The sequence below is a fragment of the Mytilus galloprovincialis genome, chromosome 2, assembly GCF_965363235.1.
Source record: "Mytilus galloprovincialis chromosome 2, xbMytGall1.hap1.1, whole genome shotgun sequence".
Classification (NCBI taxonomy): domain Eukaryota; kingdom Metazoa; phylum Mollusca; class Bivalvia; order Mytilida; family Mytilidae; genus Mytilus; species Mytilus galloprovincialis.
Genome location: NC_134839.1, coordinates 31717203 through 31861381, shown reverse-complemented (window position 1 = coordinate 31861381; position 144179 = coordinate 31717203). Strand labels below are relative to the sequence as shown.

The 144179-nt window shown below is 32.1% G+C and overlaps 1 protein-coding gene and 2 long non-coding RNA genes across 4 annotated transcripts in view; 1 reads left to right on the top strand and 2 right to left on the bottom strand.

Moving 5' to 3' along the window:
• The window catches only part of LOC143063370 (uncharacterized), a 12348-nt gene extending 3171 nt beyond the window's left edge, over nt 1-9177 (bottom strand). The window contains exons 1-3 of the long non-coding RNA XR_012974994.1: nt 8840-9177; nt 3843-3986; nt 1-2573 (exon numbers count right to left, since the gene is read on the bottom strand). The exon at nt 1-2573 is cut by the window's left edge and continues 3171 nt beyond it. This is a non-coding gene — a long non-coding RNA (uncharacterized LOC143063370). The remainder of the gene's footprint in view (nt 2574-3842; nt 3987-8839) is intronic.
• Nucleotides 9178-24518: 15341 nt separating this feature from the next.
• On the top strand, nt 24519-29912 carry LOC143063369 (uncharacterized). Its single transcript, XR_012974993.1, has 3 exons — nt 24519-24881; nt 26204-26347; nt 29643-29912. It is a non-coding gene; the product is annotated as an uncharacterized LOC143063369 (long non-coding RNA).
• A 33539-nt stretch (nt 29913-63451) lies between these two features.
• Nucleotides 63452-136245, bottom strand: LOC143063368 (synaptotagmin-6-like). 2 transcript variants are annotated; one of them, XM_076235486.1, is made up of 6 exons: nt 136102-136245; nt 124351-124899; nt 84290-84462; nt 74721-75164; nt 73819-73936; nt 63452-68359 (listed from the first exon to the last, which is right to left on the bottom strand). In XM_076235486.1, exons 2-6 carry the CDS (start codon nt 124778-124780, stop codon nt 68058-68060), a joined length of 1467 nt encoding a protein of 488 aa, XP_076091601.1. In that variant the 5' UTR covers nt 124781-124899; nt 136102-136245; the 3' UTR covers nt 63452-68057. The 2 variants fall into 2 exon arrangements, with proteins under 2 accessions (XP_076091601.1, XP_076091600.1); XM_076235485.1 differs by having other exon boundaries at nt 84290-84465; nt 136102-136244.
• Between the last annotated feature and the right edge of the window lie 7934 nt (nt 136246-144179).

Here is a 144179-nt window from a genome sequence, read left to right as displayed (position 1 = left end):
CGGACGAAAGGAGCCTCAGACCAGAAAACATAATGCCCCTCTACTATCGTAGGATGGGCATGAAAATATTCCTCTCTATACTATCTTTTGTTTGTAAGAAGCTTCTGTCAAGTTTGGTAAAAATCCAGGATAGTTTATGAATCTAAAAAATGTTTTAAAAACTTACAGCAAACTGCATGTAATGTTAACTGGAAGAAAAACTAAGTCCATTTATAGGTAAAATACGGAAAAACAAGAACAAAATTTCCTTCTGGATACTAACTTTTGATCATAAACAAGATTCTGTCCAAGTTTGGTAGAAATCCAGGATAGTTTAACAAAGTTATTAAATTTTAAAAACTTTAACCACAGACTGCACGTAATGTTTCCTGGCAGAAAAACTAAGTCCATTTATAAGTAAAATACGGAAAAAAAGGTTGTTTTTTTTACAAAATTAACCTTTGGGTACTATCTTATGAACATAAACAAGCTGCTGTCCAAATTTAGTAGAAATCCAGGATAATTTTTTTTAAGTTATTAAAATTTCAAAAACTTTAACCACAGAATGAATGTAATGTTTCCTGGCAGAAAAACTAAGTCCATTTATAGGTAAAATACAAATTTTTTAATATTTTTTTTTTAAATCTACTTTTGGATACTACCATAAGGGTTCTTAAACAAGTTTCTGTCCAAGTTATGGTAGAAATCCTGGACAGTTTAAGAAAGTTATTAAAATTTCAAAAACTCTAATCACAGAGTGAATATTTGTGGATGCCTCCGACAGAATGTAGGATCGCTATGTCTCACTATGTTTCGCTTTTTCGACAAAAGTCGAAAGCTCAACAACAATACAAAAGTATAATAGGTGTACACCTTAAACACCGATATATACATGTCAGTTATATTACACAACCTAGAGTTATACAGTAGGTGAACACCTTTAACATTGGTGTACATAATAGCACAAATATATATATCTTTATTTCCTCCAATAATGAAGAGCATTAGGAAGCTGAGGTAATATATTCCTACCGTAGACAATCATTATTGTTTGCCAACAGAATAGGAATGGCTCTTATTTGATTTAGCATACTTAAATTTTCAACTTACTGGTAATTTTTTGTGTTCTTACTACATATACTTAAACTGCTGAAAGTTAAGTTGGAAGCAGACATATTTAATTATTCTTTAAAAAAAAACATGAGTATTATTCATTTAACACATTATCATTATGATTTACTTTGAACACTGTAAAACCAATTTCAAAGAGTTGCATATTAACGAAGTGGAATCAGGCGAAAATAAATGAAAAAAACAAGTCTTGTTTGAAGAAGAGGTTATATTGTCTCAACATGAAACAAAGTAATGAGACTCTTCATCTTGTTTTTGATTATGTGATTACTTGCCCATTTCTATAGTGATTATTTGATTACCAGACCAAATATTTCATGATTATTTGATAATCTAGAACTGTATTTTTGATTATTGGATTATCTTGTTTAAAAAAATAATAAATGGTCATGTGATTCTATTGGCAAAACTTTATAATTATGTGATAACTTGGACACCCCCACAATTATAACAATCGGCAATGGCTCAATGCGGCTAGATTACATTGAAATACATTATGAAGATCAATAAACCTAGAAGGATTGTTTACAAGATAAGTGTAGGCAGTAAAATTTAAAATAACAAGAATGGGCACATTTTTCTAGGCATACCAACACTCATAATTCGAAAGTATCGAAATTACCTAAAGTGTGTGTCTGACATACCCTAAAATTATCTCACAAGCACCAACTCATAACATTTGAGCTGCTGACTATATATGAAGTCATTACCAGTATATTTAGATTTACCTGAGAAAAGTATGTAATAAAGATTAAGTCCATCCAACTTATAAAAAATTACCAATTAACAGAAAATGGGAAGTAAAGGTCTTACAGATCCTGAAAATAGTAACACTTAAAAACTCGTTATTGTCAAGGTACTGTGGAATCATTATTATTCGTTGGATACCAATTTTCGTTGCTTTCGTGGGTTCAGGTGAACCACGAAATTTAATGTTCAATTAATAACAAATTTTCTGTAGGCTTGTACGAATACTTAGGTAAAACCGTGAAATGGAATATCCACGAACATGCAAGTTTTCCTTAATCCAAGAAAATTGGTACCCACGAAAAATAAATGAATCTACAGTATAAAGTGTTTCTGCTAATCATGGTCATTTATAGAACAGGAGAAAAAAAATCTGATCAAATTTAAAAGTTTCATTAAACATAATTAAAATATCTGGAAATATCAACAAACAGAAAGTAAGTGTTCAACAGATCTTATCGAGATTTCACAAACAATTCTTTAAACATCTTCATTGGTTACTGCTTTTCTGTGCCTTCCTCCACGATCGTAGCCTCCAGTACATAAGATAAATGTGAGAACAGTTCCAATAACTGTGTACAATATGGCTGCAATACATGTCATCCCAAAAGAAAAACTCAGATGATGAATAATATCGAAACGGTGTAAGGAGAAAATGTCATCATTATTGTAGATTCCAGAACCAAACACAGCCACAGATATCACAAGAAATCCTCCTGAAAATATTATCAAATTGTTATTATACTATCATAACAAATGCCTACTTGCTGTCTCACCTGATTTGTGTTGCAAGATAATATTTGAGGCAAATTTTATAACTATTACTGGTAAAAATGATTGTGTTAAATAAAAATTATAATTCAACAGTGGGTCTTAACAAATACAAAATATGTCTTCTTTTGATTCTGAATTAACTAAATTTAGAAATAGTGTATTTTAAATTCAGATTTTTTTTATAGTGGTAAATCAGTGTTCTCCCAATGATTTTTGGATAGCACCAGGGTAACGTGTGTCGAAATGATTTGTACAATATGTTGAGTCGTGTTGCATCGCTTATTTTTTTGTTTTCTTCTTATTAGTTTTTGTGCCATTACCTTTTTGTCTTTTGTTTTGTTTACTGTGTAGATTTTGGGTAAAAAAAATACTGGTAAAAAGTAAATCAAACAGTTAGTATACTTTAATAAATTACAGAAATGAGCTTTTACTGATTGTTAAAAAGGTTTTGATCTTATAAAGTACAATTATGGTCTATAATATAGGGTTATTGCATGAATATTGGGGAATATTGTCCCGAGTAGAATTTTATATTGCATCAGCTTGCAAGTGCAATATATGTTCTAAGAGGGACAATATCCCCCAATATTCATGCAATAACCCTTTTATTGTATAGCAATATAATATTTAAAAGTAAAAATGGTTTAAGCTAAGATTTTGTCGTTAATGAAGTCATGAATTTTGAAGATTTATTGCACGCTAACTTTTGGTTACTTTCTGTGGGAAATATTTTATTGCTATACAATAATATTATATATTTCCTTATAAAAAGATCTTTTATGTATTGCAAGAATTAGTTTATAATTTTGAATACAGAGTTCTCTTCAGGCTTTTACTACTTTTGTTCTGAAAAGACTAAATTTAAAATACTTGATGTGTCTGTAGTATGAAAATAAGACTAATCCAAATGGTAAAAAATTGTCAATTAAATTTACAAGCAAAACATATATACATTATTGTACATATATAGCAAATAGTTTTTGCAAGAAATACTTATCCTTGGTACTGCATTTGTTCATACTATTACATCTTAATTATATAAGAATAAGACCTTTGAATTTCTTTCTGATATCGTTGTATATGTGAAAAAAAAACCCAACTCTGCAACAGGTTTAACATTCAAGATCACCAACTAAGTACCCTGGATGTTGCTTCCACAGCAGTGTCATTATTACATCTTGGGACATCTTGTTTATATAAAAATTACATACCAGTTACAAAGCATCCAATTACAGTTAGACCGTGACATAGACTGGTCCCCTTTCCTCTACATATAAACAAGAGCAGCAAAATAGTCACAAAAACAGCACTAACAAATCCTAATGATGCAAGTACTCTTGTTGCTATCCAGTAATCTACAAATATATATGTAATTTCTTATTTGATCATGTTCCAGACTTTTGACACCAAGGCATGTGTCACCTGTAACTCATTTTGAATGAAAAAATGTTAATGTTGGCTGTAAATAGAGAGTCTATTTATCAATATAAAAAATCTAAGTGCTTGTAAGCACAGAAGGGTAAAGATTGCGTTATTTTATCAGTGGGAAGTAAAATCAAATATTGCATTGAATAAAGCATTGGTTGAAGTTGATTCAACTAAAATTCTGGATTCCAATTTTTAAAGACCACCTTGCTTAACAATGACATCTTTTATATTTTTAGAACAGATATTAGGTTCCTGCACCTTACAAAAGTAATGCAACTTTCTTGACAGGTGTAACATCATATGGGTCATTTTCAAAAAATGTCGAATTTTGAAATTGAAAAATTTATTAAAAGTTACTTATTCAAACAACCCTCTACATAAGCAAATCAAAACAAACAGTACTTTAAGAACAACATATTAAAAGATGCAATCTACATGATGTCATACAAGAATATCTTGAAACATTTTTTGATCGGTGGTACAATATTTTGTCTATCCTGTTACCATTTTCAAAAGAAATTTTGGGTTATTAAGAAAAGGTTTAGATAAAATGTTAAGCTTGTTTTACGTTACCAATTAGGCCAATTAAAATTAATTGCTAGATTTTCATCCCCGCCCGCCCCTCTGAAATCGTCCCGCCCCGATTTTTTTTATTTAACAAAAATACGATTTCCGGATTTTGTTCATGTCCGTTACCGGGAACCATCGATAATTTCGTTTCATTCAAAACTTCCGGTTTCAAGTTTGTTTATGTATTTCTTCCAGTAATCTAACGAAAATGATTAAGTCGACATATTCTGCTGCTCTATGATGACAACATCATCTACCGAGAATAGAGATTGAAAACGAGAAGGGCATGACATATTCGAGTTACGAGTAAAACGCCTTGTCCTTGAACGCAAATATTTTTGCGGTAATCACAAGTGAATCGAAAACCGTGTTTTTTTCTTTATTTTAAATATACAATGACTTTTTGTCAGAAAATTTGGACTGTGAATGATATCCAAAGCGCAAGAATCGTAGAAAAAATTGGTACAAAAAACATGACTGGATTAAAGAATATGACACAAACACGAACTAGTTTGATTTATGACCGTATATTGAGAAAAAAAAGTCGACAAACAATTATAATAACAAGCCCTTATATTTACCCATGGCTGTTGTTTTTGTTGACAAACAGCAAATTGAAGCAAACACCCTCTGTAACTGTCCCAATACCCTCAATTTAGCCATTAAACAACAATTACTTTTTGGTTAAGTTCATGTTTTACATCATAATTTCTTTCAACACTGAGTTTACATTTTATTGTGTACTCATAATGCTTGTGTTGTATACAGTTGTACCAATACATTTTATTGATTTTATGGGGATTACAAACCATTGTTTAGAAAGCAAAATAAATTTGGTGTAGGTATAGTCCAACTGAAGAGAGCATTTCTCTTCTTTTGATGTATACTATAAATAGGTTTCTAGAGCGGCAATTACATGTATAACAGTGGTTGAGAATCAAGGATTTTTATTTAAGTGTTTAAAAAATAGTGTAGGATTCCTTATACAGCATGTATATACATTATACAAGCTTGTTTTCCACTAGCATATACCCCGCGGTATAAAGAACTCGTGACGAGGGTTTTATATGAAATAAAATTTAAAAAATAAAATCCTCCCACCCGCCCCATTTTTTTCAAAAATTTGGATGAAAATCTACTAATTAATTTTAGTTGGCCTTAGATGGTTTTCAAGAGAATAAACTTCTACATATATTCATTCTGTAAAATAATAGATTATTTGCCAATTTTCTAGGTTGTACTGAAAAATGGCTCTAAAAATTGGTTTTCAAAGGTTGTAAAAATTACCACCAGTAATGCAAGTCTAAGATAGCAATTTATATTGTTCGGCCTTTTTTCACCCTTTCAAATACACCCAACATCAAGTAAATCCCTCATAAGTTAATTTACTTTTCTCTTTATTTCGTTGGTAACAGGAACGTACGTTTCTGATATATCACTATATAAAAGTCTATCCTGTTACCTTTTTGTCTATCCTGTTACCGATATCAGTATTGCACCTGCAAATGCTTAATTGGGAAGATTAAGACGTTATAACCTTAAGATGAGTTCAAACAATGAAATATTTCATTCGTTTTCCACCTACATGTTAAGATAAAAAATTGAACGACGTTTTTGTCTATAATTGTCTATCCTGTTACTGTAACCATAGCAACCATAGTAACAGGATAGACATAACAGGATAGACTAATTTCTTCGTTTTTGATTGCTGTTGTGAAATAACTACTCCCTTTGGTGAAGTGATTATGGTTTTCTATTGTGAATTTGGTTTCCAACACGTTATTGCACTTTTTACAACCATACTGTTAGTGTAATTAATCAAAATGGTTGGTAACAGCATAGACATGAAAAAAAGTACGCTCTATATTTTTCACTAAATGTCTTGAAATTTCTTTTCTCTACACTGTGGTTCAAGAAACGAGGCGTTTTAAATGTAAAGATCACTTTGCATTTTTGAAATCAACACTGACTGATTCAATATTCATAGGGAGAATAATTTAACGACTGATTTAAGTAGCGGTAACAGGATAGACATGAACCTCCTGTACGCTGATTGAATTTAGCTTGTAGATAATCTGTTACATACAATGATAAAGAACCTACGATTTTTCGTTAGAATTATAATTAACGTTCTTAAAAAGTCCCTTTTGCAGATATCAAGGCGATCATAAAATCGGAAAAAAATCATTTGAAATGTGTTTTTCTGACAATGTACGCACACAAATACCCCCAAAATCGGACTTAAATGCAGTTTAATCTTATCAAAATAGATGTAAGCCAAAGGTGTGTTTATTATTAATGTTCTGAATCACAAATCCGACAAGCTTTCATTTAAACCATTACAACTGAAATTTCCATTAGAAATAAAAATTTTAGCATGGGTGTACAGAATCGACATTTTTTGAAAATGACCCATATTGTGACTTGAATATCTGAGCATATATTTAATTGATAAATTTCTGGAAATGAACATGGACAGGATGTACAAAATGTATAGATGCACTATATTTAGTGTATCAAAAAGGTAGCAAGGGCAGATCCAGGAATTTTTCGGTTCAGGGGGGGGGGGAGGCGCAAAGTTTTATTATCGCTGAGCGGGCAAGGGTAAAATTTTTTTGAGGTAAAATTATTGAAATATTTTTCTATCTTGTAGATATCTCAAACTATTGTATGGTAACATTAGCGAGAAATTAAAGTTTCAAGCTGAAACTGCATTAATCCACACCTGACAACAATCTACAATCACCGTAACGTAATTAACCCTTTTCTCCATGGAAATCTTTTTTTTTGCATACTTGATTCGCATAGGATTTTTTTAATAAAATGCTGAACATATGCTTTAAAGTATTAAGGCATTGCGAAAAACAAATATTTCATCAAATAAATTTAAGTTGGATATTCCAATGATATTCCTTTTCATATTGGATACAAATTTTATTAAGTCAACTGCAGACACTTTGTAGTCAAAGTGTTTCAACTGAGATACTACACAGGCGTCAAAAGGCGTCATTATGGAGTACATGTAAGGGGGGTGGCGTCAAAAAGCGTCATTATGGAGGAAAGGGTTAACAAGAAATATGTGAGCTTCTATTCATTGAGACTACCCCATATATTTCTCAGAACAATAAGGATAGAAACAGACCTCAATCCAGAATACACAAGCTGACCCTCCATATTAAAAAAATCTAGCAAATGTTATGTTACACTGTATGTTGCTTGGAAAACTGGTGTTGCATTCATATTAGTCAATCAAATATCTTCAGTGGGAAAATGCAATAATGATGTACTAGTAATAGATTTGTATGCTTCCTAGTGAATCCTCATCACCAAATATCAAGTGAATGACTGACGGATGGATGGACAAAGGTAAAATATTATGTCCCTGTTCTGCAGAGAACCACCAAGTTATGATGGCAAGGTCTCCTATAAAGCTACAACAATCTCCTAACTTACGCACTAAGGGATTCATATTGCATATATATGAGTGAGTTTATAAAGCTGCAGCCCCACAAACAGAAGCTGTTCAAAGCTCCTGCGAACATTTTATTTTTATTCTGTGTTCCTATCCACATCAATCTACAATCAAGACACCAGCACTTGGTGTAAAATTATGTATATAGCAATATCAGGTAATATCTTAACTAAACCTTGAAAGACATGGTGCTGGTAGTTGTGACACAAAGAAATACAGGAACACCACAAATAAATAATTGTTTTGCACATCGTCAATGTCATTTGAATGTGTCTAAGCCAATTGTACATAGTTTCAATAATGTGAAATTTAACTGCCTTACTTAAGAATTACTTAAACACTATATAACACCAGCCCTGCCAAACTTGGTTAAGACGATGGAAATGTGAAGAGTTGACCAATAGACAGGTGGACCGACGGACCCAAAGTGAGACGAGACAGATCACAATTGCTCACTTGACCAATACTGGTATTATATTTTGCAAACAAAAATTTCTACTTTTACCAGCTATTTTTAATTGTCCTTTCATAATATCTTTTGTTTACTTTTTTGATTTTCACAAACAACTAAAATCAGAATGAGATGCATTTATGAAGTTATGCTTATTTTCTTGGCATCCCAAGCATATAATACAGTACACAATTCGGCTAAATTTTTAGGTTGCAAGTGAGAAATAAATATAATATACATAGAGATACAAATAAAAAACTGCAAATACAATTTTCTGTTAACCTTACCAATAATCTTCTTAACTTTTTCGTACCAATCGTTCTCCCATTGGTACTGGTATTTTTTCACTGATCCAAACTTAGCAATTAATCCTAAGTCAATACAACCATTACCACCGAAGCACCATTGCCAGAGCCCTAGGTAATGATTTGTTTCAATCAAATCAATTAACAATTCGCTTGGATTATTGTAATTCTTAGTAGCAAAATCATCAGGTACACTGACAGTCAGCCAGAAAGGTGTGCAAAATCCAAGGACAAGCGATAATGTTGCAACAAATGTTGAAACGAATAAACATTTGTTTAAAAATGTCAGGTTTTTCCAACTTTCAAAACGCGCCATTTTATTTTAACAATCGGAACAACTCGGCCTTTCTGGTTGCACGAAGAAATAGCTATTGTACTGCGTAGCGAGAATGGCCGAGTAGTTACGATTGTTTATTTTAATTAATAAAGGGACATTTACATGTGGGGAAAGAAACAGTTTATTCCTGGCTCACTTCTTTCAACACTACAGCAATCCCAATATCTGCTCCTTAACTTTTCACGAAAGGCCGTTTTTGAACTATTTAGAACTAATTTTGAAATATCTTTCTCCATATTGAAATCTAAATAGAAATACAAAGGATATGGGTATATCGGGTATCCAACTCAGACTTAAATTCAGCTCACACACTAAAAAGCAAAGGAACAATCCCTTTGTTTGCTGTTCTTCATTCAAAGGAAGTTTATATTTGACTTAATATCCAGTTAAACGTATTAAAAACGTGTGATTATTTTTCACACAAAAATAGTGCTTTATAAAATGAGTTACAGATTCAAGTTGAGCCTACTCATGTCACGTTTGTTTTTGTTTTTGTTTTTGTTTTTTTTTATATATGTGAGTGATTACCGAGGGGGGGGCAAGGGGGTCCCAATAACAGCAAAACAGCAAATTGATTTGGCTTACAACAGATAACAAGGAATTAAAATGGACAAAAACAGATAACAGTAAATGAAATATTAAAATAAGCCGGGTCCTTGACAAATCCAGTATTTCTTATTACGGGTATAATCCTTTGTAATGAATTCCATTTTCTATGAACATGGTTTTCAGAATTATGTATCTAGATATGTATTTGGTATATTCTTGTCCGTTTGTCGTCAACATGTCGGACATTAACTCAAACATTCTTTAACCATGCATTCTTTTACATAAAATTTTTGGAAATTGTTTATATCTATTGACGTGAGCTCCCTATTGTTTTTTTTTTGTAAATTTTAGATTTTAAGTTTCTGAGTAATGGGGTTTGATTCAATAAAAATGGTGTTTTTTTCCAGTTTTCTGATAATATCTCAAAAATCCTTTCACAAATTTGCAAGGAATTTTGGTGAATTGTTGATATCTATTGACATGAGCTCCCTTTCAATTTTTATAAATTTTAGATTTTACGTTTCCGTGTTAAGGATTTTTATTAATTAAAAGGGGGGATTTTCTAGTTTTTGGACATTAACACAAAAACATTTTCAGTAGTTCTCATGAAACTTTGCTGAATAGTTTATGTCTGTTGTTGTTTAAGCGCCCTTTCGATTTTTTTTATTTCCGATTTAATGTTATTCAGTGAAGGGGTTTATTCATTGAAAAAGATTGTATTTTCCAGTTTTCGGACAATAACTCAAAAATGTTCTCTGCAGTTCTCATGAAACTTTGATGTATTGTTTATATACATGATATATATTGACTGATTTTTATAAATATCTGATATGACATTGAGAAGTTATCGAATATTTCAAAAAGGTGACGGGCGTATCATGCACTCATGGCGTAGCTTTTTTTTGTTATGGAATACTTTTTTCAGCATTTATTTTTGTACAAATATCGAAACTCACACATGTTTGTAATTTAAATAATGTGTAATAAAATTGAGAATGGAAATGAGGAATATGTCAAAGAGACAAAAATTATATCTAGTAAAAATTCAAGGGCAGTTATGGTATCAAAGTAGGTCCAATTGACATAGTACTTGTGTTTGTTGCTATTAAAAAATGACCTAAAAGAGTTTGAATATATATATATTCGCATTCTGACTTTTTTAAATGCCCATTTAATGAGGTGTGTGAATTTTTCTGAATAAAACTATGAGGTAAAGTTGTATATAGGGTAGACAAATCAAAAGCACCAATCATAAGCATGCAATTTATCAAGTAGGACCAATTTTGACACTCCAAAAGTAATTTATTCCACTAATTTCAAAGGCCTTATTTGAACAAATTTTTAGCAGGTTTTTGATTGTACCAAGTCTACTAGTAAGTAGAATACATAGTTTAATAGGGGAACTATGGCTTGAAGTTGAAATACATCTTTAATTGTAATGAGTTATGTGCAGCTTCGGAACCTAGTACATGGTGGGAACTTTCATTGTACAATGTAGTTGGTTCTGCTTTGAAAAGAGCTGAGTCTATGTACCATTGTTACGGCCAGAAATCGCCTTTAAATTGTAGCCAACAAAAGACACAAATCATTAATAAAATTTAACAATATTTATTATACAAAAGTTTACAAGAAGTATTACACAAATATTACTGTCAACTTAACTGTCAAAATATGAGTCCAATCTTTTATCTTTATCTGTATCCGGATATCTTTTGGAATCCAATCTGAATATTACATTCACTACTACGGTCACAATCCAGTATGATGTTGTTTGTAGAATTAAAGTGTCAATCCAAATGCGGTGAATACTAATGTCTATCGATGTCTAAGTCCAAGAGTAAGAGTAAGAGTGAGAGTTTAACTTTAGTGTCTGTATATATATATAGTTGTCATGGAAGATTCTAGAACAGTCTATAATGGAACATCCTGGAAAGTTACAACGGAAGTTTCTAGTAAAATGTAGAAGTTTATATAACTCATCTTTTATTAGGATTATTCTGGAAAGTTCCAATCATTCTGTAATTGTTCCAGTGATTTCTAAACTGCACAGTTCTAAGATTATTCTGTAAACAACTATCAGGCCACACAACACAAATCAGGCCAACATAAATAAATACAATAATTACAATATCATAACACCTCCCCCCTTAAAAGAAGTTTTAGTGTAACAAAAACGTATCATGAATGATATGAACAAAAATACATAGTATATACAAAGTGTTTTAATAAGCTCTAGATAAAGCATCTGCTATTACATTATCTTTACCCTTAATGTGTTTTACAATTACATCATATTCCTGTAACAATAAACTCCACCTAGTCAACCTCTAATTCTTGTTTCTCATTTGATGTATGAAGGTGAGAGGATTATGATCAGTACAAACAAGAATAGGATATACAGTGGGATTCAAATATACATCAAAATGTTGAAGTGCTGACAACATTGCAAAACACTCTTTTTCAATAGTTGAATAATTTTCCTGATGTTTATCTAATTTCTTAGAAAAATATGATATAGGTTTCTCAACATTATCATCTGTCTCTTGATATAAAACAGCTCCAATTCCTACATCGCTTGCATCAACGGCAAGTTTAAATTGTTTTTCAAAATCTGGAGTAATCAGAACTGGACTATTAATTAAAAGTGATTTGCTTTTTTCAAAAGCGTTTTGACAATTTTCACTCCAGATAAATTTGGAATCTTTTCGTAAAAGATGAGTCAATGGTTGAACCACAGTAGCAAAATTTGAACAAAATTTTCTGTAAAATCCAATCATCCCTAAATATCCCATAAGTTGTTTTCTATTTGTAGGGGAGGAAATTTGGAAATGGCTTCTACTTTAGCCATAATAGGTTTCACTTGACCTTGGCCAACTGTATGCCCTAAATAATCAACAGTGGCCTGACAAAATTCACTTTTACCAAGATTAACAGTCAAATTTGATTGTGACAATCTATCAAAAGTATCATACAAATGTGTTAAATGCTGTTCCCAGCTATCACTACATACAATTAGATCATCAATATAAGCATAACAACAGTTTAAATCTTTTATAACATTATTGATCATTCTTTGAAATGTAGCTGGTGCACTTTTCATGCCAAACGGCATTACAGTATATTGAAATAAGCCATCTGGTGTAACAAAAGCTGATATTTCACGAGCTCTCTGTGTCAATGGAACTTGCCAATAACCTTTCAACAAATCAAATTTGCTCACAAATTTTGCTTGACCAATGTTATCAATACAATCGTCTATCCTTGGAATTGGATAGGAATCAGATTTTGAGACTGAATTTACTTTTCTGAAATCAGTCACGAAACGAAAGGTTTTATCTGGTTTTGGCACAAGGAGACAAGGAGAGCTCCATTCACTGTTACTCGGCTCAATAATATCATTGTCAAGCATATATTTAATTTCTTTTCTCATAGCTTCAAGTTTGAGTGGATTGAGCCGGTAAGGATGTTGCTTAATTGGAGAAGCATCTCCTACATCAACATCATGACAAACAGCAGTAGTTTTGTTTGGCACATCTGGAAAAAGATTTTTAAAAGAAAATACCAAAGTTTTTATTTCTTCTCTACGATCAAAAGACCGATGTGCAAGTTTTGAGTCTAAATTTGACAAAATTTCTGAATTTTTCAATCTAACTGTCTCTTCGATAGTTTTAGAACTAAAAGGTGGTTCAATTACATCTGGTTTATCATGATTGTTCTCAAATTTAACCATGCCTAAAGTGGCAACTGGTTTACTATCACATTCATTAGTACGCTCAAAATATGGTTTTAACATATTAATATGACACACTCTGTTTTGTTTACGCCGACCTGGAGTTTTTACAATATAATTCAAATCATTGATTTTACTCTCTATTGTATAAGGACCACAATATTTAGCCTGTAAAGGATGTCCAGGGACTGGCAAAAATACAAGTACCTTATCACCAGGCTCAAATACTCTATCCCTGGCATCTTTATCATACCAAATTTTCATCTTGCTCTGTACATTTTTTAAGTTTTTCTGAGCAATTTGACAAGCAGTATACAATTTTTCTTTAAATCTAGATACATAGTCTAAAAGATTCAAGTCAGTATGTTCAGTAAGCCACTTTTCCTTAATCAATTTTAACGGTCCCCTTACAGTATGGCCAAATACCAACTCAAAGGGACTAAATCCAAGGGATTCTTGAACAGCCTCTCGGACTGCAAAAAGTAGAAAGTGAACTCCATCATCCCAGTCTCTATCAAATTGAAGACAAAAAGTTCTAATCATGTTCTTCAATGTTTGGTGAAAACGTTCTAAGGCACCTTGAGATTCTGGATGGTACGCACTTGATCTATACTGAGCAATCTCTAACTGGTACACGACTTGCTGAAATAAACCTGACATGAAATTTGATCCCTGGTCGGACTGTATAGACTTAGGAAGTCCTACTAATGTGAAAAATTTTATAAGTGCTTTGACAATAGTAGGTGTCTTGATATTTCTTAGCGGAATAGCCTCAGGAAAGCGAGTGGATGTACACATGATTGTCAATAAACACGCATTTCCAGTTTTGGTCTTTGGTAAAGGTCCAACGCAGTCAATTAAAACTCTGCTGAAAGGTTCGTCAAAGGCTGGAATAGGCAGAAGTGGTGCTGGTGGTATTTTCTGGTTAGGCTTACCAACAACCTGGCATATATGGCATGATTTGCAGTATTCTGCGACATCATTTCGAAGTCTGGGCCAGTAGAAATGCTGCAAGATCTTAAGGCAAGTCTTCCTTATACCTAAGTGTCCAGCCAAGGGGGTGTCATGGGCAAGACCAATAATTTCTTGCCTATAAACTTTAGGCACCACCACTTGGTATACCACTCTCCATTCCTCCTCTGGGGTAGCACCAGGAGGCCTCCACTTCCTCATTAAAATGCCGTCCTGATGGTAATAGCATTCGGCCACTTTGTCTGCTTCCTCCTGTGGTTGAGCCCGCTGGTTGAGCTGAAGAACCTCAGGGTCTTTATGTTGTTCTTTGAATAAATTCTTTCGGTCTAATGAATGGCTGTTTACGTTTGGCCATGGCATAATAACATTCTTGTTAACACTAGGTGGTCTTATTATGGCCTTTTCTGAGCTACCAGGACCTTCAATGTCAGCTAGGAAAGTGTCAGAAAGGTCCATGTAATCAAACTGGTCTTCTTGCAAATTCTCATCTTGTTGTTTTCTAGCCATCGCCCTAGTAACAACACAAGCTGGATAGAATTCAGCATCATCTTCAGGTGATTTAACATCCACCACTGGTTCACTGGTAACAATTGGTTCAGCAACCACTTTGTTCCTAGCTAGATCATTTCCTAGCAATAATGTAACACCCTCTACAGGGAGATTAGGACGAACACCTACAATAACTGGTCCAGTTATCAAATCTGACTTCAGATAAATACGATGGAGAGGAACATCTATACAACCTAACTCTACACCTTGTAACAAAACGGAGGCACCAACAGAAGTCTTCTCGGACAAAGGCAACACACCTTCTAACAATAAAGACTGAGAAGCTCCAGTGTCCCGTAAAATCTTAATAGGCTGAAGAGTGGTATCACCAACAATAGAAATAAACCCATCAGACATAAAGGGTTTATATTCCTCCATGTAATCACAAAAACTGGACTTAAAAGCCTGACTCGCAGGACATTCCAACGTACTGGTAATATAAGGTGTCGTACACGCACTGGACTTCGGCTTATTATCTCGTTCATTCTTCTTCTGGAGTCTAAAACAATCAGCCATCAGGTGACCATTCTTCTTACAATAAGCACAAATCAGTGACTTCTTCTCAAAAGTATCAAATTTTGGACTAGACATATTAAAACTGGACTGACTCTTATTCTGTGCAACAGGCTTACTATCAGTACGCTCAGTGCTTTGATTTTTGTAATTTCCACTTGAATTATTAACATTTTGACCCTTGAAACTTCTTTTATGTGAAAGGGTATAATTACCTGAAATTACAGCTGCATCATGTATTGTCCCAACAGTTTTGTCGTCTAAATGTGTTTTTAAGTCTAAATGAACACATTGTTTGAACTCTTCTAATAACATCAATTGTCTTAGGTTATCAAAATTGTTATCTGTTTTCTTTGAAGTAAGCCATTTATCAAATAGATCTTCTTGTTCCCGAGCAAATTCCACATAGGTTTGCGAATCAAACTTTTTATAAGATCTAAATTTCTGTCTATATGCTTCTGGTACTAGCTCATAAGCTTTCAAAACTTCCTGTTTCACCGTGTCATAATCGGAACTTTTTTCTGATGGAAGTGCGGAGTATATTTCAGCGGCCTTACCCTCAAAAACACTTTGTAGCATTGTAGTCCAATATGGCTTTGGCCAATTCAAGTTATGAGCAATTTTCTCAAACTGTGGAAAATATTTATCGACTGTTTTTTCACAAAATCTGGGAACCAAACGTATATTTTTTGCTGCATCAAAATATTCTGATTTCGGCTGGACTTTAGTGTTGCTTTTTTCTTTGACCATTTCAAGTTTTAGTTTCTCCATCTCTAGTCTTTCCCTCATTTCAAGTTCTGCCTGTTTTAACTTAAATTCATCTTCTTTTTCTTTTATTTTCTCCATTTCCAACCTTTCCTTCATTTCCAGTTCTGCCTGTTTTAATTTAAGTTCATCTTGTTTTAATTTAAGTTCATCTTCTTTTCTTATCTCCAGTTCTTTTAATTTGAGTTCATGTTCTAATTCTAGCTGTTTTAATTTAAAGGCGTCAATATTTTCAACCTTAAGCTCAAGAGCCTCTTCACCTAAAACTTCTGCGTCAACTAATTTGTCTATTACCAAATTTTTTATAATTTGTTTTCTCATAGATACTTTAAAATCTAATTTCAAATGTTTAGCAAGCAACACTAATTCCTCTTTCTTTAAATTATCAAAACTCTCCAGGTCTGGCGTTTTCAAAAATTTACCGGCATCAAATGCCATTTTGTAGAATTTTGTTGGCTAGTTATAATAAAAATTACTAAACAAATTTTGAATAAGATAATTTTCGTTATCCCGGACGAGCCCCCAATTTCTGTTACGGCCAGAAATCGCCTTTAAATTGTAGCCAACAAAAGACACAAATCAATAATAAAATTTAACAATATTTATTATACAAAAGTTTACAAGAAGTATTACACAAATATTACTGTCAACTTAACTGTCAAAATATGAGTCCAATCTTTTATCTTTATCTGTATCCGGATATCTTTTGGAATCCAATCTGAATATTACATTCACTACTACGGTCACAATCCAGTATGATGTTGTTTGTAGAATTAAAGTGTCAATCCAAATGCGGTGAATACTAATGTCTATCGATGTCTAAGTCCAAGAGTAAGAGTAAGAGTGAGAGTTTAACTTTAGTGTCTGTATATATATATATAGTTGTCATGGAAGATTCTAGAACAGTCTATAATGGAACATCCTGGAAAGTTACAACGGAAGTTTCTAGTAAAATGTAGAAGTTTATATAACTCATCTTTCATTAGGATTATTCTGGAAAGTTCCAATCATTCTGTAATTGTTCCAGTGATTTCTAAACTGCACAGTTCTAAGATTATTCTGTAAACAACTATCAGGCCACACAACACAAATCAGGCCAACATAAATAAATACAATAATTACAATATCATAACAACCATATAATATAAAAGCTTTTACGATGGATAATCATAAGATATAATGGAATTGTCCTGGACCTCACTTTTGTGATGGGTATATGTTAATGGAATCCTTTTCCAAATACGGGACCAACATATTAGTAGTGATAGACTCCAATGTCCAATGATCTTCAATTTCTACCGAATTTTGGCTGTCTCAAAAATGTTAACATCCCAATTTTCAATAACAGTTAACAGCAAATACATTATCACAATAACAGATAACAAAAAAACTAAAAACCCAATAACAGCTAACAAAGAATAAGACAATAACAGCTAACAGCAAATATGTTTTCAGAATAACAGATAACAAAGAATTAAAATGCCTCATAACAGCATAACAGCATAACAGCTAAACCCCTTGCCCCCCTCATTACCTATTTGGCCGTTTTTATAGTGATTATTAATTGAGTACCACGGTCCAGATCAGGTCTGTCGTCCGTCGTCTGTCGTCTGAACATTGTCCGTCGTCCGTCGTCTGTCGTCTGTTGTCTGTCGTCCGTCGTTAACTTTTACACAAATCTTCTCCTCTGAAACTACTGGGCCAAATTTTACAATTTTACCAAACTTGGCCACAATCATCATTGGGGTATCTAGTTTAAAAAATGTGTGGGATGACCCGACCAACCAACGAAGATGGCCGCCATGCCTAAAAATAGAACATAGGGGTAAAATGTAGATTTTGGCTAATATCTCTGAAAGCAAAACATATAGAACAAATCTGACATGGGGGAACATTTTTTTTATCAAGATCTATCTGTACTGAAATTTTTAGACAAATCGGATAATCAGTTATTGGGTTGCTGCCCTAATTTGGTAATTTTAAGGAGATTTTGCAGTTTTTGGTTATTATCTTGAACAATATTATAGATAAAGGTAAACTGTAAACATCAATAATGTTCAGCAAAGTAAGATCTGCAAATAAGTCAAAGTGACCAAAATGGTAAATTGACCACTTAAAAGGAGTTATTGTCCTTTATAGTAAATTTTTAACATATTTGTGTAAATTTTTGTAATCTTTCAAAAATCTTCTCCTCTGAAACTACCAAGATTAATTTAACTTAACTTAATCACAATCATTACTCGGGTATCTAGTTTAAAATGTGTCCGATGATCCCGCCAGCCAACCAACATGGCCGCCATGGCTATAAATAGAACAGAGGGGTAATTTTTGGCTTACCGTATATCTCTGAAAATAAAGCGTTTTAGAGCAAAATTGACACGTGGTAAAAATGTTCATCAGGAAAAAATCTATCTGTCCTGAAATTTTCAGACGAATTTGACAAGCCTTGTTGGGTTGCTATCCCTAAACAAATAATTTTAAGGGAATTTTGCAGTTTCTGGTTATTATCCTGAATATTATTATAGATAGAGATAAACTGTAAACAGCAATAATGTTCAGCAAAGTAAGATCTACAAATAAGTCAGCATTATCAAAATGGCCAATTGAGCCAATAAGGAGTTATTGTCCTTTAAAGTCAAATTTAACAATTTTTCGTAAATTTGTGTAATCTTTAGCAATAGTCCATCTGAGACAAATTTAGGCAAACTTGGTCACAATCAGCACTAGGGGATCTAGTTTTAAAAAGTGTGTCTGATGACCCTGCCTGTCAACCAACATTGCAGACATGGCTAAAAATAGAACATAGGGGGAAATGCAGTTTTTCACTTATATCTCTGAAGCTAAAGCAAAAGTATACAGAGGCGGGTTTAGAGGGGGGCCCAGGGGGCCCAGGGGGCCCGCCCCCCTTTTTGGGAAAAAAATTGGTTGGTTACATAGGGAATCACTGAAGCGTGACTGGAGCGGGCCCCCTCTTAGGTCAGTCAGTGGGCCCCCACTTATGAAAATTTCTGGATCCGCCACTGGTATAACGGTTGCATTATTTCATGCATTAATAGTAAATAAAAATATCAGGTGAGCGACACAGGCTCCTTGGGGCTTCTTGTTTTATATTATGCTGTCTTGATTCTATTAAAATTTGTTATTTATTATAAAAAAGGACGAAAGATACCAAAGGGACAGCCAAACTCATAAATCTAAAACAAACTGACAACGCCATGGCTAAAAATGAAAAAGACAAACAAACAACAGCACACACGACACAACATAGAAAACTAAAGAATAAACAACACGAACCCCATCAAAAAACTAGGGGTGATCTCAGGTGCTCCGGAAGGGTAAGCAGATCCTGCTCCACATGCGGCACCCGTCGTGTTGCTTATGTGATAACAAATCCGGTAAATAGTCTAATTCGGTAGGTCACATTCATGAAAGGGAAGGGGATTGTAGTTAGACGTAAGGAACATATCCGATATCATTTGTGAAACGGTTATTCCATAACGGTCAACCAACTCGTGACGGCGTCCGTAAAATTTACGAAGGGATGATTTCAACTTCAACATTTGGAACTCTTGGTTTAGTAGCTTCCTTGTGAGCAGCAACCCTCTATCAAGAAATAAAATGGGTAAAAAAAAATTGCGCTAAAATGCGTTGATATTATTTATTTTCGCTAAAATGGGTTATATTTTTGCGCTAAAACTACCGAGTTTATTTTCGCTTAAATGTCCTCTCAATGCGCTAAAATGTACTCCACCGAACTGCTGTATCCCTATTTTGGGTTTATTCTGGCTTTCCCTACGTTTTGAATTTGATAGGTAAAATAGTAAAATTTTATGTGGGAGTTCACAGAATTTTTATGTAGACAAAGGGATTATGTTGACAACACTGAAACAATGAATCAAGGTAAATCCAGGTAATTCTTGTGGAAAGTAAAGAAAAAAAAAAGATTTTATTTTATTATTTCATAGCACATTTTGTGTAAATAATATTCAAAAGCACAATATATATTTATTTGGCATAATGATATTCACAAGCAATTGCAATTATTTAGGTGCACACATTAATATATACAATTAAATACTATCAATTGAAGTATAAATAATTAAAAATTTTGAGTTACACTTAGCAAATCAACAAAAGTACACTAAATTGACGACATTAAACATAGCACTCACACAGATTGCACTTAATGGAACAAACAAGAGCATGCATAGTCTTAATCAATGTGCAGGAGATGAAAAGCATAATCTCCATACTCGACTGGAGTAAGCTCACCATTCAGTAACCTTGTTTTCTGTGTTTGCACGGCAATCATACATTTCCCTGTATTTTTTCTTGGAACACGTTTTCCGCCCGCTATGTATTGGATAAGTGCGAGAGCATGTGAGGCTTCTTGTCTCATCAACTTGATCATGCTGAAAATGTTTGTGTGAGGTGCCTTTACTAACTTCCTCAGTTGACTATGCAAACCTTCTAAATGATTTGTTGTTCTAGGATCTTCTGTTGCGTAGTGGTTCCATAGACTTTGGTTGTTTCTACCCGGTAGCTGGTTACATTTTCTGTTACAAGTTGAGGGATGGTGTGTTAGTATCTACATCATTGGTGTCCTCTCGTGTACTAAACCAAACATCTTCAATAACGGTATTGGATGGTAAAAGTGGCAGAACTGCAGGTCCTTAAACAATTTGTTCTATGTAGCCTTTTTTCCTGTATTCAGTCTGCAAACAATGATTCTGTGTATTTCGCCAGATACACTGAGTGTAGTGGTAAAAGCACCCTTTAATGTTGATTCATTGGAAGATTGCGTTTCTGAAGGCTATTTCGAAGTCGAGGAACATGGTGGCTGGTTGTAGTAACTAGTATGTTGTATTCGTTACATAGATCTTTATGAAAAAAGAATAATGAGTAACCTTAGTAGTGTATATCTGCTATCTGTGACTGGTAGGAGACTGTAAACCAGTGGAAACATAGTACCATCAACTTTGGCGGGAAAGTGAACAGCAGGTAGAATAGTTATCAAAAGTACCAGGATTATAATTTAATACGCGCGTTTCGTCTACACAAGACTCATCAGTGACGCTCAGATCAAAACAGTTAAATTTCCAAGCAAATATAAAATTGAAGAGCATTGAGGACCTAAAATTCCAAAAAGTTGTGCCAAATACGGTTAAGGTAATCTACTCCTGGGGTTAGAAAATCATTAGTTTTTCGAAAAATTAAAATTTTTGTAAACAGGAAATTTATAAAAATGACCACATAATTGATATTCATGTCAACACCGAAGTGCAAAACAAACAGACACAATAGGTAAAAAGGTAAAAAAAAATAGGGATACAGCAGTAATAAAATCCTTACACAAAACACTGAAAACAAGGTTACTGAATGGTGAGCTTACTCCAGTCGAGTATGGAGATTATACTTTTCATCTGCTGCACATTAATTAAGACTTTGCATTCTCTTGTATGTTGAATTAAGTGCAATCTTTGTGAGTGCTATGTTTAATGTCGTAAATTTAATGTACTTTTGGTGCTTTGATAAGTGTAACTCAAAATTTTTAATTGTTTATATTTCAATTGATAGTATTTAATTGTATATATTAATGTTTGCACCTAGACAATTGCAATTGAACAGTGTTGCACACACATATAATGTTCCATCACAGTGGATGTTGTCTGCTGCTGCTAGATGTAGGAGGTTCTCTTGGGTACTGTATACAATAATTCGAACATTGGTGTTATCACCTGTATGTAGGAAAGGTTGTGAAGATTGGTGTGTGTTCAACTAGTTTTTGTGTGTAATTATTTCATTCCCGGTCACGTACTTTTGCCAATTCTTCTTCATAAATAGTTGGACTTGCAGTGAGAACATATTTACAACGAGATTTCATTCGCACTAGTACATCGTCTTCTATGAGTATTATCCTGTCTGAATCATGATTTATTAGCATCCACTTTGGTTGGTATGCTGTTTTCTGTGTTGATAGTCGCATGACAATAACGGATAGAGCATTTCCAATAACATCTGTCTCCACGCCTTAACTTTATCTGGAACTTGTAGGAATAGTGTACCAGGTTCTGGTTGCCTAAATCTTTTGATGTTAATCGGATATCTAACTATGCATTAGTCATGATGAAATGAGAATGAACATCACAGAAAAAAAATCTGGCTATTCATAATAATGCTTTCTTGTTTGTCATAGCTTATTGTGTTCAGTTAAGACACTGAGTTCAATTACATATTTTTAGCATTACTTTTGATATTATATTCATTTGAAAAAATCATAAACGTTTTCTCTTATCCTTTGTAAATTCTTGATATTATTTTTCTTTCTTTTCTCGATTAGTCTGTTTAAAATTAGAACATTTAGCTAGCTGTTTCATCTATATTTAGTTTCTGTAATCACAAAATAATACTTTAATTAAGATTTCAGATTCAATTTGTCTTTTCTTTTAGTTTTTTCTCTTACTTTACGGTTTATGTCTCGTTGAACATAAATGTTGCTGGGGGTCCAATTTGTTTCTGTCTTTTGTTGCGTGGTATGTATTCATTGTCACTATCCTCGCTGTATTCATCTGCTTCTTCTCTCTTCTCCTTCTTGTCTTCTGGTTTCATTTCTTTATAAGGTACAGTCGACATTCCCAAACCACAAACTATGTGAAATGTTAGAAGACTTCAGAAATTGACAGAATAGATGAATACCAGTTGCTAGTTTTCTATGACAACCGGGAACTGTGGAATCTCATGTCAATTCAACGAAATGAGTGTTTAAAATATCTTTTCCGTAAATGCGTACGTCACCTTGTTTGTCCCACTTGATAGATGAATGTTTTTGCAAGAAGCAAAAGTTGCGACAGGTACCACATGTTGAGCAGGATCTGCTTCTGAGATCACCCCCAGTTTTTGGTGGGGTTCGTGTTACTTAGTTTTAAGTTTTCTATGTTGTGTCTAGTGTACTATTATTTGTCTGTTTGTCTTTTCTTTTTTAGCCATAGCGTTGTCAGTTTATTTTCGATCTATGAGTTTTACTGTCCCTCTGGTATCTTTCGTCCTTCTTTTGCAAGTCTTTGTCTTTATACCTAGACGGTATAGTAGTTTTGATTAATCATCATTAATCAGAATGTAGCGATTTCTCGTCATAAGACTGATTGTAATGTCAATGTCTCGGGATGGAGTGTCATTCAACACCACTTCGCTTTCGATTGAACTTCTTTTTGTTTTTGTAAGAGGTTGAATTTCTTTTTGTTTTTGTAAGACAACCTCGTACTTATGTTTTGGATTAAAAATCATTTGTTCGTCATTTGAAGTGAGCAAGCTCAATCATTATTTCTGAAGGAATGAAATTTAAACGAGACCTTAAAATAAATGAGTTCTCTCCAATTCATATATTTGTTCCAAGTAAATAAAGTTAGTCTGTGTGAGCGTTCAAATCAATAGTCAAATAACCGTATTTCTTTATAGTAGCGTGTAAAATTTGTTTAGCAAGTTCGGTTTACTATTGTCTAACGATGATCTTTCAAACAAATAATGCAGGATGCATTCAGGGAAATGGTGCGGATGAATTTACCAGAAGAGCACGTTTTCTGTTTAATAAATTCCTGTAACACCTCGGCATAAGAATAGACCAAGAATGTAGCTAGAAGCTTCTTCTCAATGCATGTCATTTGGTATCTTGTGGAGAGTTGTTCCATTGGCAAGGAAAAAACACACCAAAACTTGATCTTTGATCCCCAAAAACAAAAACAACAACAACAACAACAAAAAATGTAAAAATATGGAAAGTTACAAAACAGTTGAAAATTCATATAAAAATAGATCTTTATTCCTAAATAACAATACATCAAAACTTATAAAAGTACATTCTTCTGCAAATATGAAAAAAATGTAAATAAAATAACACCCATCACAGTAAGCCAAACAAAAAGTGCATGTAAAACTGAAGTATATTTCCCTTTCAACAGCCTTAAAAAAATCGATTGAACGTACATGTCACCCGTCGTTCAGAGATTATATTTCAGATGCTTCTGTAAAAAAACTATGCTTTCAAATTTCGTTTGTGTAATTTTACCTGTATGCCAATGAGGAAGGATAAGGAAATAATGTGCCTTACAGATCGCAATCTATCGAACATCCGGAAACGTTGAACGTTGGAGTGAATGTCACTTATCTACTTCATTCTAAACAATGTCGATGGTAAAATTTCAAGCTCAATGTCCAATGAAAAAATAATTTGTCAATGAGATTCCGAATACACTTCACTTCATCAAACCAGTGCTATATTATGGCGTATATTGAAAGTTGGAAAAAGCTGACATTTTTAAACAAATGCCTTTTCGTTTTAACATTTGTTGCAACCTTAACGCTTGTTCTTGGAATTGCCACACCTTTCTGGCTGACTGTCAGTGTACCTGATGATTTTGCCGCTAAGGTTTATATCAAACCAAGCAAATTACAAAACGATTTGCTTGAAACAAATCATTACCTAGGGCTCTGGCAATGGTGCTTCGGTGGTAATGGTTGTATTGACTTAGGATTAATTGCTAAGTTTGGATCAGAGAAAAAATACCAGTACCAATGGGAGAAGGATTGGTACGAAAAAGCTAAGAAGATCATTGGTAAGGTTAACAGAATATTTGCATTTACTCTGTTTAAAGATAAGAAATCAGAAATGGGAAATGCATGCAACACTCACAAGGGTCCTATCTAAGATATGTTTGATGTAGATATTACACAGGTAAAAGAGGGACGAAAGATACCAGAGGGACAATCATGTATGCACAGGAAATATGCGAATGTCTCCTATGAAAATAACATGAATTATTGCATGTTCTCAACATCTACAGTGTAAGCTGATCTATGTAAATTGTCTAACTGCTCTATCTGTCTATATACACCTAATATGGCTCTCGAAACTATATTCCGTTGCAATTTAAATGATATGAGTGTTTAAGGTTCCTAATTTTTAGTGGCAAATCTGTTTCACAGGTTTTGATTTTTCTTGTCCCTCATACTTAACTTCACTTGTTGCCATATTTAACCAAGCGATGTATTTGCTATTGCCTACACTTGCCTTTCTATATACATTAACTTAAAAAAATAAATACTTTGCTTAAATTACGAGGCAAAAGGAACCACATTTTATAGCAATCATCTTGACAGAATCTTTTTTTAAACCTGTGTCCGAGGATCCGATCCACCACAGAAGTTGGTTGCGATGGATGACGGTAGAATGTTTTAGTAAATTTCAAAACTTTTATCAAATATCTTGAAAATTTAAATTGTAAGACACTTTAAAAAAAATAATTCACCAGAGTTATTTCCCCTTATTTTTTTTTAGAAAGAGATCATTTAACTATATTTCTCATAATTCTACCTCCACTTTTTAAACAAATATTACAGCATTACCTATATTCAAAAGTGAGAAACCTTGAATACTTACTTTTTACAGTCAACGTTACACTGGGTTCATAATAGATATCAAAGGTACCAGGATTATAATTTAATACGTCATACGTGCGTTTCGTCTATATAAGACTCACAAGTGACGCTCAGATTAAAATAGTTATTAAGCCAACCAAGTACAAATTCAAAGACCATTGAGGACTCAAATGTCCAAAAAATTATGCCATATACGGCTAAGGTAATCTATTCCTGGAATAAGAAAATCCTTAGTTTTTCGAAAAGATCAAAATTTTGTGACAGGAAATTTATAAAAAAACATCATATAATTAATATGCATGTCAACACCGAAGTGCTGAATACTGGGCTTGTGATACCCTAGGGGACAAAACGTCCACCAGCAGTGGCATCGACTCAGTGGTGTAAGTGTGACCCTTTACCAATGTGTCTACTAGTATAAAACATAGCACACAAGCGGTTTTGAAAAACCAGGTACATGATCAAACAGGAAATTACATATTTATTTTGTCATTTGTAGGTTACTGGATAGCAACACGAGTATTTGCATCTATTGGATTTATAAGTGGTGTTTTGGTGACAATTATGCTGCTCTGGTTTATATGTAGAGGAACAGGAAACAATCATTGTCAAAGTCGAACTGTAATTGGATGCTTTGTAACTGGTATGTATTTTTAAGATTAACAAAATGTAAGAAACGTCACTATGCTGTGGTTGAAGCGTACTTATTTCTTGATTTTAACTCTTAAATCATAAACTAAGAATGCAATGTTTTTTTTCGTTCTCATAAGATACAACCATGTTATTTACTAATTGGTATTTGACCCATTTTTTATAATAATTGATGCCTTCAATTGTTTTTATTATAGATAGGAGATCGTTAAGTGTATAAAAGAGGGACGAAAGATACCAAAGGGACAGTCAAACTCATAAATCTAAAATAAACTGACACCGCCATGGCTAAAAATGAAAAAAAAACAAACAGACAAACAATAGTAAAAATGATACAACATAAAAAACAAAAGAATAAACAACACGAACCCCACCAAAAACTAGGGGTGATTTTGGGTGCACCGGAAGGGTAAGAAGATCCTGCTCCACATGTGGCACCTGTCGTTTTGCTTATGTGATAGCAAATCCGGTAAATAGTCTTATTCGGTAGGTCACATTCATGAAAGGGAATGGGATTACAGTTACGACGTAAGGAACATATCCGATATCATATGTGAAACGGTTATTCCATTACGGTCAACCAACTCGTGATGGCGTCCGTAAAATTTACGAAGGGATGTTTTCAACTTCAACATTTGGAACTCTTGGTTTAATAGCTTCCTTGTGAGCAGCAACCCTGTATCAAGAACATCATGATAGGAAATGCAAGCACGGAAATATCGTATCAATTGGGAGATATATACCCCGTATGCAGGTGCTGCTTGAATGTTGCTACTTAGAAATGGAAAGTTCACAATTGGAAAGCTGAAATCATCTCTTTTGTCGTAAAGTTTTGTTTTCAACCGACCCTAATTGTCAATTTCTAGATGTAAGTCAAGATATGATGCCGACTTAACTGTATCTTTAACATCCTTTATCTCTAGTTCGATGGGATAGATGCGTTCCACATGGTCACCAAATTTAGTGAAAGAACATCATCTTTATAGCGGAAATTAGAATTAAAGGATATTGCTAACTTCTTATCTTTCTTCCTAAGAAGTTCCTGCATGAAGTCAGCCTCATAATGATAAAGAAACAAGTCGGCAAGTAGAGGGGCACAGTTTGTTCCCATTGGAATATCGACAGTCCGTTGAAAAACACGTCCTCCGAACGTAACAAATATGTTGTCAATCAAGAATCAAGCATCTTGATAATATCAGTTTCAGAGAATTTTTTGTTTGAATCAGAGTGATCCTTTACAAAGTAGGATTTATCCCTCCCTAAGACAAGATACTTGCATCTACGTTGGCCATTCTTTTTTTTATGAAGCTAAGCAATACCAACTCTTTCAATTTGTCGTTTAGTTTGGAATGTGGAATACTTGTGTAAAGAGTCAAATGTTTTAATACTGTTACAAGATGAAAGAGAGTTAGATTGTATGTACGCTAAAAGATCTTTGGAATTTTTAAGTATCCCGTATGATTCATGACACCTCTAGAATAGGCAGTTTCACAATAACTTTGAAGCCCGTCTTTGATTGCTGATAAAATAGATGTTAATAATTTTGAAAGAGGTTTCGTAGAGCACTTGGAAGACCCATCAATATACCGTTGTTTGTAAGGACACTTGTGTAGTTTAGGTTTCCAATACAGTGATGGAAGATCCAGTTAATTTTTCATCTTTGGTTGATTCTTTATCTTTGGTATAATTTATCCGATGTTTATTTCGTTGGTTTGATACGTTTGCCATGATACCTATTATTACATTGATCTTTATCAACTATATTCTTGATATCAAAAGAAGAAGTTTAATGAAGATTCCCTTGTCCCATCATATAGTCATTTAGATCACAAGGATATATCGTCTGCAGTGGGTTAATCCAAAACAGTTCGATAATTTTGCGTGAATCTTCAAATTGTTTATGAGATTGCCCGTGTTGTTTATGGACTGCTTCGAGTGAAAGGTATCTTATAAATGAAATATTGTGATTGTGTTTAGCTAAACGTTGGTAAATTATACTTTTAAATTTTCTTTAATTTTCGGAAGTGGTATAAATGTTCCTGTTTTCGTCTAAAATATTCCTGTCCTGTTTGTCTTACATATTGCATACCTCATTTTGTAACCAGGATTAAGGGGCTTCGTATAATGTGAAAAGAAACGGAAATGAAAATTTCTCCCGTTCACTGTTGACCAAACAGTATTATCTGAGATCAATCTATTAGCCGTATTTGGCACAAATATTTGGAATTTTGGGTCCTCAATACTCTTCAACTTTGTACTTGTTTGGCTTTATAACTATTTTGATATGAGCGTCACTGATGAGTCTTATGTAGATGAAACGCACGTCTGGCGTACTCAATTATAATTCTGGTACCTTTGACAACTATCTACACATGCAGTTTGCTGCTCACAAGGAAGCTATTAAACCAAGAGTCCCAAATGGTGAAGTTGAAATCATCCCTTCGTAAATTTTACGGACGCCATCACGAGTTGGTTGACCGTTACGGAATAACCGTTTCACAAATGATATCGGATATGTTCCTTACGTTGTAACTACAATCCCCTTCCCTTTCATGAATGTGACCTACCGAATTAGACTATTTACCGGATTTGTTATCACATAAGCAACACAACGGGTGCCACATGTGGAGCAGGATCTGCTTACCCTTCCGGAGCACCTGCGATCACCCCTAGTTTTTGGTGGGGTTCGTGTTGTTTATTCTTTAGTTTTCTATGTTGTGTCATGTGTACTATTGTTTGTCTGTTTGTCGCTTTTTTATTTTTAGTATCTTTCGTCCCTCTTTTGTCTAAAAACCTGATGGTAGTGGAATTGTCACCTTTACTCAATCGTAAAAGGTGGTAACGGGGACAAATTCTACTTCATCCACAAATCACAAGTAACAAACACTAGTAAATATAAGAATAAGAAGGAGTGAAATGAATGCAAATAAACTCATCATAGATACCAGGACTAAATTTAGTATATACGCCAGACGTGCGTTTCGTCTACAAAAGACTCATCAGTGACGCTCGAATCCAAAAAAGTTAAAAAGGCCAAATAAAGTACGAAGTTGATGATGCCTTGTTTGATTAACATTTTTCGATTTTCAATTGGTTTTGTTTTATTCAATATTACTAGTAGTTATAATTTTATCTTTTATTGAAACTAGAAGAACAAGCCAGAAGAAAGCTCATTATTCAAACTATTAAACCAATCCTTTCTTTAGACCATGCAATTGAGATTCATTGACACAGCATGTAGACATTTGTTAAGATAATATAGTTTAATGATATAATAATATTTTCAGGAGGTTTTCTTGTCATATCTGTGGCTGTGTTTGGTTCTGGAATCTACAATAATTCAGATATATTCTACCTACACCGCTTTGATATCAATCATCATCTGAGTTTTTCTTTTGGAATGACGTGTATTGCAGCCATAATGTACACAGTTATTGGAACTATCCTCACATTAATGTTATATACAGGAGGTTATGAACGAGGCGGAAGGCACAGACGAGCAGCCACAAATGTAGATATACTTGGAAAGTTTTAATAAACGAAAAAGAATAATAAACAGGTTATCCATAATTCAAACATATTTAGCAGATTGCCAAAACGATCTTTTTTAGGGAGAAAGAACGTATTGTAATGTTACAGGACCTCATTTCTTTGATAAAAAACCTCGTTATCTATGTTTTCAAAGTATTGCTTTTAAAATGCAGATAGTATATACCATCAATTATACATTTTATGTACCATAATTAGATTGAAACAGTCAATCTAGTTTTGACCATTTTTTTTTACCTTAGGCCACACCAATTTTAATTCTTGTTCTACGGATTTTTCAACTCCAAAAATTGGATGAGCAAGCGATTTAAAAATTGAAATAAAAAAAAAAATTAATTTGCAAATATTTTAGGTGAAGCTTGAAAAATAAAGGCGATCAAAATTTTTTTGAAAACATAAAATAATAGGTTTTGACAATATTTCTCAAAATAAAATTGTATAAAACTTGATTTACCACATGTACAAAATTATGGACTTTCATATGAAGTGCTCTTTTTTCCTGTTCACCAAGAAATAATTGAATAATTATTTCAATTGCTTTGAATAAATGATTTCCATTGAATTGTCATAGATGTCATTCCTTCTTCCTTCCCGGGACATGGCAGCTGTCTTGCTAGACGCAAGAACTGTTCATCCTTTAAGAACACCTGTGTTCACCTAAAGTTTTATTTAGATTCAAGCTGTTTGTTAATGTGTGTACAGTTTAGTGTTTTGTGTTATATGATAGTTGTCTGTGTCTCTGTCGTTGATGTTCTTATTTTATTTATTTGTCTCTTTGGTACTTTGCATAAAAATAAGATGTGGTATGAGTGCCAATGCGACAATTCTCCATTCAAGTCATAATAAGGATGGGAACAACCCTTCTAAAATGATGAGTAACCCCTCAATGTAATAACTCTTTTTATGAGGGGTACATTTCAAATGATAAACTTTGTAGTACAAAAGAGTATAAATTTATTATATCCGTCGAACAAGGAATTAAATTGGTGTGGCCTTAGATAGGAATTAGTGTCACCTTACAAATATTGATGGGGTGTTGTTGATAAAGGAAAACTTTTAAAAGTTAGTTTGACCTTATAAACATATGATATAGGGTATCATCAGATAGTACATATTGCCAACATTAGCGTAACACTACACATTGTTAATGGTTTGTTCTTGGATAGTAACCCATGTCATAACTAGTGAATTCTTACAAATGTGAAGAGCTTTGCTATTAGAAAGAACCTTTTTTAAAAAACCATTGTTACCTTACATTTGTTAATTTGTTTGTCCTTTGATAGGAAAACTTTTCAAAATTAATTTAGCCCTTATTAAGTTGATGGGTTTGTCCTTAGATAGTAAATCTTGTCAAGACTTGTGTAAGCTTGCATATGTAAACATGATTATCCTAAGTAAGTATTAGAAAACAAGGATAAAACCACGTGTATCTGATTATTTCTTTATACAAGATTTTGAGTCTTCTCATATATGTGAGTTGTGTTCCTACTGATGCTGAACGGTACCTGGATAGAAATAGCGACGTCACAAAATGGAGAAATTTTGCAGATGTTTTACTTATTTATTGGCTTTAACGCTATTCAACATCGTACTTTATTTGACTTTTTAATTGTTTTTATTCGAGCGTAATTGATCAGTCTTTGGTAGATACAACGTTCGTCTGGCGTACAGAGATTTATCCTGGGATTTATAATAAGTTCGAGTTTCATTATATATGTTAATACATTATGTACCTGTTTACATACCAATTTATGTATGCGTTTTGTGTTTTTCTAAGAACTGACTCTCATTTAAAATGATAGAAGTATGTCCTTTCATTAGGCCTCAATCTATTTCAGAAATCATTTAATATTCTTTGTCGAGTGTTTACCATTACTGTAATTACCTGAAGAACAAGAGAGACCAATTTTTCTGTCATCGGAGAAAAGGGGAAGCTACGTGGTTTAATTACGATCCAATAGATATTTCTGCATGTGCGATGGAATTTAAGGTCCCATCTAGTGGCTTTCTATATATGTCTTTTTTGTATTCACAATCATTCTTTCGTTGTCTGTTTTTCAGTCATGGTATTTTCATTTTTTCTTATGAAGTTTTCTAATTGTGTTTTGGTATTTTTAACTTCGGTTATCTATATTTTGCCTAATTTGTTTAGCAAGTTCGGTTAACTATAGTATAACGATGATCTTTCAAAAAAAATAATGCCGGATGCATTCAGGGAAATGTTGCGTATGAAATTACCTACAGAACATGTTTCTGTCTTTTCTGTTCCATTATTTCCTTTAAAACCTCGACAAAAAAAAAAAAAATAGATCAAGACGGTAAATAGACGCTTCTTCTCCATGAACGACATGAAGGTTGTCAAAATGCATGAAGTTAAGTGATGTTCAATAAAAGAATGTTCAATATACTCCCTGTTCACTGTTTAAATCACATGTTTCTGTTGATTTTGATTTGTTTACACTTTACCAGGATATGAATGAATGTCTTTTGATGTTGTCGTCTTCCATGTTTTTAACGTCGTCAATTAATAGTTATCCCATAAGGACGCGGTGTGTCAGTGTAAGATCATCCGATGGCCGGAGGCCAGATGGTGATCTTACACTGACACACCAAGTCCGAATGGGATAACTATTTTACATCCAAGCTGTTTTAGATTAGACGAAAAACCATTTACAATTCATAAAATCTAGTTTAGAACGCCACACAACCATTATTACATACTTTATATATTACTATATGATGTATACCCTTTATGACCCCCTAACACGATGAGTAGATATCAAACAATGTCAACTCGCCCCACTGGCCAATCGGCCCACACTATATCGCCACTTTATGAAAAAATCGCCCCACTCTTGTATCCGACTCTCCCAACTTTAACAAAGTGTAAAATCAAATTGAACAATCAGTCTAACAACTCATTTATTTAACGAAAAGGGTTTAAACCCCACTAAGTAAAGGTCTGCCAACTCGCCCCAGTTATAAAAATATCTTGCTTCCTTTAAGTATGTTAAATTTTTGATAATTCGTATCCAGTCGTCCTGGTGAAGTGGTATGTGTCATGGCTTGATATGCTAAAGGTCTTGAGTTCGAATCCCAGCATATACACTGGATTTTTTCTACGTGAATTTTGATAGACAGTCTTCTTCGTATAATTAATTATAAGTTTTATACTGGATTTGACATTCCCGCCAAAATGTTACAGAACAAAGGAAAGCATGCATAACAAAGAAACTTAAACTGGTGTGATCTGGTAGGGGTGATCCGGCTCAGATCACCCCTGTTAGAACAAAGGAGCTGGGATGTAATAGTAGAAACAGCTTCAGTCATCAATAAATTTGTGTCGAAGTGTTATTAATCACATTTAATTGATTCTCTCACCAAACCAATTTGACACTGAGCCTTGTGGTGTTTTATATACGGTGATTTAAATACAGGTACCATTGAGGATGCAGTGATATGATATCATTATACAGATACGACTGATGATGCGTTGAAGTGATATTATTCATGCGCGGTGTCATAGCATAGTCAATCATGCATGAACATGTTTTTAGAATTAAATTTTTTGGATGGATGAATTTGGTAAAATGTACCCACTATATCCACTCAACAATCTAATCCATAATTCAGTGTTTCCGTTTAGCATTGTTATATTAACAAGTGATGCTATGACAATTTTTAGTTCCTAACTAAAGGCAACAGAAGTATACCGTTATTTCTTTTGTGTCTTTTTTTTTGTTAGAAAAAAAGGTCTTTTGTATGCCTATGGGCGGACAAGGAAATAATAGGACATACATATCGCAATCTATCGTACATCCGGAAACTCTTAATTGTACGAGTGAAATTCATTGATCTACTTCATTCTAAACAATGTTGATGGTCAAATTTCAAACTAAATGTCCAATGAATAGATAATATGTCAATATGATTCAGAATACACTTCAGGTCTTAGTTTATTGTTAAATCATGGCGTATGTTGAAAGTTGGAAAACTTACATTTTCAAGCAAATGTCTGTTCGTTTTAACATTTACTACAACATTGTCTTTAATTCTTGGATTCGCCACACCTTTCTGACTGACTATCAGTGTATATGAAAATTTTGCCTCCAATGTATACATTAAACCAAGCAAATTGGAAGTTGATTTGCTTGAAACAAATCATTACCTAGGACTCTGGCAATGAGGCATCGAGGGTAAAGGTTGCATTGATTTAGGATTACTTGCTGAGTTAGGATCCGAGAAAATATACCAATATCTCTGGGAGAGAGATTTATACGAAAAAGTTAAGAAGATTAGTGGTAAGATTAACAGAATATTAGCATTTACTTCGTTTAAATGTTAAGACATTCAGCTTTCACTACGGCTCTATCTTATATACATGTATGTTTTATGTAGATAATATCTCTGATTCGCATCAAATTACGAGGCAAATAGGAAACAATTTTTTCAACAATCATCCTCGAAGAATCTCTTTTAAATCCTGTGTCCCAGGATCCAATCCACGAAACAACTTGGTTAACATGGAGTAGAAATAACTTTGTATCAAAAGCCAGGTACATGATCAAACAGGAAATTACATGTTTATTTTGTCATTTGTAGGTTACTGGATAGCAACACGAGTATTTGCTGCAGGGTTTATTAGTATTGTTTTGGTGACAATTATGCTTCTTTGGTTTATATGTAGAGGAACAGGAATCAATCATTGTCAAGGTCGAACTGTAATTGGATGCTTTGTAACTGGTATGTATTTTAAATATTAACCAGATGTACCAAAATGTAAGAAATGCTGTGGATGCAGCGTACTTATGTGTTTGTTCTTGATTTGAACCCTTAATTCTTAAACCTTGTGCATAAATTATTTTTTTTATAAGATACAACCATGTCATATATTGCATTACATTGTTGAACAACATAATGATATTAAAACGGTAGTACATAAGGTAAGTATTTGGTCCATGTCATTTAATATAAAAATAGGAAGATGTAGTATGATTACCAATGAGACAACTCGTTACAAGAGACCACAACGACACAGAAATCAACATGTATAGGTCAGCGTATAGCTTTCAGCAACGAGTAATAACTCGTTATTTAAACTAATAAACTAATCCTTGTAAATCAGAATAAGATCTTGATCAGGTTCTTACTACTTTTATTTGATTTGACAACCGGTATATTTGTATTTATGGCTGCTAGCATACACCATGGTTTTACAAGCCAAATAAAGTACGAAGTTAAAAAGGATTGAGGACCAAAAATTACTATTTTTTTACAAAATATATCTAAGGTAATCTATTTCCGAGGAAAATTCAAAACGGAAAGTCCCCAATCAAATGGCAAAATCAAAAGCACAAACACATCAAACGAATGGACAACATATTTTTACTCGCTTATGATAGCAAATGGAAAGTTACTTTTATTTGCGATTACTTACGGAAGCGTATTAGCGCCACACATTTTTTTTTTAATTTTTCTTCCTATGTTTGCGTTATAACGCAAACCTTTGCGATATAACGCAAACCTTTGCGTTATAACGCAAATATCTTGATTTCAATTATTCATTAAGTTTTGTATATATTATGTCCGTCTGTCATTCATTTAGGATGTGATTTACTAGTAGATAAAAAAAGAAACATACTTACAAGGCCAAATCATTATAATAAATATGCATAGGAATAATGAAATAATTGAAGTGCAATTATACATAAATTAAGACTGATTTGTGCATCAGAAAAGTATATAATTTAACAAGAAAATAGATATAGTTTAGTATATAGTCATATTAAAATTGAAAGATCAAAAATAATGTCATACAATTGTGAAACCTCCAAGTCAAATAGACAAAATGATCTTTCTGCTTTAAAATGAATTATTAATAAGGAAACATTTTTTTTAAATCTCAGAATATGATCAAGATTCTTTGATAGAAAGTCATTGAATTTTCATTTCAATATAATGAAGTATTTTTAAGATGCTTGGGTAGCAATTTAAATAGAGGGAACATAATTTTATTAATAAAACATCTTCATTCTATACATTTATTGCCAAAGGGTAGCTTGTTTGAGTCTAACCTACTTTACACAATTCTCAAACGAGAGCTTACTTTGGAAGTATTTTTTCTTAGGTATAACCTCAATTTACTCAATTTTCTTTGTAATATATATACTATTAGTAACTTGGATATCGTTTTTGGGGACCTTTATAGTTTGTTGTCAGTGTGAGCCAATGCTCCGTGTTGAAGATCGTAATTCGGCCTATGATGGTTTACTTTTACGAATAGTGACTTAGATGGAGAGTTTTCTTATTGGCACTCATACCACATCTTCTTATATTATTCTGCTCATTATTAGTCATTGATATGATCTAATTATTCAAGCAGTTTACTTTGCAATTACTACAGAGGTGATAAATTTTATTATATACAGCCTCCTCCATTAATAACTACTGTTTCCTTTGAATCTTAAATAAGAAATAAGACAAAACAAATGTTTGCGTTGTAACGCAAAGGTTTTGCGTTATAACGCAAAGGTTTTGCGTTATATCGCAAAGGTTTGCGTTATAACGCAAAGGTTTGCGTTAAAACGCAAAGGTTTGCGTTATAACGCACTTTGCGTTACAACTCAAACATAGGAAGAAAAATGAAAAAAAAATGTGTGGCGCTAATACGCTTCCGTAATTACTTAATTTTTCTTATCACATTTTTAATATTGCAATATATGATAGGAATGTGAACTTCATCTGTCAGTACATTTTGTACCAGTTTACATACGAATGGATCTATTAGTTTTACTAAGAACTAGGTCTTTAGAAAACTACTTCCTAAAATAAAAAAAAAAAACAGATTTGTTTTGCGATTTTAAATTTAAAAAAATGTCTCCTTCATCTATGTTTGTATATATTTCAGATACCATTGATCAATGCATGCCCAGTGTTTATTATTACCAGCAGAAGAATATTTTATGTAATTAACTGAAGATCAGTCTTTCTTTTATCAGAGAAAAGGGACGAGAAGTGATGTAACGACGATTCAATAAACGTATTTACAATTTTGGTATTTAGCTGAATTTTGCCTCCATATGAACCCAAATCTACTCCGAATGACCTTCTAACGTCCAACAACAATAATGTTTTAATTGTGACGTCAAATTTTTTGAATAATGATGGTAAAGTTTACGGGAACTTGTATGAATGTACGTAATGGCGGACACATTTGCATACAAGTGTAATTACGTCTATTGATATCCTCCATGTGCGATGTGCGATGCCATTCTAAACCCGATTTAGTCGCTTCCTATTTATCAGTCTAAACTCTTATTTTGTTAGTTCACGATTATTCAAGTTTCGCCTGTTTGTCAAGTCATGGTGTATTTAGCCTTTCTTAAGAATATTTTCTAATTGTATCTGGGTATTTTTAACTTCTTTTACCTATATTTTGCCAAATTTATAATTTTTACATTTGTAACTGATATAAGAACTATTGTCAACACATAATTAAGTTATTTTGAATTTAATGAAAAAGGCATATCGTTTACACGAAATAACATTTTTTCACTGTTCTTGTCTAGACAGGCACTGTAATGAACACAATTCATCCTTCCACGAAGCAGACATATACACAACACAAATTAAAAAATATCAATCTTTTAACAGCATTGGTCATTTAAAAAAAATGCTGTATCCACAAAATACAATTTCGCCTACTAGGTCCTTATTGCTTTACATAAAGAATCTTTGCTTATCTTAACATTTAGTATTATTATACTTCACATTAAAATGCTATATGTTGATTGGCTTATACGAGAGAGCAAATTTCCTCTATCCCATGGCTCAGCGGGAGAATATGTTTTAATGTCATCTCTCGTGTAGACCAGTCAAAATCGACAATTTAAAGATAAATGAATTAAAGACAATGCTCGAGTTCTATGTTTTGGCCTCAGATCTTTTTCATAGAATGTAGATATAAAAGACGCATCTTGCTTACATTTTACTGTTTTTCTAAAGACTGTTACGTTGTTACATTGTATGTACATGACTTTTTAGTAAATTGATATGAATCTAAAACTAAAAAGACAATAATGGCAGAGCATTCAGTATGATAAATTAAATAGCACATATATGAAAGGTTGACAGAGTAGATTGTTACCAATCGAATAAACAGTGTCTACCTTGGCCTCGCATATCGGTTCTTATGATATAAAGAACTTTAGTTCAGAGTAATAAATATTTCAATATCTTATTGATGACTAGAAACTTTAGTATGATTTTCATTCAGGTGAGTACTCTAGTTGTTGGCATTTCTTTTGTTCTATGGGAACTTCATATCTTGACCACCCTATGCAATTATCTAGTTCAAGTTTGGACATTTTCAATCTGGGAGACAACTGTGTCCATATTCTTGATGATAGTCGGAGTTTTGTTCATGTGTGTCAAAATAAGGCAGATAAAAACCTTTAGGACAATACATTGGCAATGGAGAATCAAAGCACCGATAATTTGAAATGGACAGAGAACTCCATGGTTTAAAAAGCAAATACTAAAAACAGTAATCAATAATAGAAAACAAAAAAAGTTTTAGAATCACGAATTGCATCAAAAGCCGGGGTAAACTAATGTGATCGAGAGGAATTAGCAAATGATATATTTTGTGTTACTTGTATCAGATTTCCCCGACCTTCATCCCGGATGGCCTCTTTTACAGGAACTACCTATTGTATTTATTGTTCATTTGTCTCCTCCTGAACATGCAAATATGATCTCTAATATTCTAGACCATGTTCTTAAAGAGAGGGGCGAAAGATACCAAAGGGACAGTCAGACTAATAGATTAAAAATAAACTGACAACGCCATGGCTAAAAAATAAAAAGACAAAGAGAGAAATAATATTACATAAGACACAACATAGAAAACTAAAGATATAACAACACGAACCCTTCCAAAAACCAGGGGTGATCTCAGGTGTTCCGGAAGGGTAAGCAGATCCTGCTCCATATGTGGCACCCGTCGTGGTACTTATCTTATTACAAATCCGCTAAATAGTCTATAATTCGGTAGGTCACATTTGTGAAAGGAAAGGGTATTGTAGTTACGATATGAGGGACATATCCGATATCATGTGTTATTCCATAACGGTAAACCAACTCGTGATGCCGTCCGTAAAATTTAAGAAGGGATGATTTCAGCTTTACTATTTGGAACTCAACCCTCTAACTAGGTAATCATGATAGGAAATACAAGACCAGGAATATTGTATCAATTGGGAGCATTAAAATATTCCGGGAACTTACCTTAATTTTTGTTTTTCAGAAGAATCCATGCTTTCGGTAATTATATAGGAAAAGCAACCGTCTATCAAAAATTCTGGAAAATCGTGTCATGGGGAATACATTTCATTCAGTATACCATAAGATAATAAAAAAATACTAACATAAGAAGGTAGTACTTTGATTAATTCATTAAAACACGTCATGGTCCTGCAAAAACTATTGGAAGGAGAATGCAAATGTTTAAGGTTATTTTATGTAAAAAAAAAAAAAAAAAGATGGGGATATCAAATCGCTAAAACGGAAAACACACTTTCAAATATCGATTTTTAAGAGTAAATAGAAAATCTTTGTTTAGAATAATTGTCCTTATTGTTGATGCAAAATAAAGGAATGAGATTATGATATTACACGATATAAGAGTTATTCAACAATTCAGATTTAAAATTCATGTATTCTGAAAAACCCTTCTAAACCCACAATAACAAACTCGTTCTATAATAAAATTGTTCATAGCAACCACTCCCAGACTAATATTGTATTCTATAGGTATTAACTAAGATTCTATTACTGAATGTTTCTACACTCCCGTTGATGCAGACATTGACAGGGACTACTAATCAGATTTAATTTCTTTCTTCCTAGGGTCTTTTATGTCCATCTTGATTAAGCTATCCCGTAAAAAGTCATTATCTTTTACTGATACAAATTACATATCACAAAATGAAAACAAAAAAAACTAAGTCTATCATTTATTAAAGCACATCTTATACGCTACAACTGCGTAGAACTGTACTGTATTGGTTAATTTTACAAAACGTATTATTAATATAGATTTACATAAATGTAACCAGGTCATAATTCTTGTCACGTGGTTCGATATTTTTGTTCATCATTGTCTTTTAAAAAAATGCTTTGGGCGTTTTCGATGAAGATAAAGCCATAAAAGAGCATCGGACGAATTTCAATTTATAAGGTGTGACTGTTATTATTTTAAATATACTTTCAAAACAACTATGGTTGGTTTTCATTTTTTTTTTATTTAATTTTTTTTTTTTATTTTTCAAATTCCAAATGCAGTCGAGCCTCGATCACCAATGTAGAGACACAATATGTTAAAATGCATCAGATGTAATGAAATCAATACTTTGTTACAGAACCGTAAAAACTGAAGCTATAACCATCTAAATTTAGATGTTTAAAAAAGAAAATACAGATACAAATATCGATGATTAAAATGGATGTAACCAAGAAGACGCGGAAGATACCAATGGAATATTAAAACTTATAAGTCGAAGCTAAAGTGACAATGTCAAATCCACAATGGTTTAAATTCGAATAATACCGACGCAACACCAATGAAAATGTTTCTGTCTTTTAATAGTTCCTACAGCAAGAATTAAATACTTTTGTGTCTTACGTTTTAGATATTTATACGCAATGTTATCAATACACTATTAGAGTAATATTTATGTCTTAATGAAGTTGTTATTAGCGGTTTTGTCTGGATATAAATCTGGAAATTCAAATATTCTTGGATAGGTTTTTTCACAAGAGTTGCTTTTCTTTTGTGGATATTTGTTTTTATAATGTGCGACTAGGTCGCTCTCAACAGTACTGGATTATCTTAATTAATAATTTACAAATCAATTTTACCTTTAGTTCCTGGCTATTCTTATTATCTTAGGCTTAATGATATCCTCCCTGAAGTGTGTTCTGGAAAATCATTTCGTTACTAATTTCACTTTAATTTCAAATCTAAGTATGTTTTTATAACAACTTCTATTTAAGTTTGTTTTTTTCAAAAATGAAATCAAGCCTATATATGACAGTATTTACTTCCTTGAATACCAATACAATTAAGTAAACTAACAAAAATACTGAGCTCCGAGGAAAATTCTTAATGGAAAAATAAAAAAAATAAACATATCAAACGAATGGATAACAATATCCCAATCGGATGTCATAATGATTTTAAATAAAAATGTGGAGAAGTGGTATAGATGCTCAAAGAGACAATTGTCCACCAGACTTCAAATAATCAAACCCCGTACCGCATAGTCAGCTATAAGAGTCTTCTACATGAAAAATGTGGAAAAATTAAAGCGAGAAAACACGTCCTAATTTATGTGTTATAATTTACAAAGAAACTAAAATGACAAACATGAACCAACGATAAACATTAAATAAAAATCACACAAAGAACAAAGAATGTGTCGAGTTAAACATATATGTGAGAGCTTGGCCCTCCCATAAACTTGGACAGTGATTGAATAGTGCAACACAAGAACACACTGTGTAAACCAAATGATCATGACCTAACTCAATAGATCGGCACGATTCACAACAAATATATATATATAAATTAGGCCGTTAGTTTTTCTCGTTTGAATTGTTTTACATTGTCATTTCTGGGCCTTTTATGGCATATTATGCGGTATTGGCTTTGCTCATTGTTGAAGGCCGTACGGTGACCTATAGTTGTTAATTTCTGTGTCATTTTGATATCTAGTGTAGATTTGTCTCATTGGCAATCATATCTCATCTTCTGTTTTTTTTGAAAAAACAAAAGTTACAAAGCTCATAAAATAATTTACTGACAGTACTGTCCTGAAATATTGTTCCAAAACAGATGTAACAAAAAATAATCAGCACATATCCAATGGAATTTGTATGAATAAGTCCTAAATACAGATAAGAAAATGTAGTATGAGTCCAAGTCACAGTTAATAAAAGTAAACCATTATAGGTCAAATAAAGGCAACAGTAGTTTACCGCTGTTCAAAACTCATAAATCTATGGATAAAAAACAAAATCGGGGTAACACACTAAGACTGAGGGAAACGCATTAAATATTAGAGGAGAACAACGACACAACATTAAAATGTAACCCACACAGCAACGGACTAAGCATTAGATAAAATCCGATGAGAATAACCAATATAACATCAAAACCAAATACATGAATTTGGGAAAGAAAAGTACCGTGACACGTCTTATATATAGTAATGTGAATTTACACTCAAATATAGGAGAAAACAAACGACGCAACGGAAACACAACATAAAAATGTTACACACACAGAAAAGAACTTTGATATAACAAGGGCGATGTCAAAGTACGGTCTTCAACACAGAGCCTTCGCTCAAATCGAACAGCAAGCTATAAAGGGCCCAAAATGACTAGTGTAAAACCATTCAAACGGGAAACTCAGCGATCTAATCTATATTAAAAAACGAGAAACTAGAATCACTTATGAACCAGATCAACGAACGACAACACTGAACATCAGATTCCCGACTTAGGACAGGTGCAAACAATTGCAGCGGGTTTAAACGTTTTAATAGGCACCAACATTAACCCTTATCTGAAAAAGTCTGAAAAAAGCCTCAAGCAATTCCAAAAACAGGAAAACAGTATCAACAGAATAGAGGATCATGAGTACTCATATCTGTACAATACAGGATAGAGGATCATGAGTACTCAAATCTGTACAATACAGGCAGTGGCGTAGCTAGGCTATTTTTAAGTGTACGCCCAAACATCGGCGAGGAGTTTGAAAGCTCCAATCGGATCCAGGTTATAAAACCTATTCATAGTAGTGGGTAGGAGGAGGGGGAGTCCCATTTCTATCATTAAAACGAACTGCATGTATTAAGTTGAACATACTTTAGAGATTATTGTTTTTAATCTTTTATGTTAATGAACCCATTTTGTTGATTTGGAATCTTATGGTCTTATGTTTTAAAGGAACCGTGGCCTAAAGCAATTACTTGACTAAAACCCCTGTATTTGTGCAAATGAATATGAAATGATGAATTTGCATAGATTTTTAGGTAAATTATGAAAATTCGTAAAGGGGTCCGTGGATTACCGTGATTCTCGTCTGAGATTAACCCTTCAAAAAATGAATCCGTCAATCAGTCCATTACATTACAAGATTTACAATAATCAAACATTAAGTTTCTTAAGATATTTTCTTTTCTTGATCTGGAATATTAACTTCTGCCAAAGTTTCAATACAATATCTGAAGGTTTTCAAAATTGTCTAGTAAAAAACATTATTAACCACAGACCGTCTGTTCATTGCTAAAAGTTGCTTAAGACATTAATCATGTTAATCACAAAAAAAAGCTTCTGTCAAAGTTTCATAAAATTCGATGAAGATTTAACAAAGTAATTGAAGTGTAACACACTTTAACCACAGACTGTATCTACTATTTAACTGCAAAAAAAAAAAAATCCCCTTTAGCAGTAAAATACGGTAAAAATAAAAATATAAATTCATCATTATGCTTTGGATACTCTATTAGGAATAAAAAGCTTCTGTCCAACTTTCGTAAAACTTCATGAAGGTTTGACAAAATTATTGATATTAAAATAACCACATATTGAATCTAAATGTTGACGCCACTGAAGAAATCTAGGTTCGCTATTTCTTTTTTTCACGTCATAAATGTTGAAGGCTCGGCTAAAATTCAAAGCACATATCGAATCTCAGCTGATCATGAATTTCTTTGAACAAATGAAAAGTAAGAAGAATTACCAGGAGATTCAGACTTTGACCGAAAGAAAATAAACAAATATATAATTCGGTACTATTTGATCGGAAGTAGATTTCGTCACTTTTATAAGCAATTACAAGCTATTGAAGATTGATCTACAACACTGATGTGCTTTAAACCAGATCTTTTTAATGGAGCTATTTTTTTTTATCAAAATTCAAGTGTACGCCCGGGCGTTTTGACGTAAACGTAGCTACGCGCAGAACCCTCCCCCTATACCTCTAGCCAATGCAAAAAAGTAAACGCATAACAATAGGCACATTAAAATTCAGTTCAAGAGAAATCCGAGTCTGATGTCAGAAGATGTAACCAAAGAAAATAAACAAAATGACAATAATACATAAATAACATCAGCAGTTAACTGACATGCCAGCTCCGGATAGCAATTAAACTGTTTGAAAAATTATGTCTTCATCATATGAATATCACGCACAATCCTCCCCGTGAGGGGTTTAGTATCATACCATCATAACATATATGAGAAGAACATAACCCGTGTCATGCCAACAACTGGTTTATTAATAATAAATGTGTTTAGTTCCGATGCAAAGACCCTATAAGTGAATCAATATTAACGCCAAAATATGCAATCTTTAATGACCTGACAACAGTATCGTAACTTTATCCCTTCTTAATAAGTCTATTTAAAGGTTTTGTTAGCTTCTGAGGTGAATACTGACATTTTTGTGCTTTATAAAGAATATTTCCATAAAATATTGGATGTGAAATACCTGAACGTATAAGAAGTCTGCATGTTGAGCTATATTTACGAATGATGTTCTTATACCGATGATAACATTTAGTAAATGTTTTGACTAGTTTGTGATATCGAAAACCCTAGTGTAATAATTTTTCAGTAATACATAAATTTCTCTCGTTAAAATGTAAAACATTGTTACATACAAGAGCGAATCGTACAAGTTGAGATATATAAAAAGCATAAGATGGTGACAAGGGAACGTCACCATCTAAAAATGGATAATTAACGATAGGAAATGAGAAATCATCTCTCTCTTTTATCATAAATTTTAGTATTAAGCTTTCCGTTAATGATATATATATATCAAGATCGAGGAAAGGGCAGTGGTCATTGTTAGTATTAGCTTTATTTAAAGTAAGTTCAACAGGATATATTTCTTTAGTATACACATCCAAATATCTAAAAGTATTATTAAATTTGTGTATCAGATGTTATTTCGATGGGTCTTTGCTGATTTTTGTCATAAATTGTAACTCATAGCAATACAAAAACAGGTCCGCAATAAGTGGTGCACAGTTAGTCCCCATTGGAATTCCGATAACCTGACAATATACGGAATCACCAAAGCGAACACAAAAATGTTATCTAGTAAAAATTAAAGGGCAGATATAGTATCAAAGCATGTTCAATTGGCATAGTTTTTTTGTTTATTGCTACTTAAAAATAACATAAAAGAGTTTGAACATATATATTCACATTCTGTCTTTTTAAATGCCCATTTAATTAGGTGTCTGAATTTTTTCTTAATGAGAATGTGAGGCAATGTGGTATATAGGGTAGAAAAATCAAAACTTTGAACAGATTCAAAATCAACAATATCAGCATGCAATTTATCAAGTACTTCCAACGAGTTTTTGACACTCCAAAAGTAATTAATTCCACTATTTTCGAAGGCCTTATTTGAACAATTTATTATCAAGTTTTTAATTGTACCAAGTGTACTGGTAAGAAGAATAGACAATTTAGTAGTGGAACAATGGCTTGAAGACGAAATAAAATCTATATTTGTAAGGTGTTTTGTGTAGTTTCGGAAGCCAATACATAGTTGGGACTTTCATTGTTTTTGGTTCTGCTTGTAAAGCGGTAGGTAAAAGTTTATGTTTGTTACAAATGTCGTTTTCTGAAAATGGAGTCAGTTCGAATGTTGGTGAATTGGTGATTTCTTTTTGTAGAACCTCAATGTAAAATTTACGTCAAACAATAATAATATTATTAGCAGCTTTATCGGCCGGGACAAAAACATATTCCTTGGCTAGTTCTTTAGTTTATGTTTGATACGAGAAATAGATTCATTGTGGCTATTGTTAAGAGTAAAATGTCCTTTAAAATGTTGAATACGTATATCAACAATGTTTATTACTTAATTAAAAAAAGAGTCCAAAGATTTTTTGTCAGCTTTTTCCCGTTTTATCCATTTTAAACAGTAAGTACGGAATGAGTCGTGGATGATATCACGACACTCATTCCAATCAATAGTTGAAGGGGGGGGGGGGGCGATATTTAGGTCCTTTACTGAGGAATGATTTCAACTCTCGGTCTTGAACGATGTTAAGATCTCCTGTTATAAGATTGGAAATGGGTTCATAAATGTATTTGGAATTCCTGCAATTACATGAAGTAGGTGTATTTTCACTGATATTAACATCTTTACACAATTGTCTGTAATTAAACACAAATGTCCGGGTAGATTTCTTGTAAATATAACAAATAAGAGGGAGCTCAGTATTATCAAAATATCCAGGAATTTGTTCTTTAACAGAATGGTCGTTAAAAATACCAGCAATATTAACAAAATCAAAACCTTTATTGACATACTTTATTTTTATTAAATGATTTTTATGATCTTCAGGACGATCAATTTTAGGAAACAGTTTTGAATAACAATATGCCATCATAATTTGAACGATTTCATACTAAGGACTGCTATATGAAATTGTGTTGCAATCCTCTAAAATTTATTTAACTTATTAATCGGTAATGAACAGAGCTTTGTTAACAGATAATGTCTGCCATTGTTTTATGAAATAGAAATTAGGTCCGAAATATTGGTATGTTTTGTCCGAAATTTTCTTTGATTGCGATTTTTTCTACGACCATGAGAGCGGTTTTTTTCGAACAGTTTTAGAAACAATATCCAAAATGTTAACAGAATCGGTTCTTGATATAATGCCAATTCCCATGATATTATCATTAATACCGAGAGGGTAGACTGTCTGTAATTTTTTAATCCAATTTTATTCAATTATTTTCCGTGATCTTACAAATTTTGAATGAGATTCACCAGGCTGCTTATTTACTACTTCCAAAGGTTGAACTGCTAAATATTTAATAGGATGATTGTGCTTCTTAAGGTGGCGATAAATGATACTTTTGAATTTATTGGGTCTTTTAAAACGATACAGATGTTCAGAGTGCGTTAAGATAAAATACCGTCCAGTTTCACCTACGTACTGAATACCGCATCCCGGTTTGTTTCATGTGAGTAAATAAATAAGACTGTTTGTTTTTCAAGTTATATCAGTTTCAAATTTTAAAGAAAATGTGCGACCATTAAATGTGGACCTTACCGTATTGTTGGTGGAAAGACGGGGACATGTAAGTCATTTTTGGCATGACACTTATCGATAGAAGGGTAACCACGATTTTTATTGTTAAAAATATTAGCGATGGTCGTATTTTTAGATAAGCGATTTTGAAGATTGAGACGTGTAGATACCCTTTGAACGAGTTTAGTATTTAATATTTTTCCATTTCTAAGCTTCATATTTGTTTTTTGTTTGTGAATTATATTAGAAAGGAGCAAAGACATATGTTTGTAGTAACTACTGGAATTCAAATTTAAATCACTTAATTGATTAGGATTTCTTTTGCTAAGAATGAAGAGTCGCCGAAACGTGTGTGTAAATAAAGGTAACAGTAGTATACCGCTGTTCAAAACTCATAAATCTATGGACAAAAAACAAAATCGGGGTAACAAACTAAAACTGAGGGAAACGCATTAAATATTAGAGGGGAACAACGACACAATATTAAAATGTAACACACACAGCAACGGACTAAGCATTAGACAAAATCCGATTAGAAAAACCAATATAACATAAAAACCAAATACATGAATTTGGAATAGAAAAGTACCGTGACACGTTTTATAGTACAATGTAGTAATGTGAATTCACACTCAAATATAGGAGAAAACAAACGACACAACGGAAACACAACGTAAAAATGTTACACACACAGAAACGAACTATGATATGACAATGGCCATTTTCCTGACTTGGTACAGGACATTTTTAAAGAAAAAAATGGTGGGTTGAACCTGGTTTTGTGGCATGCCAAACGTCGCACTTTGATGGCATTGTTAAGGTAGCACAATACAAAGATTTTTCATCCCAACCAGACATCTTTAAACTGATGCAATTCCACTCATCTTTCTTTAAATTTTATAAATGAGGTACCAAAAGAAAAAAGAAGGATTAATCTTCTAAATTGTGATAATTTCATTATGACAAAATTATTACATAATTAATTGTTATGTAATTAGTTGCCATATTGTGATGTCCACACTTGAATGAATTTAGCTTCTTTGTTATTCATACCATCCCAAAATATTTTATAGATTCTTGCACAACACAGTTTGACCTCCAAAACTGTGTCTCAGATTTTTCCTATTGTATTTCATTCTCTCATATATCTACAATGAAATTTACAACAACAATTCATAAGAGACCACTAAATTCAATTGGGTATAAAATTTGTTCTATTGATGTTTTTGGAATCTGATACACAGTTTTGGAGGTCAAGCTGTGTTGTACAAGAATCTATTAAATATTTTGGGATGCTATGAAGAACAAAGACGCTAAATTCATTCATGTGTGGACATCACAATATGGCAACTAATTACATAATAATCAATTATGTAATAATTATGTTAAAATGAAATTATCACAATTTGAAAGATGAATCTTTCTTCTTTCTTTTGGTACCTCATTTATAATATATAAAGAAGGATTAAATGAATTACATCAGTTTAAAGTTGTCTGATTGGGAGTGAACAAATCTTTGTATTGTGATACCTTAAATATAACATTAAAATGACAACATAATAATACAGGACTACAATACAAATAAATAGGAGAACGTATTAGGCAAAGAAACACATGAATAATAGATAACAAAAGGCACCAGGTTTAAAATTCATTACGTCAAAAACGCGCCTCGTCCAAACAAGACTTACCAGTGACGCCCAGATATAAAAGTTCGAAAGTCAAAAAAGGGGGTACAAAGTTGTACAGCTCTGAATATCAAAAGTTGAAAAAGGTTGTGCCAAATACGGCTAGGGTTTTCTGCATGTGATAAGAACATCCTTATTATATAGAACAATTTATGCTATTGCAAACAGTAAATTAAGTTCATTTAAAAGCATCTTGAAAATAAACTAATATTTAAATGGAATCCAAATAGAAGCAGTGGGCTCACAATATTTGAATGATGGCAGCTGTTATATCAAAATACACTATATTAAAAATGTAAGGGTTTCGTTGCATACTTTTCTTTAAAAAAATTCTGTATCCTTTATTATTACAATTTGATTCACTTTTTTATTGAAAATATTCGTATAGTTGTCATTCTTAGTGGTTCAATGTGCCACTATGCCGTAGGATTGTACAATAACTCTTTTAACTCTGATTAAATGGACATGTCTACAGTATGCCAAAATAATTTAATATCAAATCGAATCGAAGTTGAACAGCTGATAGTTCTAAATAAAAAACGCGCTTTGGGCAAATCATGCTCTACTCAAATTAATTGATTTTGTTTTCAAGCGTTTAATTTGGTTCAAATGGTCCTAAATACGTAAAGTATTTGTTTTCTCTAAAAGTTTTGCATCGAAGAGGAATATTTATGTTAAATTTAACTATTTAAAAACAACATGAATGTTATTTTTAAGACAAATTATGTTAAGGAATTTCAAACAAACTATAGATTTTTCATAATGGGTTTTATGACGCACAAAGAGCAGAATAAGTAGTACAATTGAAATTATGGTTTGCTTTTTGTTTATTGTTATCTGTCTAAGAAAATCAAAGGTCGAATCAAACTTTTTATTTGAATTGAGGACTAAGCTCTATAGCAAAAGTACTAAAACATTAATGATGTTCTAGTTAAAGGTTTATCACAAGAAAACATTGTGGTAAGATGATATTAATTACATTGATTTTTCAGAGGAATTACAAATCGTTAACCTCGTAACTTGACTTTGTCTAATTTATCCTGTTTCTATTCAATAGTGCCGGATCACTTACAGACAACAGGAGAGTTGTCTCATTGGCACTCACACCACATCTTCCTATATCTATATATGATATTTAAATGAAATTCTAGAATACACAAAATATATTCGATCATTGAATAGAATAAGTTCTAGAAGGATGAAAAAACCGAAAGTGCACATAAAATAAACTCCTCATAGAAACTAGGGATTAAATATTGTTTTCTAGACAACGTGAGTTTCGTCTAAAGGACTCATTCATCATATGTGACCGCTAGAATAAAAAAGGAGTAAAAAAAGGCCAAATAAAATACGAAGTTGATGAGCTTTGAGGACCCACAAATCCGAAAGGTTTTGCCTAATACAGCTCAGGTAATTTCCTCCTGTGGTTATGCTTACTACTTGATTTAAAAGAAATCTTAATTTGAACGAATCTTCATTGCAAAAGCACAGACAGGCTATTGCAAAATAAACAACATATATTACATATTATTGTATAGCAATATAATATTCCCCACAGAAAGTAACCAAAAGTTAGCGTGCAATAAATCTTCAAAATTCATGACGTCATCAACGACAAAATCTTAGTTTAAACAAATTTTTACTTTCAAATATTATATTGCTATACAATAAAAGGGTTATTGCATGAATATTGGGGAATATTGTCCCTCGTAGAATATTTATTGCACTCGCAAGCTCGTGCAATATAAAGTTCTACTCGGGACAATATTCCCCAATATTCATGCAATAACCCTATAATATAAAAACTGGAAAGACAACAGAAAACAATAGTATAATACAGTGACCTGTTAAATATGAGACTATGAGTTACATAATTAAATGATTTGATAGTAAGACCCTTACTAGACGCTTGTAGTATATACAATAGTTTGTTATGACAAAACCAAGAACAATAATAAAATATTACTAAAAGAAAGATATTTCAATACAAAAAGTTAGTCCAAATCTACAATAAAAAGACCGTTCACTACATTCTTAAACAGTTTTTGATCAATTCTGCAAGTTTTGAACTTTATTTGCTAATTTCATTATTATCTATACTGGCTGTGCTAGCATCTTGATATAACCTTACATGATTTAAACCAAGACCATATGAGATATCACGGGTATTAGGAGCCAAGTTAACATAACCATAGCATCTTCATGCAAGAGTTTATACACATTATATACAACTTTTGGTTTATTTGTAATAATATGTAACCAATATTTCAATATTTTTTTTTTGTCACATAAATTTCATACGTCCGAAGATAAACTAAGATATACTGAACGTGTTTTGAAAACGCAATATATACTTCACTCCCTATTTCGAAGAAATCCTCTAGAAAGTCTTAACTCGACAGGTTTGTTTCAGAATAAAATTAGAAAAAAATGAACTTCTGTCCACGGAAAATTTTCAGATCCGGGATCCAATATATGTTGGCGTTTGTTTTTGTTGCACTTTAGTGTTCCTGTTGTCCTTTGTTTTCCTCATTTAGTTGATGTGTTCCCTCGGTTTTAGTTTGTAACCCGGATTTGTTTTCTCCCAATCGATTTATTGCCTTTATTCATAAATACGTCTTCTTTCAATGAAACAGAACCGTGACCTATATAAAGACAAAAAACGGCTTCTATAAATTAAACTGGGTCTTTCCAATTTGACATTCCCTATACTTTTGGTTGGTTCAGTTCATAGGTATAAAAATACAAAAAATGCAAAAGTTTGCTTATTTGAAATAAACATGCACTTTTTCGTACATTTCTTTTCGTGCAATATGTGCATTTAATGAAAAATTAGACATTCAAGGTTGTTGTGAACGTTAAATATCGCGGCAGTACCTTTTTGTAAACGTAACGTCGTTTCCGGCAAATTTGACAGTTGCCGATTTAACGTTTCGAAATTCCGCCAACATGTGGCGTTCGAATAACATCTTTGTTTTCTAGCTTGTTATGAATCCTACATTTCTTTAGTTACTTGTATTTACATACTTTATATTGTTAAATCGGTGTCGAGACGTACGAAATCATGCTTGCTTTCTTTATAATTCATATGTATGCACGTACTGACAGTTATTTACATGATTTAACCTTGACCGGCAACGGACTATATTCTTACACGCAAGGATAAGGCGTGCTAAGAACTATAAAAACCGGACTTTTCTGATAACGAAACGAATTTGAACCAAGCTTAAAAGAATCCAAGAGGTAATAACGCATACACGAAAAACACATTCAAACGTTTTAACATATTGTATTTCATTTACCTGTATTTATTATTATTGATAATAATAATCTCTGATACTTTTAAAAGTTGTTTAGTCATTATTTAATATCCAGAAACCAAAGATATTGTTTTAAATTAAAGATTGGCAACAATCTTTACACTGGTGGCAGCGAATTTAGTTTTCTTTCTTAAGAAAATTTTAAGAATCTACGTGAATATTTTATTAGGCACGCATTTGTTAAGTACATACATTGTTTTTGTCCATATTTTATGATATTTGGTTACACATAAAAAAAAACCTAAACATAAAAAAAAAACACTTCAACGAAGGCTGAGAAATAGATAGTACAGTTGGTGAATATAATTAAATTATAGTATATATTTAAGTAATTTTAAATTCAACAAGGATAAATTCTAATCCAAGTTGAAATAAAATAATATAGTTAGTTAAAATCTAGATCAACAAGGATAAATTCTAATCCAAGTTGAAAAAGATAAAATATAATAGTTCTCAGAATCTATATCAACAAGGATAAATATAAATCCAAGTTGAAAAAGATAAAATATAATAGTTCTCAGAATCTATATCAACAAGGATAAATACTAATCCAAGTTGAAAAGGATATAATATAATAGATAGTCAGAATCTATATCAACAAGGATAAATTCTAATCCAAGTTGAAAAGGTCATAATTTAAAATTTAATATATATCAACAAGGATAAATATAAATCCAAGTTGAAATTAAATAGTTCAGGGGTACAATTCAACAAAGATAAATTTTAATCTAAGTTGAAAGTTTAAATATAGTAAAAGTAAATACCATATTCAACCAGGATAAATTCTAATCCAAGTTGAGTTTAAATTTAGAAGTCTATTTTAACAAGGATAAATCTGAATCCAAGTTAAATATTAAGACCATAATAATTCAAATAGGTCCAGACCGTCCAGTAATTATATTTATAGTCTATTTCAAAGTTAATATTTAATAGTCTATTTCAAAAGTTTTCTTTTACAACAAGGATAAATATAAATCTAAGTTGTAAATATAATAATATTTGGATAAGGTCAAAGTTGAAAAAATTATAGTCTATTTCAAATTTGTTATTTATATAGTCTATTTCACAAAATAAGATATATTCATAATTTAAAAGGTGTTTTAAAAGTAAGACATAGTAAATTGTTTTTTCTATTTCAACAAGGATAAAAAGTAATCTAAGTTGAATAATTCTGAAAAACTACAAGATTAACAAGGATAAAGTTCAATCCAAGTTGATTAGTAAATTGAAACTCTTGATTTCATTTAGCAATTAAAAGTAAAATGTATAATTTAAGAGACAGATCTCGTATACCACAGGGGTCCAATTCACTTAGTAGGGGAATTACCACATTAGCTAGTCCAATTATTCCCACTTGGTCTGTTGCATCTACAAATATTGATACCTGCTCATTTGGTGATGTCACTTCTCATAATTATTTAGCCTCAAACCAGGCTATTAGTTTAAACCAGGGGGAAATAAATACAAGCTCCAGGCCATTTAGTAGTACTGCGAGTAATATTCAAAGGGAAGTAAGCACAAACCCATTTCTTTTCCCAACTCAAAGTAAGAGTGATAGTGCTATAGCGACTATAACAAGAGAAAAATCATGTGAGAGTGATGAAATAATAAAGATGAGACAAGAGTTAGAGGCATTAAGAAATTTTAAGAACCTTCAGATGAAGAATAATGCTCAACATTTCACTGAGAGTAAATCTGACCCTGTTATCAGCAGTCAAAATAGTTATGAAACCCAGCAACGTTCAACAAACTCCTGTAATAATATAAGATTGCCAGAGACCCAGCAACGTTCCACAAACTGCTGCAATAGTATAACATTGCCAGAGACCCAGCAACGTCCAACCTACTCCTATAATAACACAACATTGCCAGACACCCAGCAACGTTCTACACATACATACATGGATACAGCATTGTCAGAAACCCAGCCACAACCATCATATGCCTATGCAAATACGACAATACCTGAGATCCAGCATCGTCCAAACTATTCTTGTACGAGTACAATCATGCCTGAAATCCAGCAACATCCAGACTACCAGCAGTATCCAAACAATTCCTCAGTATCAAACTGGTTACCTAGGCAACAGTATGGCAGACCACAGCAACAATATGGCAGACCACAGCAACAGTACCATAATATTGAAAACTCCAAGATAGACAATGGGAGAAGAAACAGAGTGCCATTTTACAACGGCAGAGATCCATGGAGTGCCTACTTTATGCAATTCGAGCTCATTGCAGAGATAAACAGATGGGATACTGATACTAAAGCCATCGAATTAGTAACAGCACTTAAAGATGAGGCAATGGTTTATGCTTCCTACCTCTCACCAGAGACTAAAAGATCTTTCTTTGGGCTATGTGCAGCTATGTCTAATAGATTTGGTGACCATGGTTATCCAGAGACGTATAGACAAGAATTGCATACATTAAGGAAACAGGGCAAAGAAAACATCCATGAATATGCTTCCAGAGTAGAAATGCTAGTCAGACGGTCATTTCCAACTATTGACGTAGCCACTCACAGTACATTGAGTGTAGAGTACATGCTAAGGGGATTACCCGACCAGAGCATTGCTATAGAATTACTGACAAAGAGAATTACCAGTATGACTGAAGCTATCCACCAGGTGACTCTGTATGAAACATATAAAAGAGGAAATAAAGATAGAAACATCCGTCAGCTGAGTATGCAGGAAACTGTTGATTTTGATGAAGGTGAAGATGATATCGAAATAAGGAAAGTTGGCGGGAAAAGATATGTAACTGAGGAGAGGCTTACACAATTTGAAAGAGGGATCACTCAGTCATTAGGGGAGATAATTCAGAAGGAAATGACAAAATTTAACAAACCAAATGTTAACCAAGGTTATAGGCAAAACCAGCCGTATAACAAAGACAATAGAACAAAAACAAGAACCACAAGATGTTTTAATTGCAACGAAGAAGGGCATTACATCAAAGACTGTAAAAAACCAAAGAAAAATAAAAGCAGTACAGAAAACAGAGATTTTTCCAACAGCAATGAGACACAAGATGATTCTTTAAACTAATAAGGGCTGAGACTGTCGACCAAGTATCAGCCATTGATAAAATTATTGAAGTTAAGGATATAACTACCAGGAATGGACCATGTGGAGATGAATTTGATGCATTGACTCATGATCTGAGCTTGAATTTGTTGTTTGAGGGATTTGATGAATTACAGAAGAGTACACCTAGTGATGTAATTGGCAGTGCTGAACCGAGTCAGGCAATAGAGAAAAATATCGTCATTGATCGGGTGAGGGCAGCTACCATTACTGTTCCTTTGGTCATTAACAAGGTTGAAACCAAGGCAGTTATTGACACTGGAGCGGAGGTGACAGTTTTGAGTGAGGAACTGTATTCTAAAATTCCAAAAGACATGCGACCAGAACTGAAGAAGGCAACAAGGAATTTAGTGGTTGCAGAGGCTGGGAAGCATATGACAACAAGGGGAATAGCACAGATAGAGATGAAACTAGGAAATGAGATTTTCACATGGCCCATGTATGTAGCCCCCATTGGAGACAGCGTATTGTTAGGATGTGACCTGATTGATGAAAAGGACATAACTATCAACTGCAAGAGGGGACTCCAATTAAATGGTGAGTGGATAGAATGCCAAACCACAAGACAAATAGATGGTATAGCTAGAGTTAGGATAAAAGAAGCAATTACCATACCAGCAAATTCTGAGATAATTATTGCTGGAGAGGGTTATGACACAGAAGGATTGTCCAGTCGGTATTCTATACTTGAACCAGTTGTTGAAGATAGTAGAAAAATTATGGTAGCAAGTACGCATGCAGACATGTGTGAATATATAGGAAATATTACAAGTGCAAGTTATAAGGGTAATCAGACGGACAAGGTCGATGTCCAAATGTTGCCTGAACTTTTGCAACATGCTACAGAAGATAATTTAAGTGTTACAGATGAAAATGTTCCAGTTACTGAAGAAATTGTAAATGTTATAGTTACAGAAGAGGATGGAAACATGTTCTGTCAGGAGGAAAAGATAAGTCAACTGAAAGAAGGTTTACATAAAACAGATTTAGACCAAACTACGAATGAATTTGAGAATGAGGAACATGTAACTCGAGATACACAAAAAGATTGGAGGAAACGGAAGAAAAGACGAAAAGTTGACACAGAAGCGAGATAGCAGAAGAGAACACAGAAGGAGCAAAGAACAGAAGAGGACAAAAAGAGACGAACCAATAATACAGTGAAGTTGTTGGAAAAGAAGACGTTGAAAATTTAAAAAAAACATTTATTTGTATTGAAAAGACACAAAACTAGACATTTGTTGATATTATTTATATGCATATTGTTTTGTATGCCGTTCGTACAATTTTATCATTATGTATACGTGTCATAGATCGTGGTAGGTTATTCGTGATTTAGACAAAAACAAATTTTCTTAATTTTAATATTCTATTGAGACAGCAGGTGCTTGTTTAAATTTTGTTCGATTGTATATAATGATTTAATCTTTCGTAGTTATTTAAATTTCGAGACGAAATTCTATTTTTGACGGAGGGCAGTGTTGTGAACGTTAAATATCGCGGCAGTACCTTTTTGTAAACGTAACGTCGTTCCCGGCAAATTTGACAGTTGCCGATTTAACGTTTCGAAATTCCGCCAACATGTGGCGTTCGAATAACATCTTTGTTTTCTAGCTTGTTATGAATCCTACATTTCTTTAGTTACTTGTATTTACATACTTTATATTGTTAAATCGGTGTCGAGACGTACGAAATCATGCTTGCTTTCTTTATAATTCATATGTATACACGTACTGACAGTTATTTACATGATTTAACCTTGACCGGCAACGGACTATATTCTTACACGCAAGGATAAGGCGTGCTAAGAACTATAAAAACCGGACTTTTCTGATAACGAAACGAATTTGAACCAAGCTTAAAAGAATCCAAGAGGTAATAACGCATACACGAAAAACACATTCAAACGTTTTAACATATTGTATTTCATTTACCTGTATTTATTATTATTGATAATAATAATCTCTGATACTTTTAAAAGTTGTTTAGTCATTATTTAATATCCAGAAACCAAAGATATTGTTTTAAATTAAAGATTGGCAACAATCTTTACAAAGGTAAAGATAACTCTCTTCATCATTCTGCCGTGCATTTTTATCCCCCTTATAAATCATTGAAGGTTGTAGCAAATATTATATATCACAATCGAAAATAGTAATATGTGAACAGATATTGTATCGTATACACATAACAAATAAGTTAGCATAACTGCAACTTCTATCAGTCTATAACTGGGCCGTCCTCGTACTGAATATTAAATACAAATGAGCCATGAGTTCAGACACTATGCACTTGGTATTGTAATAAGATTAATGTTGAAAAGTTTATTGTTTCTTCTGTTTCTCAGTTCTGTATCTGTGTCAGATGTAATGAATAGTTCTTTCTGATCTTTTAATATCATTAGAACTTACGGATTCTCATTAGTTTTTTATTCAGATAATGTCTTTATTAGGTAATTCAAGATCGAGTTAACTACATTAACCTAGATGCTATAATCGATCTTTTGACACATAAAAAAAAACTGTCCGGGATAGTTCGTGAATAGAATTATTCCGTCTTCAAGTAATCCTCAAGACTAAACATGCTAAAATGTAAGCACTCCACTGAAGTCTGAAAGTGATTAATTCCCTATTATCAATTGTTCTGACATCAGACCGTTTTGTAATCGATTACCTTTAATCACATGACCAGACAGAACGTGTTGTGAATAAGAATAGTGCCGTATACGCATCCCAATACGCATTTGGTGCGAAGTCGTTACAATGTAACTGTTTATTGTTTTAATCGGAAATTAATTGATGGAAATTGTAAACAAATAAAGCGCGTCAGCTGTATTACGGCGTCTTTTCCCCAAAATTTATGTCTTGTAGGGTTTTTAAACAGTAGTAAGAGTATTAAGCGGAAACAGTAAATAGAATATAAACAAAAGGAACTGTGGGGTAAAAGTCTATGAGACAGTTTATAAACGACCATCCTGTAAAACAATAAAATAAAAAAAGATATGAGGAGTTCAACATTTGATCTAAAAAAGACATGCACGCGTGTATAAACTTGACGAATTAATCTTTTGCCATTTCAATTTGGGGAGCAGTGTTCTTTATCAATCCACAGCTTAAAATTAAAACTATACTATGGTGTACAGTGATACATAATGGCTTTTATAATTTGGTTGCTAGGTTATTTTTTGATGGATTAATTTGGACAATACAAGTATGAACTCACTCATCATAGATACCAGAGTTAAAAGGCTGTACGCCGAACGCGCGTTTCGTCTTCAAAAATCTAATTAGTGACGGCCGGACATAAATTCGACTAATACATTATCGACAATAGCTTGCTTGATAATGTCACAGATTAACCAACACACTGTAAAGCAACCAGCAAAATCGGCTACAAATGGATTAAGTCATTCTCAAAGGGGCACTAACTACGAGATATATAAAAAATCTTATTTTTTTAGTTCAATCACTAATGAAAGTGAAATAGTGAAATAATAATTCGCCTTTAGTAGCCAGTATGGTTACATTTTAGCAAATTAGGCTAAGTGAATTATTCGACCTCATTTAATCCGTATGCATGTGAACTTCATTTAAACAGCTTGGCTAAAGAGGGATAACGCATGAACTGTGCGAAAAGAAAGTCAACAAAGAAAGGGAAACAAAGGTAAATTATTTAATTGATTGTTTCGATCAACAACAAAAACCATTATTATACAGATCAAAACGAGGATTAACATATATTTTTAATCTATAATATGAAATTAAACAGACCTAGAAAAATCAAATTGCACGAGTTCACCTTCTTTTTACGTTCATATCGCTAATATGATTATCGGGGGTAATCGGAAGTCAAATCAATAGTCTAATAGACGGCGTCCACATACACATGAAACAAAGCTACACACTATCGAGCCCATGCTCTGTAAATTGTTTATTTTAGATGTTTTATATTTTGGATAAATGTTTTACATGATATTAAATCAAATATGGTAATGTGAGTGAAATCGGCGAACTTGAATTTGACAGCTAGTTCTCTCTCCGAATTGAAGGCAATATATAATATGTAGTATTATGTAATCTACATATGCTTTTGTCAATATCTAGGAAACAACAAACAGGGGAAACTTTGTACTTATGAATTTTGTTGTAATCTATTTCCACATCTCTATATGCACACACAGCTTAAATTAAATATACTAAAAGTCGAGGTTATTGTTTGTGAAATAGACTATAATTTGCAATGCAATGGAAATCGGTGATGTCAGTTAATTAAGTCATGCGCTTATTTAGTGCATATGAAAGATTTTTTCGTGAATTTATGAATTACCGTTGTCTCAATGAACTTGACACGTAAACATTATATGTTCTTGATACTGATATTTCAGCTTTATTGGTATCAAAAAGTAAAATAACAAAAATACCGAGCTCCGCTGAAAAATTCAAAACGGAAAGCCCGTTATCAAATGGCTAATTCAAAAGCTAAAACACATCAAACAAATAGAAAACAAAGGTCATATTCCTGACTTTGTACAGGCTATGGTATTTGAGTCACCTTAAAAGATCAGTTGAGTGTTAACGTCATATCTGAAAACATAGAAAATATGTTATCGCAACCTTCTGATGTTATTGATCTTTATATTTCTAGAAGTAAAAGTTACAAATATTATTTTTAAATGTTCTAATGCAGGTCTACACAATCCAGAAGCTTATAAAGATTCACATGAGCTGCAAGAGTTTGTTCATTTATTTGCAGTTGTTCTCCTGATAATAAAGGATAAACTTGATACAGAGGAGTACTGAAAACGACTGAATAATTTTCAGTGCTCTTTGACCGATTTTAATGGTCTGTTGATTCGTATACTAGTATTTAGTTGTTTTGAATTTTCTGTCATAAACAGTATTTGAGTGCCCCTATCCCATTATTAGTAAAACTTTTAAATTCTAGCACATTTTAAACATAAATATATGATATTTATATAGGATTGACTGCCAACGAGACAACTGTCCAAAAAGCATGAATTTGATCAGTATATGACACAGTAAGGCCTTTAACCACGTCAAACAACCCATATCGTATATACAGCTATAAAAGGTCCCGACACGACAAATTGTTGGACGATTGAGAAAATCCTAACGCGATTAGACAAACGTTGAACGAAAAACATAAAAACACACATCCACCAATGACGTGGAACAGATGCTAAATGAATTTTGAACGCGCAAACCATTATCTTACCTTGGAAATGGTGTAACCCTTTGAGAATAAGTTTTTTCTTATTCATTACGTCATCACCGTAAACAATAAGGATGGTAAACACACACTATAAAATCAATTTTTTCTATTTGAGAAAAAACTTAGCAGAAGTTGGTAATGAAACTCTTGATTTTATCATAAACAATTCAGATATAAACAATGGTCATTGAAATTTGAAACCTCACTAGAGACACTACCTTAGCGATCGAGTTTGGACATATACACATCGTAAGAAAAGATATTAACCATTGGGAATGAAAAATAGTCTTTTGTATTGTGAAGAATAGTTTAGATATTTTTATGTGAAAATATCCCAAATCTAGTGGAGGGCAAAGTGTGCTGCTATTTTTAGACTTATTTGAAGTTTATTTCCGCAGGTAAATATCACCAGTGCAATTAAAGTATTCTAGAAAAAACATTATCAAGAAAACAGGAAGTGTTATTGATCATATCAACGAAATGGAATTACAATTTGGCCATAAATTATGATTCGTAACAAAACATATGTGAGCCCGTTATCAACACGTTATCTCACAGAAGAATCTAAACATGTCGTGAAACTTTATTGCCTTTAATTACGTGAACCATCTCTTCACAGCTACAATACATTTACATTTTACATTACAAAAAAAAAAACACTATAAATAAGTTGCAGCAAACATATTTCAGATTATTGAAATGACCATTTGATTAGGTAAGACAATCTATATCTGAAAAGATTGAGAGAAAGTGTAGTGTAGAGTGTGAAAAAAGTAGCTATTGTGAATAAACGACCACACACACTCCATTGTAGTAGTCTGACATGATTGTTTACTTTTGACTCTCTTAATTGAAGAAGTATTTTTAATTTCTGCTTCAGTAAAGTATTTAAGTCATGCTTGCACAACATTGTTTGCTGCTTTGTCGGCCTATATGATATATATATGAACACGAAATGCTTTGTTATACCAGAAGAATACTTATAATCCTTTAAATTGATGTTTTACTGTTGACTTTGTTTATAAAATATACCTTTTTATTAACAATTCTAATATGACGTGCTTCTTTCGCTCTGAACACAACAATGTCATAAATTTCTCGATATATCTATACTTAGCGCAGACTCAGAGATGTACAGAATAATGGCTGTTACAATATATTTCCCACGTAAATCAACATGTATTGCAACCTATTTGCAGACACTTTGCCGATTTTATTTGTTTTAAAAAGTGCAATAAAAAAAGTCAAAATAACTGTTATTCTTGTTCGGATGCATAATATAAGAAGTGATGCACAAGAGCTCGGAGAAATCAACAAAATTAAAATAAAATAAAATTCCGTGAAAGTCTGTTAATTTTTTTGGCGCATTTAAGTCATTTCAAAACATGACGTCATACAAATGAAACCGCTAAGGTTGAAAGTTTTATGTTACGTGACAATATGTGCGCAAAAAGGAGGGTTTAAAAAATCTAAACTTGGCGATTGATGTATCTATAGCCAAAGACGTTTACACTGTTGACTCAGATTGTTTGTTAACTTTATGAAAATTGAACATCGTTTAACTGTTGCCTATCCATGGTTTGTGTCCGTTAAAATCTAAATTTTCATTAGAGACATGATAATAGCGAAGAGGTTAAGAAATAAACACATAGTAGGAAAGAACTACGAAACTTACACTAAATAAAAAAAAAAGAATTAGCAATAAGAAACGAAACAATTAGATCTTATGTGGTAATGTATGTATACAAAATTCCCTTGTGAAACTTTGAAGCACCGGATATTACCCCTAGATTTTGGTGGGGTTTCTGTTTATCTTTTTCTTCTTTTGACCATGGCGCTGTCAGTTTATTTCCGACTTATTAGTTTGAATATCTCTTCGGTATCTTTTGACTTTCATTTGAAATGTCAAATTCTAGAAAAGAGTGTTGTCGGTAAATGAGAATTTAGAAAAGCGCAACGGGCGCATAAATGTAACAAGTGTTATTTTATTTTCCAAAGATTTTAGACAGACCTTTATTGAATTTTACCAACAACCTGTGATTTAAACGATTTTGGTCATCTATTAAACAGGTGCAATTGTTGCTCGGATTAACAAAAAGCTTTAGGTTTTGTTGTTCACTGCGAGTAAATGTGATTTAATGGTTTGTTACTACATCTGATTTGTTTCTGTAAATTTGTCAGATAAGATTTTATGTGGTTCTCTATACTTCGATTATTCAAAACCTCTTTACACACTTTGACGGTAGTTCCTCCTCCATTCGATGTATTACACTTTACAAGAAGATCACCATCTAAACTATGTGAGAGCGTTTGATGCATAAGGGCATACACAGACAGTTGGAACTATCTAAGATCACAAAATAAAAAAAGAATATGTGCCAAGAGCATATGATACACTTTTTTGTGCGTATTATAGATGTTGCAAGAATAAAATGGAATATTCTAGAAGTCAATCAATGTGGCTCTGTAGAAAAACTTGCATAAGGATTTTCTAAGGCGTACCAATATTGCATCAACAATAATTCATGAAAGTTCAATAAATCAACGACAAAAGAACATTTAAAAAGTAAACAGCTATTTTACATTCACCAATCCAAATAGCATGTCCAGTTAGTAGAATTTATCTCAAGCATAACCTTTTTCATCTGTCAATTAAAGTCTAAAATCAGGAATGACAAATCATAGTTTTTTTAAAATCGATTACTTATGTTATGTCTCGCTAATAAAACCAAGTATACCTTAATTATGGTATACCAAAACTCACTTTATGAATATGAAAAATTGACTTTCTCGAATGGAGAAATAACGTATCATACTCGATGCCGTGGTACCATCAGTTATACTTCTGTTATCGAGAGGAGTAAAAAAGGTTACCTTAATTGTTGAACTAAATTTGATTACATTCATCTAATAGTATATTTCGGAAAATTAGGTTTCTCGAACGCAATTCAGATATTGGTCGAATATAAATCTCGAACATCTCGAATTGTCCGTCATAATTTAATAGATTAAGATATCATAAATAACTTAGGTCTTCAGCCGACTCTAACCTGACGAAAAAGAAACAAATGGAAACGTTGAGTTGAAATGTTTTATTTCTCCAATATAACAAGGAATATTTACAAGTTATTCAGGTTATAGACATCATATTACCAGCAATCGGATGAAGATGCATGTTTATGCATCAAAATCTACAGCACGCGATTGCAAAATTCATATGAATAGTATACACAAATTTGATGAATTCCACATATAGCAATAACAATTGAGATGAAATATCATATTGCAGTGAAAGCCGAATATAGATCAACACAAAGTACAAAAATATTTTAACATGCTTATCATTCAACAGACAACGTATACACATAATAAACTTCCTCTCTAAATTAAGATGCAATTTTTACGAAGCGTATATGACATCCACTGGACACAGATTATATGCTGGTTCTATGGTAATAAAAAATGTCGAACCTAGCACATGTTACAGTCCTTATGTATCATTGGCTTTAAAATATTCGGATAAGAAAATTGCTGATGAAGGAATATAGAATAAAGTGCTTTGGCCTCATGAAATTGATAAAGATATGATCCATTTTTTATTTAGCGTAGCAGATCTTCGCCTGCATTTTGAGTGTTCACTTCGGAAAATGAATTTATGACGTGTTTTCCTTTTTCAGTAATATGTTTTGGTTGAGAAATGTTTAAGTTTACAGTTACTGTTTTCAGTGTTATCAAAATAAATAAAAAAATATATAAGATTGGCAAGATTATCTCAATACGAATATTGTAAAATTCAGAAATTATTGCGTGCATTTATTATTGCGGTTTTGTCGTTTTTACATGAAATGCGATTTTAATTTTTACAATTTTATGATAAATCCTGTTTAATTCATACAAAATATTTAAAAAATGCGAGTTTAAATTATTGCGTTTACAACTCTGTCGCATTTTTCGCAATAATAAAAACCTCGCGTTAATTTCTGAATTTCCAATATATACATAACACGAACAGTCAATAAAAAAAGTCATCAAATAAAAACAAAACATCGCTGTAAAGTATATAGCTATTTTAAAACATAGAAATAGGTAATGTTGAAAACGTTAAAGCATGTATATGACAAGAATGTTTTAGATAGAGCATTAACACAATAAGCATATCATATTTTTTAGATGTCCTTTACGGAATCTAAATTGGTTATTCGACAGTCTACGATAAGACTGCTGACATATCACTTCAGATGTTTGTCGATTTATGATAAAGACCACTACCATATAAAAGCAAGCTGAACAGAAAGAAGAAACCTTTAATAAATGCCTGTCTTTAAATTGCTATTAAAAGACACTAGATTGATACAAATTTTACCTAATCATGGAATTATACAAATGCATTCTTGTATGTAGCTTAAAGTTAGCACTTAAGCTCGATAATGGGATGTAGCCAGGTCATTTTACGGTCAGTCGTACTTTTGAAATAGAGTTATTTTTATGAATTGTCACATTAGAGGAACTGTTTCGACATAATCACTCTACCACGGAGATTACTTGTCACATCAATGATTATAAAAGCAATGATACAGTACATGACATTATAACACGCTCCGCCTTACAAGGAGAGGACTGTATTATTTTTTTCGTAGTCTGCATTTAGCATATTTTGTATGAAGTATAAAATGAAACTACGTAGAAACGCATTTAATTCTAATAACTACCTTTTTACACGTTCAATTGCTGGTGAAACTCAGCATGCGTTTTGAATTCGTTGACCTGCGTCTTTAGTATCTGCTGAATAGATCTACAGTCGATTTCTTTTAATATATTTTACTTACTAACAAATAAAGTAACGTTTCTCTGAAGAGACCTGCTTGACAGTTGTATTTGTAAGTTAAAAATTATGTATCCTCAAATTACTTGTTCGTGATATGTTTGTCTAATGGCATAAGCCATAAAAAAAATGTTGGATAGCATTCAAGAAGTCAGCTCATAGCTCAAGAAACAAGCTGATTAGAAAATAAACACAATTAGTAAACAATACAGAAGGATGAGGGCTTAACGGTAAAAACCACGAGAGATTGAACTCAAACAATAGTAGAGTATGCCCTTGTTCAACGAATTAACAAAATAATATAAAAATCATTCATTTTATTACTCTGTTAATGTATCTTGTTTTCATTCTTATAATTCAATATCGGTATCAAAGGATTGGGAAAAGCACATTGACGTGAATTTTAGAATAATTATATCTATGGTCTTTTCTTAGAAAGCACAGATTGTAAGATAATTACTCAATATAGAGACAAAACTGTGTGGGCTTTGCTCATTGTTGAAGACCGTACAGTGACATGTAGTTGTTAATTTCTGTGTCATTTGGTTTCTTGTGGAGAGTTGTCTCATTGGCAATCATATCGCATCTCCTTTTTTATAGCACCTTTCTTTAAATATGTAAAAAAGTTTACAATAATTGCAAGATTTAAATTAAACAATAGGATATGAAAATCAAATAATCATGAAAATTCTGGGTTTTCTAATATAAGATGTTTGAAGACGTATATAAACATGTAAGCTATAAACATATGATTAAATAAAATGAGAGGCTTCGATCATGCATGTTTCAAGACATAGTAGAGTAATTAATTACATGCCCATAAAGTTTAGATATGAAAAAGGAAATACAACATATTTGAACATATCATGGAACTTTAAGCAAGATATGGAAACCAAAGACCATCTGAATATATTATAATATTTTGAGTATATTTTATTTTTGCAAGTATCTATCAATAATTTGCATAATTAGCGGAAAATAATTCAGGTTAGTCTGCTTGAATACCAAATATGATCATATAATACAGTAAAGTTAATTTTACGCAACGTCTTTCTTCTGAATATTGAAATAGTTCTTACAATCATTCACCCACTGCTGGAAGTAAACGTATCACTTTTCATTCATTGACAGACGTTAACATACGACCTTACATATAGTACGGTGACCAAGTAAGGGAAAGTCGCTTATTTAAGGATTTTAATCGTCATTCGGACTTTACGGCTATAAATCACAGTATTGGTAGTTTAAAGGTTACACTTCACATTTTGACTTGTCGTCAAAAAATCGTACGGTGAAATGTTTTGAAAAATGGGCTTTGAAATAGGGCTCCATTACTTTAAAGAAAAATTGACTTTCAAAAGTTTTTAGGTCTACATTCTAAAAAAACATTCGTGATATGCTTTCTGTTATTATATACATTGTTGTTACACCTTATTTTAACAATTTCAAACAAAGTTTAGCAAAATTAATCCGTTATAGAATAGTTTTGTAAAAATTGAACACTTCAAATATTATGTCTTTAATAGAGTACGTTTCAATTCATTTTCATTTGTTATTTTTACGCAAAACGTAAATAATCAACATGTATATGACATTTCAAACCTTTATTAAACAACAAGATCAAATTCATTTATCTCAGAAGCATTATTTCGACATGTGCATTGAAACAAAATATACACTACAAAATCGAAGATTTATATTTCCGTATGTTAATTTGATATGTTTTTTTTAATTTTTATATATTTCGAAAATTACGAACCAAATCTGAATTTGGACCTGTAATTATCTGAAAAATGTTTGCATTAGAAAGTCTTTTACGATTAGGTCCCTGGAGTCCCAAAGGCCAAATATGTGTTTTTAATTTTGAAAAGTGAATCGTTTGCCAGAGAAGAAGTACTGAATCAGTTACCTCTTTTACTGTTAAGAGAAAACATTGCTTCTTTAGATTGGTTGAAAGACGTAATGATGGAATCTGCCAGCAATTTATTGAAGAGTATGTTTCGTTTGTTGAAATTCCTGATTTGGTGAAGCAATTCTAAGTGAAGTATCTAATCCACTTTTCCTACCTTCCTTTGGCCAATCACTCACAACGTACATCAGTTTGAGAGAAGGCATGGCATTGGTTGAAATGTATTGATGATAAGAAAAGTAAAACATTCGGTGACCTCGCAGCTGCACTATTATAAAAATATGACCTAATGCTTTTCTCTAGCGCACACAGAAGCAGACGTTTTTGACCGCTACGGCATAAAAAAAAGTAAAGTCGTCTGCTGAAAAGGAAACGCCACACAAAGACTACAGCTTCCACCAAAGTGTATCAGATTATTGAAGGGAGAAGGATTCCTGACTGGAAGAAGTTTCTATCTGTTACCAGCAGGCTCTCCCTAATTTCTTTAGTAGTTTTTTTAGTAGCATGAGCCTTTGCAAAACAAACGTTCGGGATAGTAGGCTTCAATTGAAAACAATATTTATCATTTATTGCTGAGGTATTAATTAATAAGTTCCTTTTTTATTTTTTACATTTTCGAGATAATTTATTGTTTATCAATTTGAAAATAATGTCTGTATCTGAAATGTAACACAAAATACTGCTTATATACTACAGTTTTAAGATATAGAAGGAAAAAAAACAATATTATGTTAATCGTTGACCTTAATTTATTCAAAACTGTTACCACATTTATTTTTGACGATATCGATATTCCAAAAGTACTAATTTTGCCGAATCCAGTGATATATAATATAGCCATATAGTATGTTTGACGATTAATTTTTTTTAAAATCTGGTCTGGTCATCGTACTAATAAGTATTATTTATTTATCACAATAGAAATGCAAAATTACATAAAATCATATTGCTGTCATTCTTGAAGCTCGTGCCATCGGGGAACAGCACTATTACTTGTCATCAAATCATTCCAATGAATCTTCCCATCTCCTACTGTATCGTAACCAAACTTTACTCTGCCTACCAGTTCATCGTTTCCAATTGTATTGTCATGAAATATTTGAAATTCTGCAGACAGTCTTTTTAATAGTTCTTTTCCAATATTAAACACAAGAGCTTCGTTCCAAACTGGTTCATGTGTGACGTGTACTGTCGATGTCTTTTTCTTTTTAATTCTTTTTCCATCACATAAGATTGATACCTTTACATAAGGATCTGCAAAAAATAAATAAGCTAGAAAAACTGGAAGAAAATTAATTAATACAGACATTCTTCCGTTTGTAAGGATAAAGAAAACTTCATATTATGTTGAGTTCAACCACGAACTATTGTGGATCATAGATGCAAAATGTCATTTAGAAAGAAAGATTCTATCAAAATTTCATTGAACAAATTATTTTAAAATGAGCTGCTTGAACAAGATGTCTAACATGTAAGAAACATCCAAAACGATTGGGATTAACATGTAAATTATAAAATTCTCAAAGCTTTTATACACGTTTGATGCTATATAAATTTAACAAAAGAGTTGAGGACACAAAGCTGCCGGTCGTACGAAAACAACCCGGACAGAATACAAACTGGAAAAGAGCAATATATTCCACCGATTCGATAAATTAAAATAAAAAAAGGCCGTTTTTAAAAGAAAATCATATGTTCATCTTCCTCTGCAAAGGTGATACAGCGGAGATTCCTTCTTGTTTTTGTTGCCTCAATAACTAATGTACATATTTTAGTTGCACGTCAGTGTTCCTGTGGTTTCGTTGTTTTCCTCTTGTGGTTGATGTGTTTCTCTCAGTTTTAGTCTGAAACCCGTATTTGTTTTCTCTCAATCGATTTATAACCTTCGAACAGCGTTATAATACTGTTTCCTTTATTTGAATACATATTAAAAAATGAGCATATAAATCGATGTAACAAAGTTATGACTATTTTATATTTTTCTTATAGTATTTATTATGATATATATTCTATAACAATTGCATTATGAATATATTTGTAATTATTCTTTCAAATTTGTATCACCTCCTCCAAACATCTAAATGTAGTCTTATAGAATATGAATGTTGTTAAAAGTTAAATATTGTATATTTGTAACGATGGTCATGTGTGTCTTGGTAACAATCCAATATTTGGATTTACCAATAACATGATTTGATCTGATTTGATTTGATTTGATGATAAATTCCTGATAATTTCAATTTGGTAGTGATTAGTGCATTTGTCACTACCTCATATTTGATTTCATGTCATACTGGTACCCTAACTGTCTATAAAATTACAAGGCTTAATATAACTGTCACCGATGAGTCACGTGATATACACGTATGATACCGATTTCAGGGAACATGTGGTCTGGCATAAACTTTCAAATTGTAATTCAATAATTTTGGAATCCCCCAAAATACACGTTAATTTAAAGGTAATTTGAATCTTTTCATGAATTTATCAGGATGAAAAGTTAACGTGTAAAGGTTATATATTTACTATTTTTTTTTATAATATCAACATGCTTAGTTAACTTTTTAATGGGGTCTTAAACGTGCTACTTCACAAACTTATGTGCGTAAGTATTAACAATATTTACATTTTTATTCATGGATAATAATTTCAATAATGACATGCTCGACTACTAGTTAGATGTGAATAGAAATAAAGTCATGAGTATAACTGAAGAAATGTCAGCAGTTGCATGTTTATCAGGTTTTTAGAATTAGCTTGACAGAAAATTGGATTTTGGTGTAAGAAATTATATAATCTCATTCTTTCAAAATTCAAATTCAACTGACAATTGACAATTTCTGTCAGCGCTTGAGAATAAACTTGCTTAGTATTCTTCTTCATTGCTGAGCATTCAATGACTTCAATAAAAATACAGAAATAAAATGACAGAAAGTTTACGTGATGAATTTCTTAAACAAAAATTATTGATAGGGTTGTAAGAAAAGCAAAAATTTAATTACGTTCCGTACACATTTGTTTAGAAATCCTAATATTATGAGTGAATATTCTTTTTGCATGAAATTAAAAACTGAGTACAATTCTCATGTGCATGCGTGAGTGTGTTCAGTTTTTATATGACATATTGTCGACCATAGCATTGTTTCTTTATGCGTGTTTGCATATTTATATTTTGTATGCGTATTTGCATTTGATTTATTAAACACCACCTTTGAATGTCAGCACAGACAGTTTTATATAGCCACTCTGAAAGTACGGAACAAATTAATAAAGGGCTGAGCTTTAGCGCATGATACGCCCGTTGTTTGAAAGACGACGGGCGTATAAAAATGGCAAAAAAGACTACAATGACAATGAGGAGCAGCAAGAAGATAACAGGGAAAGTGAAGATGGTGAAAGTGACTCTACTGAAAGATATGATCTAAATGAGGAAGTAGGTGATGAAAGTAAGGATTTCATTGACGACGGGCGTATAAAAATGGCAAAAAAGACTACAATGACAATGAGGAGCAGCAAGAAGATAACAGGGAAAGTGAAGATGGTGAAAGTGACTCTACTGAAAGTTATGATCTAATTGAGGAAGTAGGTGATGAAAGTAAGGATTTCATTGACAATGAAGATAAAGATTTCATTGATGATGAGGAGGCCTCTTCTGAGAATGAAAATGAGGATTTTTCTGATGATGAGGACAGTGATTACAGTGAAGAAGACACTGATGATTAAACCTAGTTCAGCTTTTCAATATTTAGCATAAAAAACAAATATCATTAACATTGGCATATAATATAGAAGTCTTCAATGCAATATAAGGAAAGTGATATATGATTATGGGTTTTAGTAATTCTATGGCTGATTTCCAAATTTTATAGTAGTTTGGAAGAAGGTAATTTTCTTGGGGTATATTGGTCATAGTTAGATTCTGTTGAACATTGTAAGGAATCCATACTAAATTATACAAAGATGTATGCAAAAGTTGTTCAAATGATGCTTAATATGGTGGATAATGATTATTACCTTTTTATTGTTTAGAATATTCACAAGATGATCATATTGATAAATGTTTAGGAGACTTGATTTCCTTATTTTTTTCTTAAAATGACACCCTTTAACATTTAAGGAATATTTAGTCACATGTTAGGATTTTCATGTTGTCACTTGTTCACTTATTATGTGCTATTGTAGACTAGTTATGTTTTATAACATTTTTATTGCGCTCAACTCTTCCACCGAAACCGAACTCTATAAAAAAGCTGCAATGCTAAGGTATCATTTGTGATTTCAATTGCAACCAATTTTAATAAGAGTAAAACATCCTATATGCAAAAACAGTATTTGATTTTTATCCATAGCTTAGATAGTAAAAATGTTATCATAAAATGATATATGCCTCGGGGAACAGTTAGTATCTCAGGGACTGCTAATGTGCTTTCATCCTTGCAACCATTCAATAATAGTACAAACGTATGACATTCATGGAACCTATTTTTTACAAGAAATTTAATGTTTTAAATTGAACTAAAGATTTTACAAATTCTATGTTTTCATCAGATTTTATTAAGTATTATTTGTTACATCAATAGATATAAACAATTCACCAAAGTTTCATGGACATTGGTGAAAGCCTTTTTGAGTTATTGTCCGAAGTTTTAAAAATCCCCCTTTTTTTATGAATAAAGCCCCATTAATCCAAAACTTAAAATCTGAAATTTATAAAAATTGAAAGGGAGCTTACATCAATAGATATAAACAATTCACCAAAGTTTCAAGGACATTGGTGAAAGCCTTTTTGAGTTATTGTCCGAAGTGTTGAAAATACCCCCTTTTTTATGAATAAAGCCCCATAAATCCAAAACTTAAAATCTGAAATTAAAAAAAAACGAAAGAGAGCTTACGTCAATAGATATAAACAATTGACTTAAGTTTCATGGAAATTGGTGAAAGTGTTTTTGAGTTATTGTCCGAAGTGTAGACGACGGACGGACAGACGGACAACGGTATACCATAATACGTCCCGTCTAAAAGACGGGCGTATAAAAACTGAGTACAATTCTCATGTGCATGCGTGATACTTCATACTTGTTCAAAGCTGTGTAAAAAACACAAGAATTTGTCCATAGTACACGAATGATCCACTAAGCTAGAGTATCATTTTCTAAGTTCAGTGGACCGTGAAAAATGGGTAACATATAATTGTGAATTAAAATTTGAGTTGTTCTTTTTGGAGATTTGTTTGACATTAGTATATACGTAAATTTCTTCTAGTTATATTTTGAGCATGGGCAGGACTAGCACACACACTTCAGCCCTTCTAGTCAAATTTAGAGCATATGCATGTTTAGCATTTAGAGCCTTTGGTGGGTTACATATACACGGAAACATGTGCGCGCCATACTACACAAGAATGGTTGTCCAACTTTAACATACATAGCATAAGTAGACACCAAAATAAAATTTAAGAATTTCATAAATCTTATTTATCAAAATGTATAGTTAGTCAATAGTTTTCAAAGGTACCATGATTTTAATTTAATACGCCAGACGCGCATGTCGTCTACATGAGACTCATTAGTGACGCTCAGATCAAAATAGTTATAAAGCCAAACAAATACAAAGTTGAAGAGCATTGAGGATCCAAAATTTCAAAAAGTTGTGCCAATTACGGCTCAGGTAAATAGTTATCAAAGGTACCAGGATTATAATTTAGTACGTCAGACGCGCGTTTCGTCTACATAAGACTCATCAGTGACGCTCAAATCAAAATATTTATAAAGCCAAACAAGTAAAAAGCTGATTAGCATTGAGGATCGAAAATTCCAAAACGTTGTGCCAAATACGGCTAAGGTAATCTATGCCTGGGATTAGAAAATCCTTAGTTTTTCGAAAAATATAAAGTTTTGTAAACAGGAAATTTATAAAAATGACCACATTATTGATATTCATGTCAACACCGAAGTGTTGACTACTGGGCTGGTGATACCCTCGGGGACGAAACGTCCACAAGCAGTGGCATCGACCCAGTGGTGTAAATAGTTATCAAAGGTACCAGGATAATAATTTAGTACGCCAGACGCTCGTTTCGTCTACATACGACTCTTCAGTGACGCTCAAATCAAAATATTTATAAAGCCAAACAAGTACAAAGTTGAAGAGCATTAAGGATCCAAAATTCCAAAAAGTTGTGCCAAATACGGCTAAGGTAATCTATGCCTGGGATAAGAAATCCTCAGTTTTTCGAAAAATATAAAGTTTTGTAAAGAGGAAATTTATAAAAATGACCACATTATTGATATTCATGTCAACACCGAAGTGTTGACTACTGGGCTGGTGATACCCTCGGGGACGAAACGTCCACCAGCAGTGGCATCGACCCAGTGGTGTAAATAGTTATCAAAGGTACCAGGATTATAATTTAGTACGCCAGACACGCGTTTCGTCTACATAACACATTAGTAATCTATGCCTAGGATAAGAAAATCCTTAGTTTTTCGAAAAATTTGTGTAAACAGGAAATTTATAAAAATGACCACATTACTGATATTCATGTCAACACCGAAGTGCTGACTACTGGGCTGGTTATATCCTCGGGGACGAAACATCCACCAGCAGTTGCATCGACCCAGTGGTGTAAAGAGTTATCAAAGGTACCAGGATTATAATTTATTATGCCAGACGCGCGTTTTTGTCTTTGTTTCATCTGCTATAATATAACATACCTAAAAGTTTACTTTCGTCTGCTGCCAGTTTTAAATTCCTCGCTTTCATCACAACGACAGTTAACCTTTCTGCACTTGAAAGATAACTCAAGGAAAACATAATTTCCCCAACATCTTTCTGAGAAAAAAAATGAACATAATTACTTCAGCTAAGGAACGTGCACGTTGATTTTCGACACAATGCATTCGAAACGAGAGTTGCAATTTATTTCAATCACTGTGTCGATAAATTTTCTAGTTGACTACCGAAATAAGATTACCAGTACTAATTATGTGATTCTAAATATCGAATAGATGTAAGATTCAGCAACTCAGCACAAGAGGGGGTTGTATTGGATTTATGGTTGTTTTGTACCAATGCTTTGTAAAATTGTCAAAATCTTTTTGGTGGTTATGAAAAAAAAAATCTTTTTATAATTGTTAATGCATTTTTTGGTAATTTGTTTTAAAGACAGTAATAATTGTGTATGCCTTTTTGATGATTTGTCAAAGGCATTTAATAATTGTAAGTGTTTTGTGGTTTTGGTGCAAGGGTTTTACAACAGTTAATTCATTGTTTTTTGTCGTTTTGTTCCAAGGATTTTGATAATTGTTAATGACAATTCAATTTGTTTGACACTCATTTCTTTCCCAAGTAGTTTGACATTAATCTAGGTTATTTTAATGTATTCATTATCTAATAGAAATAGCTCACTGGCGTTCGTAAATTCATCCAGCTTAAGGCTGTACTAGATGTATAAAGAAAGACATTTTAAGTCATCTTTTTGTAACTGATTGTAACCGTACTGAAATAATCACCAATTAAACTAAAGAAGACATATAAGACTAATGATATCGCCATTCCAGTAAGAAATTGAATTTTACAGATGGTGTCATAACATATTTTATGTCTCAATACTCACACTTTTGTTTCCTTCTTCTTGATATGGAGAAATTCCTTTCCACATAACAACTTTATCTGTTAAATTCAAACTGTCCAGTAAGGCAATTTTGACTTGACCAATACAATCATGCGTTGAAAACTGATCATAACTAAACACTAAAATTTCAAGATAACAGTTTGGTAGTTTTGAAGGAGATATGTCAAATATAAACTCCTCATCAAATTTTGGCGCCAAAGTTTTCTTGTGTACTCTGGTTTGAAGTTGACTTTTATGGTCTGGTAGTAATGATACTTTACAATATGGGTTCGAGGTGCCGGAAATTACGTCACATGCCACGAGGTCTTCTGCTTGAATTATATTGACGGACAACAGGTGAGTCTCTTTGTTGTACTGTAAACTACAATTTATTGCACCGAGATTTTCCTCTTCATTACTCGTTAATGAATGTTGTCTACACAGTTGCTGAAAAAATATGTGCAGATATAAAAATATTATCATATAGAAATAAAGATCATACCAATCAGCCTAAAATATAACTTATCCTAAACGAATAAATTATCTTTTTCACAAAATTTGTCTTATTATCAAATGTCGAAGCCACACCAAGTGGAAAACAGTAAAATCATAAAAATACTGAACTTAGAGGAAAATCAATTCGGAAAGTCCATAATCACATGGCAAAATCCAATAACAAAAAGCATCAAAAACTACAGGCATTTTCAAATATAGAAAATGGTGGCTTAAACCTGGTTTTATAGCGTTAACCCTCTCACTTTGACGACAGTCTCATCAAATTCCGTTATATTTGCATTGATGCGTTAACTAAACAGACACAATGAAGTTTAATCTACGATGATATCACCATTTAAGTCGTTACTACCACTGTGTCAACATATTCTATCATTGATTAACTCATTTTCTTTAAATTCCTGGTTCAACAATTTTCAACTTATTTGAATACTAAGTGTGTGTTAATACCCCCTACCCCTTCCCCCATAAAAGAGAGCCGATAAATGAAACAAGCTTTATATCCAGATCTTGCAATGTTTGGCTTAACTTTAATTATTCACTATGGTGTTCATTTTCAAAATTGGTTTGGGATTCAAACTGGTTTGGTTCGAGCGCGTCTCATAGATTATAGGTTACACTACAATTAGGAAATACGCAACCGTACAGTATGCTATTGAAGGCTCCTGATATACCACAATTTGAATCAATTCAAAAGACAAAACTAACGGCGGGGTTTATAATGAACACTATATATGAAAAAAAAACGAAATACGACAGAAATACAGCAACAACTTTGCAAAATCCTGACATAGGACATGCAAGCAACGGATTGCATTCTTTCACTACACATTATCATAATTATAGCATACTGTTTACTTCCAAGTGTTTTAACTAGAAAGAAATAAGACAAAAATAATTGATCTTTCCTAGAAGTATATACATTGTGAACAGAATAATACTAACAGTGGGGTTTACAAGACAACCCTATGTTTTATTATGCTTATGCATGTAATGCTTTTTATACGTATTATGCAATTGTATCCTGATTTGTGCTTTAGAACACGATTCATTTACAAAGCATCGAGTAAGTTGCCATTCTACTACTGATGCATCAGTTGTTGATAGATATATTATTTTTCTTTTATTTATTATTCTTATAAACATATTAGTTGGGACATGAACTCAAGTAAAACCTAATCTTAGAGTTAATAAGTATAATGTGTAAGTAGACATAAAATACATAGTGTTTGGTGGTATCAGGTGTTGTCAACAGGATATTACATTTGCTTATTATACAAAGTCGATATAACCAAAGAAAATTTTTCGAATGAACGTACAATTACTTCAAACAAGGATCGGTACTAAATCATCTATAATGAATGAGATTTAAGAACACACTTACAATCTCTAAGTTATAATAATTCAATTATGTGCAAGGACTTTGTCAGAAGCAAGTTTCCACAATGAAAGGACACTGAAAAGTTACTGCAATAATGTCTCATTCAAATTGATTTATATGGCAGTGTAACATATAAGATAAATTAAAATCTTTTTAAAATGTTTCGATGTAATACAAACTGTCTGCATCTATTTATTCATCAAATTGAAGTTATAAAATCAAGATAAAAGAGTGGCATTTAAAAAACATAAATCGTAGAAAGAAGGATAGAGGAATAAAGAGAAGAAAATATCCCCACAAACAAGTGTTTTCCGTTTTTCTAACAGACAAAATAGTTCACAACATTTAGGCAATACAGGAAAGGTGTACTGACACAAATGGAGCTTTCGTTAGTAGAAGCCATACGAATTATGTGTATCAGCGAGAAAAATGTAAAAATATTTGTAACATTAATCCACCATTCTTCCTCTGATAAAGGTCCTTTTTGGACCGAAACCGGTCAGGCTATAAAACATCACCAGGCGCTGTTAGTTATGTGTATTGGCATATACACTATATTATTTACATGTTAGAGGAATGGTGCAAGCAAAAATCCACGATACGAGTTATTTCCCTTTCTAACAGTTAGACATCGTTTGCAGAAATATAGGAGAATGACGTGAAGCAAAGATTTCGACATAATTTTCTTGTCATGTCTGGTTTTCAAAAGCATTTCTTTGCTAGATTAGGTTTTCATTCAAACACACTTATATTTAACTTGACAGTAAACCTGAAAATAATTGTATCTATATTTTTTTATCGTTTTTTCCTTCTGTTCGACTAGTCATACTTAATTGAGGAAAACAAATAGGAATCGTGATATTATAGTTAAACTCGGGAATCTGAAGCTTACCACTGGAAGTTTGTTGTAGTATGATCGTGGGAATTATAACTGAATGTTATAAAGTACATATATTTCATAGGTTTGTCATGACACATTGCCGGTATCAGATGATTAAAAGTCGCAGTATTATACAAGCTATTTAAGCGCTCCTGATAAAGATAAATCCAGAAAACTCTTTGGTTGCACGCAATTTATAAAGTGTTGTTTGTTTTCATTGTTATAACAGGCTCGCTAAAGAATGAATATTGGCTATTTGACTTAATTTTCAGACAAAAGAAGTAACCTGATGTTCATATCCCCCAAATCCATTAGGGAATACACAACAAGATAAATACAAAATCTGCAGGAGCGACACATGGTTGTCAACAAATAAAGAATGACATGCCTCCTCCTACGTTACCCGCCATGAAAGAATGTCAAGGAAGATAACAGTTACACTGTTAAAGAATACACTCAGATTCAAATAAATCCTTTTGTTTTCTGAATCGGAAATCGTATAGATGCTTGATACTATTTAATTTACAAAAAATGTATGAGTGGCCATTGGTTAAAAAAATATCGGCATTCCAATTCGCCGTTTCAGAATCTAATGAATCCTGGGTAATATTTTCAAAAGCGTACACCAAAGCGTGGTGATTGGTTTAAAACGTCCTAAACAATCGAAATTCAACCAATGACGTAACGTTATTTTCACTTTGGGGTACGAACAATGAAATTATCCATGATGCTTTAGATTCTGAAACGGCCAATTGGAACCAACAAATCTCCTTTTCTATCCGATTTCTTAATCAATTCGCTGGACAAAATGTCTTATGAGATATAAGACACTTTCGCTTAATTTCCAAAATCCTTCAACTACCCTGACATACAAAGACCAAAGACGGCAAAAACATGTCGCTATAGTATAGAAACCCAGACATATTTCTCTATATCATTAAAAGGTTATACTTTAAAAGAAAACAGAGGAAATTTTAGGCATTCTTCTCCTTTACTCTGTTGAAGTTTTAATCGAAGTCCGTAAAAGAGGGACGAAAGATACCAAAGGGACAGTCAAATTCATAAATCGAAAATAAACTGACAACGACATGGCTAAAATGAAAAAAGACAAATAAACAAACAATAGTACACATGACACAACATAGAAAACTAAAGTATAAGCAACACGAACCCCACCAAAAACAAGGGGGGATCTCAGGTGCTCCGGAAAGGTAAGCAGATCCTGCTCCCTTTGTGTTGCTTATGTGATAACAATTCCGGTAAATAGTCTAATTCGGTAAATCACATTCATGAAAGGCAAAGGGATTGTAGTTACGACGTAAGGAACATATCCGATATCATTTTTGAAACGGTTATTCAATAACAGTCAACCAACTCGTGATGGCATCCGTAAAATTTAACATGCATGAGCTATTTCGATTGACTGACGCGTGTGTGTGTTTTTTTTTAAATTGTTGAAATCACCCTCTGTTTTTGTTGGAGTTCATGTTACTCAACCTTTAGTTTTCTATTTGTGTTATGTGAAGTGTTGTTTGGCTACAATCTCCGGCGCAGAGATCACATATCCGTTCCGTTCAATACTTTGTAACACTACACTCAATATGACGTCATATTAAGTGCAGTATTGCGGAGCATGTATGGAACGGATATGAACTCTGCGCCGGAGATTGGTTTGGCTAATGATATTTGTTTGGTTATGCCATGTGATTGTCAATTTGACTTCGACATATGAGTTTGATATCGTTCACCTCTCTTTTCATAATGAACTTATCATGTATACCTGGCTTAGCATTTTTAAGGCAAACGTGCGTTTCTTCTACAAAGGACTCAACAGTAACTATCGAATCAAAAAGTTTCAAATCCATATTTTATTTAGGTAAAGGTAGAAACGGTCGAAGAAAAGAAAAACATGTATTCAGATTTTGTTACAAAGAGTTATATGATATGTTAATCATTATGACGGTTTACCATGCATACGAAAAATATGTAGTTAAATATATAAGGAAACGATGTAAACAAATTAACTATCATTTTTCATGATTGGTATGGCAATTGCATTTCTTAAAATTATTCAGCAATACAGCAATGCTATAAAAGTGCAACAAAACTGTCATTTTCTTTCCAAAGATGTTCTGTGTAACGTGATATTATCAGCACGCAATGACATCTAATTTCCCATTCATGTTTTTATCATGCGGTTGTTAACAGTTTGTCATAAAGCCAAAATCGTAACATATTTGATTCACTTCACGTCTTTTATTCCACGGAAATTTCCATAATCCAACGTATAATTGATTCATCATGGGTCACCAGTCGACAGAACGTTAGATTGATCAATGTCTTGATGCAATTTTAGACATTAAGAATGATACCACAAATAGCTTTTAGCAGTTTTAATTCTATTATCTAAGAGAGTCTATGCTTTTTTGTGTGTCCAGTTGTAAAGAATAGGTTAGAAGTGACGAATGATGTAACATGCTTTAATCATACAATGACTGCTGACAGAATTAAATTGTTCAGTAAATGTGTAAAACTATCGTAACTGTCAGTAGGAATTTGAGATCATTCTACTTCTCCAATTGATTATATATTTAAACTTTCAGAGTAAAAAATGTGCTTCCGTGTGCATTTATCAAAAACTCTATTTTTAATTTTGTTTTAACTGTTTTCTTGCAACATTCTTTTGTCTTTAAAAAAAATGGCATTTCCTTGATTAATGTTATAATTTGAAAGAGCATATACGCAGTGAATTTCTATTTATTTATTAACAAATATTTTCTTTTCTTAATAGAAACTTTCAATTTCCTGTCGTCAGTTTTATTTGATTGGTCTTTTACGTCTTATTTTGTATTTTTCTAGTTTACAGTTATTCATTTAAACTGTGGGTTTCCAAGCTAAAATCTAATGATCTACCTGTACATCCTAGCAGAAACTGATTACATTTCACGATAAATACAATATGTCGTATTCGTTTTTGTCATAACAAAAAAAGAAGGACGGGTTTTCGGCTTGCAATTAGTGTACACTTCATCATCATTTGTGACAGATATTCAAAATCGCTCACAAAGATATCATTATTGCAACCATGAATAAAAAAATCGATCATATGATAAGAAAATCATGATAAGAAATACAAACCCTTGAACATTTTATCAACTATAAGATACATAATCAATGTATACAGGTATTGATGAAATGTTGCTACATGAAATTCGGATATTCACATGGGAAAATCAGAGAGATGAAATCATGTATATAGCAAAACGTGAAGTTAAAGGATAATTTTAAAGTTCTTTCTACGCGAAAAGTGCTAGAAGGAAGTCGAAGGCATACGATTAAATTAAAAGTCAGCTAGATAAGGAGCCAAGTTGGTTCCGATATGAATGCCGATGTCTGCAACAACCATGTCCACTTATAATGATTTGGTCAATCAAAACAATTAAGCCTGATTTTAGTTTCAGAGAACAAATGGTTCTGTTGAAATCAGAGTGTAGTTTTACACTGCATAACAAGTACATTAATATGTCTTTCAATCTGTCTATATGTTAAGAACTTGGGAATATTAATTCAAACGGTAGATTGAACAAATGATCTTTTATTGGAGAGGTGAAATACTTAGATAAGATTAGATTGTAAGCTACGGAAGCGTATTAGCGCCACACATTTTTTTCTTCCTATGTTTACGTTACAACGCAAACCTTTGCGTTATAACGCAAACATAGGAAGAAAAATAAAAAAAAAATGTGTGGCGCTAATACGCTTCCGTAGTAAGCTTCGTATTGCCCTATATCTTTTTTCTGAGTGATGTTTTGTCCATTTTTATTTGTATCTTAGTCTGTTTATTAGAGTCTTATTAATGACTGTGTTCACTAATATTATGCAGAGTAGCCATTAGAAAAACGATTGAGTTTTCTCTTCTCTTTGTTGATAACATTGTTACTTGAATTCTTGTTTGTTTTACTGACTAATCTTAGGTCGATTGTTACTAGGTTATGCCCTCTTTTGTTATTAATCAAATTGGACCAATAGGCCAATTTAATTTTTAAGTAACTTTGCGACCTTTGTCTTCTGTCGTCATCATCGCGTTGGAGCTTCCGAACAATATCTACACCAAAATTTGGTTACAATAGTACTCGGGTATCTAGTTGAGAATAGGTTTCCGATGACACCGCATGAAAAACCAACATTGCAATCATGGAAAATGCAATGTTTTCCCTTGTATCTTGAAAACCTCATTACATGTATATAAAGAAGCTTTGACAGGGAACATCATTTTGAGATGTACCTACTGTCCATTACAATATAAATATCTCTGTGATGAGTTATTGCTTTTATAAATGTCAATTTTACTCAACGGAGTTATTGCTTTTAAATGACAAATGTTACCACTTTTGTTTCTTAATTTTTGCCAATTATCTTGACATGCTTGTCTTAGCGTGTCATTTTCTTCTTTTAAGAATGTTGTTTGAAGAAAAATTCCACCATATTTCTTTTGTTATATCCGATCTTTTTTTTTGAGTTATGATCTTCCATACTCGAATCAATACTAAATTAACTTTTTGTTCAAATATTAACTGTTTCCCTGCTTAACTTTAATTTTTCTAAATGAATAGTTATATGTTTTACCAATGTTTTTTTTATATTCTCTCTTAAAATGTTATTAAATTTCATATCAAATATACTCTTGTTGACATAACCATCCACCATATATATTAAAGTGTTAAATATGAGTTTAAGGAATTATGTTTATCAATTACCATCAGAGTTCGCTTTGAATTTACGAGTAATAAGATTTCCAAGTGTAGGTGGGAAGAAGAAGAAGTTAACCAACGTTACGATTGAGAAAACAGTAATTGTAGCAAAATATTCCTTTCATTAACAGGAAATGAAAGAGTGCATTCAAAACGCTTGATTTAACTTGGAATATTTTGTTTAATCTATAATATCATCAAGGAGAAATTGATGCTAATTCCAACATTTTCCCCCGTAATTATTCATTTTATTCTATAGCGTGCAACAATGCTGTGTTGATTTGCCGCCCTCAAAGAATAATACGAAACAGTTCTTTTATCGTAAAGAGTAAATAATAAAAATACCGAATTTGAAGGAACATCCAAAATGGAAAGACCTTGGTCAAATGGCAAAATCAAAAGCTCAAACACATTAAACGAATGAACAACAAATATCATATTCCACTTGGAGCAGGCATTTTCTGATGTAGAAAATAGTGGATTAAACATGGTTTTACAGCTAGCCAAACATATAACTTGTACCTTTCCTTAAATAATTATATGTTTACTTTACCCAAAATGTTGGTCTTCTTATGCCATTTACAAAAAAAAAAAAAAAAACAGAATAGAGAAAGAAGTTATCTTTTTGAAACAACTTATTCTGCAACATTTATTTGTTCATTGTGTTAAGCCGTACAGAAAAATAAAGACAACTAACACTTGCACACAGTAAAAACTAAATGGTAGAACATTAATATATAAATTACAGTAATCGTCCTTCTTATTTTCTATCTACTTAAAAGATATTAATTACAATGCAAAATGCTATAATTCTACATTTTCTGAGATCCCTGATTATGGGATATAACGACAAAAGTAAAATAACAAAAATACTGAACTCCGAGGAAAATTCTAAACGGCAAGTCCCTAATCAAATGACAAAATCAAATGATAAAATACATCAAACGAATAGACAACAACTGTCATATTCCTGACTTGGTACAGGCATTCTCAAATGTAGAAAATGGTTGATTGAACCTGGTTTTATAGCGCTTAACCTCTCACTTGTATGACAGTCGCATCAAATTCAATTATATTTATAACAATGCGTGAACAAAACGAGTGAGTGAGAATTTGATGTCGTGTATCATTATTTTGAAATTAGACACCCCGGATTGTAATCAAACGATATCTAAATCTGATTTGTTATGAAACACAAGTCTACATGACGATTGTCAGATGGCTTATTTATATAAAAAAAAACAATGTCAACTGAAATAATATTGACATGTGATTGGAAACATTGTATCATCGATCATGAAATATCATCCAGGTATTTATATGATCAAGATGACAAATAATAGTGAACGTGTTTAACAGATTAAAATAACGTCAACTGAAAGGATATTTACATGTTATTTGAATCTTCTCATCATGCAATTGTTATAGTTCAAATAACAGCCATGAAATCTCACTGTCTTCAAGAAGATAGATAAGTTAGACGAAAACGGAAAACAAAGGTACAATTAAATAAATTACGCGTGAAAGTATTGTAAACAAATATTCCACAATGTACAAATCGGAAATTGCTAATTTAGGATAGAAGAATTTGAAACAAAAATGTATACGTACCATTTGGACTGGTAAACAGAATAGAAATGATTATTCTACCCCAAAAAATGTAAAATACAAGTGTTTAAAAATGTAAAATATTACTCCCGATAATTTTCCGTCAGATAAACCACCTTCGATTACTATCAAATGGACGTTCCCTAAGTTGCATATAAGCAAAACAGCCATACAACTTTGTTTATATATCTATACATATATCTAACACCAAATGACAAATAGGTTATCAATTATAGATCAGATTATGTCTTCAGAAATGAGCAAAACCTATATCGACAATGTAAGTTGAATAACCAAAATAATTAACATATAATTTGAAATTGTGATGAATTATTTCATGCATGAATTCTGTAAAAGCAACGAAGTTTTCTCCATTTTTCATTCTGTATATACATTATACATTATCATAAATAGATAAATTTTGTTACACAATAAATACCTTTCTATCATATAACTTAGCATCAATTTTCTTCAAGTCAATAGCATCTTGCATTGAAGCTCTTCGTTGTCTTTGTGATGGCAGTGGTGGTAACCCGTCATTTGCGAAGGTGAAGGACGAGGATGAGTCACGGAAACCAGAAACCGATCCAGGGGTAACATTTCCGGAACTTCCTTCTGAAGCAAAAAATAAATATGGAAAATATAAACATCTGTATTTCAATTTTCTGAGTTTGCTGGAATTCAGTTAAAACAAAATTAAACCGGGAGAAGAAGTGAAAATTTTCAATAAAATTGGGAATGGAAAATAAGAACATGTTAAAGAGACAGCAACCCGACCAAAGAGGAGATAACAGCCATGTGCCACCAATGATAAATAAAACATTGGTTTAAGTTTCAGCTTAGTAATCTCTAGTTGAAAGAGTTGAAATTTAATATAAGAAATTTCACCTCCAAACTCACATTTAGAATAGACAGCAAGGTTAGATTGATAACTAAAATTTACAATAAATAAAGGCAACAATAGTATACCGCTATTTCACTTTTCTCATATTTAACTTTCAGTTGTTATTTAGCAGTACTCCACAGCCAGTTCAACATCTGTCTTTGGTAAGGTTTGATGCGCAATCATTAGTTGCCTGTTTTAAACTGTTTCTACGTTTTTCCTTAATCCACAGCTAGTCACTGGTTTTGATATCATATGTTGTTTGTCGTTGATAACATTTGTTCGTTATTGTTCTGATGTTTGCATGTTGTGTCAACTAGTATATTGTCTGTTTGTGAGTTTCTCTGTGGTGAATGTTCTTGCGTGTGTATGTGGTTTTTTTTGTCACGTGGTGTTGTCATTTTGACGATATGTGTTTTTGCGTTGTCATGAAGCAGGAGTTTTGGCTAGCCATTAGACCTGGTTCAAACCACCATTTTGCCTTAAATGTTCTGTACAAAGTTAGGAATATGGAAGTTCGTTTCTATGTTGTTGGCGTGTGTACTGTTGCACTTAAGTGTTCCTGTTGTCCCTCTGTTTCCCCTTATAGTTGATGTGTTTTCTTCAGGTTAATATAAAAAAGAAGATGTGGTATTATTGCCAATGAGACAACTATCCCCAAAAGACCAAAATGACACAGACATTAACAACTATAGGTCACCGTACGGCCTTCAACTATGAGCAAAGCCCATACCGCATAGTCAGCTATAAAAGGCCCCGATAAGAAAATGTAAAACAATTCAAACGAGAAAACTAACGGCCTTATTTATGTAAAAAAGGAACGAAAAACAAATATGTAACACATAAACAAACGACAACTACTGAATTACAGGCTCCTGACTTGGGACAGGCACATACATAAATAATGTGGCGGGGTTAAACATGTTAGAAGGATCCCAACCTTCCCCCTAAAAAATTTGTAAAACGGATTTGTTTTCTCTCAATAAATTTATGATTTTTGAACAACGGTGTACTACTGTTGCCTTTATTTTTTAGGTCAATTTTAGACTCAATGTTTTTAAAGGCTACTTTGTTTTCTGATTTTCCTTTCCTGAAGTAAGGTTGTTTCAATAATTTGCAGTTGATGAACGTTCGAGAAAACATGCATTCAGCTATGGAGGAAAATTATCGTCGTCCCACTAGAGGCTTATGGAAAATGACATTTAATTTCAAAGTAAATAGACAATAACAATCAAAACCAAGGAGTAAACAAAAAATCATAACACCAAAAGACATTTACATCAACAGCGTATTCTATCTAGTCCTTCGTGTAACTCCTTAAATATGATGAATATTTTCAACTCGACTCCTCGACGTAGACACAGTCATGAATATTGTCATTATACATCACCTTCTCTGCATGATGTCTCTATCAATGACTTGCTGTCATTTATACAAAAGCCATTAGGTATTCGTCACATTCGCACGAAACTTTATTTATTACCCCTTTCAAAAAATTCATTCTCTGTTCAATTTATGTTTGGAATCCACTGTTACAAACCCACATTCAAACCAATACAAACTTGAAGCTATAATTTCGGATATTGCAAGTCACAGACTTTTCAAGCCAGTTCGCATTGGAAAAGATGAAAAAGAGAAAAGATCTTTCCTTAATATTTCCTTTACCAACAAAGGTCTCGATGGCGTCAACTTAGGCAATATTCTTCATCATCAATTAGTTCAATCAAAAATACCTCCTTATTTCAAAGACCAGTCAGTAGCAATCATTTCTTATACATATCAAACCTATTGCAACTAAAATTTTCAATTACAAACACGTTTTGCAGGATCTCGATATTGACGAATTCAAGTCTAAACCTCTTGGTTGCACTTGTGCTAGTTCCCAATTCACATATAATCCCGCTGGCCACGTTATTACCGGTGACCTCAACATTGTTAATAATACTTCTCTACGAAATGTGTTATCGAAAAGTCCGAAATATAGTGAGCCTAAATCCATCAATTGGAAATACAACTTTAAAATTTTGATGGATTCAGGAGAAGACTATGCCAGACAATGGGCTAAGCGCGAGAAGGAAGACGTAGACACTCTTTCCGAATGGATCAATGCAATTAGGTCGTTGATACAAATCAGAATTAAGAAACTGAATGGGTCTATCAATGCCTATGCTACGTCAATATTTAACGACCCAAATGTTGCAAAACACATATCCTACCTCCATGACAAATATGTTGTTGTCCCCGCAGATAAAGCCCCAAACAGCATCGTTTTTGTGTGTAAAACTCATTACATTAACTGTTTGATAAACGAATTAGGTATTGACAATTCACTTGGAAATACAACATATACCCTCACGACACGTACCAAAGAGGAAATCCTGGATAATCATAGGTCTGTTCTATGTTCCTTTGGAATTTCAACCATAAATTGAAGAACTGGATCTTCCAATACTGTATTGGATACCTAAACTACATAAGTGTCATTACAAACAACGGTATATTGCTGGATCTTCCAAGTGCTCCACGAAACCTCTTTCTAAATTATTAACATCTATTTTATCAGCAATCAAAGACGGGCTTCAAAGTTATTGTGAAACTGCCTATTCTAGAGGCGGCATGAATCAGATGTGGATACTTAAAAATTCCAAAGATCTTTTTAGAGTACTTACAATTTAACTCTCTTTCATCTTGTAACAGTATTAAAATATTTGACTTTTCTACTCTTTACACTTGTATTTCACATTCCAAACTAAAAGACAAATTGAAAGAGTTGATATTGCTTTGCTTCATAAAAAAAGAATGGCCAACGTAGATACAAGTATCTTGTCTTAGGGAGGGATAAATCCTACTTTGTAAAGGATCCCTCTGATTCAAACAAAACATTCTCTGAAACTGATATTATCAAGATGCTTGCCCCTCTACTTGCCGACTTATTTCTTTATTATTATGAGGTTGACTTCATGTAGGAACTTCTCCGGAAGAAGTTAGCAATATTCTTTAACTCTACTTTCCGCTATATAGATGATGTTCTTTCACTAAATAATTAAAAATTTGGTGACTATGTGGAACGCATCTATCCCATCGAACTAGAGATAAAGGATACTACAGATACAGTTAAGTCGGCCTCATATCTTGACTTACATCTAGAAATTGACAATGAGGGTCGGTTGAAAACAAAACTTTACGACAAAAGAGATGATTTCAGCTTTCCAATTGTGAACTTTTCATTTCTAAGTAGCAACATTCCAGCAGCACCTGCATACGGGGTAGATATCTCCCAATTGATACGATATTCCCGTGCTTGCATTCCTTATCATGATTTTCTTGATAGAGGGTTGCTGCTCACAAAGAAGATATTAAACCAAGAGTTCCAAATGGTGAAGTTGAAATCATCCCTTCGTAAATTTTACGGACGCCATCACGAGTTGGTTGACCGTTATGGAATAACCGTTTCACAAATGATATCGGATATGTTCCTAACGTCGTAACTACAATCCCCTTCCCTTTGATGAATGTGACCTACCGAATTAGACTATTTACCGGTTTTTTTATCACATAAGCAACACGACGGGTGCCACATGTAGAGCAGGATCTGCTTATTCCTCCGGAGCACCTGAGATCACCCCTAGATTTTGTTAGGGTTCGTGTTGCTTATTATTTAGTTTTTCTATGTTATGTCATGTGTACTATTGTTTGTCTGTTTGTCTTTTTCCTTTTAGCCATGGCGTTGTCAGTTTATTTTAAATTTATGAGTTTGACTGTCCCTTTGGTATCTTTCGCCCCTCTTTTACAAATATAAAAAAACAAGAAACAACTCGAAAGGCGTAAAAACGATCAAATGTAAATATATTTGTTTAATTTAATCTCTTTTTCAAAATTTATATCATTGACTTTTATTTAAAAAAAGGTCTCCAATTTTACCTCTTCTTATAAACCACAAAGGAAAGAATACTTGGTTGAGTCGGTCAGTTCAGTTTCTTTATAAGTTTATACTTGTAATGTTTCAGCTGTTCAGATAGGAAAAAACATACATTTAATAATTATGTACCTTAATATTGGTTATACCTTTTTTTTAAGAATATCATTTCACAAAAAAGAACATAGCGTTTTAATAAATCTTTTCCAATACAATTGTCAGTAACATATTCTTGGACATTTTCTTTGTCAAAATCATGCATAGATAGAGAAGAATGCAGACAAATCTACTATACCCATGTATATGCATACAAACAAGGGAAGGAATATTGCTTAATTCACACAAAATCCGAACGTGTATATTCTGTATACTTATTTCATATTTTTCGTATATCTTGTAATAAACCCTACATTATCTTGGTTGTGCAGCATTGATTTAAATTCTCAGATTATTCGATTTAATTTGATTGTAACACTGTTGCAAACGTTATCAAAGACCCTTAATATCAAGCTTTATTCTCCAATTACTCATATGCATAATTTTTTTTAAATATAATTGTATTTAATCCAATTTTTATAACTTCGTTTCTTGTTCTCGGATATTTATTTTCTCCGCGTTTCATTTCATTACACCATGAAAGCGGATGTATCACACTAGCTGTTATGACATAGTAATTACACAGTGGCGTTATGTTAGAGATCGATCTATCGTGCTAGGAATTAAAACAGAAGAAAATCACCAAGTGTCACTTCAGCTTCCAACAATTCGATTATTACAGAAATCTATTTGATTAACTGTTGATCTGGACCCTATCAAATAGACTTCCTCTTAAACTTAGATTACACATATGACATCTTGCCCAGTTTGATTAAACTAGAAATATAAAAATGTTTGTTATTATGTGAGTATTACACGTCTTTTTGGATATATAACATATTCTGAATGTACCTTTATGTGAAACTTGTGTCTAGACAAACAAGTGCGCACGTAAAATAGGCATAAACCAACCACATGTTGTGGCTGAACCAATTTTAGCTGGTTATACAATGTTTTGTTCGCTTTTATTTTTGTTTGCTTTTTTTCTATGTCAAATTTTCCAGTTTTGGTTATCTTTTTTATAAACCATTTCATCTTATCTTTTTCGTTTTGTTTTCATATGATGCGATAAGGGTAATAAACGTTTTTCGACAATCAGAACTTCTCCACTTTAAAGATGACGTCCTTTACTTCAACAACTTAATATCAATGATTTCATTTTAAATCCTGAGTTAATTTATAAATTTGAAATCAAAAGTATGATTGCCAACGAGATAATAAAAATACCAAGTGACAAAAGCAGAATCCAATTGAACCTGGTATTCGGTAAGTCTCTGTTCTATACTTTAAAAGTGTTATTTTCATACTCCCGACTTGAAAAAGATATTTTTCTATGATAAGTTTATTTTCATTAAAAATGGTTGTTAATAGTTCTAAAGATCTACTAGAGCCTCATGAATAGTTAACATTGGTTATAATTTTAAATATCTACACGAGCTTAATGACTAGTCAACATTGGAGAAAGTTCTTTAGACCTTCAACAACCCATGCTGATCACCATTGATGATAGTACACTTACAATGTACTTGTTATTTTAATTGAAATAACTCTCGCCGCGATATAGACTTTTTGGGCTGGTGCGGCGTACAGCAATAACCAATCAATCAATAAGTACGAGAGCGTTATGATGATATGTAATCTGTGACGATAGTTCTAAAGACCTTCAAAAGTCTCACGACTAGTCAACATTGGGGATAATTCTGAAGACGTTAAAGAGCCTCATGACAAAAAGAAACATTGTATTGCTAGTCACAGCGCCCACAAGGAAAAGAACAATCAACATTCATTCCAAACTAATGATTACAAGTGATTAATAAAGTTGGGAAAGCAAATGGGGAATGTGTCAACGTGACAACAACCCGACCATAGAGCAGACAACAACCGAAGGCCACCAATAGATCTTCAATGTAGCGAGAAACTCCCACATTCGGAAGCGTCCTTCGGCTGGCCCCTTAAAAAATATGTACACTAGTTCAGTGATAATGGACGTCATACTAAACTCCGAATTATACACAAGAAATTAAAATTAAACTTCATACAAGACTAACAAAGGCCAGAGGCTCCTGACTTGGGACAGGCGCAAAATTGCGGCGGGGTTAAACATGTTTATGCGATCTCAACCGTCCCCTATACTTCTAGCCAATGTAGAAAAGTAAACGCATAACAATACGCACATAAAAAATTCAGTTCAAGAGAAGTCCTAGTCTGATGTCAGAAGATGTAACAAAAGAAAATAAACAAAATGACAATAATACATAAATAACAACAGACTACTAGCAGTTAACTGACAATTCGATTATTACAGAAATCTATTTGATTAACTGTTGATCTGGACCCTATCAAATAGACTTCCTCTTAAACTTAGATTACACATATGACATCTTGCCCAGTTTGATTAAACTAGAAATATAAAAATGTTTGTTATTATGTGAGTATTACACGTCTTTTTGGATATATAACATATTCTGAATGTACCTTTATGTGAAACTTGTGTCTAGACAAACAAGTGCGCACGTAAAATAGGCATAAACCAACCACATGTTGTGGCTGAACCAATTTTAGCTGGTTATACAATGCAATGGGCAAGATGTCATATGTGTAATCTAAGTTTAAGAGGAAGTCTATTTGATAGGGTCCAGATCAACAGTTAATCAAATAGATTTCTGTAATAATCGAATTGTCAGTTAACTGCTAGTAGTCTGTTGTTATTTATGTATTATTGTCATTGTACAGCAATAACCAATCAATCAATAAGTACGAGAGCGTTATGATGATATGTAATCTGTGACGATAGTTCTAAAGACCTTCAAAAGTCTCACGACTAGTCAACATTGGGGATAATTCTGAAGACGTTAAAGAGCCTCATGACAAAAAGAAACATTGTATTGCTAGTCACAGCGCCCACAAGGAAAAGAACAATCAACATTCATTCCAAACTAATGATTACAAGTGATTAATAAAGTTGGGAAAGCAAATGGGGAATGTGTCAACGTGACAACAACCCGACCATAGAGCAGACAACAACCGAAGGCCACCAATAGATCTTCAATGTAGCGAGAAACTCCCACATTCGGAAGCGTCCTTCGGCTGGCCCCTTAAAAAATATGTACACTAGTTCAGTGATAATGGACGTCATACTAAACTCCGAATTATACACAAGAAATTAAAATTAAACTTCATACAAGACTAACAAAGGCCAGAGGCTCCTGACTTGGGACAGGCGCAAAATTGCGGCGGGGTTAAACATGTTTATGCGATCTCAACCGTCCCCTATACTTCTAGCCAATGTAGAAAAGTAAACGCATAACAATACGCACATAAAAAATTCAGTTCAAGAGAAGTCCTAGTCTGATGTCAGAAGATGTAACAAAAGAAAATAAACAAAATGACAATAATACATAAATAACAACAGACTACTAGCAGTTAACTGACATGCCAGCTCCAGACCCCAATTAAACTGATTGAAAGATTATGTCTTCATCATATGATATGATAAATATGATTCAGACACAATGTTATAGCATATATTTATTTAGAAAAGTCATCATTGGTGATAGTTCTAGAAAAAAACCTACAAGAATCACCTTGTTTTGTTTAATTGTGTTTAGATTTGAAGCAACTGATGTTATATTCTTATAAGCTAACAGTCAAAACTTAAAACTTGTTCCAAGTCAGGAATTTGACAATTGTTATTCATTTGTTAGATGTGTCTGGTTTTTTTCAAAATTTTAAAATGCCATTTGTTTAGGCACTTTCTGCTTTGAATTTTTCTCGGCGTAAAGTATTTTTGTTATTTTACTTTTACTCATAATGTTTTACTTTTCAAAGCCATATTGAATGAGACGTCTTATATATATCATTACAAAACTTTAACTTTAGAAAGAGCAACTTGAATGTCATCGCAACCAGTAATAATGAATATAAAAATGATATATAGGAAATATTGCCTTCTTTTGAAAATCGTATAGTTAATTTAGAATAAATCAAGAAATTCTATTTCGATTATATGTTTGGCATTAGACGTAACTTCGATAGTTTATTTTTGGAAAAGTAGCTAATACAATTTTCTAGTCTTTGGTTTTATAAAGGTCATCTTGCTCATATAATTGGCACCTCAGACACTATTATATTCCAGAAAATACATGTTATCTTTCAAGTTTTATCAAATAATGCGAAATATTTGAAGAATGACTATTTTAGGATATCAAAGACGCAATTTCAGATGACATTTTTCTTTGTATTTTTAAATCTGACTTCATATTTTTTGCGATGATTGTCAAATGAAAGTCAACATGTTTGAAATAATATAAATTTTCGAGTATGAAAGGCTGATTATTTGTAAGATCTTCTCTCATACAAATCTCAAACCATCAAGAACACTAATATTTCAAAACTTTCTCCGACACACAATTTCAAATAACAAACTATCTGTAACTACATGTTGTCAAACCTCGGAAATATAAGCATCAACACTATATGCGACAACAAGAATAAACCGTTTTGACCATGATGTACCAAACTGACATCGATAATACATAAGTATATCAAGCTTCTCCTGGAATTATGATTTAAATCCCCTGTCTTAGATATATAAAACTGTCCCAGGCATGACTGAAACATTATACTTATATGAAACTACAAGATTTATAATTCTGGTAAAATTATGTCATGTCATCTCCGACTTCATAATTTCCAACTTCATACACTCATTCATCATAATCTCCCAGATGTAATACTAGTAACCTTTACTTATCATAGTGTTTCCCACGAAAAAAATTGAAATTCCGACAAGTATATATCAATTATGCCTCAAATACTCAAAGATGTCCTAAATATAGAACTATAAATAGCTTCAAATAAACGACACCTAAAAACAAAATACAAAAACCAAACCAATCGAATTTCCAGACATTTCATATAAAAGAGGGACGAAAGATATTAAAGGGACAGTCAAACTCATAAATCTAAAACAAACTGACAACGCCATGGCTAAAAATAAAAAGACTAACAAACAACAGCACACATGACACAACATAGAAAACTAAAGAATAAACAACACGAACCCCACCAAAAAAAACTTGGGGTGATCTCAGGTGCTCCGGAAGGGTAAGCAGATCCTGCTCCACATGTGGCACCCGTCGTGTTGCTTATGTGATAACAAATCCGGTAAATAGTCTAATTCGGTAGGTCACATTCATCAAAGGGAAGGGGATTGTAGTTACGACGTAAGGAACATATCCGATATCATTTGTGAAACGGTTATTCCATAACGGTCAACCAACTCGTGATGGCGTCCGTAAAATTTACGAAGGGATGATTTCAACTTCACCATTTGGAACTCTTGGTTTAATAGCTTCCTTGTGAGCAGCAACCCTCTATCAAGAAAATCATGATAGGAATTTACAAGCACGGGAATATCGTATCAATTGGGAGATAATTTCAGCAAAGTGTTTGAGCATTTAATCTGTGTGTGTTGCGAGTAAAAATGTTATAGGATTAAATAGTGTTGATTAGGTTTTATCTGAAATTCCAGTTTACCATCTTGTGGGGCTATTGAATAAATTTGATTTCCTTTTAACAAAATTTCAAAAATTATTTATTTGAGCAAATCAACTTATGCCAATTAGGCCTTTTTATTTCTACAGCGATGAAAACAAACTACTTCTTTGAGTTTTCCGTAAAGTAGAACAGAACACACTAAGAAAAGCATAGAATCTTTTCTCAGTAAATAGAAAAGCCAGAATTAAAAACAAAATATTTGCATTTGTTGATGTATGGGGACTTGGATAGATTGCTTGATTCAAGTTTACCTTATATTATATAATATTATACAATTTATACAAGTACTAAGTTCCTAAATCTTGAAGTTTTATTAAGAATGTTGATACTAAAGTAGTATTCCTCTTCCACTTCAAATTCAGTTGTTCAAAACACTTTTTTTGTTTTCATGCCCTTTTCATTCATTACGTTCTCACTTCGATTTTTTAGTTTTATGAAGTTTGAAATACCAAATTTATCAACACCAAACATATTTAAAAGATAAAATACATATCAACCTATCTTTTTATTAAACTTTAACGCCAACATTTGACACTTTCATTGTTCACAACAGTCCACAGGATGTCGTGTTACCTTATCCGGATACATTTTCCGGACTCAGATGAGTCATTAATTTAACTCCTAACTGCTGACATGCGGTCGCGCCCTTTTGATGCATTTTATTCACATTTTACCTTTTGTTTAAGTATTCTCTGGATATAAGGGTATTTGTTACTTGTAGAGCAATATCAAATTATTACACATATACCCTTTAATTTAAAATTTGTTGGATATAAACTCATCATAGATACCAGGATAAAAAAAAACGCCAGACGGAAGGACATATAAAATGAGCATTGTCTTTTTTGAAAAGTCTGCCATAGAAGAAAATGTAAACTTTCTGATTGTGTGTATGTTGGGCGGTTAAGTTTAGATTGGATTTTCAGTGGTTTTATGACAGTTTGGTCAGGTGAAGTTGATTGAGTGGTTAAACCCCATAAATAAGAAACAACTTCAACACGAGTTTTGAATTAAAATCTGCCAATACCTATCAATATTCATTTCAGATTTTAATTTCATTTATGATGATCTTTGTTGAAATATAAACGACTTAGAATAATTAGCGTATGTGTTGTTATATATATTTATACATTCGTAATTTTCAACGCTTTGCCGATGCAGATCTAGGATTTAGAAAGGGGAATTAACTAGTTAACGTTTGTAAAGGGACATGTAAAACGTATGTGAAATTATCATATATTTAGCTCCTTAGGTGAAGTACCGGTCCCTCTCAAATCTGCCTCTCCTTTGTAAAGTGTTAATAGCATTATATCACTAAAACTAACATTTTGAACAAAGAAAATTTACTGTTTTTATCAAATATATCAATCTCCTTGAAAGAAAGAGTCTTGACAGTAATATGTATTTATTTATTTAAAAACCTGTTTCCTTTTACAATATAAATAACACATTAAGTCGACATTTACTAAAATATTTGCACAATTATTGAAAACAGAGAATTGACTTAATAAGAAATTACTTGTAGCATCTGACTTACGTGGACACATTTGCAACAAATAAAAAAAGACAACAATATCTTCATTACAAGAATCTGATGAGATTGAACACAAAAGAGACTACTTTATTAATATCATGTTCCCTGGCTGACAGAAGTTTTAATCAGACTTCTTTTGTTATGAAGATCTAGTTGCAAGCTCATTTCGTTCAAAGACAACGACAAATTAAACAAAATGACATACACACTATTGGTAATAAGACTTCTTTTGATCTATTGACCCTCAAACAATATTAATGAAATATATGTCAAAAACATTAGTATCAATAATAAAGAAGAATAATTTATTTTACGTAGTTTAAGTAAGAATAATTCTAAAATACATTCATGATGTCCATAAAGCAAGATTTTAATATACACATAACAAAGCAGAACAAACAAACAATGCAATGATGTCAATGGAATGTAAACATTTGTTTTAATATGTCTTTTGATTGAGTTAAGCTATTTCGAATGGTATTTTATAGCGTGTCTTTCTATGTTGTCATGTTACACTATTGTTTTAGGTAAGGGTTGAATCCGATGTTCAGTGGTTGTCGTTTATTGATATGGTTCATGAGTTTTTCTCATTTCTCGTTTTTCCTTTGAAATAGTCATTTTTGGTGCCCTTTATAGCTTGCTGTTAGGTGTGAGCCTTGGTTCCGTGTTGAAGATCGTACTTTGACCTATGATGGTTTACTTTTGCAATTTGTGGCTTGGATGGAGAGTTGTTTCATGGACACTCATACCACATCTTCTTATATATATGTCCGTAATGCAGAGTTCACTTGATATTATTATCATTTCATACATAACGAAATGCCTTACCAAGTCAGGAATATAACAGTTTTTTACTTTTTCCTTAATCCGTGATTAACGTTTAATTTTCTTCTTCTGAGATACTGAGATAAGCAAAAGATCAGTAATAGTAAGTATTTGAAGTGTTGATTGATGGTATGATGTTCATGTGCGTCTGGTGGGAAGCATATGACATTCACTTAAAATTCGTGGTTTATTTGTCAACGATCAGTTTTCGTGTATAGGTTTAGGTTAATTAATCCTTATTTAACTGTCAAATGAAATTAATTCTTTTAATTAGATTTTTACGTTCATTATTACTTTGTCAAAAATCTATGGAACTTAACCTAAACTGTACTACTGTTAATCATGATCAGTATGACAGTATCCTGAACAAAAGTATACAATCATTTTTTCGCTTTATTTTATTAAAGGATATAGATCGACTTAGATTTTTGCATTACACATTTATTGACTGTCTGTGAATTAAAAAACAATACACGATGAATGAATTAATCTTCATAGATTGCGATGAAACTGGATAGAGCTAACTTTAAGATCAAGAAATAGCATATGACGAAAAACAAACTCTTTTTTAAAATTCTGTATTTTACTAAAAAATAGGCTAACTTTTGTCAGTCAGTATTATACTGAAAGCATCTTTCACATTTCTATAGAACCAATTTTGAATTTTCAGGTGAGAACACGACAATAAGAACAAGAAGTACTGTAGCACAAGATCAGGAGTAATATGAAACAGATCATCTCGAATCATTTGCATCCTTAATTTCAAATTATAAGAAAGAGATCTAAATAGTTATCAAAGGTACCAAGCTTATAATTTGATACAATAGACCCGCGTTTTGTCTACATTTGACTCAGCAGTGACGCTCAATTCAAACTACTTGAAAGCCAAGCAAGTGCATTGAGGACCAAACATTCCTAAAAAATCGTTCCAAAAACGGTTTAGGTAATCTTTGCCTGGGATAAGAAAGTCCCTTGTATTTCGAATAATTCATACTTTTGCAGACCTTTAATTTATAAAAATGACCATATAATCGATATTCATGTCAACACCGAAGTGCTGACTTCTAGAAACAGTTTCCATATAGCGCATCTTTGGCGACGACGAGGATTTTTTTCTGCATTTATAAAAAACTTTACAGCGAGCTAGTAATTGGAAAATTAACCCTATACATTCAAGTGTGAATTGAAATAGACAGTTTTCCTGAATTATTTACAAAACTGACGTGACTATAAACGATTAACAATCCGTTTACAACAGCTTTATATTACAAAGGTCAAAGGTCAAGTATCTAATTCTAATTTGATGGGGACAGCTTCAAGTCATACTATATTAAGGAGATTCCTTATGCATTAGCACCTTACACGATTTAATCATGTTCTCTTCGAAAACAAAATTGATTCACTTGTACAAAAGATAGGATTAATCTGTTACTTGAACTCTCCTTTAAAAGGTCATTTATAATTTACAGTTAACAGTTCAGATAAAAAAAGATATACTGTTCGACAATATCTGGTGCAATTTGTTCTTTTTTTAGTCAAGGTAAAATGTATAACAAAAATCGATTATGTTGATAATTGATGATTTAATATGTGGTGCACACGGAATATCCCGCGTAGAGAGTTATTTTAAAGTGTCCACCACATTTATGATGTTATTACGAATAGACAGAAAAAATTATTACAGTTATTTCTTATAAATTAAATCCAAATTCCATTTTAAACCACGTTAAATTTGAAAAACTATGATGACGTCACGGTCACATGACAAAATAATGTCTATGATCTGATAAACAAAACAACGTCAGCCAATCAAAAGACGTGAAACATCCAAAATTAAATTATTCGAGTATATTTAGGTCGGATAACACATTATAGTAAATCATCAAAATCAAAAGAGTAAGTCAGAAAAACCGAATACAACCAAATACATTTGAAAGGAAAACTGGCAAAACTGCTCATTAAAGATCGGAGTCGAATGCACCTGTCATGCGCAGATTTGGAACTCACAACCTCAGTGTTGACAGGCCAGATATACTACAAAAAACTAATTAGACCACTTTGATAAAATCTGCCATTAGTATTCAGTATCAAACTTTATCTACTCATTCTGAAAATCAATTACACAATTGTCATACAGTAGTTCAATGGTTCTCTTTGTTGGTTTTCGGTTCCCTCCACAAATACAAACTAGCCGCGATGATATAGTCGAGCGTGTCTACCGCTAGAATGAAATTAATATATTTCCGACCACCAGTACTCAATTATCAAGTATGAATCAGGGTTTGGTGGAATAGGAGTAATGGAGATAAGCCATTAGTACCTTCTATAAGACTTATGTCGATTAAGATTTTTTTTCAACCTACTTGTTTGAAATAGGTCACACTAAGACAAATTCTAGAATTGAAACTATATGTTTATTAATAAAATTGTCAAATTTCCATGGAACTTTACATTCATTGTACATTGAAGACCTGTTGGTGACCTTCTGCTGTTGTCTTCTCTATGGTCGGGTTGTTGTCTCTTTGACACATTCCCCATTTCCATTCTCAATTTTACAGAAGTGTTTAATGTTCAAAAGACACTACCCAGAGTAAAATTATATAAAAAATCTCCATTTTTCCGTTTCTACTGATAAAAGGAATTATAGTAGCTAGTATCGTCATTGTACACCAAAACTCAAATATACATTATGTACTTAATTAATGAGTATTTGAAGGTCCTGCAAAGTTTTATAGGAAATACGTTCCGTAAAATGCATAATAAACAATTAAAGACGAACATATATGTCTGAACTACTTTATTGTCTCGTGGATAGAATAAGCTAAATCCCAGTTAATTAAATGGAAATGGTATTACTGACTCTGGAGGGACTTAAGTTACATTATACGACCATTGTTTTATTGATGAAATATCAAGAAGTTTTCCAGTTAGATTCATGATAGTAACATTGTTAAATGACAAGTTTCATAATCATTATGGTAAAATCAGAAGTCTACGTTGTCAAAAAGGGGGAGCAGAAGTCCCCATTGACATTACGAATAGCCTTATCTACAAAAAAACCTGCAGAAAAAGCCAATTAAATTAAAACGTTTTTCATATCATTTATTTGTGTCAAAATCAGTTTAGTGTTATATAAAAAAAAAAGGCAACAGTAAAATACCACTGTTCAAAATTCATAAATAAAGAAGACACATTTCTTCATTCGAAAAATCACAACTACTTATAATACTCATATAATTGTTTTGTATTTAGTTTTAGTGCTGTTGTTTTTTTAGTGCTAGAATATCCCTTTGTTATCTTCCGTCATCTCTCTGTTATGCTATGTTATCTGTGGTAAAGTTTACACGAACCTGATTGGATTTCTTTTTTATATGACTTTATTACTAGTTTACTTTTAGAAACGACTGTAAATCTGTTTGATCGGAAGGCACAAGAAATAGTTTTCAAATAATTACACTTAACTACACAGTTCACAAGATTTCAGTGTTCCATTATGTTTTTGAAGTAAAAAATATAACGGAGTTCGGACGGAAGACATGCAACGAACGATAGACAGACGTTGTACGACGAACGACAAACAGACATACGACGAACGATGAACAGACATTATACGACGGACACGAGAGGATCGTTATCACACGTGATCCTAATGGCCGTTTAATCCACCATTTTCTACGTCAGAAAATGCCTGTACCAAGTCAGGAATATGAAAGTTGTTATCCATTCGTTTGATGTGTTTGAGCGTTTAATTTTTCCATTTGATTAGGGACTTTCCGTTTTGAATTTTCCTCGGAATTCAGTATTTTTGCGATTTTACTTTTTAGTTACAACACCTATTGTTAAGATATACTAACAAATTTATATTGTATTTCAATCAACGTTTACGTAACTTTCAATTGGTATTATGGAAACATTTGTCTACTATAATCCAATACAAAAACTCATCCATCACGCATGAAAGCATACATATGACCAATAAGAGCAGCAATTTAACATTGAAGACAAAACAATCATGTTAACTTTCACTAATGCTATATAAAACCTTTTTATTTCTCCAGATACTAACCATCATTACTAAATGGGTTTTTAATTTGCTGAATTATTCCAAGGCTGATCTAGTATATAACAACTACAGCATTAGCAGTAGAGATTTATTTTCTATAAAACCTATATTTAGTGCACGTTTACCTTATTTATTGCGGAGAAAAATCTACTGAAGAATTATTCCCAAACAATTGAGAAAAAATTTGGAGGCTTTAGAATACAATAACCTAATACCTATACTGCTCTTCATAAATACTTAGACAACAAATAATCATACAGCGCCTCACTAATCTTCAAATATTGTCGCCACACGCTTCTTCTTACTCCCACACGAACTAGTTCTGGTAATGGATTTTTTAATATGGCATTTTCATTCATGCTGTCAGCTTCTGAATGTCAACGCTATTATTATATAATTATTCCAAACTGGCAAGCGTTCATGCGATTCTATTTATCACGACGCTTTTATGAAAAAAAAATATAACAAAAAGTGTCATCGTTGAGAGATTAAAAAGTTAAACTGATAAATTATCGCGAGAAGCAACCACCAAACCGTATTTAACAGTATTTTTTCTGGTTTCTTATATCTGATTATAACTGAAAAGGAAGGACAATTTAACCAACAAACCGTATTAAACAGAAACTTCACTGGTATCCCATATCTGATAATAATTAAAAAGAAAGGACACTTAACTTATAAACGCGTTTACCAAGAACATCAAAAAAATCGTTCATCATATGGCTTTACCTTGATTTCAACCGAATAATTGTCCTTATCAGTTTTAGAATGCAAAATTCTGACATTATACCGCAGTCTTCCGTACTATTTATTGTGTATAAAGATCGTAACTATTGAAAGTATGTAAAAAATGAATAAGGGGCGATCTTCTTAATCAAAGTGCTCAATATCCGTTTTACGAACTAAATGTATCTAGTTAACTCAACATTCACACGATTGATTAACCGATTTTTTTTACATGTTACTTTGTATTATGCTTGATGATCAGTATCATCAATTTGCTGAAGAACCATAGTCTCTTAGATACCTTATCAATATAGAATTAATAGTGTGCCGTATAAGTAAAAAAAAATTACAAAAATAACACATATAAATTTTGTTCACCTGTTGCACGTTTTCTTGATCACCTTCATCAGGAACGTGTATTGTAAAGCTTAGAATGTATTAGAACCAGTGAGGGTCTATTTGACAAAAAGGACATGCAAATAAAAGCCAAATCAGTCTAAGGTCAACTTAAACTGCGATAGTTGAAACGTTAGTTTTTTTAATAATTCTTATATTAACAAGCGGATACTTTAAGAAAGGTTTGTTATAAATCATGTCAGAATTGAAGTACCAACCACTGAGCTGATGATACCACCGGGGACTAATTGTTCACCAGCAGTAGTATCAACGCAGTACTGTAAAATGTGAACATCATTTCATAATTTTTCATGCATCTGAAGTTACATGTATCTAATGAGTATTTTTGTAGATGAAACGGCCATCTGTCGTACATACGTTTAATCAATGATAAGTTTATTATTATCTATATATATATAACAACTTTTTGTTAGCGCTTTGCAAGATTAGTTTATTTGTTTCTTTGAAGTTTATAGTCAGTTGTGTTATATGTCTGGAATGTTTGTTAACTCAGTTTTGGCTACTGGATCCCAACTTTTGTCCCATTACCTACTATGTCTTTTTGAGTTTCTTACCCAAGTTTGTCAGAATAACGGAACTATAAATAACTGTCAAACAAATGAGAGGTTTAGCTAGCTATACAATCAGGTTGAAACAACAATTTTCTTTGGAAAATGCATTTACCAAGCTAGGAATTTAAAAGTTGTTTTTCATTTGTTCGGTTAATTGATAGAGTTTCATTTGCGTAGCTTTTAATTACATCCCCTACCTGAATTTGCCTTGAATTTCTGTATTTTTGTTACATTTTTTAAAATATGAATTAGTATCGTACCAAGTGTATCGTCTTGGGTAAAAACAATCAAACTTGTACAAGGATCACGCATTTCCAAGCATTAATCATGACTTTAATAAGAAAAAAAGAAAAAAACAAGCTGTATTCAACCATGGCAGAGAAAAACATATTTACTTTAGTAAAACTCGTTTGATTATGACTTAAATAAAAAAAAAATTAAAACATTTCGTATAATTTTTTTAAGAAACATTTCAAAAAATTTAAATCAAGATAAAGGAAACAATTTAAGAACAAGCAAGGATTTGTCATTAAAATATGTGATATTGACAGTACTAGTGTTGATGTTTCAAATATGGTAAGACGCAGTTAAGTAATAGTTACTAGATAATTGAAAAGAGCAAGCATATAAGAATAGATTGTGTCCTTTCTGTTAATCTGAAGCGGTATATTCCAGATGTTTTATCCACCTGTCACAATCATTTACACGTTCAAACATTTCAAATGTTGATGTATGGGGCAATGTCAACAAATTTATGTATAGAAACATTCTTGATTTCATAAATTACTGTGAAGGAAAGGCTAAAAGTATTCAATGATCTTTTGTTTAAAATGAAGTAAATGATATGTAGACATATTCATAATTTCATAAGCAAAAGGTTGTATTAATACTTTTATGACATAATTACTGTATTTTCTGCCATAAACGTTTTAAAACAAACTCTTGAAGAGAATTTGTGTAAATCATAACAAAATATGGTTAAAACCTGTATCTGTTTTTTATGCATGCATATAACATTATCTTTAATTTAAAATTTAATGTCAATTTTCTTGTTTTTGTCGAAAATTGATTATGCATAGTGATATGTTTGACGATAATTAAAAATTGGCATGACATCAACTAATCCCTTATCAATTGTTCTCTTTCAACGTATAAAACCACGTTTATCAGAAATATTTATGATATTAATCCGCAGTTTATGTGATTCAATATAGCTTAAGTCGATGTTAAAGTACTAGAAACCTTATAAATATAGATATAAAAACACTGTTAAAAAGATATTTCTAATAGAATTATTAATACTTTATAAAAAAAAACGTGTCATGCAGTTAAATGCTAAGATATATTGACATCTTCTTTTTTTCTGCATTGGAGACTCTTTCGATAAACAAATCACACACTGTAGGAGCCTATTGTTTTAAAAGCAAAATTTTGATAAATACATGACGAGCAATATTAATGAACAAACTCAAAAAGAGTAAAACAAAGCCTTTGCCTAAGTTAGATTCAACCTGATAAAGTATAAAACAGGTAGATTAAAAGGTAGGTCAAACGTCAATAAAACAGCAACTTAACGAAAAGGACGAAACTTGCAAACACGGTGGACATTGATTTTTATTGTCCATGTGTTCGATATATATAAATGAAGGTATCATTAAGATATTTTCGTTCCGAACCTAATATTTTACAATTTGCTGACCAAATGACAACTTACACATATATTGTTAATCATAGACTGCAACAAATATGTCTACATTTAATATATCAAGGTTGTTAATAACCTAATAGCACTTCAGTGGTCCAATAAATTTGTATTCTAATCCATAGCTGCTGTGTGTGGATGTCTTCAATAGAATTATTACTTTGATAGTGAACAAGAAATATTGCATTTATCCAATAAGATTTGATACGATTATTTATGAGGTCGACGGAAAAATATCTGATTAGGTCTGTCTAACCTGTCGTGTAACGAACCAGCAAAGAATTATGCTAATTTGTTAGGTAATTCGTTCTGCACAACATGGTATAAAATATAGCCTTGAATCATACATCTTTTATAACATTTATTACAGAAGTACAGAATTTTCATATCTATACCAAACTGACACATAAGTTAAGGCCAACATGGAGAATAAATAGTTATCAAAGGTACCAGGATTATAATTTAGAACGCCAGACGCCCGTTTCGTCTACATAAGACTCATCAGTGATGCTCATAAAGTCTCATTAATTAAAATATACCTCAGTTAAACCTTTTTTGAAAGATGAAAAAAGAAGATCTTAAGCCTATTTTGCCAGTGCTCTTAAATGACTAAAAATGTGCATATCGTCTCGTAAACAACTGAATCAACATTGATATTATCTTCAAGTATATTGTCGATGTATTTGTACTTACAATCATTCATGAGATGATGATTTGCTATGTTTTAAAAGAAGATTTACTTGAGTTTGAATTTGAGTTATTTGCAAAACTTAATTAAACAAATCGACACATAAACAACAAATTTATAATGCTAAACTCAAACCAGAGTTATATGATATAAACAAATGTTGTTCACTTGCACGAAGAAGGAAGCAAATGCATCGTACATAACAAAACTGTTTATAACATTTATTCGAATATCTATCCATTGTAAAACTCGTTATTTTTTTATTTCTCAGAAAGAAATGTTTAATTAGAATAAAATAAGTCTCCAAGTACGTAGATCAACGACCTTGTTTAAGAAGAAATCCAATATAAAATACCTAAATTGTTAATAATGAAAACTCTTATACAAACTTAGCAACCTCTCCCAGACAGAATTTCTTAGTTTTACTTGGAATGTTAGTAAAAGGTTCATAATTCAATAAAGCAAAATATTGATATTTGTCCTATGCAAAATTTAACAACAAAAACATAATTATTGGGTTAGCGGTTTTTCTGTCTGATCAAATTTTATGATTCCTAAAACATAATACGAGAAACAGCATCTATGTGATGCAAAGACATATATATAATGACAACATTACAGACGGTGTGATTCTATAAAGGAAATATTAATTCTTTTATTAAAGGAATTGAAAAGCGATTTATCACAGTATAGAAAATTGATAAAATATGTCTGTTTTTTATATTGCAATTTGTATTTGATCTAGGTAAAAATGTATAGACAACAAAATTTGAAAAGTGATCATTGGAAAAAATTGTATTAAATAATTTTAGAGCATACCAGCAGATCTAGCAACAAAATGGGTATTAGAGGTAGTTTGAGCTAACTCATATCGATTAAGTCACTAGTATTGTTCTTATTTAGACATGAAGTAACACTGTCTTCAGTGAGTTCAACCGAATCAACCAACATACTCGAACAAGTAGACATGTTGTGTTCAAGGCGTTGTCAGTTTTTTTTTTCTATCTATGAGTTAGACCCGCCCCTCTTGTATCTTCCGCCCCTCTGTTTTAATTGTAACAGTTATATTGAAGACCAAAGGCATTTTATTTTAACGAAAGTTTTGTAAAAAGTGAATATTCCTTTATCGTTTCTTTTAGTAAAACATGATATTAAGATCAGTAGGGATAATACTTTGATCTTGCATCCTACAGCTGCAATCACTTATAAGGAAGGTATTCTTCTTTACTCGTTCAGTTTTAGACTTGATGGCTTGTATGCCGGATTATTGAAACTGTCACCAAACTAATATTTATTGTACGTTCTGATTTAAAAGGGAAAGGTTTAGTGTTACAACCTAGTTTGTCCTAACAGCATGACCATACGCATGTCCATTGTCAAGAACTTTGTATCATCTTGGTGTCTTTGTTTATATCTCAATGTTTTGTCCTTTTGCTTTATTGTATGCTTAGAAAAAGTTTTTTGTTAAATATTTTGTGGCTCAAAACGATTTAGAGCTTGACATCATACATGCAATTTTATTCTAACAAAGTAAATCCTCTTGATGTCTATGATTGTTTTCGGTTCTGATTGGTTGTTGTTTAGTTGGTGTTAATCCATACATCCTATCATTCATATATATGTTCCGTGTTGTTGATTCCGAAATAAATTATAACAATTTCTCTTATCACATTCAAAAGAGAGGCGACGAAATTACCAAATGATCTAAAAAATACCGATAAAAGAAACATTTGCATTTTTGTTCTTTTTTGTATATATTATAAGACATTTCTGTAGCTTTGCTTTTATTGTTCTAAAATCAGTAATTCATTTTTCTTATGAAAGTATCATAAAAATACAGTTGAGTACGATATAACGACTTCAATCATCTTTTTAATGTAATTGTCCAAATTGAAAAGTCTGTTAAATGTTGATGCTGTTTCTCCCTTTCAGAACATCAATGTGATGCAATTTTTGTTTGTACCGATGAAGGAAAAGGGTGGATTTTAAGCACTCCCATTTAATTATGCCATACATACATTAGATGTCTATTCTTTTGCAAAGATACTATTTCATTTCAAGTTTATCACATCAATATTTTAACACTTTTCATTGATATGAAATGTCTTTTATTCATATGACATGTTTTTTATTCACATCTAATGTGGTTCCCTCATATATAATGCTTTTTATTCAGATTTAATGCCTTGTATTCATATTTAATGCCTCTATATCTATTATTAATATTTGACGCTTAAATGTCAAAATAATGGAAAATTAAGTATTTCACGTATGGGATTTTTGTTGGAGGAGAATAAACAACAGTATTTCTTTTCTACGTTTTTTAACCAGTAGTTTAAAGAAGGTACCAATGAAGGCAAATATAGTCAAAGAGCAAACCCCACTAGGCCAGATACACCACTGGTACTTTAATCTAAATAAAATGAGGTTTAATAATACAAGTTTTAACAAAAACTATTTCTGATGACAAATGATTGCACTTATATTTTTTTGCCATATATATGTAATCAAAGTGAAAATGATGATATCAGTTTGATGAAAAACTATAATCGTTGAAACGTGATCATTAACAGTGTAATATTTGTCATGTGAACTACATTTCCAACAACTGTCTCTATTTCAAATGATACTATTTGTCAAAATCCTTTTACATGTGTTTGGAATAGTTATTTATCCATAATCGTTCATTTTCTATTTTAGTTTTACATGTATTCATCTTATTTTCGTTTTATCCATTTTCCATATGCTATCTTCTAAATAATTTATTATATTCTTTTTTCTAAGAGTTGCATTGCTAAAATTCGAATGTGTTTATTCGACAGTATATGTTCGATTTACAATAATGTACCTTCCATATAGACATGATTGTTGAAACATGAGATGCATAACAATTTGAAACAATAATTTTTTATTGATTATCACATGAACTTGTACTTAAACACTTGCTACCATTTATATTCATTATTAATTTGAACAGTGTAAGCGGAAATAAATACTAAAAGAATCAACCCAAACTTTTAAATTAGGCGATAGTAGTTTATCAAGTTCAAATCTTAATACAAATATTAAGATGATACAAATCAAGTTAAACAACGATAGCATGGACTGTTTGAATTCCAAAAAGAGTAAGACGAGTTGAGTCTCCATAGTAAACAAAAATCTTGGGGCTCATGCATCTCCCACCGTGCGAATAGGCACTCAGTCGATTTTCAAAACCAAGATTAGGTTACGACTCATATAATAACTGATTAGAGGACACTTCGTATGTCAAAGATCATCAGACCATATTAATGGTTCATTGCAGGACAGACACGATATTCGACATGAAAATAAAGCACTTGCTTTTTTTCTTCACTGCAGTGTCATTTACTCATTCTACTAATTGTTTCAGAGTGTTATAATCTAAGTTGCTACACAGTTGCTTCCAAATTTACGTAAATAAGAATAAAATTTTACCCATCATCGGTAATTTGTAAATACCAACCAAAAAAATAACTAAAAACTGAAAAAAACTTAAAATGTTCAAACAAGATCGGATTTGTCTACATTGTCATTGCATCCCACCCTTTGCAAATAAAGATTAAGTCAGACATGTCATGATGAGGAATTCTGCTTAAAAAATGTCGGCTTAGAAATATATCTTTCTTATTGATGTGACTCCGCTTTAACAACTTTTGTTTGATTTTGCTGTTATCTTAGAGTTCCATTCTGCATGTTGATTCCCATATTAGCATACAGGAATGTCACGCTGTAATATACATCGATTAATGGGATTTTTTTTTTATTCCAATAAAACGCTAACGGTGCAAGGTTATTAATTAATGTAAATATAATTTTGATATTGAAATGTATTTATATTGTTTATATTAATTTACAAATTGCATTGTTAGTTTAAGCCGTATAAATAGAAAACTGATATTCATTAAATGGTATATGACATTTACACCCTGGGGTGTCATAGATTAATAGGACATTACAAACCGCTATCAATACAAGACAAACAGAAATGAAGGATTACAATTCAATTTAACAAAGTCATAAAAATAAATATATTAGGATTATATTGATGGGTTTCGACATATTAATCACATGGAGCAATGAATTTAAAATTAGGATAAAAAAGTTTTAACTTTGCTTGAACGCACCAATAAAACTAGTGGTGAATATGTTTTATGAGTTGCCCACACATAAGAACAACTAAAAAACGAATTCAAAGTTCTAATTTTATATTTAACTCTTTTAATTAATAGTTTAGTGTTGTTTTAGTTTTAGTTGTCATGAGTATCAAAAAGTTGAAATAACAAAAATATACTGAACTCAGAGGAAAAAAATCAAATCGGAAAGTCCGTAATCAAATGGCAAAATCAAATGATAAAACACATCAAACAAATGGACAACTGTCATAATCCTGATTTGATACAGGCATTTCACAGGTGGATTGAACCTGGTTTAATAACGCTAAACCTCTCACAGTCGCATTAAATTTCATTATATTTACAACGATGCGTGAACAAAACAGACATAATAGGTAAAATTGTCAAAAATAGAGGTATAACAGTCATCACCGTGACACAATCTCAATCAGAACAAAAAAAAAAAAAAAAAACAACAAAGAAGCACAATAAATATATATCAAATTTAACAACCACATTCATTGCTTACTTATTAAGTGTTTGACGTCACACTTGAAGAGATATAAATGATTTTGTCATTCAACGTATCTTTAAAATTATAATAAAACAATAACATAATGGAATTATAATAGAACAATAACATAATGGCGGGATGTTTAAAAGTACTAAGCCACGTCATATGTACCAAAGAAACACAAAAAGTCACACGCACAAAGCACACCAGCAAAAATGAAAGACAATACAAAAAAATATATGTAAGATATTCTTTTTGAAAAAATATAACATTCGAAATTGTCATCAATACTCGTACAGATAATCAAAAGTTGCAAGGTAACATACCACAGATCTCTTTAACGATAGTTGTATAAAACTAGTTATATCAACAAATCTTTCTACAAATATCTGCAGGATGTGTACTATTTTTACTATTCGAGGGTTCGAGCACCGCAGACGAGTTTTATGTAGATGAAACGGCAATCTGACGTATTTGTGGTGGAATGTACAGTTGGTCATTTCGACATCACAAAACTTAACAATGGTATAGAAATACTGTTCATTTTAGTTGCTTAAATTCTTTTTACGGTACGCCTAACGGGATTCAGACGAGAAAAATATGACAGCATAAAGTCCCATCTTAACGACTGTATATTAAGCGTAACACATGTAAGAAAATAATAATTATATGGGATGTATATAGCTCTGACATAGTTCGAACAATAATTTAACCTTAGGTAAAATCTAAATGTTATAAAACAAAACTCATCAAAGATGCTTTACTACTGTTTATGCCATTTTTGAAAATTTACGAATTTTGTCTACAAATGAACGATCAGAGACTTTCAAATAAAAAAAGTGGTACGAAGTTAAAAAGGATCGAAGACCAAAAATCTTGAAAGATTTGTCAAATATAGCTAATGTTATATTTCTTGGGGTAGAAAATCCTTAGTATTTTGAACCATTTTAAGATTTGAAAACAGTTACTTTGATTTGACATTACAATATCTATGATAATTCATGTCAACACAGAACTCTTTATTTGACCCCTGATTTTATGTACACATTTATTGTTTTTTACAAATTCCAGTATAACTGAACATTTTTGGAAATACAATATACTGAGAAATCACTGTTATCATATAAAGTAAGTTCAAATTGTATTCTTAATGGCTTAAATCATTGGGTATATTCTTTGAAGGTATTTAATAAGAACTCTGTCTTTAGATTACTTGTCGTTTATGTGATGTCCCAAGGTGTATCCTCATTATGTTATTTACATGAAATATATGTATCAGCTTTTAATTAAATCGATATTGTTCATTTTTATACCACTGAATTATATGACTGCTGTAAGCAAACTGTATGACAAATTCAGCTTTAATGGAATGCGCTAACATTAAAGAATTAAGTACAGATTACGCAGTCAGATTTTTTAAAATTATTTTATAAAATATGGTTTGTCAGGTAAGGTTTATCAGATAACCCATATTCAAAAGGAAGACGTTTTAAAAGTTATCCTAACTGGGGCATATTGCGTTTTATTTATTTATTTGTCTTAGTCATGTTTATATTTTGATAGTTTTATTACTATTTCGTTATATTATATAGAATTCTCAGGCTTTATTTTGAATGAACTAAAACAAATAATCTTCAAATAAGTCATATGACCGATATCACCAGTTATATTCTATATTTACAACTTATATATTTTGAAACAAATATTAAAAGTCAGAACTATATAGCGAGAAGCTAAAAAACAACAATAATAACCAACAAGACACGATCTACGAATAAGCCAATTTTAGAAAATCTCATTTGACTTCTTAGAGAAGTCATTGCCCTTCAATAACGACTTCACCAATTTATTACATTTTTAGATTATAACCAAAAGAGATAATAGAAATTAAGGAAACAATAGTTTACCAATATTAAAATCTCGTTAATATATCATGGAGAGACAAAGCCAGGTAACAAACAAAATTTGAGGGAATAGCATGAACTCGAAAAGGAGCGAGCCCGGTTGAGTCTAAAATTCTAAAGATCCAAGACCGCGAAAACATTTCGCTATTTGGTTATCAAAGGTACCAGGATTAATAATTGAATACGCCAGACGCGCGTTTTGTCTACATAAGACTCATCAGTGACACTCACATCAAAATAGTTATAAAGCCAAACAAGTACAAAGTTGAAGTGAGTGAGTAGAGACACCGGCATGTCGTATTGGTAACTCGATGTTTGATGACAACTGTGAACCATATAAAATGTCTATATGATTTTCAAGTTTCTTTTTAACTCTGTTGGAGCAGTTTTAATGCTAGAAACACCATCCCGTTAATGAATATAAAAAAGAAGATGTGGTATGATTGCCAATGAGACAACTATCCACAAAAGACCAAAATGACACAGACATTAACAACTATAGGTCATCGTATGGCCTTCAACAATGAGCAAAGCCCATACCGCATAGTCAGCTATAACAGGCCCCGATAAGACAATGTAAAACAATTCAAACGAGAAAACTAACGGCCTTATTTATGTAAAAAATGAACGAAAAACAAATATGTAACACATAAACAAACGACAACCACTGAATTACAGGCTCCTGACTTGGGACAGGCACATACATAAATAATGTGGCGGGGTTAAACATGTTAGCGGTATCCCAACCCTCCCCCTAACCTGGGACAGTGGTATAACAGTACAACATAAGAACGAACTATTAAAATCAGTTGAAAAAGGCTTAACTCATCAGATGGACAAAAGTACAAACGGACGTGGCCCGGTACTTTTAGTGTGATGATGTGCAAGCGTGACGTACTAACTCAGATATCGCAATACGGTAGATCAGAGGGTATGTTACTGCTGCGAAATGTGTACTTAACAGTTGGAAAGTTGAAATTGTCATGTGTGTCATGGACTCTAGTCTTAATATTCCGTCCCGTTTTCCTAGTATGAGATCTACCGAATTAAACTTATATCCCCGGATGTGTACTTACATGAGCAACACGATGGGTGCCACATGTGGAACAGTATCTGCTTACCCTTCCAGATCACTAGCAGTTTTTTTTTACGGGGTTCCTTTTGCTCAGTCTTTAGTTTTCTTTGTTGTGTTTTGTGTGCTGTTGTTTATCTGTTTGTCCTTTTTAGCTATATTGATAGCTTGATGGAAAATTGATCAAAGCAAAAAACAAGGAATAGAACAACGTCGGAATATTAATAGAATGTTAAGGGTAAATCTGTACTAAGGGTTGTCTTTCGTCTTCAAATAATATTTGTACACTCGGCTATATTCTTAAAGATATAATCAAGTACAAGCTAAACATAACGATTATTTACCCAAGCACAAAGATAGTACTTAGATAATGCCAAATGTTCTGATTTAGATAGGAAACATTGACTCTGGTATTTGTCATTTTTGAGGGAGACTTTGTTGTCTTTGAAAGTAAGGAAATCATCTTCATAATGGTAGATGTCATTTCAATATACCCCAAGGTAATATCGTCTATAAAACATTATCACTGATTGTCCGTGTAAACTACACTGCAATTATTATATGTACGCATATATAGGAAGATGTGGTATTTGTACGGTACACTTTCCAATTACTTATTTAAATCGTTCTAAAAAGACTGATTGTAGATACTTTTTTTTATGTTCAACATAACTAAATTTTGTTCCAACTCGTTTTTTTTTTGTAAAAGTCTATACCAATTTGTGTACATCCACTGTTTATTTAAAATGGCAAATGCCTAGAAATTTAGTGATATCAGGAAGCATACACGCTAATTGTTTTATGAAATTTGAACCATATATTTTTTTTCCTAATTTTCAATTATTTAATGTTGTTCTAAGTTTTTTGTAAATCCTGAGATACCAGTAGCAGTGCTTGGTAGTGACAGGTCGATTACGTAGATAAAACAACATTGTCGATTACGTAGATAAAACAACATTGGTGCCCTTTATAGCTTGTTATTCTGTGTGAGCCAAGGCTCAGTGTTGAAGGCCGTACATTGACCTATAATGGTTTACTCTTTTAAAATTGTTATTTGGATGGAGAGTTGTCTCATTGGCACTCACACCACATCTTCCTATATCTATGCTATACCAATTTTTGACTGGAGTAGTGACGCGTGGTCGTACACTTGTATGGCAATTTCGAACTTATACATTTGATATTGATATATCCCGAAATCTAGAAATTGGGTGAATGTTGAATGTTGAATTATTTTGATAAAACGTTCGGAAATTTAACCATAAAATTCTAAGTTCTGGTTAAAAAATACTTTGTCTGCTCTATGGACGGGTTGTTGTCTCTTTGGCACATTCCCCATTTCCATTCTCAATTTTATTTATGTGCTCTACTCATTCCATGTTATCAGAGGGAAATTAATCCTTAAGGTTGGTATTACTAGGGCCTTCCTCTTTATTACAAGCAAATAGTACACACTCTGATGCTTATACAGACAGACGATAAAAAGTAAAATCACAAAAAACTGAACTCCGAGGAAAATTCTTCATACGGATAGTCCCTAATCAAATGGAAAAATCAAAAGCTCAAACACATCAAACGAATGAATAACAAATGTCATATTCCTGACTTAGTACAGTCATTTTCTTATGTAGAATAAAACGCAGTTTAACGGGTTATAACCATTATAGGAGTATAGATAGGATGAATTTTATATTTCGTTCCGCATTTTGCACTGCCTAAAAACTTGTCGTTAAAATATTAATGAACTAAACGCTTCACATCTGACATTTAAATTTTAATGCTCGCCATTAGCTGATGATCATTCACCAATCTTGTATATCTTATGTCATCATTATACGATTCAACATTTGTTTGTTAGAATACTATCTTACATATTCTATATTACTTGAAAGAGCAACTAAAAGAGGGACGAAAGATACCAGAGGGACAGTCAAACTCACAAATCGAAAACAAACTGACAACGTCTAGCTAAAAATGAAAGAAGACAAACAGACAAACAAAAGAACACATGACACAACATAGAAAACTGAAGGATAAGCAACACAAATACCACCACAAACTAGGGGTGAATAAACTAAAGGATGTAAATAAAGGCAACAGTAGTATACCGCTGTTCAAAAATCGTATATCTATGGACAAAAAACAAAATCGGGAAAACAAACTAAAACTGAGGGAAACGCATTAAATATAAGAGGGTACAACGACACAACATTCAAATGTAACACACATAGCAACGGACTAAGCATTAGACAAAATCCGATGAGAATAACCAATATAACATCAAAACCAAATACATGAATTTGGGATAGAAAAGTACCGTGACGCGTCTTATAGTAATGTGAATTCACACTGAAATATAGGAGAACACAAACGACACAACGGAAACACAACGTAAAAATGTTAAACACACAGAAACGAACTATGATATAACAATAGCCATTTTCCTGACTTGGTACAGGAAATTTTTAAAGAAAAAATGGTAGGTTGAACCTGGTTTTGTGGCATGCCAAACCTCGCACTTTCATGGCATTGTTAAATATAACATTAAAATGACAACATTATAATACAGGATTTCAATACAAATAAATAGGAGAACGTATTAGGCAAAGAAAAACATGAATAATAGATAACAAAAGGCATCAGGTTTAAAATTCAATACGTCAAAACCACGCCTTGTCCACACAAGACTTACCAGTGACGCCCAGATATAAAAGTTCGAAAGTAAAAAAAATGGTACAAAGTTGTACAGCTCTGAGGTTTAAAAGTTGAAAAAGGTTGTGCCAAATACTGCTAGGGTTTTCTGCTTGTGATAATAACATCCTTATTATTTAGAACAATTTATACTATTGCAAACAGTAAATTTTATCAAATGAATATAAAAGATTTACATGATAAAACTGACGTCTTTACTAATTACAGAAAACAAAACCCGAATACATAATACATTGAAGAACAACACAGAAAAAAGACACACCCGACTTGGTCCAGGCCTGAAATCAAAAAGTCATAAAATGACGTCACATACAAAGTAGTAAAAAGGCACAAAAATTACGTCACGCAGACATTTGAATTTCAGAAACAGCACGAAAATGACGTCACATTTGAAAAACTATATCTCAAAAATAAGATAGAAATAGGAATGATTTGAGATTATAATAGAACTAAATACTGATATTATATTTAAACACAATGCATATTGCAATACTAATTAATAGCAATTAACTATATTATATATGTAGGACTCTAAAGTGCGATGGTCACGCTAAAGTGCGATGGTCTACGCTAAAGTACGATGGTGTCTCACGCTAAAGTGCAATGGTTGTTTGTTCGCTAAAGTACGGTGGTATATCACGCTAAAGTTCGATGGACCAATAGGGTATAAGATTCTAGGGCTTTATAAAAAACGATAAAGAACACTCAATGTAAAATTAGTTCTTTTGTATAATCTAGTATTATAATGTGCCATATGCGAAAGGCATTATAATTCAACAACAGTTTAAAGTGAATTATTCTAAACGACCGACCACGTAATAATTGCTAAAAATGTAATTTAGGTGGCACAGAATACTATATTTCTTGTACTAGTCAATGATTTTTTTTACAATTTGGGCGTATTTACAAATATTGTGATAATTGGTATAGATTGCCGTTCACACGTAGTCTATCACTTATTGGAACACCTCCCCTTACAATCGTCCTTATAAAATAAAGATACAAAATGTAATTATGGGAATATGTAACATTTATTTGTTTAATTTAAATGAGAGAGAAAGACGATGTTTGCCGAGATTAATTTACTACTTTTTTTTGTAGCGACTACACATCCATGTTATATTGTCCTGCAATGTGCATGCTAATGTTTTAGCCGACAATTTATAATTTACGCATGAAAACATGTCCCTTTATTTTGCCGACGTTGCTTTTCAATAAGAGCGACAACATTTTAACGGAGACTGCACAATAAAATGCAACAAAAACAATGATTTAAATGCATCCGTTCGCTTCCAATAAAAGCAGGATACAGGATATCTATGCAAATACTACTTGTATCGACAGGGACTATATTCAACGGTAGACAGTAGGATACTTATAGGTTTCATAACAAGTGAGAATTAGATATCGCTTGATATCAACTCGAGTTATTTTATAATTTCAATAATAATAAACGAGCCTATGGCGAGTTTATTATCATTGAAATTAAATAACGAGAGTTGATATCAAGCGATATCTAATTCTCACAAGTTGTTAAACCTATTTCTCAACCTATTTCTCTTATGGCAAAAAGTTGTATGTGCGTGACCTATTTGTTGCGAGTTGTGTTGCTACGGCCGTTCAACGCGTACTGATCTGTATACTTTTTGAACTAATATGGTTTTATTTTATTGTGTTGTATGCTCTTGTGTGAACGGAATACTGTTCAATTGACTCCCAGATATATCTTTTTTTTTATATTTTTATATGTTTCATAACGAGTGCACGGGTTCCTTTCTTTATTTATTCGTTCATAATAAGATTTATATTAGATAATGCAGACGATAAAGCAGACGAAAATCGCGAAAACCGAAAGTAAACAATCAGTTATCAAGAAAAAAAGTAGTCCCGGCATGACCTTTTCCAGTGAATAATGACCTGATCAACGGCCAATGAAAATATTGGAAATTTACGAGATAAGCCAATCAAATTAACGTAATTTTGATATCACTTTTTCATATCACACTCCGTACGGTGTGATACGAATAATATCTATTCACGTGGGAGTTAGATAACAGGCCCCAACCATAAGAGAAAAGTTCTTCTTCAAGCCTCCAAAATAAAACACCTTTGCTTTAGCCGACAAAGCACGTTTTGGTTTAAATTAATTAAGTCATTGACATTTGGTTTAAAAGTTGTTAATCAAATGTCTGTAGTTTTTTTTCCGGCGTGTTCATTTTTAGTTTGTATAAACAACTGTTAACGTCATGATTCAACTACATTTCTTACGTCTTTACTTTCGCGGACCATCGCACTTTAGCGTATGGAAGCATCGCACTTTAGCGTATACCATCGCACTTTAGCGTGTCCATCGCACTTTAGGGTCCCCATCGCACTTTAGAGTCCTACATATATATGTCCGGTTTGTTTTGAATCTAACTTCAATCATAAAAAATCATATAAAATCAAGCTTATAATTGATTTGGAGAAAAATAACTGTTTCCCGATGAGTTTGCAGAACACACGAAACATTTTGTTTCTTACCTGCACCAATTTAGTTTGATTTCACTTTTTAAAGTTTGCCCTAATTCACCGCAGACCAGTTTGGCCTACCACAGAGTAGGTATCTGTTGAAAAATTACATACTACGGGGGGGGGGGGGGAATTAAAACACGGGGAGGTGCATGACATAATGAAACGTTAGACTGAATCAACTAACGGAACGAATAGAAAACAACTGTCATATTCAAGACTTAGTACAAACATTTTGTGAAGAAAATCATTGGCTAACCCCGACTTAATACCTAGCTAATCCTACAACTTGTAAAACAGTTGTTTAAAAGTCAGTAATATCAAAATAGTCTATTGATGCTGTTTGAATTGTAAATTTCATTTTGGTACACCAAATGCAAACAACCAATTTCCATTCGGTCACATGTGAAAAATAACAAGGTATCAGGAGGAAAATTAACTATTACAAATAACTGATAATAACTGATAATAACCATAATATTCATAGTGAGGCTAAAAAATAAGATAAAATCAATATTATCAAGACTGTATAGTACTGGTCACAAATAAACTGATTAATTAATTTCGCACTACTAAGTAGAGAGTTATAAATACTAGAAGCAGGTGTTTGGCAGATTAAAATGGACGATTATTATAGATATGTTCTAGTTGTTTTTCTTCTTTTCAGAGTATTCGTATATATTGAACATCACAACCTTAGTGATTACGATACTATTTAATCGAGAAAGTTTACATTTTGCAATTGAACTATCAAGTTGATAAATATTCAAGCCAACAGGATGATGTAGTAGATTGTTTTTCTTTAATTATTATATAAGAAATGACGAGGGCAATTTTCGAAAGAAAACGCATGAAATTACACGAAACAAATGTATATACTTTTAAATAGATTTTGAAAAACATAAATGAACTAATATCCGTATTTGGATTGGATACTAGACTACCGAGCTCATGATATCATCAGAGACTAATAACAGTCAACCCGTAGAGGTAACGACACCGTGGTACTTGTAACATTTGATAAATTTGACTGCACATGATGTGTATTTCGATAATTAATGTCTCCACACTGATGACTAAAACCTTAATCAAGAATATAATATAAAAATAAGAGCTGATAAAATGAAATAAGGACCTCAATGAAATGGAACTCATTTTCTCTTTTTTTGTATATTGTTTAAGCATACATTAGGATATTGGTTTTCTCTTTCATATTGCTTAATACTCTGTCATGCTATTGCAAACTATAGTCTACTATAAGGTTCGGATGGTGTTCATTGTTGAAGCCTAAATTATGACCTGTATGGTCCGCATGGTGTCCACTGTCAAGCATACCCCATCTTCTCAATTTCATTTCATACTTGTTAGTATGTAATAAACCAAGCAGACAACAAAGCATTACCATATGAAAATAAATATATAAATAAATTCAAAATTATCCACTGATAGTTAATAGCACCTAAACGAATATAAGAAAGTCGTTCATTGCAAATAAACGATAATCGCCGATAATGAAAGATATAATTTGTATAAATTCAGCCATTAAATGATCACACCTGTACATCTACATTGAACCAAATAGTATTAATAATAGAATGATTTTTAATTGGTCACCGGTGGTCATTTGTCTAAACAGACAATCAGACACATATAAAATGAGCATGTTATGTTTATCATGTAATCAAATGTCAATAAAACTTACATATCATAATGAGCAACCTATCATTAGAATTTTCTGAAGAAATGTGAGGCAGAAAAGTTCTGGTAAATTTGATATAGTATCTCGTTACCTTTATAATGAAAATGATTACTTGTACATCAGCCAAAATCAAATACATTTAGATAAGTAATGAATTACTATAACGATCAAACTATAAAATGCAAAACATATATCAAATAAAATTCAAAAAAAAACTATAGTAGAAAGTAGAGCCATTCAAAGGGTAGAGCTATAACGAAAAAATACAAGCTTCACCATCAAGTTTAGATTTAGCTGGTATGTAATCATCAACTAGCGTGCTATCCTCTCCCCCATAATAACGGCGCGTTCTATATGAATAATATCATACTTACAACATTTTGCATCTTACAATTGTTCATTTAACTGCATAGAAATAACGCAATTAGAAACTAATCTAAAGATAAAATGATCTATGTTTAACAAAAATATTGTGGTAATAATGAACCATTATTCTATGTATGAAATTTGTACAATCGCAAACTGTGACTAAATAAAGGCAACAGTAGTATACCAATGTTCAAAACTCAAACTTTAAATGATTTTTGTTTCTTTATTGATATACTTATGAAATGCATATGCAAAAGCGGACCCAGATAATGGTCATACATCTATTGACATATTGTCGGAAATGAACAATTTATCTATGTATTAATTTTTTGGTTGCTTGTTGATAATTAATGGTAATAAATAGGTAAATCCTCAACGTAATGAACTGCTAAATTGAACGGCTAAATCTTAATGGTTTCAGGTAGTAATTACAATTCTCTTTATTTAGAATCAAACAATAATTATTATAATAATAATAATAAATCCATATTTATATTTGTCAAGGTTGCAATACAAACACAGAAGTTCTAGTATGAGATAGGACGATGTTACATTCACTGTACAATACTGACACCCTACTTTACCAGCTCATTTTAATATTTCGGGTCATGTTAATATAAGAGAGAGTGGCCAAATAATTTTTTTCACGATTTTTTTCAAAGCACAACAATATCAATCATTAATATATTCAAGACATTAGAATATGCTGAATTAGCAAACAGGTGCAAAAAAAAAGAGACATTCACATTACTTTAGAGGACAATTACACAATTTGTTATACTCATTTTTCATAAATATATATCGGACTATACTTGCATAGAAGCTTGGTACCTAAATGCTATGTATGACCTTTGCTACCGTTATACATGGTTTCTCGCACAGCAAAGTGTTTTATTTCAGCTCTATTGGCTATATGCACAGCTATACTGTACTATCAGATATTTATTCAACATGTTTATAAATTTATAATGATATGAAATACAAATAATTTATGACAGTATATGTATATTTAATCAGTCATCGAGACGTGCGACATTTGCAGCATTTGCATTTAACTATTAAGAAGCAATTACTAATCAAATATAGCACTTGAACAAGTATTTGCTCAACTATGTCTAGATAAAATCTACCTATTACAAAAGTTTGTAAATCTAAATATTTGTGTATAGTTGTAACGCTAAATTTGAATGTTTCTTTTGAATTTCACTTTCATCAAACCTGATATAAAGGTTACTTTACTATACACGTTATTTGGTATATTTCACTATTTTTTTTATGTAATGCAAAGGAAATACCTGTATTATATTTGAGTATCACAAAAATGATTCAAACTTGTTAGCTATAGATCGTGTCTCTTAAATCTCATTCTATACATCAATAGATATATGAAGATGTATGAGTGCCAATAAGACAACTCTCCATCCAAGTAACAATTTATAAAAGTAAATCATTATAGGTCAAGGTACGGCCTTCAACACGGAGCCTTGGCCCACACCGAATAGCAAGCTATACAGGGCCCGAAAATTTACTAGTGTAAAACCATTCAAACGGGAAACCAACTGTCTAATCTATATAAAAACGAGAAACACGTATGAACTACATAAACAGACTTATGAACATCAGATTCCCGACTTAATAAAGGTGCAAACATTTGCAGCGAGATTAAACGTTTTTATGCTACCAAACCAAACAGGTTACAGCAGATTTACCAAATTTTCAAGGGCAAGTTCTCATACCGAACTTTCCATAATGGTGTACGCCAGAGACGTCTTTATAATAATCACCACCAATGCTTGGTTCAAAACAATGAATAAGTCAATGCAAATGCGAATTTGAAGAGCATCGAGGACTCAAGTTGAAAAAAGGTGCGAAGTCGGGTTTACGTTATCTATGATTTTCGTAAATAGTACTTAATATTTAGAATTATTCAAAGATTTGTAAACAGTTAATTAAATACAAAAAAAATACCGATCACTTATGTTTCATATCAAAACCAGATTAACTGATTTCTAGACTTGTGACATCCGCGCGGAGGAATATTTCCTTAGCAGTGACATGGACCCAGTGTTTGTAAACACTTATGTAGAACCCGGCTTGTAATTTTATAAATAAAAGGTAAAATTACAGAAACAGTGAAGATAATTCTAAACGGAAAGTCCCTTAGCAAATGACAAAACCAAAAGCTCATACACTTCAAACGAATGGATAACAACTGACCTCGTATAGGCATTTTTTATGTAGAAAATAGTGGATTAATTCTGGTTTTATAGCTAGGTAAACCTCTCACTTGTATGGCAGTCGCATTTAGATATCCATTTATGCCAGATGAAGATCGGTTTTGTTATACATCCTTTATGTTAACATACGTTAAAACATTTCAAATAAAGAAAGTCAAACCAGGTATTGGTGTGTCCCAACGTTTGGAGGCTTGACACCTTCGTTAAGAGTATGCTTAGCACTAGAACGCGTGCATTCATTTTTATCGTTACAAAGCAAGAAATTATATCAAATATAAAAAAGAAGATGTGGTATGATTGCAAATGAGACAACTCTCCACAAGAGACCAAAAATGACACAGAAATAACAACTATATATCACCGTACGGCCTTCAACAATGAGCAAAGTCCATCACCGCATAGTCAGCTATAAAAGGCCCCAAAATGACAATGTAAAACAATTCAAACGAGAAAATTAACGGCCTCATTCATATATAACAAAAATGAACGTAAAACAAATATGTAACACATAAACAAACGACAACCACTGAATTACAGGTACATACATACATAATGTGGCGGGGTAAACATGTTAGCGGGATCCCAACCCTCCCCTAACCTGGGCCAGTAGTATAACAGTACAACATAAGAAAGGCTGATTTAAAAAAAAAGTAACTATGTACGGATAAAGTGGAAACTTTAGCAGAACAATTAAACAAATATGGTATCAATGGGATATGTAGAACAACATATACGCTACCAAAGTCAAATTTCTCAATTATGTTTTATAGTAAGGCAAATAAGAAGTCAAATCGAGAATACAAGTAGGACCTACAATGAAAAAGTTTGTATTCCTAAACACATACTTTGATATTACTTATCACGAGTATCATTTAAGTATTATGATTCCTTTAGAATCTTTATTATTAGTAATGTGCAGTGAATTCTAAACTAAATAAAAAATTAATTTAATTCAGTTTTGTATTCATATATTATTTCCTAACCTAGTGAAATACTCAAACTATTACATAACATAGAAGAAAAATATCTCTCCAGTGATGACGTAAAATTAGAGCGTCTTACACAGATTACAAAGATTTTTTAAGCAAATGACATTTTCTTTTATAGCAATTAGAATGTAACTTTTTCACATCAAATTAGAAGTTTAAAGTTATATATATGAGTTTGAATAACCCATTGGTATGTTTGCCTCTCTTTTCTAACGATAAGAACCTATGACGTTAATTATGAAAGAATATTTCAATCTCTTTTTTTCTTAAAAATCGTAAAAATTGTTAATGCAACTTTCTTGACATAGATCCCCCTTTTATATGCTTTTAGTGCATGTAATTCTTTATCAATTTTTAAAAAATGTATAATAAACTAACCAAGTCTTATTTGGTCTTTGTTGGAGAGTTGTATTATTGGTAATCATACCATATCATCTTATTCTAATAACTAAAGAGTCGGTACGTGTCAGTGTAAAAATCACACATCACTTTCCACAATATTTCAGTAATAATTCATAAAAAAAACATGTAGATAAAAATCAATACGACCTTGCATATGTTTCACTTTTCACTTATAATACATCATGTATATATTGACGGTTAAATGTCATTTTAATGTATGTTTCAACAGCTGTAACTGCTCAAAGCAATTTATACTCGATCATTACATATTTGTACATTTTATTTACTTTGCTGTTTAGATAAAACATCTCTTCATTTATGTTAGTATACTTTGAAAACATAAATGCGCAAATATATGCATATGCACACATTACATATTTGTACATTTTATTTACTTTGCTGTTTAGATAAAACTACTCTTCATTTATGTTTGTATACTTTGAAAACTCAAATGCGGAAATATATGCATATGCACACATAAATGCGTTCCGAGTTATATGCCTACATATTTAGATACATACACACGAACGCATGCACACAAACACGTTTATACAGACAGACATACATTTTATTTCATTTTGGCTGATTCATATAGTTCCAATCGAAAATTTAAAATTTTGTATTTTATTTTCTCGTTCGTCGGAATTGTCAGCTAGTAAATCCTATTTATGTATTTGATTGTTATGTCCTATGTATTTGTCCATAAGATTTCATTTTTGTTAATTCCTCATTGTTGATTCTATATATCTTTTTTTCGCAAGGAACGTCAAAATATATCAAAGATTAATCCCTAAACCTTTAAGAAAATATATTACTTGAAAGAAGAATATAGAATATATTTAAAATCATTGTTCATATTGTTCATATGATTTAAATAGGTAAATTGTAAAGCAAATATTCAGTTGTACAATTTATTTATAAAGTTTAAAAAAACATCTCTGTTAAAATATATTATTTATTTTAGTTGTTGTTAATTGTTAAAATATAAAATATCCTACCGTCATCACTATCATGATGTGGAACAGTTGGAACCAAACTCTGTGCTCTTTTCCTCTCTAACACAGCCGGTGGTACCCAAAATTTTTCACTGACATCTCTTGTAGGAGAACTGGGGCTTGAGCCCATTTTCCGTGAGACCGGCATCCATTCAGTTTTAAAATGAACCTTTGAATATCTTCTTTCTTTACCTACACCTATAGCTGACAACACGTTAGTCACAGATGCTTTCGGTGGTAATTTAATATTCTTTGCCTCACTGAACTTTTTATCACTTGATTTTTCTTCCAATAGAAATCTTTCATACCAGTTGAGACGGAAGCGTTTTGAACATGTGACGTACAGCAACAGTAACAGTAGTATCAAGATCGTAGTCGGAACGACTATGTATGCTACAATTAAATAATCCGGTTGTCGCTCAGCACGACTCATTGCCACATCAATCGATTAATAGTATTAGCCTTATATCAGATCGAATTTACTGTAAGAAGTGTTGATTTTTCTTCATTTAAGTTTAATTCGCAATAATACATCATCAATAGATATATAATCTGAAAAATAAAGCAATTACTTAAACGGCTATTAATAAGATTAACATCTGATAAAATGTTTAAAAAAATGTCAATTAGTCTACTACCTAATGCTAACTAGGTTCTCATTAGATTGATTTGATAAAAAGTTTCTATGAAAAATAAAGTGGCGGTCAATTTGTTGTATTTTCCTTTTTTTTCATTTAATTGCAAGGTATTGTTTGTATTAATGTGTTTCCTAAAATAGTTTTAACAGTAATGGAAAATGTAACAATAGGTCTAGATAAATAAATTATTATAATAGACAAAGAAGGAACAGTAGTACAATAGTCCTTGTGATTCTATTTCGGGGAAAATAAAAGAACTCAAGAAAATCTAGAGTTTGATTACCAAAATGAAGCAATCTTTGAGGCAAGTAAGAAGTTTTATTGAAGTATTAGTTCGTTGACAGCAACGATTGACTGTCACTCAACAACAATAATGAAATCAGGACATCCTTTTATATAATATATTTGTATGAATAGATTGGGAATTAGATTTTGCTTCCTGATTGATGTTAGTATTGTGTAACTTTTCCAAAATAACTGAAGATGTACAACTGTATTCTTATGCTGTCATCAAAGACCAGAGACAAGACAAAGCTGTAAATAAAGCATATGCAGATGATGTATTGTCAATAAATTCGGTCTAATAGAAAAGACGATGTTTTTAGCTTGTATTTCTATCTATTGAAGTGCATTTGATCATGCAAATATGTTAACTTTGAACAATAATTATGAAGTTGAACATACAGATTTTCAGCAAATGTAATGAAGCATAGTTGTATGGATAGTGATTCGATTTATTGCAGATTAAGTGAAACTTGTGTAAGAATAAATTCAAGAAAATAGAAGTTTTGAAAAATGACTGAATTGACCATTTTTTTTTTCATTTTAAAACTTTGCTGTAAGCATCGTCATCAGTATGCATAGGATAACTAATTGATATTTAAGTCTTAGATGCATGATTTGTTTTAGTAATTTTTATTGGCTTTGAATTAACTGTTAGTAGTTGGGCGTACTCTCAGAACTGTTTTTATTGTCTTTTTTGTTGTGGGGATGTATACTAAATATTTTCGTATTCCAGGCATAGATTACCTTTTTGGTACAACTTTTTGAATTATGGATACACAATGCTTTTCAACTTTATACTTGTTTTGCTTTCTCACTATTTTGTTCTGAATGTCACTAACAAGTCTTACACAGACGAAACGCGAGTCGGGCTGTTTAAATTATAAGCATGGGACCTGTGGTAACTAGTTTGGTATTCTAACTATTTTTACCTGAGCGTCATGTAGAAGAAACACGCGTCTGGCGTATAAAGTTGTAAGCCTGGCACCTTTGATAACTTTTTACTAGATGTTTTTTTTTCTGCTGTGTAAAAATCTGATGTTTTCAACTGATTTTTTTAGATTGTTCGTTTTTGTACTGTTACACCACTGTCCGAGGTTAGAAGGAGTGTTTGGCGAAAACAAACTAAGTCAACAGCCTGCAAATCAGTGCTTGTTATTTGCTGTGGTATATCTAATTTGTTTTTGTTCATTGTTTTGCACAGAAAATGAACAGTTTGTTTTCTCGTTTGAATTGTTTAACATTTGACATTCCGGGTCCTTTTATAGCTGATTATGCGGTGTGGGTTGGCTCATTGTTAGGCCATGTTGTAATCTATAGTTGAAAAATTAAATGTTTAATGGAGAGGTGTCTAATAGGCAATCGAATCACATCTTCTTATTTTTATATGTCAATAACTTAATAATCGGATTATCACTATAACCTAAACATATTTTACAAAAATACAAACTTAGAAAAATTCCCTTCAAGCCTAACACTTTGTAAAATGCTATGCAATTTTAAAGTGTTTAATGTAGGACTCTGTCTCATCGATAATTACATGACATAAGTACTCTAATAATTAATCAAATGATCGATAACCTTTATAATGACTGCCAGACTATTACTTTACAGAGATTTACATTTAATAATTCATATACTTTAAAAAGCCGATATATTAAACAGAACGTTAAAACAAGAAACAATTCTACACTCTACAGAATTATTTGTGCATATTTCATGAAAAAAAATAATCAAAAAAAGAAATAAGACTTTTAAATCTGTTCGATCCTTTTTCTGAAACCTTATGTTTATTTCAACGCTATCTTTTATAAACACTTGCGATAATGAAATTAAACATAAATGATTTTATTGTTATAACAGTTAAAAGATGAGTCTCAGTTACTAAGTCTAACTACATGTACTAAGATTGGCCCTAATTTATAACAATTTCATTACTATCACTGGGTCAATGCCTCTGCTGGTGGACTATTAGTCCCCGAGGTTATCACCAGCCCAGTAGCCAGTACTTCGGTACTGGCATGAAAATACGGATTTTTTTTATGTTAATAAAATTTGCTGTTACAAAATGATAGAAATTATTATAATTTAAGGAATGTATCTCCCTCATGCAAAGCTCTGATTCCTTTCACGGATTTGGCTATACTTTTTGGATCTTTTGGATTATAGCTCTTCATCTTTCATATAAGCTTTGGATTTCAAATATTTTGGCCACGATCATCACTGAAGAGACATGTATTATCGAAATGCGCATCTGGTGCAAGAAAATTGGTACCGTTAATTTCATTATAATACAATTTTTATGATTTACGATCAGGTTTTGTGAAATGTGCCGCAGATCTTCAAGGAAGCAAACTATATCTACATTGAACTTTCATTATCCATAATAGTTATCTGAAGAATTTTGCCTTGAAATTTATTATCATGCTTTTTTTAAATACATTTTTTTTTAAATGTTTGATCGAAAACAAGTATTATTATGTATCAAATTATGTTCGTACAATACAAAGTAAGAATAAACATTATTGAAATTAATTTGAGGAAATATAAACCAAAATCATCAATGTTAAAGGAATCAACTCAAATCATGAAAATAGGAAACAAGCAAACACAATTTGGATATCTCACATTTAAATATATTATTAACAACCTACAGTTAAATCGCTTTCTGTATCTGTAGTTTGTAACTTTTACTCCGTAAGAAAATGCATGTGTTATGTCAAGAATATGACAGTTGTTTTTCATTTGTTTGGTGTGTTTGAGCTTTTGATTTTGCCAGTTGATAAGATAAAAAGCAAATTAACAAACATTTTCAACTCCTTGCAATATAAGTGGGAGATTTGGCTAGCCAAAAAAGCAGGTTTAACCAATCAGTTTTTCTTTAAATGTCCTGTACCATGTTTGGAATATGACAGTTGTTATCAAATAGTCCTTTTATATGTATATTTGTTTTTGTAGCAGTTCAGTGTTTCTGTTGTTTCGGATTTTTCTCTCATAGTTGATGTGTTTCCCTCAGTTATGGTTTGTGACCCTGATTTGTTTTCTCTCAATCGAGTGATGACTTTTGAACAGCGGTATACTACTGTTTCTTTTATTCAATATATTCCATTTGATTTATCAACACCAGTCCAACAAAATTTAGAGTTCATCATAATAATTCGTGACATATTTTATCAATAATATAGTATTAATGTATGTTGTCAAACATTGTTTAGTTTGGTTTGTGCATATACAAATTAAAACATAACGCCAATAAGAAAGGAAAGAAACCTGATTTATATCAATTTCAGAGAGAATAGAGAAACCAAATCTGATTTTTAAAAGGAAAAAGCTGACCAATTGGGGTTAACATCCTCGTCCTATTCTCTGGTGAATAGCTGTATTACTGGCTAGTTTACATAATGATTTTATTATTTTAGAGATAATTCTTTATATAATGTTAGATACTTAACGTAAATAACCATTTAATCTAAAGCGATTAACTATCATACAGATTTGAAAATAGTTTCGTTTCAGTGAGAGGACTTGAGAAGTGTTGGACCAATTGTTTTCGAATTCTGATTTACTAGGGAAAAAAGACGACATCTCCTCGAAACAAAATGAACAGATATTTTAACATATAGAAAGATGTCATTGGTGTTAGTTCCAGTTTGAAGTAAGGATTCTTTATTCGACAATGAAAAATATTTTATTCATAAAACCTCTGAAAGGCTGATAGTTAAGTACGCCTGACTTGACTTTCTCATGCATGAGTGAAAGTAGGACAAAATGAAGCCAGGCAATATGTGCCTTCGATTATTCAAAAATCCTAAGCGAATGGAATGGATTTTTATATTTAAGGAACTGGACAATACTCTTATTTTATTGTAGAAAGGGGAAAAGGATGTCTATAAAAACTTGACAAGATCAAATGATTTTAACTAACGGAACAAGTGAGAAAGATCTGCCATATAACTGAGTCGCTACAAGTACTTGATTCTGGCGTTCTGTTATGCTTTTTTTATACTGTCAATATCTGTCACTTCTGTTAAAAATGAAATTGTAACCAAGACATTTAGTCATAAATAATATCAATAAAAAAATCTAAAATGATCTTACATCATGCTGACTATGCGGGATGGGCTTTGTTCATTGTTGAAGGTGTATGGTGACCTATAGTTGTTAATGTCTGTGTCACTTTGGTCTCTTTTGGACAGTTGTCTCTTTGGCAATCATACCACATCTTCTTTTTTTATATTTACAACTTGCATTTAAATCCTGACTAGATACGTATCTACTCGGTTCAACGCTCAATTGTGTCACACTTATTTTAACAGAAAATCCAACTGTTTACATGAAAGTTGGCACAACTAATTCCGTCTTTAATAAATGGAATTCAAATCATTAATTTTGTGTTAATTAGGTAAAAATGTGTTTATCTTTTTTAATTGGAACGTAGGACTTTGAGTTTTATTAGGAATTATATGAGATGCAGGTCAAATATTTAATTCGGGTAAAATGGTGAATTTGTTGCTCTCAAACAAACTTGTGAAATTGTTTAATTTTGACTGAGTATTGATTCACACTGTGAATTAAGTTTGAAATGTAATCATTACCATGTGTCGCTTCTTCTGTTGTTCAAGCAATTCCTTCAGCTAACTATGTCTAACATTTAAAACATAGATAAACTACATCTACCTTCATTGACAAAAGCGCGACAACTGCATTTTAAAACGTCAATCTTATTTGAGTCTTATCTTGTGATTCTAATGTTAAATTAAGGAATAATTCCCTTCTTTCCTCTATTTCTGCAATAAGTATTTGGATCTCCGTTGAATGACAAAAGGTATTGGCAATTCACTGTGAAAACTAAAATATAGTAACTCAGGAAAGTTTTGGCACCCACGATCATAGTCTACCCTGTCACATTCTGTAAGTGCTGTTACTATTCAGGCATCCCCTTATTTCTATATTGAGTGTAACTCCTGAACTGCCTACTGCAGTGGCGGTCTAAATCCGATGTTGATTTTAAAAACACAATCAAAGAGTACAAACAATCAAAATATAAAAATGTATGTTTCAATCATATCATTGACAAAAAAGAGGTTAAAAATACCAAGTCCTTCATCAAATGGCTAAATCAAATGTTTGATAACATCAAACCAATTGATAACAACTGTCATATTCTTGACTTGGTACAGACATTTTCTTATGTTAAAAAAGATTGATTTAACCTTTGTTTAAAGCTAGCTGAACCTCTCACATTTTTTAGACAGTTGCATTAAACTCCATTATCTTGACAACAATGCGTGAACATCACAAACATACATACTAGGTACAAATGTCAAAAATAGGGGCAAAGCAGTCAACACTGAACTATACACGATGCAAGAACATAGACAACGTCTCATAGCAACAAAAAAAAATACACAACGAACAGAAGAATTATTAAATTAAACTAAATTTAGATTCTATAACTAAATGCATAGCGAAGCGAACACATACAAAACAGCAGTGCATTAAAGTGATCATGCTAGATAAAAAGTATAACAAAAATATTGAACTCCAATGTATATATAAATAGGGGAATGTCTATAAAAACAGACGAAGTAAATTTGAAGAGTTAAGCCTTTTTCAACTGATTTTTATAGTTCGTTCTTATGTTGTACTGTTATACCACCGTCCCAGGTTAGAGGAGGGTTGGGATCCCGCTAACATGTTTAACCCCGCCACATTATTTATGTATGTGCCTGTCCCAAGTTAGGAGCCTGTAATTCAGTGGTTGTCGTATGTTTATGTGTGACATATTTGTGTTTCGTTCATTTTTTTACATAAATAAGGCCGTTAGTTTTTTCGTTTGAATTGTTTTACATTGTCTTATCGGGGCCTTTTATAGCTCACTATGCGGTATGGGCTTTGCTCATTGTTGAAGACCGTACGGTGACCTATAGTTGTTAATGTCTGTGTCATTTTGGTCTTTTGTGGATAGTTGTCTCATTGGCAATCATACCACATCTTCTTTTTTATATTGTTACCAAGTGAAAAACATCTGTTACATTCCTGCTGTATTTTTCATGGAGTGTGGATTTGCACACTTGCCTTGTAAACAGTCCTCTTAAACGTAAATGTATCTTTTTTTAAATGTTACTTTTTATAAAGTTAGTTCTTCAAATGTTTTTATTATCAATAATTATGCGCTATTGCAAAACATCATAACTTTTAATAGTTTGTAAATGCTTTTTTATTATTGGACATATAATGCGTTAAAGTTTGATTGATTGATTGTTGGTTGCTTAACGTCCAGTGGCAAATATTTCATGTATATTCAGGACGAGAACAAGTTCACAATAAATACTATAGGTAGGTCTTGAAATAATAGAGACCATCTGGGATGATGGTCGGGGAAATTTGGACTGCCACTGGAAATTGAGAGTATATTGGATAGGGACATAAATTTTGCCTTGCAACAGGCCACCTATGGACCCGTTAGGTTAAAGTAGAAAAATGTTGGTTGGATTTTTGTATTATTGAAATCAAATTATTAACGCAGTGAAAAGTTACCAAAAGAATTGTGCGTTTACCATTCCAAAATTACATAAGATAAAACCAGTTAAACTGCCTAAGTATTTCCAACAAATCTAGGTTTTTTTTCGCTCCTTATATTTGTCGCAAAGTTTTAAAGAAATTACCACAGATAGAATTAGATTTAATCTCTGCTGATGTCTTTGTCAGAGAAATTTTAATATCTTACGTTCAGATTACTAATAAAACAAATAAATATATTATGTTTTTGTATAGGAATAATATTTGTATAATTACTATATTTCTTATGTACATTTAAATCTACCTGCATTCCACGGTGTTAACTTATTGAAATGATTGTGTTTTCGTTTCTTAATTAACATATACTGCTTTATAGTAGAATATCGTACAAGATCCCGGAACAAACTTATCGGCCTTTGATTTTCGTTGTCTATCGCGAATAACTTCCAAATCTTATCCCATACATCTTCGAAATGTATTTCTTCTATCTTGTGCATTAACTAAAAAGTAGGGGCAAAACTACATTAATACAAATTTAATGCATTCATATAAATGTAGAGTAGTGGTTAGGTCAAGTTTGAAAAGATGGATAAAAATAGTATTTTTACAGCTAGTAAATACAATTATATAGATATAAAAAGATGTGGTGTGGATGCTAATGAGACAACCCTCCATCCTAGTCACAATTTGTAAAAGTAAACCATGATTGGTCAAAGTACGATCATCAACACGGAGTCATGGCTTACACCGAAAAACAAGCTATGAAAGGCCCCAAAAAGGACTAGTGTAAACCATTCAAACGGGAAAACCAACGGTCTAATATATGTAAAAACCGAGAAACGAGAAAAACTTATGAACCACATCAACAAACGACAACAACTGAACATTAGATTTCTTATTTAGGATAGGTGTAAACAAATGCAGCTGGTTTAAACGCTTTAAAGGGTACAAACCATACCTTAAACAATAGTGTAACATCACAACATCAAATAACAATAATGCACAATAAAATATCAATTGAAATGGCTTAGGCAGCAACCATTTGATTTTCTGGGGGGGGGGGGGGGGGGCTATGGTTTTTTTTTCTGTACAAACTTTTTTTTTCGCCTGTGGCGAAAAACAATCTATTTTTTTCGCTACAAGTCGAAAACAATTTTTTTCTTTCAATTTTAGCATTACATATAGTGGCAGCTGGGGGTGAAACAAACAATTTTTTTTTCTCAGAATCAAAAACAAATTATTTTTTTCTTCAAAAACTGGAAACAAACTTTTTTTTCCAAAAAAAACCATAGCCCCCCCCCCCCCCCCCAGAAAATCAAATGGTTGCTGGCTTACCTCAATCAAAAGACATAAAACATAAACAAGTGAACATACACTGAACGAATAAAATTTGATATATGACAAAATGAAGATACAAAATCAATAAAATAAGGGATGAGATTTTAAAAAATCGGAAAGACAACAGCCAAATAGAATAATAAATACAGGTAAATGAAAATAATTATGTTGGTAGGTATACAGTAACGAAGAACGGAAATATATATTACAAAATATAGAATTTTGTTGTTCATAGTACGGTAACAGAAGTGAAAATTTATAGTCATACCAAATAGTTATTAAATTTGGTATATATTGAAAATAGAGAGACGAAATGTAACACTAAATAAGTGAACATTAAATAACACAAAATCATTACAAATTGAATCAACAGGTCAAATTAACATGAAAGTACGATTTATAGTACTCGCAGTTCCTGAAAGCTAGTTAAAAGCAAAAGACTTGACTTGTCCAATGCCAAAAAAAAAAGTATCGACAGGCTGTAGGATAGTTAGGAGTTAACCTCTTTATAGAAAATGGACCGGGATGTCTTTTTGTACATTCCAATTAAAACGAAAACAAATTAAGTTATGCCGGTGACAAAATCGATAGTTGTGCCAATGTAAACTATATTTAAAGTAATATCACAACAATACTGAACTCCGAGAAAAATTCAAATGGAAAGTCCCTTATCAAACGACAAAATTAAATGATAATACACATCAAACGAATAGACAACAAAAAGATCTTATTACAACATTGGTAAGATAACCTTTACTTTTTATGATAATGTTCCATAATTTACTCAGATCACATAGTGGTTTTCGCGCTTTTAGTACCATGTTACCGTTATATTTAGGATGTGAAATACCGTTTTTAATAAGTTTTCTACAGGACAAGTCAAATTTACTGATCAAATCTTTGTATCTGTGAAAAAATTTAGTAAATGTTTTAAGTTTTAATTTATGGTTATTAATGTTATACTCCATTAACATACAATAGTCCGAATCTTGTGTAAGAGCCGTTAGACTGTTTTATAATTTTTATATAATTGTCCTATATACTTAGAACACTACACTGTATATTTTATTTAGAGCAGATGCGACTTTTTTACTTTGCGTGTTTTGTTTATAAAATGCATATGAAATAACTTTGTTCACGGGACCGAATGTTTATTTTGTCATTGTATAGAAAATAGATTGCTTAGTTACAATGTCAAATCGTTGATGATATTCAATAACAAGGGTGTTTATGCGTTTAGAATTAGGAAAGCAAATACATTTAAAGATTTAATTTGTTTAAGGTAAAGGGCATATTTAAGTCGTCTGTAAAACAGTCAGAACTGACAAAAAGAAAACGGCAGTTTAGTCAGACATTTTGTTTGCCAAGAATGGCAAGCCTGTTGGATTTCAACTCATTCATACAAAAAATTCTGAATTAATTTCCTTGTAACTGTTGGCTGATTTATAAGTAAAGGGGACAGTGAAAACATACAGTAGTTGTCGTTTGTTTATGTAATTTACACGTGTTTCTCGTTTCTCGTGTTTTTTATTTGATATAGATTAGACCGTTGGTTTTCCCGTTTGAATGGTTTTACACTAGTAATTTTGGGGCCCTTTATAGCTCGTTGTTCGGTGTGAGCCAAGGCTCCGTGTTGAAGGCCGTACATTGACCTGTAATGGTTTACTTTTTCAAAATTGTTATTTGGATGGAGAGTTGTCTCATTGGCACTCACACCACGTCTTCCTATATATATTGTATTATTCAGTTTTAATTTTATGATAACTTGCATTATGTTATCATATTATTTTAATATATATTGTATATATTGAACTCACTAAGTTTTGTCCTTCCCCAGTGTTCAATCCCCAAAACTTGTCCAGCCAACGTCACTCTTTAACCAAATATTTCTCATGCCTTGTTGAGTTATTCCCGAGTATGATAGTTTGACTAAGTGACAAGTGAAGCATGATTAGCAATAGCCTACCCTGTCAAAATACCCATACTTGCTCCTTTTATAGATCATGCGATTCATTACATTTATGTTGGTTACCTTGTTTGTCTCTTCTTTGTCGATTAATGAGATTTGACCATCGGTAAACAACTGTCGCCTTAAATTAGGACACTTATACATGTCCCTTCGCCAACGCCTTTCGTCATCGATAAAAATTATGTTTCCTACGTCACAGATGTCAATTAGCGCATACCAATCGGGGCCTAATTAGTTGTTACTAATATTTTCACTTGTTGCCACCAGAATAAATTGTTCCCCTCCAAGATTTTATGATTTTATCATTAAACTCATCAAAGGTTTTGACGCATGTTACCTTTCGTGAAAATTGATAACGTTCTAGATATATTTAGAGAAATCATATTTTAACTTCTCATTATACATCAATATACAATACGTCCAATGTCTATTAGGAAAACTTGCTTTGAAGGAGGGAAAACTGTTATCTTCATGAAATGTATGAGTTTGCTTGGTCAAAAAACTTTTGTCAGTTCAATTTTTAATCAAAAGATTTCATTTGTGTTATATAGATATCAAAGGTACCAGGATTATAATTTAGTACGCCAGACGCGCGTTTCGTCTACATAAGACTCATCAGTGACGCTCATATCAAAATATTTATAAAACCAAACAAGAACAAAGTTGAAGAGCATTGAGGATCCAAAATTCCAAAAAGTTGTGCCAAAAATGGCTAAGGTACTCATTTAACAATTCCTAACAAAATATATAGTTGTTTTCAAAAAAAAAGTAAACAAAGGACAAAAACATTACAATTTGGAAGTCAAATTTGAATTAGATCTAAGTTGCTAACCTTGAACGAAATAAACATGTCACATGCAACTCCTTATTACACAACTTATTATTTCTAGTTTTAGCTTATTAAAAACTTCAAGGTCTTCTCCTGCATGTTATTTATAGTAAACACATGAGCCTAAATTGTTCAGGTTAGCTTAAAGCAATAATGAAAGTTATTTTAAAACTTACCAGTATTAGATGAAGCTTTGATATTTTATGCCTAACCACCTCTTTAGAACTAAGGTATGTTACAAAGCTGATTTGCTTTACATGTACATGTCGGTTGTTATATATTTAGATCCCTTTTTATCAATATATAATAATAAGAATCGTGTTATGCGTATAGAGTTACAATCTATTATCTTTCCACAATCTATAATTGACACCACGTTTCTATAAGTCAATGCCTCAAATTACTCAAATGAATTCAAAATAGCAATTATAATCCTATCATTGATGTTTACTATTGTTTACGGTAATCGATCGAATAAGACAGGATTTGTTAAATATTTAGGCTTTAGACAATCGATTAGCAACGATGAGAATATTATCCTTTCAATTATAAAGTAGCATGCAACCTTGAACATCGATTAGCTTTTTTTTTATAAACTTATCAAATAATATCCAACCTGCATTCTTCAACATCGATTAGATTTTTCTTTAAAACTTATTAAATATTGATTTCAACTCGGACATGTTGCTCTTATGTTGTAAATAGTTTTATCTTAATCGAAAACTATTCCATTTTAAATGCTCCTACTTTTGTGGAATTTTGTCAACTAAAAAGAAAAATAACTGCTGTAATAAAACTTTGAAATACAGATAAAACTTATATAATAATACCGATAGATATGTACACCCTGTTATTCATTTATGCAATTTCTATTTCAATGATGTTTTTCTAAAACATGTGTTTTGTTTATTGTGTTTTTATTCTAATTACGAAATTGATATGCGGTATGTTTTTTTTTATCGTCTTTGAAGGCCTACCGTGACCTGTAATTGTTCTCTGTCATTTGGAACCCTTGTTTCATTGGCAAACATACCTCATCTTCTTATATTTATAGTAATGTTTATTGCAATAAACCGCCCAATAGAAATTCAACTAATCATGCTTTCGTGCCCTGGATTGTAAAACTATATGAAAAGAAACTCCTTGAAACACAGTTTACAAATAAGTCTATTTTACATGAAACACATTAGCTGTGGAAAAATGTTGTCTAGGCGTCTAGCCTGTGTTCTTTCCTCTTCAGAATATAGGTATCAAACACGTTTTCTTGGGAGATTTGTTTTTAAAGTCAATTCAATATCACTGGCTATATAAAAAAGAAGGGAAACCGTCATATTGTAGAAAAAAAACATTCTCCATAGAAACTGTTTTCTTGAACACCTTCAACTTCTCAATATAAAATTTCTTGATTCCAGGTTTTAGATAATAGATTACTGCATTTAGGTACACAAATTGAAACAAAACATACGAAAAAGTTCTTTAACATGATAATTATACATAAAGATATGTGCTATATCATACTTGGTCAGTTCTGTGTGTCAAAAAACTCATCCTATAAACATAAATAATTGAATAGGCTAATAAGCTAATTAAAGGTAAAATAAAAAAAAAAACCTAACTTCGAGGAAAATTCTTAACGGAAATTTGACAAAATCAAAAGCTAAAACACAACAAACGAATGGAAAACAACGGTCATATTCCTGACTTTGTACAGGCATTTTCTTATGTAGAAAATTGGGGTCAAACCTGGTTATATAGACAGCTAAACCTCTCACTTGTATGACAGTCGCATAAAATTAATATTATATTGCAAGGATGTCAGAACAAAACGAACAGATCCTCAATTTCCATTCTCAGGTTTATAATAGGTCAAAATGTCTTAAATAGGGCTATAGCAGTCAGCATTGTGTTCTAATTCTAATCACTATAAAAAAAAAATGTGTAAACAAAGAATTTAAAAATTCATATAGACAAAGCATGTAAAAAAAAAATCGAAAGACAAAAATACAAAAATTTACCATAGCACAATAACACAAAGACGAGGTGTACAAGTCCACGCCACGTCAAATGGATATTACGAAAAATAAGACTTAAATAGTAAAAGTAATAATTAACAAAGACAAATAAAAGAATATATTATAACACGTTTACTTATTAAGATGATAAATAAACAGCTGCACCATGAGCGCATGATACGCCCGTCATCTTGTATGAAAGTTTTATGCAATAATCATAAATAATTTCTGAGAAAGTTTTAAGCAATAACCATATATAGTTTTTGAGATACGGAGGGACATGTGAACCCCCCCCCTCTTTTTTTCTTCAAAAAAACTAAATATCACTAAAATAAAATTTTTAATCAAAACCAAAAAGTATACAGATCTTTAGATTAATATAACAAAGAAGTGTGTAAAGTTTTAAGCAACAATCATAATTTTTTTTTGAGATACGGCGCGACATGTAAAAAAACCCTCCCCCTTTTTTACAAAGTTCTAAATAACTGAAAAATAAAATTTTGAATCATCACCAAAAAGTATACAGATGTTTAGATTAATATAACAAAGAAGCATGTAAAGTTTTAAGCAATAGACATGTAAAAACCCCCTCCCCCTTTTTTTACAAAATACTCAATAACTCAAAAATGAAATTTTGAATCATCACCAAAAAGTATACAGATCTTAAGATTAATATAAGTAAGAATATTGTGTAAAGTTTTAAGCAATAATCAAAAATTGTTTATGATATACGGTGCGACATGTGAAAAAAACACCCCCCGTTCTCAAGTTACGGTGCGACATGTTTACGCCGGACAGACGGACAGACGGACAGACAGACGGACACCGGACATTTGTATAACATAATACGTCCCGTCAAAAATTTGACGGGCGTATAAAAATTCGTCAGTTCCTAGAATTTATACTTCAAGACGAGTATTTATCAATTGTGAAGTTGATACGGAATATGCACTTAAATTGTCTTGGTGTATCTGCCGATGAACTTTTTAGAATTGAAAAATTGAAAATAATTGAACATAAAAGGCTACTGCTGCCTCGGGAGTTATCGTAGCTACTGACACACCTGGTCTCGCTCTTTTTGCGATTCCCGCAGTCTTTGTATTCTATTTGGATTTGTATATTCAAGATGGATTTATTGCATTTGAACATCGATAAGCTACTGTTGCCTCGGGATTTATCTATTTGTCTTCAGCTTATGATGTTTTCTTTGCTTAAGGAAATTTATTATCGTGTTATAAAGAGAACACGTGCTGTGCAAAATGAAAGTAGTATTTAACGTTTAATATTACAAAAATAAAAATATTTATATCATGCATCATCTTTATACCTTCATACGTACATTTCATTCGTTTAATGTGTTTGATTGGTTTTGTCATTTCATTGGGGACTTTCCTTCAGTATTTTTGTTATTTTAATTTTTTTTTATGAACATAAATGTATATATTATTTAATGTTATTGATAAAACAAGCGACTATATTGTTAAGTGATTCATCATTCCTAACCTAAGGCGCCATCTTGTCAAATCAAACTGTTCAGGAACGATACCAGTAATCAACAAACGATACGACACAGGAAATTGTTTTTATAACACTTAATAGAGATACATTGATCTGTAAAAGATCTCTTAGGAACGGACATTTACTGATATATAAAAATCAGAAATATTTTGTAATTGCGTTTATCAATGTAAAGGATCGTCAAGGAATGGACATTTACGAAAATCTTCCGTATACGTTGTTTTCTTAGAATCATCATGGTTATCTAATGAAAACCTTAATTATCAAGCAGCCAAATTACTGTCTTTGCTTCAAATAAATATTACAGTGTTAATTTTGTAGTTTTATAATGTATACATCTTTGAACGGATTTTACGGCGAAATATGTGTGTGTGTGTTTGTGTGTGAGGGGGGGGGGGTATTCAGTCTTTAAAAGCAGCTTGAATTCAGCCAAAAAAATCAGTAAGATCAGTAAAAATATCTTATTAGTTCTATTCCCTTTGGTATATTATAGTGTAATGTGAAGTGCTAAGAAGTACCGTTTGGTGGGCCTTTTTCGACAGAACGAAATGTTAGCCTAACTAAACTCCTCACTTGTTTGGCAGTCGCATGAAATTTCATTAACTTGAGAAAGATGTATTAACAAACCAAACAGACATAATAGGTAAACATGTCAAAAATAGGGATATAGCAGTCAACATCGTGTTAAAATCTTAATCACTATAAAAAAATATATTCCAAAAAGAAAAACAAAAAGGCATATAGACAAAGCACATATAAGCAAAATCAAAATACAATCATGCAAAAAATTAACATAGCACAATAACACAATGACGGGATGTTTAAGTACCAAGCCACGTCAAATGGATATTAGCAAACATAGACTTAACAGTAAAAGTATTACTTCACAAAGACAAATAAAATAATAATATAACACGTTATTAAGATGATAAGGAACGTCAGTACCTAGAATTTATACTCCAAGACGATCATGTATTAATTGCGAAGTTGATACAGAATATTTACCAAAATGGTCTTGGTATCTGCCGATGAACTTTTTGAAATTAGAAATAATTTATTACTCTAGACGGGCATCTGAGTGGCGCTTGAATCAACAGAATTGCATAGTATATTCAAATACGAGGTTGAAAGGCATTACAAATATTAAAAGTACCATTTAGTGGGCCTTTTTCAACAGTTGCCTTATTTAAAGGATAAACCAAAATCTAGGAGTATAAAATTCTGTTAAATTTTACACAACCACTTTCTGACTAATGACAGGTACATAAACCTGTGGTCAGTTAAACTGCTTATGGGTATTTGGATCCCTCTTTTCCTATCTTGTTAGTGGACTAAGCTGGAGAATGTAATCCAGGGTTGTCGGTTATTTCTGTCTTTCATTATTGTTTAAAAATCATTCAATTTGTTGTCCATTTTATTTATGATATAAAAGTTTGATATCCCGAAGCCTTTCGTAGTTTAATGAATGACATTTGTTTGGCTGATTATTGAAGTTAACTGTTAAACTTGTCGTTTGGTTCTATATAGTTTCATTATCTGCTCATTTCTAAATGGATTACTTTTTTTTATTACATGACGAAAAACATTATTTATTACGAAAAATCGTTATACTGGACTGTAGTAGAATTATAGTCGAAGAAGAAATAATTCAATATAAAAGAAAACGAATTTAGTTCATGGTATTGGTTCTTGTGGAAAACGTAAAATATGCATAAGATAGCATGTGTCTTTTTGTTCAAGTCATTAGCCTTTTCCGTAGGTAATATCCCAACTTATGCTTATAAATGTAAGGTCCATAAATAAGTAATAAAGAATGACTGAAGAAAGTATAAAAATACAAATTTATTGCAATCTATTCATCCCTTTAAAGAAAATGAAGTCATGAACCGTACACAGGCCTATATTTTTTTTCACTTTAAAAACTACAGTGAAAGAACATGTGTGTGTGTGCTACTTTCTGGGTTCACCTTCATATTAAACTAGCAGACGCATAAGTTTTGAAAGAAGTTGGTACAAATAGTGCGTAATCTAATCAATGTGGTCTACACAAACTTTTCAAAAACGTCTATAGTTAATTTGTTGAAGACACTGTTTAATTATGCAAGAAAGCCGCAGCATCGAATATTTGACAAATGTAATTGTTGGAATTTAAATGTCAACAAGTTGCTTTGTCAACCAGCTAGTCCTGGCCAATGAATTGTTCTCAGACTCCCCAAAAGTAATAAAATGGATATTGTGTTTTGACAGGCACAAAATATTTCGATCAACCAGTTTGCCTATTTTGGTTAATAATATATCTGCATAGTTTTATATGAATGTAAATTAGTTGTCAGTTTTGTTCTCCTGGTTGGTCAACCAATAACAGATTTGCAAGTAATTTTAAGCAGTATTATATGCGTGCAATTTCAATGTCTACTCCTTCAAAGGTTAGACACAAAAAGTAGAAGTGTACATCGATCAGATCGGATTCGAATTTGAGAACAGACGTCGGTTAGAGGCCGGATGTAGATTTGAATCTTATATTTCAAATATTTGTTTCCTGCACTTTCCGCATTTCAACAAAATTAAGTAGGTCTTAGGTTGCAATGCTATAGTATGTCAAATGCACTTTTATCTGGAAGAGGCAATTGCAAAATCGAGCACTAAACGTATTAGATAATAATCATTGAGGGCGATTGTTCAGTTGGTTACATATATCAAATTTACACCAAGATATTCTGGTACACCCAAATGATAATTGAGGAGAGTAGTCTTTTCGTAATTTGACCTCGTGTTAAGTAAACAACTGATATGTATATATATATATATATATATATAGAGTCTATAAGAATCTACCAACCAGTAAACTTAATAGGTATTGGATCATCAAAATTGACAATACTACACAAACAGGAAAAATTATATGAGTCTGAAAGATTGTGTAACAATACCGATAAATAGATGGAAAACAAAACACTAAAAAGTGTTGAATATCATTGCACAAAGATGGAAAAACTGAACAGATGATATAAATTATACAATAATTGCAAATATTTCGGCTCAACAAATGGCCTTCTTCGGTGAAATGAAACATACATGATATTCAATTACATTTGATGATGTAACTAATAAAAAAACTGAAACACGAGTACATTAAAATGTATAAGATTTAATATTCGTTTACTCATTCAAATAAAAGGTCAACTATCAGACTCTGATCTGAGACTGACATATACGTACATTAAAATGTATAAGATTTATTATTCGTTTACTCATTCAAATAAAAGGTCAACTATCAGACTCTGATCTGAGACTAACATATACGTTACGTACATTAAAATGTATAAGATTTATTATTCGTTTACATCATATCCATTCGTTTGATGTGTTTGAACTTTTGATATTGCCATTTGACTGCGGACTTTCCTTTTTAAATTTTCCTTGGAGTTCAGTATTTTTGTGATTTTACTTTTTATTCATTCAAATAAAAAGGTCAACTATCAGAATCTGATCTGAGACTAAAATTATACGTTACGTACATTAAAATGTATAAGATTTATTATTCGTTTACTCATTCAAATAATAAGGTCAACTATCAGACTCTGATCTGAGACTGACATATACGTATAGATACTGATAACTATCAGACTCTGATCTGAGACTGACATATACGTATAGATACTGATAACTATCAGACTCTGATCTGAGACTGACATAAACGTAAAGATACTGACAACTATCAGACTCTGATCTGAGACTGACATATACGTAAAGATACTGACAACTATCAGACTCTGATCTGAGACTGACTTATACGTATAGATACTGATAACTATCAGACTCTGATCTGAGACTGACATATACGTATAGATACTGATAACTATCAGACTCTGATCTGAGACTGACATATACGTATAGATACTGATAACTATCAGACTCTGATCTGAGACTGACACATACGTATAGATACTGATAACTATCAGACTCTGATCTGAGACTGACATATACGTATAGATACTGTATAGATACTGATAACTATCAGACTCTGATCTGAGACTGACACATACGTATAGATACTGATAACTATCAGACTCTGATCTGAGACTGACATATACGTATAGATACTGACAACTATCAGACTCTGATCTGAGACTGACATATACGTATAGATACTGATAACTATCAGGCTCTGATCTGAGACTGACATATACGTATAGATACTGATAACTATCAGGCCCTGACCTGAGACTGACATATACGTAAAAATATTGATAATTATCAGACTCTGATCTGAGACTGACATATACGTAAAGATATTGATAATTATCAGACTCTGATCTGAGACTGACATATACGTATAGATACTGATAACTATCAGACTCTGATCTGAGACTGACATATACGTATAGATACTGATAACTATCAGACTCTGATCTGAGACTGACATATAGGTAAAGATATTGATAATTATCAGACTCTGATCTGAGACTGACATAGACGTATAGATACTGATAACTATCAGGCTCTGATCTGAGACTGACATATACGTATAGATACGGATAACTATCAGATTCTGATCTGAGACTGACATAAACGTATAGATACTGATAACTATCAGACTCTGATCTGAGACTGACATATACGTAAAGATGTTGATAATTATCAGACTCTGATCTGAGACTGACAAATACGTATAGATACTGATAATTATCAGACTCTGATCTGAGACTGACATATACGTATAG

Bases quoted from the DNA above. Each gene is read 5' to 3' on its own strand.
- LOC143063368 (XM_076235485.1), bottom strand. From the start codon at position 124,780: ATGAGTCGTGCTGAGCGACAACCGGATTATTTAATTGTAGCATACATA. The intron at 84,466-124,350 runs GTAGGATATTTT...TTTTTGCTTCAG, and splicing joins ACATCATGATAGTGATGACG to AAGGAAGTTCCGGAAATGTT. The intron at 75,165-84,289 runs GTATTTATTGTG...ATATTTTTTCAG, and splicing joins CTAAGTTATATGATAGAAAG to CAACTGTGTAGACAACATTC.